This window comes from Cornus florida, unplaced genomic scaffold (genome assembly GCF_030987335.1).
Source record: "Cornus florida cultivar Cherokee Brave unplaced genomic scaffold, ASM3098733v1 CherokeeBrave_3.0.0_Hap2_Chr06, whole genome shotgun sequence".
NCBI classification, from domain to species: Eukaryota; Viridiplantae; Streptophyta; class Magnoliopsida; order Cornales; family Cornaceae; genus Cornus; species Cornus florida.
This window is the reverse complement of record NW_026775576.1, coordinates 99,166,539-99,304,891: the sequence shown is the minus strand read 5'-3', so window position 1 is coordinate 99,304,891 and position 138,353 is coordinate 99,166,539. Positions and strand designations below refer to the sequence as shown.

The 138,353-nt window shown below is 37.2% G+C and overlaps 5 protein-coding genes, 1 long non-coding RNA gene and 3 pseudogenes across 7 annotated transcripts; 5 read left to right on the top strand and 4 right to left on the bottom strand.

Moving 5' to 3' along the window:
* The first annotated feature begins 21,347 nt into the window (after positions 1-21,347).
* On the top strand, positions 21,348-25,085 carry LOC132313278 (probable LRR receptor-like serine/threonine-protein kinase At3g47570). Of its 2 annotated transcripts, none has more exons than XM_059811976.1 (2): positions 21,348-24,124; positions 24,325-25,085. In XM_059811976.1, exons 1-2 carry the CDS (start codon positions 21,388-21,390, stop codon positions 24,729-24,731), a joined length of 3,144 nt encoding a protein of 1,047 aa, XP_059667959.1. In that variant the 5' UTR covers positions 21,348-21,387; the 3' UTR covers positions 24,732-25,085. The 2 variants fall into 2 exon arrangements, with proteins under 2 accessions (XP_059667959.1, XP_059667960.1); XM_059811977.1 differs by lacking the exon at positions 24,325-25,085 and having other exon boundaries at positions 21,348-23,892; positions 24,020-24,093.
* Positions 25,086-27,103: 2,018 nt separating this feature from the next.
* Positions 27,104-28,525, top strand: LOC132313281 (uncharacterized). Its single transcript, XR_009483407.1, has 2 exons — positions 27,104-27,495; positions 28,332-28,525. It is a non-coding gene; the product is annotated as an uncharacterized LOC132313281 (long non-coding RNA).
* A 1,253-nt stretch (positions 28,526-29,778) lies between these two features.
* LOC132314708 (uncharacterized) lies at positions 29,779-30,186 on the top strand. Its single transcript, XM_059813534.1, has one exon. It carries the CDS (start codon positions 29,779-29,781, stop codon positions 30,184-30,186), a length of 408 nt encoding a protein of 135 aa, XP_059669517.1.
* Positions 30,187-46,535: 16,349 nt separating this feature from the next.
* Positions 46,536-49,209, bottom strand: LOC132314707 (LRR receptor-like serine/threonine-protein kinase EFR). The gene is made up of 3 exons (XM_059813533.1): positions 48,519-49,209; positions 47,250-48,391; positions 46,536-47,118 (listed from the first exon to the last, which is right to left on the bottom strand). Exons 1-3 carry the CDS (start codon positions 49,207-49,209, stop codon positions 46,570-46,572), a joined length of 2,382 nt encoding a protein of 793 aa, XP_059669516.1. The 3' UTR covers positions 46,536-46,569.
* Positions 49,210-70,776: 21,567 nt separating this feature from the next.
* On the top strand, positions 70,777-72,755 carry LOC132313280 (probable LRR receptor-like serine/threonine-protein kinase At3g47570; annotated as a pseudogene).
* Positions 72,756-73,707: 952 nt separating this feature from the next.
* LOC132313279 (putative receptor-like protein kinase At3g47110) lies at positions 73,708-80,325 on the bottom strand. The gene is made up of 2 exons (XM_059811979.1): positions 76,349-80,325; positions 73,708-74,268 (listed from the first exon to the last, which is right to left on the bottom strand). Exons 1-2 carry the CDS (start codon positions 79,020-79,022, stop codon positions 73,823-73,825), a joined length of 3,120 nt encoding a protein of 1,039 aa, XP_059667962.1. The 5' UTR covers positions 79,023-80,325; the 3' UTR covers positions 73,708-73,822.
* A 2,282-nt stretch (positions 80,326-82,607) lies between these two features.
* On the bottom strand, positions 82,608-99,496 carry LOC132314706 (putative receptor-like protein kinase At3g47110; annotated as a pseudogene).
* A 7,000-nt stretch (positions 99,497-106,496) lies between these two features.
* Positions 106,497-113,092, bottom strand: LOC132314705 (putative receptor-like protein kinase At3g47110; annotated as a pseudogene).
* Positions 113,093-121,251: 8,159 nt separating this feature from the next.
* LOC132315066 (uncharacterized) lies at positions 121,252-123,185 on the top strand. The gene has a single exon (XM_059813824.1). It carries the CDS (start codon positions 121,602-121,604, stop codon positions 122,916-122,918), a length of 1,317 nt encoding a protein of 438 aa, XP_059669807.1. The 5' UTR covers positions 121,252-121,601; the 3' UTR covers positions 122,919-123,185.
* The last annotated feature ends 15,168 nt before the right edge of the window (positions 123,186-138,353 follow it).

Here is a 138,353-nt window from a genome sequence, read left to right as displayed (position 1 = left end):
GATATATGAAAAAGGTAAAATTGTGATAGATAATTTTATTGAAAATATTTATAATGGTGTGTGTATTGTGGAGGCGATACATGTGTTCGAAAAAAGAAAAAAAAAAAATTCTTTCAATTATATAATAAAATATTTATCTAATTAATTTTAAAATGTTTATTAGAATTTTAAAAAATTCAAAATTCTTTGACGGATTATTTCTTTTTAGGGTATAAGTTGATTGGAAGGGGGAAGTTTTGGAGGATCACCATCACGTGGCTGATCACGTGGACCTGAGTATCTCAAGGAAATGTGAAGTTTGAGCTTTTCAATGTGAAAAATTTACTGTAAAAGAGATTAAAATTAATGTCATATGTCGGCTGTCACGTGTCACATTCCCCACCGTCCATTTATTTGAGTGGGATGGACCCGGATAATGTGGGGTCTCTTTTGCATCTAGTGTGAGAATAGTACGTGTCTTCAGTTATATTCACAACTCTTTCGCTCAAATACCAAACAAACAAATTTGATATTATTCAAAGTTAACTTTCGTCCACATGCACATCTCACTAATTTTATACCATATAAAATGACAAAATTGTTTTTGAAAAACGATGGACCATCACTTTTTGAAATAAATATAGAATAATAGTGTTTTTAAAATAATAATGTCTTTATTTATTTATTTTTACAAAGCAAGTAAAGTGGATGGAAAGAAAAATGGACTCTTAATGTCATGTCAAAAACCAAACATTATACAGTTTTTTATTTTTTTTTAGTACAAAATAAATAAATAAATAAATCATGTCCAAAAATCAATAATTATCATCTCAAGTTTTCTCATAATTATAAGAATTTCTCTTATTTCTTAAAAAAATAACACTAACCTCTCTTTATGTTCATGGATTCTCTGTGAGAGTCATTACAAAAATATGCATACATCATTAAAATTTATTTTTATCAAAGTACTGGTTTGGCCTGAAGAAGCATCTTGTCAATTTTTAAAAATAAAATCAAAACTGAGGGTAAAATAGTAAAATAATATGCCCGCTAATTTTTTCCTTAATAATAATTAAAAAAAGAAAAAAATGAAGCGATGGACCTGGATTGGTTATTGCGCAGATTATGGGTCAGCTAAACCCTGGTCAGGGTTGGATGGGCGTAAAGTGGAAGATGGACCAATGGCTCAATGACAAAAAGCTCTCTAGAGGTATTTTAGTTTAGTGGGACTAATGGGCCTATTTTTTCAACTCATAATGTGATGATGATCATGGAACGTGAAATCATTTCAACCAATGAACCCTATGGTTACTTAAAAAGAATGAAATTAATGCCCCATTATGTCATCCATTTATGAGTAAAGGACATTATATATATATATATATATATGGGTCAATAAGATTCTACTTGAATTCGGATACCTTAACTTAACAGTAGTTTAATATGAATATGAATTCAGATTTATATTCATCTATTAATCCTTTTATGACTATTCCCAAGTCATGCAACCTTGCCTTGAGAAAATTCTGTGGGATTTTATTCTCAAACTGGTTTCAATTTAAGCAAAGCTTAAGTGATGTTGTAAATTGATTGAGCTTATATTAATTAGTGAAAGAGGGGTAAAAGTAGGAGTGATAAATGGGCGAGTTGGGTTGAATTTGGGTTAAGTTAAAAATGGGCGGGTCAATATGGGTCAAGATTCATATTTAATTCATTCAGAACGGGTTAAAAATGGACAGGTTAAAAATAGATAGGGTCAACCCGTTATGACCCGTGCATTCATTAATTAATTATTTTTTATTTTTAAATTTTTTGAAACTAATTTAAAGGAAAGATATGTTCATAATATTAGAAAAAATCTCAATTTTTATTACTACTTAAAATTTTCAATACTTAAAACTCAATTTCTAAAATTGAATGGATTTGAGGCTTAAAAAAAATGATGATTATTAAACTAGATTAGGATATCCAAGGATCTACAAATAAAAATATAAAAAGATATGTTTTACGGAGTATTAGATTTTTTTAATTATTTTTTGTTAAGGGATTTTATAGGAATACAAACATCTTTTTTCACCTATTTGGCTATTTTTTTGGAATACAAAAATCCTCACATATAGAGTTCCCAAATAAACATTAATCTTCTGAAATTTGAATATAAATTTAAGCTATGGAAAAACAGTTCTGTTTCAATTTAATAGTATAATTACGACAATTTAATTTAATAGTACAGTAAAAGACAATTTAGCTTCATTGCTAGAAAACGCGTAGCGACCATTCGACCTCATTCGATGAATTTTTTTTTTTTGATCTTAGACTTAATTTAAAGTACATCTTGCTGTAAAACTCATGTGAGGTCACTACTATTTGAAAGCAAAATTCCTTTTACCGGAGAAACGTGAAACTGCTGCTGCAAAAATGGAAACCTCACGGCGGAGCCAAATCGAGCTACGCCTCCGGCGCCGTGAGAGAGATTGAGATCCAACGGCGACGAATCAACCATCAGCGCCGGTGAAAATCCTGACGACTCCACGATACTACTCTGATCCGGACTCTGATTACAACTACTCTTCTTGATCATCATTACATCTATCTTCTCACCACCACCGTTAACGTTCCTCCTCCGGCACCGGGAAATTAGTCCTGGCTTTGTTGCCTCGAAACTTCCTCCCGGCGGTGTCGTACGCGCTCGCCGCCTCCTCCGCCATGTCGAACGTCCCCAACCACACACGACTCTTCTTCCCCGGAACTCAACTCTCGACGGCGTATCTGCCCCACGGCCTCTTCCGTACACCCCTGAAATGCACCTCCTTGGCGTTGCCGGTTAAATTTGTCCAAAAAAATCTAATTTTTTAATTTTTTTTAAAAAAAATTTTAATTATTTTTTTATTTTTAAATTATTTTTTTTGGAAAGTTTTAAATTTTTTTTATTTTTTAATTATTTTTTATTTTTAAAATTTAGTTTAAAATTTTTTAATTATTTAATTTATTATGTGATGGGTGAAATATGGGTTGAATAACCATATTCAACCCATCTTGATCCTCAAATTAAGTGGTTAAAAATTATCTAACCTATCTTGACCCTCAAACCAATATGGTTAATCCATAACCATTAAAAGGCGAACTGATATAGACGGATTAATGATTCATGACCCATTTTGACACTCTAGGTAAAAGTATCATTCAGCATTGAACACACGCTCACAGAAAGATTTGACAAAAAATACCTTATATAACTTATTGGAGCACACACCTCTGCCTTTTGCATGCACTATTAGTGGTACTTAATGAAACTGTATATAGTGTTTGCCTTAGGGGTTGACAAATGGGAGGGTTCACAAATAGGTCAAGATTCATATTCAATTCGTTTAAAAAGGATTAAAAATGGACGGGTTAAAAATGTATAAGGATTAAAAATGGACGGGTTAAAAATGTATAGAGTCAATCCATTATGACTTGTGAATCAATTAATTATTATTTTTTAACTATTTTTTAATAATTATTATTTTTTAATTTTTAAAATTTTTTTACTTATTTTTTTAATTTTTAATTATTTTATATTTTTTAATTTTTTTGATTATGTTTTTCTTTTTAAATTTTTTTTTTCCGAAAGGTTTTAAAATTTCATTTAATAACAAATAAAAAAACAATCTCAAACTCAAATCGTTTGAGAGAGAGAGAAGTGAAAGTAAGAGACGAAATTCCTAGAGAGAGAAACTTAGGGAGGGGGATTAATTGGTGATAGACAAATTTAGAGAAAGAGGATCGTGAATGAGAGAATTTGAGAGGGAGAGAAATGAGTTGAGTACAATATAGAATATGTGTGTTTATTATGTGATGGGTGAAATATGGCTTAAATATGGACACTCATTTTTAATCCATCTTGACTCTCAAATTAAGTAGTTAAAAATTACCTAACTCATTTTTGACCTATTTTAAATATGGTTTACCCAAAACTATTAAAAAGCAAAGGTATATGAGTGGATTGATGGGTTGTGACCCATTTTGCAACCCCAAATTTGCCTTAATTATTAGCTAACTCCGGGAACTAATTAAAGTAATAATTATAATAATTAGAATAATGCATACAAATGATCCATGCACAATAATATTAGAAGTACTAGTGACATTAATAGATATATAGCTAGCTTACCCAAATGTATGTGATCCATACATAATACTGTAGAACTTGTGACAATACATAGCTTACTCGAACGCATTTGATTTATGTTTTATTTGCTTACTCACACATCAATTACTACAAACAAACGTAGTTGTAGTAAAATTAAGTAGAAATTGAATTAAGGCGCAGTCCTTCCACATGGAACATGCAAGAATAGTGCGGTTTAGGGAGAAATCACGTGAAAATGGTTTGGAGCATGGTGAGCACCAAAACAATGAGGGTAGCAGCAACTGAAAAGCCAGCCAGCCAGCCCAAGGACTTCCAAAATACTAATCACGTTGCAGTTTTACCAGAACATAGAAACTTAGGCCATGGCTTCCGTCCTAGAGTGGCTTATCGAAGTAGAAGCCACGCAAAACACAGTTACGAGTGATATTGCTGAAGATTTTAGACACTCACGTGCAAGAACGGATCTAGCATTTTTGAATGGGATGGGCTAACTTTGGATTGAACTAATTTGGGGTGGGCTACCATTACTAATTTATTTATTTATATTTTTATTTAATTGTTTTTTTTTTTTGGACTGGGCTTAAAGTAGTATGACAAAACTTTAGTCTACCTTGGATCTGTCTTTGCTTGCTTGTTCTGATCGAATCTCTGGAACCCAAACAATTCTTTACCCCTTCTTTGTTTTTTCAAGTAATTCAACATCCTTTGCGGTGTCCATAAGTTTATCCAAGAGGAAATTAAGCATAGCTTGAGAAGTGGAGATCCTTAGCATTATCCTGCTACATTGCTCGAAAACAATCATGCACGTTTCTCAAAAACAATCATCCACGTTTCTCAAGAATAGCTATTTGCCATTACAAATGGTGAGAGGTGGGATCTCAAAGTACGTTCTCAGCCCACCCAATTCTGAACAAATTGAAACAACGTACCAGAAGAACAGTAATAAGCATGATCATGAGTAGTAAAATTTAAACCTGGAATATATAGTTTGTCTTTATTAATTAGTATCTTTTGCCAAAGTCTAGTTGTGTTGCGGAACCGTTAAATGCCATTCCATCCATACCGGCTCCTCTTTCATCTATATATGCCTCATCCTCCTCCTTCTCCATGCCATGATCAGCTGGCCGGAAACAATTTCGTAAAAAGTGCAATGGGATTGATGATGACATGAAGGTTTATGGGTTTAGTGGGCTGATGATGGGTATTATCTCAGCTCAAGCCTGGTCAGCGTTGGATCGGCCTAAAAGTAGAAGATGGACCAAGGGCTAGCTCAGGGACAAAAAAGCTCTCTATACGTATTTTAGTTAATGGGCCAATTTTTCCAGGTCAAGCCCGAAGGCTGGATAGTTAGTTGAATGTGATTGATATTGGACTGTGTGTGTTTGATGGAAAAAGCCGAAAACCACAAAGCAGTAAACTCTATTTACTGATGACTTATTTCCGCTATGACCTAGTGGTATTTTGGCTTGTGCATCTAATAGATAAAAGTCGCATGGCATGAGAAATTGTGGAGCATGAGATGCTGCTAATGAAAGAATTCTTGCCATATACTACTTACTTCACATATTCTTATTTTCAAAATGGGTGGATAAATAATTGTTGTTGATGTTTAAAACTATTGTTCTCACGAAGCGTGACACTTTTAGTTGAATGACAATTTGTCGGAATCATTTAATAATTTTTCAAAAATCATTGTAAACTTGGTCGAATTTGGGATCTGTAGAAGACAGAAAATGGCAGAAGTAAACTTCCCCTCCCCTAGGGAAATTTTTTTTTTTTTTTTTTTTTTTTTTAATAATTCCCCTCCCTCTAGTCTATCTTTGGGCAAGAGTTTAAATCGTAGCCTATAAAATCATTTCAACCAATGAACTCTATGGTTACTTAAAAAGAATGAAATTAGTGCCCCATTATATTAATTTGAGAAGCTCCGATTTCTGTCCAACATTTTCCAGAATTAGGTGAAGTAGGGGGTTAGCAGTAATCCATTTTTTCTTGATGGCAAGATGTGATACCCACAACGTGCTTGTAGAAAGGACCATAAGGGCTTGACATAGTTACATTTAAAGAATAAGTGATTGTGCTACTCCAGTTCTTTGTTACAGAGTATGCAGATGGTAGTACTGATGTGGGTCTTCTTTTTAGTGTTGGTACGCGGTGAAGTATGGCAACCCAAAGTGTAAAAGGATTGTGTGGGTATTGATGGATTGGACCAGACCAGGCGTGTCCATGGACGAGTGGGTAGATGTATTTTAATGTATGTGCAATTGAAATTATTTCTGAAGGTGAAATGATCCAAAAGTATTTGAGAGAGCATTAGAGCATTTCCAATTACTTTCTAATATTGCAAAACTAAATAAAATATTTGTTACATCAATCATCCACAAACGTACCAAAGTAAAATATTTTAAGAATAAATTACAAATATATATATATATATATATATATATATATATATATATATATATATATATATTGAGAATATACATCCATGCATTAATGACCTAAGAAAAAATTAAACTGGGAATATCACTCACCCCTTTCTACAAGCAAACAAGTAAAAATTAATTGCGCGCAATTTAATAATTCAATGTAAATAAAGATGATAGTACAAGATACTCATTAGAAATAGTACTACGTAGTATATTGGAACCTAGTCGCCATCTAGTAAAGAATAAAAAAATTGACCATCAAACAATACAACCACGTCAGAATCATCATTGCATCAGTCCAACTAAAAGAAAAAAAATAGATCTTGCCTCTTGTTGCCAAGAGTAATCTAACGCTAAACAAACAGTTTGGTTCACAAGATAATATAAATGGCCAATTATAAAAACAATTAAGCAACTTTAATTAGGAGAAGCAGAATTGTGTGAATAAATTCGAACCCCTCACCGGTAATTTAGTACTTTTTTTTTGGTTTTTGGGTAAGTAAGATGGTAATTAATTTATCATATTGAGCGGTCTAATTAAATTGATGGTGTTTCATAAGAAAAAATGGCAAAAAAATTAAGCTTGATAGTTTTTTTTTTTTTTTTGGGTTTTCCACATCTGTTAATGCTTCATCATCACTAATCTATTCAATTCAATGCATAGTCCACAGACTTGTCAATCACTTACATCTATCCAATAATTGTACAGTTGTTTTATAGAATTCTGTGAATAAATTAAAACCCCTATACGTTTAATTATAAGAATTATTTTTAAAAAATATAATCAAAATTGAGGGTAAAATACAAAATTAACAAGCTCCGTTTCTAAAACCCAGAAGCCCTTCACCACATAAAATTTATTTGCACTTAGTTTTCTCACCACGTCCTCCTCTAATGATATCAACTCTCTCTTTTATTAATAAAAAATTAATATTCTAAAAATATATATTGTAAATTATTGAATGGCTTTGAGAAAGTGTTTTCACCATAACACCTTTGCAATTTTGAATTCCCTTTATTGGAATCATTTCTAAGAATGCATTCATAAAAAAGGGTGGGAGGCCTTTGATTACCAGTGCGCTCTCGGTATTCAAGACAGGGTGCGGATTATGGGTTTAGTGGGCTAACTGGTGCATTCTCTCAGCTCAAGCCTGGTCAGTGTTGCATGGACCAAGGCAAGGGCAAATGAGTAAATTCGAGTTTAGTGGGCTAACGAGCCTATTTTCCCAGCTCATGGCCAAGGTCTGGAATGCTGAATGTGACTAATCATGGACCATGCCCGAAACCACGAAGCTGTAAAGCTAATTTATTATTATTTGATATATAATTTAAAATGTATAAAGTTATACTGGTATCATATTTTTTATTTTTAAGAAAAAGAAATTAGTTTAATTTTTTTTTAGATAAAAGAATTAAGCATCTTAATTTAAAAATAAAAAAGAAAAAGAAAAAAAGTAATAACAAAATATAATTTATTTGAAATATATATATTGGATTAAAGAATCATTTTAGACGTCTATATTTTTAAAAAGTTGAGATATTTACAAAGTAAATAAAAAAAAAGTGAACAATATAAAGTTTTTTTATTTATTTTTTATTTTTTTATTTATTTTTTATGCATAAATTGTTCATGAGGGTAGATTGGTTCAATTTATTAAATTGTAAAGTTAAAAAAGTCTCATAAATAGTCAAAGGGTAATTTGGTCAATTTCTCATATAAAGAGGTGTCTTTGTCCATTTTTGAACCTTCAGGGGTGTCTTTGTCCAAAAAAACAAGTAAATTTCTTCTGAATGTCCTTTTACCAAACTTCCAGGGGTGTGATTGTACTTTACCCTTATTATTATTATCTAGAAATTGATTTATACTAAGAATTAACAACTAAGATACCTCGTAGCTTCAATTAAAATTTCTTATATTGTGTTCATACCATATACAATATGGCATAAAAAATGTGGTGCACGAGCTGCTAATGAGAGAGAGAGAGTTGCTGTATACTAATTGCTTCTCAGATTCTTATTCTCTAACCGGTGACATAGTAAACCTGGTCCATGGAGCTTGCCATTTTGCTGTAATTAAGGACCAATAGATCATCAAAAGTCAAAAAATGCAGCTTAATACTACAAACCCAAACCCATTACATAGGTAAACTCCCCCCTCTAGTCTACTCTTCTGGGCAAGACTAAATCGTAGCCTCTACGATCATTTCAACCATTGAATCCTATAGTTATTTAAAAATATAGAGAGAAATGCCCATTTATTATCACATATATTGTCAACTTTGCCATTTGTACATATAGGACACTAGGGTACGTATCTTTTTTATTTATGGTTCATAAATGGAGATATGGGAATTGTGAGAGACGTCACTGTCCATATGAACTGGCTAAGTTTGAAGGTGTGTTGAATTAGGTATTATCTACCATTATTGGGGTTACATGTTAGTGTCAAGAGCATGGGGCAATTTGACGTATGAAAAGCTCTATCCCATGGTTGTTTAAAAAGATAGATGCATCACCTACTCATTATCCATGATACCTACATCAAGATTCAAACACTCAATATTTTTATTTGAAGAGACGAGTTTATATCATTGATGAGTTTATTCGACTGTTTTTGTTTGGACAATTATCCTTGGTAGTTATAAAATTGAGAAGTCATATAACATAGTTAACACAATCTAACTTTGTTTATTGGATAAAATTCCTCGTTCATTAAAAAAAAAAAACCTGGAGTATGGTTTTGTAGTTAAGTACTTTATTTTTTTTATCACTTGTAATTAAATACTTGAGAAATACATTGAGACTTCATGAGAATGAGAGAGAAAAAAATAAAAAAATAATACTCCAGTCAATGAAGAGGTGGACTTGGAAGGTACTTGGGCATTGACGTTGGTGTGTGTGCCGTGTGCGCGTGTGTATATATATATATATATATATATATATGGGTAAAGTGCAAAAAAAAACCCGATCTATCAGCTGATTGCACAAAACTCCCTTATATTAACAACTGCCCCTCTGAACTATGAAAAAAAGAACATTTAAGGACAAAATGTGATGTTTCCGTTAAGTACACAGTAAATTACCAATTTATCCTTAACAGAAGGAGACCATTTTATTGTTTCTTTACCTTCAGCTGCTGAATCCTAATACCCAATGAAAATCAGACAGCACATCAAACCTTATCATAATATCACCATCTTTCTTCTGTTATCCTGTTTTAGGGCCTAACACCATCAAGACTTGTGCCAGAAATCACTCTAACTCACCCATTGCAAGTTCTAAATCACTCATTGCAAGATGACAACTCTTGGAGGGTATGGCGTTGATGTGGTCCGAGAATAGGAACAGAGACTTTATGGTGCAAAGGGCTTTTTACTAATTTAGCTGGAGGTCTCTGCCGACGGTGAAAGAATTGGCGGTGGAGTGTTTGAGATTAGAGCGCAACCTACAACTCTGGTACCGACAAGCAATTGAAGAAACTGAGAGGAAATTGTAAGGTTGCACTATCAAAATATCAAAATGGGTTCCAATTTAAACAGGTTATATATCGGGGTTGATCGAATTTGGTGCGTGGTAGGTCTCTCCATTGACGATAATGTTGGGGTTGATTGATAACGTCTCTTTCCATTGACGGATGCTACAATCGTGAGATAAACCAAAGATTGCAGAAGAGGACTTGGGTCTTGAGTATGGGGGTTGATTGGATTTGGTGCGTGTCTTTCTCCATTAACGGTTGTGGAGGGACAAAATCCCCTCTAATAAGATTACTCCACGTCATCACGGATGCAAATCTGTCTTTCAAAGGCCCGTCATGCTCAAGTCCAAATTGAATGTATTCTTAGCCCATGATCACTGTTATTTGCCCTCCAACCTTTATCCAGGCCGAATCAAAAGGTTATTAACCCGATTTGCTAATATCAACATCCGGCCCGTTATTCAAGCCTACCCGGTTAGAGGTATAGCCAGCCCAGTTATTCAAGATTGGACAAATCCTATAAGTTGAAGGATTTACCATAGAAGGAAGACTCTGCAATAGGAAGTTCTACACAAAGCAAGTTCTGTGCATGGAAAATTAAATAATGGAAAGAACTCTAATTGTAAAGAAAGTCATACATGGAAAGAATTGGAGGACAAGCAATGCGAGTCCTACCATAATTCTACTACTTTTTTATGTATAAATAGAGACCAAGACCTCCAATAAAAGGGATCCCAAGCGTCCAAGCAATTTTACGCTTTTCTATATACTGTTCTTGGTTATTTTTATTGCTGATTGAGTGAGTTGTTTTATTTTTCTTAATCGTTATTGGTTGAGTGAAATTTTGCACTTACACTTTGGCGCCGTCTGTGGGAAACGTATAGAAATATATCCCCACCAAAGTTATAACACTTCAAATTAAAATCTCCAAATCCAGCAATATGACTTGAAATTAAAATCTTCAAGTCCAGGATTTGAACCCAAGTTCTCTACAACAACTCTCATGGCCGAAGGTCTCCACGTAGCAAGCCTACCAAAGTCCAACATCCGAACCTCCCATAAGGTTCTTTCCATCAATATTCGGCTTTCGAACAATAATTCGTAGCAAGACTGATGAATGGAAAACCTAGGAGGCATCACTCGTGTTCGCCCTGGTAATCAAATGTCCATCTGAGCTCAAAAAGCCAAGCCATAAATTAATCAGATAAGTGTTCTGATCTTGATTTCGTGTTAATATTTATATATATATATATGTTTTTGATCAACAAATCCAACATGCATAATTATTATATAAGCACTAGCTAGAAGTGATTAATTAGTCTTGCTTTGCTGGTGGCGTATTATTATTTAAGTATTACATCACATGAATAGAGGGTTTTGGGTGGACCATTATATTAAGATCTCAAATATTGGGAAAGAATTATTGATGAAATCTACTGCAAAATCTGATTTATTTTTTATTCATGAATAATAATCAATAAGCATCCTTTTATTTACATGAACCACCGAACTCACTGCAAGTCCAACCTATACAACCGTCAAAAGAAATAAGTCAGTATATATTCAATGTTACATTGAATTGTATTAATCAGTATAAGCGACTGCTATCGTTGATAATCCATCAATAACTATACACTTGGACAATCAACTGGTTCCAGTAACCTTGGGTGCTTCCCGACCAGTCATAGCATCCCTTCACAGAATTTTAGACTGAAATTAAAATTCTCTAATTCACTCTTCAAAGGCCTGCAAATCGGCACTCTGCAATCTGACTCTTTACAAAATTTTGAGTGGACCTTCAGTATCATCATGGTTAAATAGCATGGTTTGCAATGTTCAGCACCCCCAAAAAGACTGCATTGACTTGCATACACGAGGTGTCTTTTTGATTTTATGACACATTGTGCTCGGACTACGGACGTTGATTCGAATGTGAAGATTGAGTCGATCTGCGGTTAGTGATTGGAGATTGAAAGGGCTCTCTGATCGACTCTAACGATGCGATCAAAGACATAATCACAGAGAATTCTCTCTCCGTTGAACAACATCTTCACTATAATATTCACAGCTTTCAACCAATTCTTGATCTTCATCTCCAGCAAATTCCAATCCATTTTGTGAACCTACACGAACTCAATTTTTCAACTCCAAGCAGATATATGCCTTCGTCGATGATCGATTTTCGTATAATGTTATATATCTTCACCCATCACCGGCTGCACATCAAGCCCACCGCGAGTTCAGTTGAAGTTCGCCGTCCTCATGACTGAAACAGAATCTATCCGAGCCAGTTACCATTAAGCCCAGCCACAACCGCTGCACGTCGTCGTCCTTCTTACCGGCCGAGTTCAACCGAGTCGCCGTCACTGCACCGCCATCACGCCCGTGCTCGCCGTCGATCTCATCTGATCTGCCGCGAACTGCCCACATCTGAACCGAGTGTAGTTTGATGCAACCACATGTGAACTTCTATATCGCAAAGTATTAGTGTCTAACCAGTAGAGATGAGTTGATGATTGTCACTATCGGCCAAGCCCGCCGATGCACCGTCGAAATTCACAGCCACTTCCTCATGACCAGACCGGAGCTCATCCCAGTCGAGCTACCCATCTGCACCGCTGCCTCCATCATCGCCGGCCGCAAGTCCTCACCAAGCTCTTGGATTTGTTTCGCCGGCGGTGTTCCCTCACCAAGCTCGTGGATCTGTCTCATTGGCGGTGTTCATCTCACCAGCCTTCCATCTCTGCAGTGAGCTTGCCGGCCATATTCATCCTCGCCGAGCCGTCGCCCACAAGCGGAACAGCCCGTCGTCCATCATATCTGAGCTTTTCCTCGTTCGCCTCCTCTGTTGATTGGTACCTTTATCAGTTTTATATATATATATATATATATATATATATATATATATAACTAATAGCCACTGTTTGGCTGCAAAGGTAAAGCTATCCCAATTTAGGATTAGTCCAGAACTAAACCCGCTTTGTAACCTCATTTGAGAACTGGTTCGGTGGTAACCTAGTTCGGAAAAAAAAAAAAAAATCGAATTAGGGACTCATTTTGGAGCATTCAAAGCTTTGTCTTCCAAGATAGCTTGGTCTTCCAAGAACCTGAAGAAGTCGGTCTTTTAGGTCGGCAAAGTTCTTCCCAGCATTCCATTTTTCAAGGCTAACGGCGAAATAAAGGCTTTCAGAAAAGTTTTAAAAATGGGTTGCCGCTCAACGCCACAAACTTTAGTAGACTCATCGGCCGGGCATTTCAAACATCCCAGGCCTTTTCAGACGCTGATCTTTCTATCTCTCTAATCAGATAAGTTTCCTAACTTTGATTTTTACAATCTGGGTTAAGCTTTTCATGATACGAATTTTTGTTAAAAATACATATTATATATATATATATATATATATATATATACACATGATGCAATCATATTTTGTTATTCATGTAGACGCTCATTATACATAAAGATTTATGACTTAGTTTGAACCAACCAAATTGCTTATTCAGTATGCTCTATTGAGCAAAAAAAAAAAAAAAAAAAAACCACTTGAACTTCTGTCTCTATCAACACTCAACAGATTCTTTAGTCTTTCTTTCTTCGATTATAATCCTCTACTGATTCATCCCTCTCTCTCTCATCGAGGATTTTCAGCATTGGAATTTTAGTTATATTCACTAGCTGTTTTGCTCACACTTTGAGAAAAATTTTAGATTATATCTATTAGTTGTTCACTGAAGGTTGATAATTTATCAGAGCCTTAGGACCACATCACTTGACATTGTTGGTTCAGACTCTTCAGAGGGATGCACAACTTCATCACTACTCAACTAAAAGAAGATTTTGACCCTCTACATTGACTTCTGAAATTTACAATTGAATAAAGATCCGAGACCAGAGGCATTGTTGAACGCACGAGCTGTGCCAGTTGGTCTATTACTTGAAGTCCTAAAATATTACATACATTGAGTAATTTCAATATACTTGATAAACAAGAGCGAGTAAATACTTATTGCTAATTAGAATTTCTAGTTACAAATTCAATTGTGATACATAAGAAGTTCTTAAAATTCTTACTTTCCATCAATCAGTTGCTATATGCTACGTGTCATTTTTTTGCATGCTTCTGATAACTTTGCTTACGAATAACTTTGTATTTGCTCTGTGTTCGTAGGTTGCTTAATATTTGGGTTTGATTTATTTTCATTGCAATTAAGATCAATCCCCAAGTGAAGTAACAAATAGTCCAACTATACAGTTATACTATATGTGGCGTCAGACCCCCAAAAAGCGGGGGCAAGCCTAACCACAAAATATTTATCTTCGGACCTCAAGAGTCCGAAGACTTCAAATTCCTCTAAAGGCACAACGAGCTACCGAGGAAGAAAACTCATCTTCGAACCTTAAGAGTCCGAAGACTCCAAATTTTCTCTAAGGCACAACGAGCTGCCGAGGAAGAAAATTCATCTTCGGACCTCAAGAGTCCGAAGACTTCAAATTTCCTCTAAGGCACAACGAGCTGCCGAGGAAGAAAATTCATCTTCGGACCTCAAGAGTCCAAAGACTCCAAATTTCCTCTAAGGCACGACGAGGATTTTCATCTTCGGACCTCAAGAGTCCGAAGACTTCAAATTTCCTCTAAGACACAACGAACTGCCGAGGAAGAAAATTCATCTTCGGACCTCAAGAGTCCGAAGACTTCAAATTTCTTCTCAGGCACAACGAACTACTGAGGAAGAAAATTCATCTTCGGACCTCAAGAGTCCAAAGATTTCAAATTCCTCTAAAGGCACAAAGAGCTGCCGAGGAATAAAATTACATAAAAATTACTTCGAACTCAAATAAATCGAAGGTTAAATTTTCATGTAAAATTTTGTAAGGCACAAAATAGTGCTGATAAATAAACTTTCATGAAAACAGCAACGAGACATATTTTTCTTTCCTTAATGGGGGCAATACCTTCTGTAATGAGGGCAAGGTAAGTAGCCCTAAAGAGCTATTAAGAAAAGAAAGTATATTCTCCCACTTTTGAAATCTTCGAACCTACGAGTCCGAAGAATATCTATTATCTCACTATAGAGACATTCAAATATTCTCCTCCAAACATGTAGACTCTCAATGCTAGAGCACAGACCTACTTTCAACTTGAGGAGAATGTAGCCCACCAAGCACCACATGCCACCCTCATCACAGTGGATAATAAGTCTTAGGAAAAGTTTTAAGTTCAAAAAGTTAAAGAAGCCAGCATGCCTCAGCACCGGTTGCTCCGGTACTTGAGAAGAGGAAAAGGATAGATGAAAGGTTCACGCCTCTTCGTACCACCTTGGCTCGGCTATTCCAAGAAAACAAGGTGAGATTCGCAGCCCATCAGCCAATGAGGCAACCCTTGGAGCAAAGGGACATGAGCAAACACTGCGCCTACCATAGGGATTAGGGATTACGGGCATACAACTAATGATTGCAAATCCCTTAGGCAGCAAGTGAAAAACATGATAACCAGAGGTAAGTTGTCAGACTACCTCACACCAAAAGAGTACGTGAAGCCTCGGGAGGTCAACCCTCGAAAAATGGAGGGCAATCAAGTAAAATTCATTCATACAATACATAGGAGATCAGAGGACGACCAAGAGTTAGAAGAAGTGTACCAATCCAGACTGAGGGCAGCCCACAAGCTAAGGAAGTTATCCTCAGTAAATACTATCACCTTAGACAGTATCAGTATAAATTCCTTTAAGGCGCAAAGCCAAAAAATCACAAGCTTCTGACCCTAAGAGTCCGAATGTATCAAAGAAAATACAAGCCTCGGACCTCAAGAGTCCTAGGGCATCAATAAAATTCCTCTAAGGCGAATACAGAAATCAAGGAACTAATCGCTTCGGACCCTAAGTGTCCAAATTTAGCATTTTACCTCTTAGCCTCAGCGCTGAGGAACTAATCGTTTTGGACCCTAAGTATCCAAATTCAGCATTTTACCTCTCAGGCTCAGTGCCGGGGAATAACTCTCTTCGGACCCTTAGCATCCGGTTCAGCAAACTTCCCCCCAAGCTCAACGCCGGGGAATAACTAGCTTCGGTTCCTAAGCGTCTGGCTTAGCAAACTTCCCCTCAGGCTCAGCGCCGGGGAATAATTCGCTTCGGACCCTAAGCTTTCGGTTCAGTAAACTTCCCCTCAGGCTCAGTGCCGGGGAATAATTCGCTTCGGACCCTAAGCTTTCGGTTCAGCAAACTTCCCCTCAGGCTCAGTGCTGGGGAATAATTCGCTTCGGACCCTAAATGTCCGGCTCAGCATACTTCCCCTTAGGCTCAGCGCCGGGGAATAATTCGCCTCAGACCCTAAATGTCCTGCTCAATACATTACTCTTCGGGTTCAAAACAAAGGAACCAATCGTCTCAGGCTTTAAGGTGCCTAGAGCAAATGTCCTGTGGAAATCGAATTGGCTGGCTCTCACCTTAAGCCCATTAGTATGAGCCACGGAGCTGTCCCACATCGAAAAAATACAAGAAGAAACGAGTATATACATATTTACTCTACACAAATCCATGGCAAGAAGGGTTCCCTTAACGGTTAAGTCACTAGAGGAAAAAATAATCCTCAGACATCAGGTAAACTGTCAAAGGAGATCCCTTCTTCACCTCTTATCTATATTTGCTTCGAACTACAACAAATATGGAACCCTTAGACAGGGTACTTTACTCAAAACATTACCGCTCAGTAAAGTGTGTGTAATATTAAGAGCATTCGGGAATATTCAATCAAGGCAAAATTAAGGCATCACAGCCTGTAAAACAGAGTTATATCATTCTAAAAGTATTGTTTCATTACAAAGAACAAGATTACACGACTCTACTTCCTTTTCGGATCAAACGGAGCAGATTCAAAAGCGTCCACCACAGCTGGACTTGAAGTTGGAGGAATTGAGGGGCCAAGAGCAGCTAAAGGAGTTGATGAACTTGGAGCTGGAGGATCTTCTGGATGAGCCTTGATTAAAGCCAGATCGATAGGCTTTTGCACTTGACAAACGCACGAAAGTGGAGTAACGGCTTTGCATCTGTCTCCCAGCAATGACACAAGTTTTTGTTGCCTCGTTAAGACGCTGGATTTCAGCTTCCAATGTCTCCACTTTAGATGCAGACTCGGCCAAATACTTCATGTAGACATCCCTCGCTTCGGAAGCAATCTCAGCATTCAAAGATGCATTTGAAGTTTTCTTCTCAGAATTGCTAAGGTCTTTCTCCAACTTCTTAATGGAAAGAGACTGAGCCTCAGCAGTGGCACAAAGAGCCATAGTATGATACAAGCCCTACATCATCAGATAGTAAAAATAGCAATGTAAGTAAAATGGAGAAGAAAGTTAAGAGAACAGAAGAAGAAGGAAGAGCAAACCTCTATGGCTCGAATAGGGGCAGATGGAAGCAACTGTTCCAATCCCATTCTACCAATAATTTCTTCATCTTTGAGAAACCACATCCCCCTAGCAACTGTTAGTGCAGCAGATGGGTCGGTGATCATAGAATCACCGGAGTGAAGCACCGATTTATCAGCTCTTGAGAAAGAAGGCGTCCAAGGTGCCCCAGTCTCAGACAAAACATATGCTCTGACCTCTTCCTCAGGGTCAGTTTCTTCAGCCTTTTTCCCTTTTCTCTTGGAGAAAGTCTTACTCTTGCCGTAGGAAGGTGGATTGGGCCTAGTCTTCTTCAAATGAGGCTCATCAACCTCTGTCTCATGCTCATTTGATCTGATGACTACCAAAGGCCTATCTTTAACAGCTTTCTTCTTTAGGGCTTTAGCCCTCTGTTTTTCTTCCTCAGTCATTGAGAAGCTGTCAAAGGTCGGTAGAGATAGATCCATGAGGTCTGCAGCTACAGCTCTAGAAACAATTTCCTTAAGGTTTGCCGAAGTAAGCAAATCTTCAATAGAAGGGGGCTCGCACCAAACTTGCTTTTCAAGAAAGGAAAGTCTCTTCTTGGCAGTAGAGGAAGGAAATGTCACTGAAACAAGACCAAGAAATTCATAAATATAAAGAAAGAGTAAGACTCGACATGGGGAACAACCAGAACAATTTTTATGTAGAGAGGGGGCATAATCTATACCTAGCTTCCCAAACTTGCATGGGATTGGGAGCTTGCTCGATTGAGATACAGCCCATTTCCCTTTAGCGGTTATCATCCTCTCTATCCACTTCTTTTCAAAGGAAGGGAGGTTTGTACATATCCTCTGGTGCGAGGAAGAGGTAAAGTAAAAGCGACCAGGTTCGGTCCCGTGCTTGAAAATAGCATAAGTAATCAGCAAGTTAGCAAGAGTCAGATCAAGACTCTCCAGCCTTCGGCGAGCTAGGAATGCCAAGGTTATTCGGAAGAAGTTAGGGTTTACTTGTAGGGGTGCAATCCCTAATTTGTTAAAAACTAAATGATAAAAAGGGTGAAGGGGGAATCGAAAAGCGTTGAGGTGCCCAACAGAGAGGAGCAACTCGTCATCACCGACGCTCTCACCGGCACAAAAATCGGCGCCCTTGGGGTATTCTACAATTTCTACCTCCTCGGGAATCTCAAAATCCTCTATTATGGATTCAATGGAAAACTTAATACGACGAACAGATAAAATTGCATTTCTCTCTTCGTTAGTAAAAACACTATCCGACCCAGAGGTGGATGTCTCAGCCTGGAATGGAGAAATACCCGGCTGATTGGCCGAGTCATTTGCAGATCTAAGGAAGTTAGAAACCCTAAGAGGAGGAACCCTAATGAGGTTAGAAGAAGACGAGAGCATGGATTCAGAATCCGCGATTTCTACATGATCAGGAGTAGTCGAAGTACTCATAATGCAAGATTGACAGAAAAAGATGAAGAACTAACCTGGTGATATGAGAATGTGAAGAACGCAAGGGACGAAACGAGCGCAGTAAGAACAAAAGCAAGTCTAGAAGAAGTCCTTGAGTCATAATAACAATAGACACAACTGGAAACGCCTCATGCAAAAGTGGTAACTGCACAACTTTAATTCCCTTTAATTAGGAGCCGTAGTCCAATTAAAGAGGAATTGGGGGCAAAGTGTGGAGGGAAAAAATCCCCTCTAATAAGATTACTCCACGTCATCACGGATGCAAATCTGTCTTTCAAAGGCCCGTCATGCTCAAGCCCAAATTGAATGTATTCTTAGCCCATGATCACTGTTATTTGCCCTCCAACCTTTATCCAGGCCGAATCAAAAGGTTATTAACCCGATTTGCTAATATCAACATCCGGCCCGTTATTCAAGCCTACCCGGTTAAAGGTATAGCCAGCCCAATTATTCAAGATTGGACAAATCCTATAAGTTGAAGGATTTACTATAGAAGGAAGACTCTGTAATAGGAAGTTCTACACAAAGCAAGTTCTGTGCATAAAAAATTAAATAATAGAAAGAACTCTAATTGTAAAGAAAGTCATACATGGAAAGAATTAGAGGACAAGCAATGCGAGTTCTACCATAATTCTACTACTTCTTTATGTATAAATAGAGACCAAGACCTCCAATAAAAGGGATCCCAAGCGTCCAAACAATTTTACGCTTTTCTATATACTGTTCTTGGTTATTTTTATTGCTGATTGAGTGAGTTGTTTTATTTCTCTTAATCGTTATTGGTTGAGTGAAATTTTGCACCTACAACGGTGATATAGAGGAAGAACAAGGAAGATGAAAAATACGATGAGGTTGATGAATGAGAGAGTCAAAGTCCAGTAGTTAAATAATTGATTTTCTCACAAATTCGAACGTCTTATATACGTTCATATATATGTGTGTAAATCGATTGCAGATCACAACAACTGAGAACGAATCGATTACAGAGAATGGAGTTGATTTTTTTTTTTTTTTTTCTTGAAAAGATACCCTTATTGCGGCAGAAGCGACGGAGTGTGTCGTCGGAGAATGGACACATGGCGAGGTGAGATTGGCTGAGGAGGAGGAGGAGGTGGTGGTGTTCGGCGAGAGGCAGTGCATCGTCTCTGTCCATTGATTTGGGGTTAAAAAAATAATTTATTAATTTTATTGTACTAAGGGTATCTTTGTCATTTTTAATTTTTGCTACGTCACAGACCAATTTTAGGTGGACAAGCTAACGGAACATTGATGGTTGGGGGATTTTTTCCAAAATTGCCATAGTTCAGGGGGTTTACTTAAAAAATAAAAATTCAGGAAGTTTCTTGGGAGAGAGAGTAAAGATCAGGGGTTTTTTTTGCACTTTACCCTCTATATATATATATATATATATATAAGTGTAGTGCCTTCTTCCTCTATAATTAATTACTCTACACTATAATAATGTATTATTGGTGAGATTTGGTTCTTGGACTCAAGTTTCTCGTACAAGGTCTCTATAATTAATTACTCTACACTATAATAATGTATTATTGGTGAGATTTGGTTCTTGGACTCAAGTTTCTTGTACAAGGGCTCTAATTATTATTGATTTGTTGAATTATCAGTCAAAACATATCTGAACAATTCAAATGCGTTAGAAAAAAAACTCTCTCACACGCCGCACTACACATATACGAGTAATATAGAGAGAGAGAGAGAGAGAGAGAGAGAGAGTTGTGCATCGAAGGGTCAACAATTGTTGCAGTTGACAAGGTTGGCTCGAACCGTGGGAATCAAGTCAAGTCGTACCCATGCGACTGTGTCTGTGGGCATAAAATCTACGGAAACTTCCAAACTATAGTCGGACAGGACAATGATAATTATTTTCTGGTAGCCGCTTTCACATTGGAATGAGAAAACGCCCTTTTCTTTACCAGAAGTAGTTACCAGCCTCAACCTAGCTCTGATTTTATGCTGAAAGAGCTTTTAACCCGAACATCGATTAATATTCAAAGCATGTTATAGATGTACATTATGCTTATGCTAAGAATAACACAAATTTTGGACTTCCATCAAACAAAGTGATTAATTTAAGGGTAAAGTGTTAAATGCCTAAATTTTCAAATAATCACCATGAACTAATTTTTGTGCATAAAAATTCCTGAATTATCATATTTAGTTGCAAAATGTTACATTACCTTGACTATTTTTTTATTAATTGACCAAAGTATAATTTCTTATTGAATTACACTTGATCTATTTTTCTTGTTGAAATTAATTATAAAAAAAAATCATACTAATTGATAAAATATTTTTTATTAAATTTACATAAGTTGGCTTTTAATTTTTAAAATTAATTATTTAAATAAAAATCTTAAGTACAAAATTGGAAACAAGGGTAAAATTGTAATTCAGCTTTGAACAGAGACAGATTTGACAAGAAAATCCTAATATATAAAATATTACCTCCAAGGAGCAGACATACACCCACTTCTCTCACAGACCCAGCCCTACAAGTTGGTTTCTCTCAAACCCAGCAATGGTGTCTTCTCTGCCATTCAAGACTCCAATCCTAATCTGCTCAATTTTGTTTTATTCAATTCTTCTACCGAGCACCATAACCTTGTTGCAATCACCATCTCTCACCTCTGCTTTTACAACTCTTAGTAGTAACGAGACTGATAGGCTTGCCTTATTAGCCATCAAAGCTAAGATAACCCAAGACCCACTTGGAATCACCAATTCCTGGAATGATTCAGTCCATTTCTGCAAATGGGTAGGTGTCACTTGTGGTCATCTTCACCAAAGAGTCACTGAATTCAACCTAATTTCCCTTAACTTGGTGGCCACTTTATCACCTCATATAGGAAACCTCACCTTCCTCACTGCTATCAACATTGAAGCCAACAATTTCCATGGTCAAGTCCCTCCTGAAATAGGGAGACTCTTTAGGCTCAGACACCTTAATATCAGCAACAACACGTTTTCCGGTGAGCTACCGGAAAATCTTACTGGCTGCTCTAGCCTGGTTCTCCTCCGAACGGGCTTCAACACATTGACTGGGAAGCTCCCATTTCATATTGGCTCTATGCAAAAGCTAGAGAGAATTCAACTTCACTATAATAGTTTCACAGGTCCAATACCAGAATCTATTGGCAATCTTTCCAATATCATTACTATTTCTGTGTCTGCCAACAATTTCGAAGGAAGCATTCCTGACTCGCTTGGCAGGTTGAAAACGCTGAAATTTCTCGGAATTGGAGTGAATTCGTTGTCGGGTACAATCCCTCCCTCAATTTACAATCTTTCATCTCTCACAAGACTCGCTTTGCCTTATAATCAATTACATGGGACTTTGCCATCAGACTTGGGATTCACTCTCCCTAATTTGTTAGTTCTGAATTTGGGTCACAATCAATTTAGTGGACCTCTTCCAGTGTCCTTATCCAATGTTTCAAATCTGGTTGAATTGGACATTGATACAAGTAATTTCACTGGAAAGGTTTCTACTGATTTTGGGGGCTTACCCAGTCTTTGGTGGTTGGTTCTTTCTTCCAATCCCCTAGGGAAAGGAAAAGCTGATGACTTGGATTTCTTGAAGTCATTGGCTAAATGCAGAGAGCTGAAAGTGTTGGATTTAAGTAATAGTCGGTTTGGAGGGGTCATTCCTAAATCTGTTGCAAACTTGTCACCTAGTCTTTTGACATTAAGATTGGGAGGCAATCAATTGTCAGGAAACATTCCTAGTGGGATAGAAAACCTCTTTAACTTGACCGAACTACAATTGCAGAAAAATAAGTTAACAGGTAGTATTCCCACTAGCATTGGTAACCTGAAGATGCTAGGACGATTGGATTTGTCTGAAAATGAGCTTTCAGGACACATTCCATCGTCTCTGTCTAACATAACTCAATTGTTTGCTCTCTATCTTGAAAAGAACCAATTAATTGGGAGCATTCCTTCTAGTTTTGGGAATTTTAGATACTTGCAAGAGCTAGACCTTTCTCAAAATCGTCTTAATGGTACCATACCCAAAAACGTTATGGGAATTTCCTCCCTAACGATTACCTTGAACCTTGGTCAAAATCAATTGATTGGTCCCCTGCCTTCACAAGTAGGTGAATTGAAAAACCTTGGTTACTTGGATGTTTCTGAGAACCGATTGTCTGGTGAAATTCCCAACAGCATTGGTACTTGTGTGACCTTGGAACGCCTTCGTATGGAGGGTAACTCCCTTGAAGGTTCCATTCCTCTAGCTTTTAGTTCTCTGAGAGGTCTTCAAGATTTAGACCTTTCACGCAACAACTTGTCTGGTGCAATTCCAGAATACTTGGAGCAAATTCCCATCAAGAATTTGAATTTGTCTTTCAACCGTTTTGATGGTGAACTACCAACAAGAGGGGTTTTCAAAAATGCTACTGCAATTTCCGTAGCTGGAAATAGTAAGCTTTGTGGGGGTATACCAGAATTGAAGTTGCCGGCTTGCCTGAATAGTGTCTCTAAGAAAGGAGGCATTTCTCGGGGTCTCAAGCTAATGATCCCACTACTTTCTGGGCTTCTGGTTCTTGTTTTGATCGTGTCACTTCTAATAATTTATCGGTTAAGGAAAACAAAGAGAGAGAAGGAGCCTTCTCTATCAGGTTCATCAAGGAAAGACCTGCTTTTGATGGTAACCTATGAAAGTCTTCTCAAAGCTACAGGGGGGTTTTCTTCGTCAAATTTAATTGGTACTGGTAGCTTTGGCTCTGTGTACAAAGGAGTCATTGATCCAGATGAAACGGTTGTTGCAGTGAAGGTACTATACCTACAGCAGAGAGGAGCTTTGAAGAGCTTCATGGCTGAGTGTGAAGCCTTAAGAAACATCCGGCATAGAAATCTTCTGAAAATCTTAACTGCATGCTCTAGTATTGATTTTCAAGGCAATGATTTCAAAGCATTAGTCTATGAGTTCATGCCAAATGGGAGTTTGGAGAGTTGGCTACATCCAAATCCAAGAGCAGAGGTCTTGAATGATGATCTGAGGATATTAGGCCTTCTCCAAAGGGTAAATATTGCCATTGATGTGGCTTCTGCACTAGATTATCTTCACCACCATAGCCACAAGCCTATTGCTCATTGTGATTTGAAGCCTAGCAACATTCTTCTCGACAATGAAATGACTGCTCATGTAGGTGATTTCGGGTTAGCAAGGTTCATTCTAGAAGCCATGGATAGATCTCATCCAAATCAAAGCAGCTCGGTTGGTTTAAAGGGAACTATTGGTTATGCTGCACCAGGTGACCCTATTTCTTCTCTTTCTTGCCACATTCTTGCTGTTTTGAACCTTTATAAAGTACATGTTTCTAAATATCAGTCTATTAAATGAATATAGTACTTACATATGCATCAAAAACAAATTACTACTCTACATATTGTATACTTGTAGAGAGCTGTGTAATTTGTTCTAACAATTTCAAGTTACAATTGAGTTTTGTAGAGTATGGCATGGGAAGCAAAGTGTCAACATATGGTGATATTTACAGCTATGGTATCCTTCTGTTAGAGATGTTTACAGGAAAGAGGCCCACTGATGGAATGTTCAACGAAGGATTGAATATCCATACTTTTGTGAAGATGGCACTGCCTGAACGAATAGCGGAGATTTCAGATCCAATAATTCTACCTGGTGGAGGAGGAGAAGAAGAAGATGATGATGCTGAGGAAATTTGCGCGGACAGTGATTGCATGGGACAAATGAAAGTAGATCAAGTGAAGGAATGTTTGGTTTCTGTCCTCAAGATTGGAGTTGCTTGTTCAGTGGAATTGCCTAGAGAGCGAATGGATATTAAAGATGTCGTCAAAGAACTGCAATTGATCAGAGCCATTGTTCTTGCTCTGGGATGATATTCAACTCAATCAGCCTGTAAAGCTCTATTTTAATTAGCCAGAAGGTTTTTTTATCTGCCAAATTAACTAGAAAACATATGAATATATTCTCTCAGTGGGAATGTTATGGAGTCTGGCCCTCAACAGGCCTTTAGCTGATTCACAATATAGTGAGAGGTTTGGGAGTGAGGGTTTGAGAGCAGTCACTCAGTGCAAAATAATGTCAATGGTTAAAAATTCCTTTTTAATACTTTTTGATTTGATCAATATAGATAACGTATAATTGTACTATAATTAATTGTACCCAATCATTTTGATTTACAACTAAAGTTTGTGCTTTTGTTCTGGAGAAATCTGATTAGAACTCTTTCTTATTGGAGAACTAGATTTGAAAATTATTCTAGTCATTTATCTACAGTGATTTGAAGTTTATGGTTCAACTGCAAAAGAAAAAAGAAATTCTCAAGTAATTTCAGGTTTTGCATGTTACTTCCACATTTTCCAAATATCTTTGTAAAACACTTTATAGACAACCAAACGCCTGAAAATGCTGACATAAAAAGATAATAATACTAATAACATAAAACAAATGGAAAGCAAATATGTAAAACAAGTAGTTTGTACCATGCTGATTTTTGTATACTTCATCGATCTATTGAACCAAACACATCTTCAAGTGCGCATGGATCTTCTCAAGCTGTTGTAGTGAGATTGACTACTCGAGTGATACTAATGCAGGGAATTTGAAGAGTAGAGTTTAGCTAAAGTAGTTGTTGATGCTAGACAATAACAATATTTTTTGTTTTGGCCACTCAGAATGCTAGATCTAACTTTTTCAGTAGATACACCAAATCAATATTCTTGTCATTCCTTGCCTATAACCTCAAATTAAACACGTGTAATGATGAAAGAAGCATAAAATGAATAAATCACTGCCCTATTTAAGTCTTCTTTCATTCTTTTTCTTAGACCTGAGAAATAAGTCTCTGATTGCACTCATTCTGTTGAAAACCACATCCATTGTCATCCTATCCTTTGGTAATATTTTTTGTTTTGGCCACTCAGAATGCTAGATCTAACTTTTTCAGTAGATACACCAAATCAATATTCTTGTCATTCCTTGCCTATAACCTCAAATTAAACAGGTGTAATGATGAAAGAAGCATAAAATGAATAAATCACTGCCCTATTTAAGTCTTCTCTCATTCTTTTTCTTAGACCTGAGAAATGAGTCTCCGATTGCATTCATTCTGTTGAAAACCACATCCATTGTCATCCTATCCTTTGGTAATGAATTAGAACAAGAAACTCCAGGTGAAGGATTGTTTAAGACCTGTATGAGTGTGTGTATATAAACTTTCTCAGTAGGTAAAGCAAATCAATATTCATATCATTCCTTACATAATATCACAAGTTGTACAAGTGCAATGATGAAAGAAGCAAAATTTGAAGAAAATCACAGCCTCATCTAAGTCTTTTTCCATTTTGTTTCTTAAACCTAAGAAATGAGTCTCTAATTACATTCATTCTGTTGACCACCACATTCATTGGCATTCTATCCCTTGGTAATGAATTAGAACAAGAAACTCCAATTTTCATCACGGAAACCAAGCATTCCTCCATTCTGCTCCTAGAGCTGTCCTGGAGTTCATTGTTGTTCATTGCTGCTTCTTCTTCTATTTCATTGGCTTCTTCAGTCTCATCTAAGTTGTTTTCTTCCTCAAAGAACAGTGAAGGGTCTACTGTGTCCAGGACACGTTCAGGCAAAGCCATTGCAACGAACTTGTGAATGTTTAAGCCATCTTTGAACATGTCATCGGTTGGTCTTTTGCCCATAAACATCTCTAGCAAGAGTATTCCATAGCTATAAACATCTCCAAGGGTGGACACTTGATCACCCATACCACACTCTGAGATTCAATAATCAACTGTCACGAGGATATCTAAACATATACATTTTCCAAAATATAATTGGAAAGGCACAGGTATTATTGATCACAAGATACACTTGCTTATATGATAAGGTAATTTGTTTAAGCCTCCAGTGGCGTTTGAATTTAACAGGGTTAATGTAATGATCCTCATTTTAATCATTTTTATTTTAGTATTGTCTCGTTTTGTGTGTCTAACACCGTGGAATGTGTCGGGTGAGTTGTGAAAGTTGGTTGGGACATTTCCTTGAGTTCAGGATTCTTGAAAATGTATTGGTTACTATTTCGGCATTTTTCCATGGGTGAGTTGTGAAGGTTGGTTAGGAAATTTCCTTGAGTTCAGGACTTTTGAAAATGTATTGGTTATTATTTCGGCATTTTTCCATTTGTTGGGTCAGGAGGTCCCAGGCTACCGGTGTTGTTGTGCACGGGATTGTGTTTCGGGGCCAATGTTGTGAAGTCTGTGTACATAATTGTGTGTGTGTGGTGTGTGATTTAAATGAAAAAGAAAAAGAGAAAAGAAATATAAAATAAAGTGGGACCCACATCACTTTTTAAGTGATTTGTGAGACCAAAATTGGTCTCTGTTGCTCTCTCTCTCTCCCGACTGCTCTTGGTTTCTCCTTTTTTTTTTTTTTTCTTTTTTCTTTTCTTTTCACTTCAACTTCCATTGTTGATTGCTCCTTCATCTTTTGTCGGATTGAGGTGCCGTTTGAGGCGAAGCGAAGCTTGAGGCGAAGCGAAACTTGTAGCGAGCTCTACGCATCCATACTATCAATTTCCAGATTTGAGTCTTCCTTGGAGCTTGAATTTGGAGGACCTATTCTAGGGATTTCGGCTTGGATTGTGAGGTAGGGACATCTTAAGCCACGGAATCTTGCTCTATAATGAATCATGCTCCTCTATGTGTGTTATATCATGTTTAATTGTTGTTGATTTTGATTAAAATAATTTAATTGACAACATGCTAGTTATGTAAATGTGTAAAACATAGTTGAATGAAAAGTAAGTCTATGTGATGGTTGTTTACATTTTTTTTTGAGGTTACTAACATGCTATAATGATGCCATGAGAACATGCTTATTTATTATTGTGCTAAGTTCCCATTTGTCATTATATTGAGATCATGACATGAGCCTACATCTCATTGGGTTGCATGAAAAAGGGAAGTGGTTGTCTTGAAATGAAAATGGGGATTTGGGAATGAATGTTTTGGAAAAAAAAAAAAAAAAAAAAAAAATTTGGTTTTGACAAACCCGGTCGCTGCGGGGTTACCAACGGCCCGGAGGTTAATGTAGCCTAGGGAGGACTAGGGAGAGTACACTAGGGTGGTTGAGCTATTCGGGCCCCTCGACGGTGCCACGGGGTCACCAAGGGCCTAGGGACGGTAACCAATCCTCCTCTCGTCGCGGCGGGGTTACCAATGGGGGTTACATTAACTTTGAACGTGATGGTTTTGAGAATGAAAACAGGGAGTGACTTTAGCATGCATTTCATCTCACTCCATTTGCATTTGTGTGTGATTGAATTTGACTTGTACTTGTGATTATTTTTCCCCTTCAATGCATGTCCCCAATCTCCCATTGGCCTATGCTTTATTTGGATTCACTAGGACACAAGAATTGTGTCTTAAGTGTCACCTGCTGAGCTATATGCTCACCCCTATATCTATATATATTTTTTTCAGGTCTTGGAAAGGAACTGGTGGATGACAACCCACCTCAAGCTTGAACGGCGTTAGAAGTCCACTTTTGTATCTTTGTATATTCCCCATTATTTTGTAAAACACTAGACGTGCAAAGATGTATAATTATTTTGTGGAACTTTGTCATGTAATATAACTAAAGTATTGATGATGTTTTGGATGGGGATTTGATAGTATGCAACTTGTTGATGAATGGATGGATAATCCTAGTTTGAAGCATTGTCTAGATTAGTTAGTTGTATTATTATCTTTTGTTGCTGTGAATTCGGAATTTGAGCCATGACAGGTTAAAAATGAAATTAAACAGGTTGTGATAGGCCTATTTTTAGGGGAGGTCATGCCGAATTTTTTTTGTTTAAAAAGTATTAGTTTTGAGTCGTCACAAATTTGGTATCAGAGCCAAGGTTCAAAAACCTTTAGGACGACGGGTAGAGGCCTATTTAGGGTCACATGGAATGTTGTTTGTGTTGCTTACTTGACTACTTGCTACGTGATATTTTACTTAAATGAGCATGCTTAATTGCCTATGTGCTTACTGCTTACTTGTTTATGTTAAAATGTTTCTTGCATAGTCTTGCATGCTAAGTGTTGTATGGTATCAATTCTTGTTGAGTCGTCCACAGTCTTAGTGTTATGTTTCTGAATCGTTTTCTCGTTTTATAGCACGATGTCACGGCGTGAGGAACCTAGAGAAGTTGGCCCTAGGCCAACAAGGGGTGATGTTGGTGAGAGCTCCAGCTCCAATCCGGAGGAGCTAAATGATGAGAACATGCTTCTTAGGGACTTGATTCCCCCAAGAGCTGTTTCCCCAAGAAGAGAGAATGTTGAAACACCCGTACCCGTAGAAGTGGGTGAAGGTTCTGTGGCACTGGAGTTTAATCGTTTGTTGCAAAATGTCGTGAGGGCAACGATTGCTGCTCAGTCGCAGTCGGCACCACAACCTACAGTTCAAGTTGAGGAGACGCCAGCTCAGAAGCGTCTCAAGATCATAAAAGGGTTTTCTCAGTTGATGCCGGTATTGTTTCAGGGCAGTGTGGATCCAATGGTAGCAGATGACTACTTGGATCAAGTTGAAACCCAACTAACCTCAATGGATATGACAGAGGATCACTTGAAGATCATCCTAGCAATTTACAAGTTTACTATGGATGCCAAGGTTTGGTGGAAGTCGATCACCAACCAGTACAAGATTGAAGAGATGAGTTGGGACAGGTTCAAGGAGCTGTTTTATGAGAAGTATTTTTCGCTTTCCAAAAGATGGGAGTTACAAGACTAGTTTCATAATCTTATTTAAGGGAGCATGTCAGTGGCGGAGTATGAGAACAAGTTCACCTCACTCTCCCGTTTTGCTTCAGAAGTGGTGAGAGATGAAGCTAATAAGACTCGGAAGTTTGTTTCCGGTCTTAATGATCGGATGAGGCCATTGATCATGGCACAGTTCATTAAGGTTTATTCTGAAGCAGTGGAAAGGGCTTTGATGTTGGAGGCTGATAATAAAGAGAAAGATGCAAGAAGAGAACAATGGAAGCAAAAGAGGGGTGCAGGGCTATCTTCAGAGGGATCTTCTTGGAAGAAGAACAAGGGTGGTTCATCTCAGTTTCAGGGACAACAGTTTACAAGATCTGCTCCTTCCACTCCTATGCTAGCTGGATCTGACAGGAGTGCAGTTGTTTGTTATCAGTGTCAGCAGCCTGGGCATTACAAGTCCAGTTGTCCGATGAGATCGTTTTCAGTTTCGTCAGCTCCGAAGGCTTGTTATGGGTGTGGCCAGCAGGGTCACTTGATTCGTGATTGTCCAGGCCAGGGAGCAGGCACAGGTAGTGGCAGGGGGTCATGACAGAGGCCGTCTCAGTCGGCTACAGTTCAGTCAGGTTTCAAACCGCCACCACCACAGCCTGCCATGTCTTCACAGGGTTCACGATCAGTTAGGAGGGATACTCCTACTATGTTAGTGCAGCAGTCAGGTGTTCAGGTTGGCAGTCCTCAGGCACAGGTACCACAGGGACGTGTTTTTGCACTGGCACAAACCGATGCATCTTCTGGACCGTCAGTTCTTCGAGGTATATTTCCAGTGTTTGGTTGTTGGGCTCGTGTTTTGTTTGACTCTGGTGCATCTCATTCTTTCATTTCATCATCATTTGCACTTGCATCGGGGTTGGAAGTTAGTTTCTTGGAACGGGCATTGAGTGTTGATACGCCAGTTGGGGTTTTAGTGTCTTTGACCCGAATTGTGCGGGAGTGTCCCATTGTGATAGTCGGGCGGACTTTCGTGTTTGACCTTATCCTCCTGGAGATGACTAGCTTTGATGTCATTCTCGGGATGGATTGGTTGGCTTCATTTCATGCCACGATCGACTGTTACAGAGGAAGGGTTACAGTTTGCACTTCCGAGGGAGACTGTTTCTTTTTCGTGGGAGATCGGAGTGATTCTCACATTTCATCGTTTTATGGAATTCGTGGACGGAGTCGTGGTGATTACTTTTTGGCTAGCCTTATAGCCGAAGATGATGATGTTGTGGAAAAATATTATCCTGCAGTTGTTCGTGATTTTCTGGATGTGTTTCCGGAGGATTTGACAGAGTTGCCTCCACACCGAGGAGTGGAGTTCTCTATTGATTTGATGCCAGGTACCGCGCCGATTTCTATGGCACCATATCGAATGGCCCCAGTTGAATTGGAAGAATTAAAGAGGCAGCTTGAAGATTTGAGGATGAAAGGTTTCATCCGACCGAGTGTGTCACCGTGGGGCACACCGGTCTTATTTGTTAAGAAGAAAGATGGATCTTTGAGGTTGTGCATTGATTACCGGAAGTTGAATCATGCCACCATCAAGAACAATTATCCTTTGCCAAGGATAGATGATTTATTTGATCAGTTGAGGGGAGCCAGTTGTTTCTCCAAGATTGACTTGAGGTTTGGCTACTATCAGTTGCGGGTTAGGGATGAGGATATCCCGAAGACAACATTCTGTACATGGTATGGACACTATGAGTTCCTTGTTATGCCTTTTGGCTTGACTAATGCGCCAGCGGCATTCATGGACTTGATGAACCGCGTCTTTCACGATTACTTGGACCAGTTTGTGGTAGTTTTCGTGGATGACATTCTTGTGTACTCACGGACTCGGGAAGATCACGAGGTCCATTTGAGTATTGTTTTACAGATTTTGCGGGAGCACCGATTGTATGCCAAATACGAGAAATGTGAGTTTTGGCTACAGGAGGTGAAGTTTTTGGGGCATGTTGTTTCAAAAGGTGGAGTATCAGTTGATCCATCAAAGGTTGAAGCAGTTTTGACTTGGGAGCGACCCAAGAATGTGTTTGAGATCCGCAGTTTTCTTGGTTTAGCGGGTTATTATCGGAGATTTGTGAAGGATTTCTCCCGTTTGGCAGCTCCTATGACCCGTTTGACCCGGAAAGGGGTCAAGTTTGTCTGGAATAAGGCCTGTGATTCATCTTTTCAGGAGTTGAAGACGAGATTGACTACAACGCCAGTGTTGGTGATACCTGAGCGTGGTTTGGGTTATGTGATCTATTGTGATGCTGCACGTGACGGGTTGGAATGTGTGTTGATGCAGGATGGTAGAGTAGTGGCTTATGGGTCTCGACAGTTGAAGACTCACGAGTACAACTACCCTACTCATGACCTGGAGTTAGCGGCAGTTGTATTTGCCTTGAAGTGTTGGAGACATTACTTGTATGGTGAGAGATTCGAGGTATTTTCAGATCACAAAAGTCTCAAGTACCTTTTTTTCCAAAAGGACTTGAACAACAGACAGAGACGATGGGTTGAGTACTTGGAAGATTACAACTTTGATTTGCAGTATCATCCGGGCAAGGCAAAAGTTGTAGCTGATGCCTTAAGCAGAAAATCTCATGGAACTTTGTCCAGTTTAGCTATTCGGAAGTGGAAGATGCTTGAAGATCTGGCAGAGATGGGATTACAGTGTTTTGATGATGATGGTTACAGTGAGTCGGCATTCTTATTTAGTCTTGTGGCTCAGCCTACTCTTGTTGTACGAGTGATTGAGTCACAGAGACAGGACCCGGACTTAGATGTCATCCACGCTTTGATCTCTAGTGGTGAGACAGTGAAAGATTGGGCCTTGCATGCAGATGGGGGTCTACGGTTCAGGGGTTTGTTGGTGGTTCCCACAGTATGTCGTGAGGATGTCCTACGGGAGTTTCACACTTCTCGTTTTGCAGTTCATCCAGGTGGTACTAAAATGTATCACAATTTGAGACGTCAGTATTGGTGGAGCGGGATGAAGAATGATGTTGCACAGTTTGTGGCTAGATGCCTTACTTGTCAGCAGGTGAAGGCCGAGCATCAGAGGCCAGCAGGTTTGTTGCAACCATTACCTGTAGCGCAATGGAAATGGGAGCATATCGCTATGGATTTTGTGACAGGTTTTCCAAGGTCACGAAGGGGCAATGAGTCCGTATGGGTCATCATTGACAGATTGACCAAGACGGCTCACTTTTTGCCTATTAAGGCAATAGACGATGCAGAGAAGCTTGGTGTATTTTATGTGAAAGAGATTGTAAGGTTACATGGAGTCCCTGTAACCATTGTGTCAGATAGGGATGCTAAGTTCACTTCGAAGTTCTGGGAAGGACTTCAAGCAGCGTTTGGTTCAGCGTTGCATCTTAGTACGGCATTCCATCCACAGACAGACGGTCAGTCAGAGCGTGCTATCCAGATTTTGGAGGATATGCTTCGGGCATGTGTACTTGATTTGGGAGGTAGTTGGGAGGATCACCTTCCACTTATTGAGTTTGCCTACAATAACAGTTATCAGGCGAGCATCCAGATGGCTCCATTTGAGGCGTTGTATGGTAGACCTTGTAGGTCTCCTGTTTGCTGGACTGAGGTAGGCGAGACAGCCTCCTTAGGACCCGACATTGTACTCGAGACTACTGAGAAGATTAAGTTGATAAGACAGAGGTTACTTACAGCTCAGAGCCGACAGAAGAGCTATGCGGATAAGCGGAGACGACCGTTATCCTTTGAGGTGGGAGACCACGTTTTTCTACGGGTTTCTCCACGGAAGGGGTTGATGAGATTTGGGAAGAGTGGCAAGTTATCGCCACGATTTATTGGACCATTCGAGATTTTGGATTGGGTAGGAGAGGTTGCCTACAGACTTGCTTTACCACCACAGATGGACAGAGTTCACAATGTTTTTCATGTATCGATGTTACGAAAGTACGAGCCGGATCCATCTCACATTTTGAGTTGGGTTGATGTGGATATTGATGAGGATGTTTCCTACGAGGAAGAACCAGTTCAGATCCTTGACACTCAGTAGAAGGTGTTGAGGAACAAGACGATACCAATGGTGAAAGTCCTTTAGAGACACCACGGAATCGAGGAGGCTACTTGGGAGCTTGAACAGGAGGTTCCGTCCAAGCACCCAGCGTTATTTTCTTCCTCAGGTATGTCTTGATTTCGGGGACGAAATCCTTATAAGTTGGGGAGAATGTGAAGTCTGTGTACATAATTGTGTGTGTGTGGTGTGTGATTTAAATGAAGAAGAAAAAGAGAAAAGAAATATAAAATAAAGTGGGACCCACATCACTTTTTAAGTGATTTGTGAGACCAAAATTGGTCTCTGCTGCTCTCTCTCTCTCCCGACTGCTCTCGGCTTCTCCTTTTTTTTCTTTTTTATTTTTTTTTCACTTCAACTTCCATTGTTGATTGCTCCTTCATCTTTTGTCGGATTGAGGTGCCGTTTAAGGCGAAACGAAGCTTGTAGCGAGCTCTACGCATCCATACTATCAATTTTCAGATTTGAGTCTTCCTTGGAGCTCAAATTTGGAGGACCTATTCTAGGGATTTCGGCTTGGATTGTGAGGTAGGGACATCTTAAGCCATGGAATCTTGCTCTATAATGAATCATGCTCCTCTATGTGTGTTATAGCATGTTTAATTGTTGTTGATTTTGATTAAAATGATTTAATTGATAACATGTTAGTTATGTAAATGTGTAAAACATGGTTAAATGAAAAGTATGTCTATGTGATGGTTGTTTACATTTTTTTTTTAGGTTACTAACATGCTATAATGATGCCATGAGAACATGCTTATTTATTATTGTGCTAAGTTCCCATTTGTCATTATATTGAGATCATGACATGAGCCTACATCTCATTGGGTTGCATGAAAAAGGGAAGTGGTTGTCTTGAAATGAAAATGGGGATTTGGGAATAAATGTTTTGGAAAAAAAAAAAAAAAAAAATTAGATTTGACAAACCCGGTCGTTGCGGGGTTACCAACGGGCCGGAAGTTAATTGTAATACCCCGTAATTAATTAAAGAGTTTAGTTTATTTAAATTCAATTATGTGTGGATTCCTTTACCTATTATTGTGTATGCTACATTGTTATATTAAGTTCATTTAATGGTGCATGTAAATTAATTGTGTATGTTAAAATAGTAAATTTATTCATTTAATTCTGCATGTATTATTTTAATTAATTTTATTTGTTGATTATGTTTAATTAAGCAATATTAGTTAATTAGAGTATTATATTTGTGTTATAAAGTATTATGATGATATAATATATTATTTTGTAATAACAATAATAATAATTATATTAGTTTAATAATAATAATAATAATAATATTCTTATAATAATAATAATTATAAAAGTTTATTAATAATAATAATAGTTATAAATAATAATAATAGTATTAAACCAATGTCATGATGAAATTAGAGATTAGGATAGGATTGCATCAATGGTTATGGGTGGAATTGAAGCCTTATGGTTGGGAGGATGGTTAGTAGATGAAAAAATAAGATATTTGTAATATTTATATTATATATTTTGTATATAAATTAACTAGCTTACCTTAGAAGAAAATAAAGGGAGTTAGAAGCAAAGTATAATTTCTAGTGAGCTATTTTATAAGAGTGAAAGGAAAAGAGAAAGAGAAAGAAGCTTGGACCGGTGTAGGCGATTTTACCCGACTACGCGCAGACCGGCGGATTTATTTTAAATCCAAAAAGGCAAGTTATTATCTACTTTTCCCCTTTGAATTAATAAATTAATTGTTTAGCTTATTTTTATGCATAGAGCCAAGGTTTGGAGGTTAATAAATTATTAATTTTATTTTATTAAATTAATGGAATTTTAATTATATAGGATGGTATATATTTATTTAATGTCCTATGAAATTAATAATGGCTAAAAATAATTAAATAAGACTTTAGGGATTTTTCTAGAATTTTCTAGATTTTTCCGGGCATTTTCTGCAATTTCCGGCGACCTTCCGGCGAGTTTTCCGGTCGCCGGCGATGGGGGAGACGACCGGAGTGATCCGGTGTGATGCGGCACACGACAGGAGGGTATGCGCGCGCATCTGGACCATTAAATAGCAGCGATTGATCCGGTGCACCGCGGTCCATGCTACCGCGGTACACCCGGATCCGTGAACGTTGGATGGAGGAGATGTAGATGGATTGATCCGGTGTGGCGCGCATGTAGGAAAGCTGATGCAGCCAACCAACCGGAGGACGCCACGTCAGCAGGAAGCCATCAACGCGCGCGTGGGAGCGCGTGCGCGCGCGTGGGACTCTCCAGACGCGCGTGGGAGCGCGTGCGCGCGCGTGGCTGATGCCAGACGCGCGTGGAGGCGCGTGGGAGAGTGGGGAAGGTTGGGCTGCACGTGGGGAGGCTCTGGGAGGCGCGTGAGGGCGCGTGTGGGGTCCCTACAGCTGCTGGAAATTACCAGAATACCCCTAGGGCCTGTTTTGTAAATTCCAGAACCTTAAACTTGGATTTTTAGGCACTGTGTTGGTATTTACGGGTTTAACGGGCCACGAAATTATTATTTTAACACCCGTTACTTATTCTTATGACCGATTAATCTTTTCTAAGCATTTATTGGCTCGTTCGCAGTACGGATACTAATGTGATTTATTTAACGACATTGTTAAATATAAATAGTGTTATTGTCGTATTAAATGGTATCAAACATTACTGTTAAATTAAATAAGGCCATGGTTTTAGTCAGATAAATTATCCATGATATCTTATAGGATGTTTATACTGTTAATTGATATATAAACCATGATTATTATGCTGTGTGCATTTCAGGGAATAAATGGACTGTTTATTATGTCGCATTTATATTGTATGGATGTGTTGCCATATAGAACCATGTGAGCTGGCTAATAAGTTTAGACTCATTTATACCTTATGCATTCGTTGCGATAGACAGATGTGTGGCTGTCGGGGTATGTGGTTTAATATTATTGGCATGTGTTGCCTAATTGACATACTCGGTATATTTATTAATATTATTGGCATGTGTTGCCTAATTGACATACTCGGTATATTTATTAATATTATTGGCATGTGTTGCCTAATTGACATACTCGATATATTTCTTAATATTGTTGGCATGTGTTGCCTAATTTATATGCTCAGTATATTCATTAGTACTTTGCGAGGTGTTATCACTGTGTAGTTCGTTATAGTCTGTGTTGTCAGTACCGTGCACCATGTATAATAGCTGATTTCCCCGGTAGGGAAAGGCGACACTTAACCACCTAGTGTGAGTCTAAGTGATCACCGTCTATTCTGGTTGAGGTCATGTTATACATCGGATAGTTCCCATAGGATGTATACAGATATAGTACTCATCCGATTCATAATGATTAATTTATTTGATTCTCTGATTTGGGTCATAGTAGAGAGGACTTGCTCGTGGGGTTGACCCACCATTGTTGTTATTTCAGGATACGGTCAGTATCCGTTTCAAAGCTGAGGTTAGCAGTGTGGGACCATCATCCGAACTCATCTACTCTTACGATCCAGTGCAGGGTAGAAGTTTTATGTAATACTTCAGTTTCAGTTTTTATTTATTTTTGACGTTGAACTCTCAGGGTTATATTTAGGGATCCCTGACGTAGGATTTCCAAGTTGTAATGAAGTACTGTATTAAATAAAGGATGGATGGATGTTGTATTATTTAATGTTTCTTTCCTGTCTAAATTCTTTTATTTCCATCATTTTGTATTCCATGCTTGTATATTGCCAATTGTTTTTGATATCCCTCGTTTTTCGTGTATAAGCCTGATCAACTTATGCGTGGAAAATGTGGGGGTGTTACAGTTGGTATCAGAGCATTCCAGGTTCGAGTGTCTTAGGGATCTGTGATTACTATACTTCCGCGTTGTGTATTATGATAATTAGAGCCTAAATATTAGGGTTCTTTGTATTCTTTTAGTCGGTCCATTATAATGTACCGACGTTAGATTTTTCTGAATTTAAAAGAAGGATGTCTCGGCGTGGGACAAGGAATGCGAACCGTCATCGCAGTATTTCCCCAACTCAAAATGAGAATCAGGAATTTTCTCCTCAAGTTGCTGATATCATTGCACGAGCTGTGGCAGCAGGAGTAGCATCTGCTCTACGAAACCAGCAACCTCCTCCGATAGTACCTGTTCCTGAACCAGTGGCACAGCCAATGTCATGGGACAAAGTTCGTCACTCGTTCATCCGGGGAAATCCACCGACATTTGCAGGGTCCACAGATGTCTTGTTAGCATATCAGTGGAAACAGGAGAGCGAGCGTCATCTTCGGATGGTAATCTGTACCGAAGTGCAGAAACAGATGCTGGCTACGTTTATGCTGATAGGCAATGCATTGCAGTGGTGGGAGTCTATTACTACTGTCGATGAGAGGACCAGATTGACGTACGCTGAATTTCAGACTCGCTTTGACGACAAGTATTTTCCTATGTCAGTAAGATCAGCGATGAAGACTGAATTTCTGGATCTGCAACAGGAAGATATGACTGTGGCTGAGTATGAACAGAAGTTCATTAATTTGTCATTATTTGCACCAGAGGAGGTCAATACGGAAGAAAAGAAGCGAGACCGCTTTGTGATGGGGTTGATATGGCCGATTAAAGTGGTGATCATAGGTAGTCCTGCATATACTACTTATATCCAGGTGGTTAATGCCGCCTTACAGCACTGCCAGATGAGGAGTGATTACCGGAAGTCCAAGGGAGATAAGCGGGCTAACCGAGACTACCAGACAGTGGAGAAAGGAAGCAGCAGTGGTGCAAAGTCCAATGATAGGGGCAGATTTCAAGGACATCAACCTTGGAAGAAAAACAAAGGAAACCCAGATGTGCAGAGGGATGGAGTCCCAAATCAGGGTAGACAAGGTGGGATACCTCAGACCGGACAGGAACAGTGGTCGGGAAGTCAACAGAGGAGGCAGGCAGGTCCTTTTATGGGACGTTGTTATCACTGTAGAGAGATTGGGCATCCGGCCAAGATGTGTCCCAAAGCTAAGCACCAGTACTGTTTGTCAAGAAGAAGGATGGATCTCTTCGTCTTTGTATTGATTACAGAGAACTGAACAAGGTCACTATTCGCAACAAGTACCCGTTGCCCAGAATTGATGACCTTTTTGATCAGTTGAAGGGAGCTACTTACTTCTCAAAGATCGATTTGAGGTCTGGTTATCATCAGCTACGAGTCAGAGAACAAGATGTTCCAAAGACAGCATTCCTCACAAGGTACGGATCTTATGAGTTTCGTGTTATGCCTTTCGGTTTAACGAACGCTCCAGCTGTCTTTATGGACTTGATGAATAGAGTATTCAGAGAAAACTTAGATCAGTTTGTCATTGTTTTCATTGATGATATTCTGGTTTACTCTAAGTCGGAGAAGGACCATGCCAGACATTTACGCACAGTATTGCAGACACTTCGAGAACATCGGTTGTTTGCGAAGTTTGAGAAGTGTGAATTTTGGCAGAAAGAGGTCAAATTTCTAGGTCATGTAGTGTCAGAAGAAGAGTTAGCAGTAGATCCAGCCAAGGTTGCGGCCGTTATGGAGTGGGGACAGCCTACCTCACCGACAGAGATTCGCAGTTTTCTGGGATTGGCAGGGTATTATCGCAGGTTCATCCAGGGATTTTCCAAAATTGCGGGTCCACTTACTCATCTGACTAAGAAGAATGTACCATTTGTATGGGATGATTCTTGTCAGACTGCTTTTGCTGAATTGAAGAGCAAGTTAACTTCTGCACCTGTCTTAGCCACACCTCAGAGTGGAATCGAGTATTTAGTATTTACCGACGCTTCTCTGAAGGGTTTGGGTTGTGTGTTGATGCAAGACGAGCGACCAGTTTCTTATGGGTCTAGGAAGCTTAAGCCTCATGAGCTTAATTACCCGACTCACGACCTAGAGCTCGCCGCAGTGGTTTTTGCCTTGCGTATTTGGAGACATTATCTTTTGGGGGAGACTTTTCGATTGTTTAGCGATCATAAGAGTCTACAGTATTTGTTCACACAGAGGGAACAGAATATGAGACAGCGCAGATGGTTGGAATTCGTGAAAGACTATCACTTCTCTATTCAGTATCATCCAGGGAAAGCGAATGTTGTAGCAGACGCACTCAGTCGCCGACCCTATGTCAGCCTTTCAGCTTTGTTTACAACAGAGTGGGATGCTTTGAAGACGGTTGATGAGTTAGCAGACGCTTTTATGGCATGTGTGGTAGTAACTCCTTCTATCATTCATCAGGTCATTCAAGCGCAACTCTCAGATCAACAGTGTATTGATCGGGTTTCGGAGTTAGCCTCCGGAGATGTTCCTTTTTATTCTATAGGGACTGATGGAGGATTGAGGTACAAGGGACGTTTAATTGTGCCTTCAGCTGACAATTTGAGAAATGTTGTGATGAGAGAGACACACACTTCTCAGTTCTCTGTACATCCAGGGGGAGACAAGATGTATCAGGACATGAAACGCCAGTTTTGGTGGGCCGGCATGAAAAGAGATATAGCTATCTTTGTCTCTAAATGTAGCACCTGTCAGATGATTAAGATTGATCATCAGAGACCGCCAGGATCGTTACAGCCACTTCCCATACCAGAGTGGAAATGGGAAAGTATTTCCATGGACTTTATAGAGGGATTACCTACTTCACAGCATAATCACAACTCTATTTGGGTCATTGTTGATAGATTGACCAAGTCCGCTCATTTTCTGCCTGTTCGTTCAAACTTTACGTCAGAACAGTATGCTAAGTTGTATATTGCAGAAATGGTGAAACTTCATGGTGTACCATTGTCCATCGTATCAGATAGAGATCCGAAGTTTGTATCAGGATTTTGGAGGAGCTTTCAGCAGGCTTTGGGTACAGAACTTTATCTTAGCACTGCTTATCATCCTCAAACAGATGGACAGACTGAGCGAGTTAATCAGATTTTAGAAGACATGTTGCGGGCATGTGTTCTTGATTTTAAGGGCAATTGGGAGGAATATTTGCCGCTTTCAGAGTTTGCTTATAACAATAGTTATCAGAAAACTATTGGTATGGCACCATTTGAGGCTTTGTACGGTAGACCGTGTAGGTCTCCTGTCTGTTGGCTTGGAGTTGGTGAGAACAGCTTTTTGGGTCCTGAATTTATTAAGGACACGTCAGAAAAGATCGCTATCATTAGGGATCGGATGCGTACAGCTCAAAGCAGACAGAAAAGTTATGCTGACCGTCGAACTTGTGCTTTGGAGTTTAAGGTTGGTGATCAGGTTTTGCTTAAGGTTTCTCCTATGAAGGGAGTAATGCGGTTTGGGCCAAAGGGTAAGTTATCGCCTCGTTTTGTGGGTCCTTTTATGATTACAGATCGGATTGGGGCAGTAGCTTATCGTCTGGCTCTACCAGATAATCTTCATAGGGTACATGATGTTTTTCATGTATCTATGCTGCGAAAATTTCTACGGGATGAAGATCGATACCAACACATTGATGTGGGTGAGATTGAGTTGCAACCCGATGCAACCTATTTGGAACAACCTTACTGTATTCTCGATCGTAGGAATCAGATACTGCGCACGAAGACTATTCCGTTAGTACGTGTACAGTGGAGTCATCATAGTGCTACAGAGTCTACTTGGGAACGGGAAGATATTATCCGCGCCAAGTATCCAGAGCTTTTTAATACAGGTATGTAGTGAATTTCGGGGACGAAATTCCGTTATTAGGGGGGGAGAATGTAATACCCCGTAATTAATTAAAGAGTTTAGTTTATTTAAATTCAATTATGTGTGGATTCCTTTACCTATTATTGTGCATGCTACATTGTTATATTAAGTTCATTTAATGGTGCATGTAAATTAATTGTGTATGTTAAAATAGTAAATTTATTCATTTAATTGTGCATGTATTATTTTAATTAATTTTATTTGTTGATTATGTTTAATTAAGCAATATTAGTTAATTAGAGTATTATATTTGTGTTATAAAGTATTATGATGATATAATATATTATTTTGTAATAACAATAATAATAATTATATTAGTTTAATAATAATAATAATAATAATATTATAATAATAATAATTATAAAAGTTTATTAATAATAATAATAGTTATAAATAATAATAATAGTATTAAACCAATGTCATGATGAAATTAGAGATTAGGATAGGATTGCATCAATGGTTATGGGTGGAATTGAAGCCTTATGGTTGGGAGGATGGTTAGTAGATTAAAAAATAAGATATTTGTAATATTTATATTATATATTTTGTATATAAATTAACTAGCTTACCTTAGAAGAAAATAAAGGGAGTTAGAAGCAAAGTATAATTTCTAGTGAGCTATTTTATAAGAGTGAAAGGAAAAGAGAAAGAGAAAGAAGCTTGGACCGGTGTAGGCGATTTTACCCGACTACGCGCAGACCGGCGGATTTATTTTAAATCCAAAAAGGCAAGTTATTATCTACTTTTCCCCTTTGAATTAATAAATTAATTGTTTAGCTTATTTTTATGCATAGAGCCAAGGTTTGGAGGTTAATAAATTATTAATTTTATTTTATTAAATTAATGGAATTTTAATTATATAGGATGGTATATATTTATTTAATGTCCTATGAAATTAATAATGGCTAAAAATAATTAAATAAGACTTTAGGGATTTTTCTAGAATTTTCTAGATTTTTCCGGGCATTTTCTGCAATTTCCGGCGACCTTCCGGCGAGTTTTCCGGTCGCCGGCGATGGGGGAGACGACCGGAGTGATCCGGTGTGATGCGGCGCACCACAGGAGGGTATGCGCGCGCATCTGGACCATTAAATAGCAGCGATTGATCCGGTGCATCGCGGTCCATGCTACCGCGGTACACCCGGATCCGTGAACGTTGGATGGAGGAGATGTAAATGGATTGATCCGGTGTGGCGCGCATGTAGGAAAGCTGATGCAGCCAACCAACCGGAGGACGCCACGTCAGCAGGAAGCCATCAACGCGCGCGTGGGAGCGCGTGCGCGCGCGTGGGACTCTCCAGACGCGCGTGGGAGCGCGTGCGGGCGCGTGGCTGATGCCAGACGCGCGTGGAGGCGCGTGGGAGAGTGGGGAGGCTCTGGGAGGCGCGTGAGGGCGCGTGTGGGGTCCCTACAGCTGCTGGAAATTACCAGAATACCCCTAGGGCCTGTTTTGTAAATTCCAGAACCTTAAACTTGGATTTTTAGGCACTGTGTTGGTATTTACGGGTTTAACGGGCCACGAAATTATTATTTTAACACCCGTTACTTATTCTTATGACCGATTAATCTTTTCTAAGCATTTATTGGCTCGTTCGCAGTACGGATACTAATGTGATTTATTTAACGACATTGTTAAATATGAATAGTGTTATTATCGTATTAAATGGTATCAAACATTACTGTTAAATTAAATAAGGCCATGGTTTTAGTCAGATAAATTATCCATGATATCTTATAGGATGTTTATACTGTTAATTGATATATAAACCATGATTATTATGCTGTGTGCATTTCAGGGAATAAATGGACTGTTTATTATGTCGCATTTATATTGTATGGATGTGTTGCCATATAGAACCATGTGAGCTGGCTAATAAGTTTAGACTCATTTATACCTTATGCATTCGTTGCGATAGACAGATGTGTGGCTGTCGGGGTATGTGGTTTAATATTATTGGCATGTGTTGCCTAATTGACATACTCGGTATATTTATTAATATTATTGGCATGTGTTGCCTAATTGACATACTCGGTATATTTATTAATATTATTGGCATGTGTTGCCTAATTGACATACTCGATATATTTCTTAATATTGTTGGCATGTGTTGCCTAATTTATATGCTCAGTATATTCATTAGTACTTTGCGAGGTGTTATCACTGTGTAGTTCGTTATAGTCTGTGTTGTCAGTACCGTGCACCATGTATAATAGCTGATTTCCCGGGTAGGGAAAGGCGACACTTAACCACCTAATGTGAGTCTAAGTGATCACCGTCTATTCTGGTTGAGGTCATGTTATACATCGGATAGTTCCCATAGGATGTATACAGATATAGTACTCATCCGATTCATAATGATTAATTTATTTGATTCTCTGATTTGGGTCATAGTAGAGAGGACTTGCTCGTGGGGTTGACCCACCATTGTTGTTATTTCAGGATACGGTCAGTATCCGTTTCAAGGCTGAGGTTAGCAGTGTGAGACCATCATCCGAACTCATCTACTCTTACGATCCAGTGCAGGGTAGAAGTTTTATGTAATACTTCAGTTTCAGTTTTTATTTACTTTTGACGTTGAACTCTCAGGGTTATATTTAGGGATCCCTGACGTAGGATTTCCAAGTTGTAATGAAGTACTGTATTAAATAAAGGATGGATGGATGTTGTATTATTTAATGTTTCTTTCCTGTCTAAATTCTTTTATTTCCATCATTTTGTATTCCATGCTTGTATATTGCCAATTGTTTTTGATATCCCTCGTTTTTCGTGTATAAGCCTGATCAACTTATGCGTGGAAAATGTGGGGGTGTTACATTAATGTAGCCTAGGGAGGACTAGGGAGAGTACTCTAGCGTGGTTGAGCTATTCGGGCCCCTCGACGGCACCACGGGGTCACCAAGGGCCTAGGGACGGTAGCCAATCCTCCTCTCGTCGCGGCGGGGTTACCAATGGGGGTTACATTAACTTTGAACGTGATGGTTTTGAGAATGAAAACGGGGAGTGACTTTAGCATGCATTGCATCTCACTCCATTTGCATTTGTGTGTGATTGAATTTGATTTGTACTTGTAATTATTTTTCTCCTTCAATGCATGTCCCCAATCTCCCATTGGCCTATGCTTTATTTGGATTCACTAGGACACAAGAATTGTGTCTTAAGTGTCACCTGCTGAGCTATATGCTCACCCTTATATCTATATATATTTTTTTCAGGTTTTGGAAAAGAACTGGTGGATGACAACCCACCTCAAGCTTGAACGGCGTTAGAAGTCCACTTTTGTATCTTTGTATATTCCCCATTATTTTGTAAAACACTAGAAGTGCAAAGATGTATAATTATTTTGTGGAACTTTGTCATGTAATATAACTAAAGTATTGATGATGTTTTGGATGGGGATTTGATAGTATGCAACTTGTAGATGAATGGATGGATAATCCTAGTTTGAAGCATTGTCTAGATTAGTTTGTTGTATTATTATCTTTTGTTGCCATGAATTCAGAATTTGAGCCATGACAAGTTAAAAATGCAATTAAACAGGTTGTGATAGGCCTATTTTTAGGGAAGGTCATGCCAAATTTTTTTTGTTTAAAAAGTATTAATTTTGAGTCATCACAATTTTATTTCCTACATTATTATTTGATGCATTCTTATGTGGCTATGTGGTTATTTTAGTGTTGTGGTGTGTTTGGTACACACACACACACACACACACATATATATATATAATGTTAAAGATATTATTTTGGCCGCGGGACCTACTATTAGTGTTAGTCATTACAAAATGACTACCTGGTCATTAACAGACCATTACTCTTCCTCTTCTGCTACGAAATTTCTCTCTCCACAGTTTTCTTTTTCTTTTTCTTTTACAATCTTCAAGGCTTAGATCCACACATTTCCACTTTGATTTCGACTTTGTCACGTAAGGCAAAGTCGACGAGCGCGTCGTGGCCTACGTTTTGATCGGAGCAAAGTTCAGTTTGGCCACCCTTTGGATTTCGAAATTTTGGGTTGTTTTGAGGGTTTTCTTCATTTCTTGAGGTAGGGTTGTTCTAATACCCATTTCTTTGAGCTTTGTGAGTTAATCTCCTTTAATTAATGTACAAGCATGTTTATATTGTGTTAAATTCTTGAGATGTGATCTATATATTGTATACATGATTTTTACATGGTGTAGAAAGTGTATGATTATGTATTAGCTGCCTTGTTGAGATGATACATGCTTAAATGATTTTATTTTATGCCTTATGTATTTAAGTTGTTGGATTTGCGAATTGAAAATATGTAAAATGCCATGGTTTAGAAATATGAGAATGTGATATTGTGTGGGAATTCATATTTTGAACATGCTCGAATAATATTAATGATATGTATGAAATTTCTATATTGTCATGGCATTGAAGGACTTGCATAATTTATGCATTACCATTGGGAAAGAAAAAGGAAAAATGTGTTTTGAAATGAAATAAAAATTATTTTGGGGAAATGTTTTGAAATGGTTTGAGAAAACCCGAACGCCTAGGAGGTGCCTAGTGGTCCGTGGCGTTAATGTGATCTAGAGGGAATTAGGGAGAGACCCTAGCGTGGTTAAGCTACCTAGGCCCAGAACGACGCCATGGAGGTGCCATGTGATCGGGGATAGCTAAGCAATCCTTCTCTCGTGGCGCCATAGAGGTGCTATGGGTCGGGTTGCATTAACGTTTGGAATAGTGAAACGGAAATGTTTCGGAAATAGGGAGTGACATTGGCATGTCATTGCATTACATTGGCATGCATTGTATACATATGGTTAGATATGGTTGTATTGTTGTTGTTGTTGCTATGTTTTCCCCAAGGGTATGATCCCGTTTACTTTTACTCTATGCTTTGTGTGGATTCATGGGGTCATTAAGAGATGAGTCTTAGACACCTACTACTGAGCGGCTGGCTCACCCCATCATATTATTACATTTTCCAGGTCACGGGAAAGAAGTGGTGGACGATGCACTTCCACAAGTTTGAATGGGTTAGTGGACTATTTTGACATCTTTTGTATTTGTGATCTCATTTTTCTTGTATAAACTTTGGGATGGCACTTATATTATGTATCAACCTTGGAATTGACCATAGTGCCCTTAGACGACCTTGGGTTCGGGTCGTTACAGTTAATTTGCAAAAAAAGCTTACTTTAAACTTGCAAATAGTAATCACTAAAAATGGAATTAACCAATCTGGATGGAAGGCATACGTAGAGGAATATAACCGATAGAACCCTTTAGCCCAGCTGATATGGTTTGATTTTTGTTGGGATTTTTTGATGAGTGAAAAAGGAACTTTGCTAATCCGAAGTCAGCAACATGGGCTGTCATGTCATCATTGAGGAGAACATTGCTTGGTTTTAGATCACAGTGAACAATTGGTGTTTCACAATAGTGATGGAGATGATCTAATGCAGAAGCAACATCAATGGCTATGTTCAGTCTCAGGATAATGTTCGTACTCTTAATTTTAAATTGCCCATCAGTTGGATGCAGCCACTGGTCAAGGCTTCCATTAGACATGAACTCAAATACAAGACCTTTGAAGTCATTACCTTGATGATCAACACTAGAACATGCAGTTATGATCTTGAGGAGATTTCTGTGCCGAATGCTTCTCAAGGCCTTGAATTCATCCATGAAGCTCCGGGACGCTCCTTCTTGTTGAAGGTTTAACACTTTCACTGCTACAATTGCACCATTATCATTGATAACTCCTTTATAAACAACCCATTAGTTGAGTTAAAATGTTCCTGGTAAGAAGCCCCCATTTGCCAATCCTCAGTGGAGGATTCAGTTGAAGGTCGCTTTCTTGAGTTTTTCATCACACAACAAGCAGCAAACGAACAAAATAGTATTATTACGAATATTGTTGCAATAATTATCACGGGGATGAATACTTTTGGAGCTAGAAATTTTCTTGAATGAGATTTGTCTTGAGAGCAAGCAGGTAAATGCAAGTCTGGGACACCACCACATAGCTTGTCATTTCCAAGGATAGAAATTGCAGTAGCATTTGCAAAAATTCCATCCATTGACACTGCCCTCTCGAAATTATTGAAGGAAAGATTGAGTTTCTTTAGAGATGAAAACTTTCCAAGGAATTCTGGGATCTGACCAGACAAGTTATTACGTGAAAAATCAATCTCTTCTAAGCCTCTTAATGCTTTCAAAGATTCAGGAAGTGTTCCTTGAAATGAATTCCCCTCAATAAGCAGGTGCTCCAAACTAAGGCAACTGCTGAGGGTGCTTGGAATTTCACCAGACAATCTGTTATCTGACACATCAAGCTCCATGAGATTTATCAAGTTACCCACTTCAAATGGTAATGAACCAGTCAAAGAATTATAACCCATTGACAAAGAAATAGAAAGAGAAGAGAGACCAATGACCTCTTTGGGTATGGTGCCACTAAGATTATTACTAGTAAGGTTCAGTACCAGCAAATTCTTGCAATTTCCGAGGCTTGGGGGTATACTGCCTTCTAGTCTATGCTCCTCCATAAAGAGCCTGGTTAATGATGTCAAATTGCCAAGGGAAGATGGAATAGGCCCCGAAAATTTGTTAACATTCAAATACAGTCCCTCTAATTTTTGAAGCTTCCCCATAGCACTAGGGATTCGACCAGTGAAGTGGTTCCCTTCTAGCCCAAGAAGGGTCAAATTGATGAGGTTTCCAATTCCCAAAGGAACAGTTCCATAAATCAAGTTTTCACCCAGAGTAAGTATTTTGAGGCTGGTTGAAAGGTTGGCTATGGAGTTGGGCAGTTCTCCTCCAAAAAGATTTCTAGCCAAACCGAGTACTTCCAGACTAGTGCAGTTAGCCAAGAAAGTAAAAAAAATCAAGTCACCAACTTCTCTATTTCCAAGTTTATTATCATCAAAATTAATTCTATATAAATTTTGCAAGCTTTCCAAATTTGTTGGCACAGTCCCAGTGAGACTATTTTGAGCAAAGTCAATCACTTGAAGCCTAGAAGCATTTGGCAATGAAACAGGAATAACTCCTGTGAAATTGTTAACACTTAGGAAGGGTAATACCAACATCTGGTGGGAGTTGCCCATTTAACTGGTTCAGAGTAACAGAGAAGTAGAAAATGGAGGAAATATTGTAAATTGACAAAGGAATATTACCAGACAGTTGATTTCCATAAAGTTGAAAAAATCCAAAGCGCAACAGGCGGCCAAGCTCAGGGGGTATGCGACCATACAGATTGTTCCTGGCGAGTGAGAGAGCCAATAGTGATGAAAAGTTTCCTATCCAAGCTGGGATAGTTCCTGTCAGGTTATTTACAGCCAGATGTACAATTAACAATTTTGACAGTGAACTAAGCTGATCGGGGATTGACCCAACAAGCTCATTGAAATTCACATCGAGGACTCTTAAGTCAGTACAATGAGTAAGATTTGTTGGGATCTTTCCGCTGAAGGAATTTGAGCTCAAATTGAGATGCTGCAGGAGTAGTAAACGGCCTAAATCTTGAGGAAGTTCGCCATGGAAGCTGTTGTTTTGTAGGTTGATCCCAGTAAGGAATGTGAGGTTGCCGATAGAAGGTGGTATTGAGCCAATTAAACTTAGTGATTCTAAGTTCAGAATCATGACCCTGCTACTGGTGGAGCTGCAAGTAACACCAACCCAATTGCAGAAATGGAGAGAATCATTCCATGAGCTCATTATTTGAAGTGGGTCATGACTTATCTGATTCTTGAAATCAAGTAAAGCAAATTGATCCGTCTGATTTCCAGAAGTGGATGCTACTGCAGATTCCAGACCTGAGATCATGCACAAAAGAAGAATCCCAAAACACAGAAAAGAATGCTCCATCCCTTTTGCGATATGGTGCTGATGGGAGGACTATATGCAATATGAAAATTAATATAATTTTGCTGTGAGAAGAAAATATTTATAATGTTGATTAAGATGACAAATTGACAATATAGTTCTTTAGAAACAATAAAAGAGATTGGCCCACCAACTTTGAAATTGTATGGCACGTTAGTTGGAGAGGTTGTCAACTACTATAATCTATTGAAGCATATCAAAATATGGGGGAAAGGATCAAGTTGACTTTGTTACCCTGGGATCCACCACAGGTTGCAATCACGTAATCTTGCATTTGTCCAAGTTATCAGACTATCCATTTCAACAGCTTTTATTAGGTTTGGTAGGCTTGTGGATAAGCCAACTTCAACCTGGTTTGATTGTGATTCAACCCTATGGAACTCATCTCTCTACTAAAGCATCTGAGATGAAGTTTAAGTTTTAGATATAGTTGTGCTCAGACGAGTTCTCAGTGTGGTCATTTACCGAGAAGAAGTCCTTCATATGTTCAATTCAAGTTTTTTCTTTTACACTAGGCTACAATACAAATCCCCTACTATTCAACTAGTAAAAGTTGAAATGGTGAATACCAGAAAGAAATAACAAGTTAACACAAATCCTGAAACAAAACGAATCAATTATGTTTTTACAGAAGAATAACATAAAAATAAATAAATAAATAAAAAATTAAAATTATGGATCAAAGAGCTTCCTGTTTATTTTACTTTCGGTTCACATAATTTTCCCACATAAAAATATAAAATGCAGTACTAACCTCTGATTTCAATGTTGATGATGGTTGCAGGAAAACAATAGACGATGACATAAATAATTTTTTAAGAGGACCAAAGCCAAATCTGGAACAAAGTCATTGAAAAATGATTAGCTGGCAATGAGAACATATTTCATTGAGGAACAAACTTACCATTAAACCCCAAGTGTTGATCTTCTATATCTAAGTTCATTTTATTTGAGCTTGGTGCTCCACTCCAACAACTCGACAGAGCTCGCCCCGAGATCCCTCGAACTGATTCCTACTTGATTCTTCGACGGCCATGGCTTATGCCGTGCTTGGTCTTCTTCTCTACGCTGGTTTGGATTTATTCGATGGTTAAGAATTAGGTTTTTATTGGGATGGAAACAGAAAATGAAGAAGAAGATTAGGAAGATCTGGTAAAGGAGGCTACTTGTCGGACATTGTGGCAGTGATGGGTTTGGAAACTTTGGATAGAACGGGGGTTCCATTTACTGAAATTTTCAAGCAAACACAAATCAAATGTGTTGTTACGGAAGCGCAGGCGACGAAAGAGACAGATTTTATGAAAATAATACTCTATTTAATACGGAGTATACAAAAATTAAAAATTCTATTAAAAAAAGTTAATAAAATATTATAATTTCTAATTATTGAATAAAATTTAATCCTTTTAAAATGTAGACTAATTATTTTGAAAAATAAAAATATAATAATGAAAAAATAATTTACTAATAGAAAATAATTTAATCCTGATGTTTTGGTGAACGCAATTTTGCACAATCAAATGACATAAACAACCTTGAATTATTAATTGAATTTTATTAACAAAATATCAGCAAAGTGAATTGACAAAAATAATCCAAGGGGTGTCATTGTTAAAATAACTTTGAATTGCATCGGAGTAGAATTAACCAAAACCTTAGTAAGTGTAAGTGCAATTAACCCTAAAAAAAAAAAAATTATAGACAAATTTAAATGGTCAAATATTAAATAGTAATTTTAGGAAATTATTTTTTTTTTCTTGGTAAAATATATATATATATTTTTTTCTTGAAAATTATTTCTAAATATGTACTTATTTGATAAATAATGAACATTTTTCAAGTATTAACCTTGTCATTCTTCGTAAAATTCAAATTTCATTCTCTGCTTTCTATGTATTGTAACTGGTACTTATTTAAAAAAATACTAATTGTTACTAAAATTATCACTCTTAAAACATTTAACAAATTATTTCAAATTGCTTTTAGTAACAAAGTACATACAACATGATAAAATACATTAAGTACTTTTCATGAATTGTGAATAACAAAATGATTTATTTTCATTATATTTAAATTTTCCGCTTCACATATCTTTAAAAAAGTCTCAAAAAAAAAAAAAAAAAAAAAACTCTATAAAATTGAAATGATTCTATCAAAAACAAGTGCATTAAATTATTTTAATGTATAATTTTTTTTTCACCAAGAACGTTTAATAAAATTCTTTGACTATTTAATCCTGAATTTAGAGTATCTTACTTTCACATAATTTACAGAGTTCAACAAATAATTAATATTTCACGATTAAGAGTATTATGTTAAATTGAAATAAAACTTTTTTTTCTTAAATTCTTTCTGTTCAAATTTAATTTTTAGCATAATTGTTTAGAAAAAATTAATTAAACAACATGATATATGAAAAAGGTAAAATTGTGATAGATAATTTTATTGAAAATATTTATAATAGTGTGTGTATTGTGGAGGCGATACATGTGTTCGAAAAAAGAAAAAGAAAAAATTCTTTCAATTATATAATAAAATATTTATCTAATTAATTTTAAAATGTTTATTAGAATTTTAAAAAATTCAAAATTCTTTGACGGATTATTTCTTTTTAGGGTATAAGTTGATTGGAAGGGGGAAGTGTTGAAGGATCACCATCACGTGGCTCATCACGTGGACGTATCTCAAGGAAATGTGAAGTTTGAGCTTTTCAATGTGAAAAATTTACTATAAAAGAGATTAAAATTAATGTCATATGTCGGCTGTCACGTGTCACATTCCCCACCGTGCATTTATTTGAGTGGGATGGACCCGGATAATGTGGGGTCTCTTTTGCATCTAGTGTGAGAATAGCACGTGTCTTCAATTATATTCACAACTCATTCGCTCAAATACCAAACAAACAAATTTGATATTATTCAAAGTTCACTTTCGTCCACATGCACATCTCACTAATTTTATACCATATAAAATGACAAAATTGTTTTTTAAAAAGGGTGGACTATCACTTTTTGAAATAAATATAGAATAATAGTGTTTTTAAAATAATAATGTCTTTATTTATTTATTTTTACAAAGCAAATAGAGTGGAAGGAAAGAAAAATGGACTCTTAATGTCATGTCAAAAATACAGTTTTTTATTTTTTGTTAGTACAAAATAAATAAATAAATAAATCATGTCCAAAAATCAATAATTATCATATCAAGTTTTCTCATAATTATAAGAATTTCTCTTATTTCTTAAAAAAATAACACTAACCTCTCTTTATGTTCATGGATTCTCTGTGAGAGTCATTACAAAAATATGCATACATCATTAAAATTTATTTTTATCAAAGTACTGGTTTGGCCTGAAGAAGCATCTTGTCAATTTTTAAAAATAAAATCAAAACTGAGGGTAAAATAGTAAAATAATATGCCCACTAATTTTTTCCTTAATAATAATTAAAAAAAGAAAAAAATGAAGCGATGGGCCTGGATTGGTTATTGCGCAGATTAGGGGTCAGCTAAACCCTGGTCAGGGTTGGATGGGCCTAAAGTGGAAGATGGACCAATGGCTCAATGACAAAAAGCTCTCTAGAGGTATTTTAGTTTAGTGGGACTAATGGGCGTATTTTTCCAACTCATAATGTGATGATCATGGACCGTGAAATCATTTCAACCAATGAACCCTATGGTTACTTTAAAAGAATGAAATTAATGCCCAATTATGTCATCCATTTATGAGTAAAGGACATTATATATATATATTAGGGTTAAATGCAAAAAACCCCCCCTGAACTATTAAGGAATTAGCAACTAACCCCCCTAAACTACTAAAGTTGCCACTAACCCCCTAAACTATGATTTTTGTTGCAGTTTGCCCCATCCGGCGAGGCTCCGGTCAGACCTCACCGTTAAAGTGCCACACTATAATTTTAATGACCATGATGCCCTTATGAGCATGAAAAGACGCTAATGCCCCTTATATGACCTTTGCACCCAAAACCACTTAAAACACCCAAACATGCCCTTATGCTAAAATACACACTGTTCATCGTCAATACAAACAGATGTGTGGTTATAAACACTGTTCATCTTTTCACAGTGTGCTTATGCTTTCTGATTTAAAAAATAAAAAAATAAAAAATTGTGTTCAGCACAGAAGAAAAATTACACAATCGTGAAAGCGAAAAAAAGGAAATATGGGCCTCAAATCCCCAAACCTTCAGTTCGAATCTCTCAGGAAATGCATCAACGATGAGTCAGCTGTTCATCGGCAGTGTCGGCGCAGAGTGTCCTGTAGTAGAACACTCTATATATAGCCAACCTCATACCTCTCAATCGTCAATGCACAACCAAAATACTTAGAACCCTAACCCAATTTCAGAAAAAATTTAAATAATTTCCCAAATCATCCTCATACATATCAATCGCTCTCAATGTGTGAACTGATTCCTGCAATGCTTGCATCAATGATACCTAATTTACACCTCAATCACAAAACAAATTTTAATTATTCATGCAAGAAAATATACAAAAGACATATGCCTATATATATATATATATATATATATATATATATATATATATATATATATATATATATCCACTGACAGAGCCAAGACCAGAGAGCCGCGAGTACCACGTCCGATGGCGATAGATCAGGCGAGTACACATCGACGTTGGTAAGATTCTATCCATATCCATATCCATATCCATCATAATCACCATGGCCATTGTGAACCCATTCGCGTCACAATCCAAACCAACTCCTCCACCATTCTTGCCATCCCCGCCGATGATACCGTCACCACCGTCCCCACAACTACACCTTCTCACATGGAAAACACTATCGCCTCGGCCGGATCATTCAAGAACAGCTCATTGGCTGAGTAGGAGGTCATCGATCCGGCTCACTAGAGTAAAACCAGTCGAGAGAGGAGACCGAAGGTCGTCGGCGGGGGTAGCGAAGCACTACGACGGCTTCCCCCTCCAGAAACTGACCCACCGCTCCTTCCCGAAACCGACGCAGCACTGGTCCGGCCTCCGTTCCTCTCCTCTTCTTCACAACGGCAGCTTTGCTCAAATCAGCCTCTGTTCCTTCCCGGTGCTTGACAACGGCAGAAAGTTGATTTGAGGCAGTAAGGGATAGGCTCAATTGTGTTGACGTAATTCCGGCTACGCGGATGACGGTGGTCGTCGTTGGTTGTGGTTTCCCCCAAGGAAAATGATGTTGTACAGATTCTACCCAAAAAAAAAATTGCTGCAGAGAGTTTGGTTGTTGGTTGCACAGTTAATCGTGAATAAGGAAGGAAGAGTAAAGGTTCATTTGTTTTGTTTGATGCCAACAAAATTATGCCACGTGTTGTTTATAATGTGGAAACTTATCTCTTGCTGTGTTGTCGCATTCAGATGGGCTGCTCTAATTTCACTTAGCCACATCAGCAATTTAATAGGCTAAAGATCAAAACTATGCCGTTTTACATTAAGGGTAAAATTGTCTTTTGTCTTTTCCGGTGAGTTGATGGGGTAAATTGTAACAAAACAATAGTTTAGGGGTTTTTTTTTAGTTCAGGGGGGTTTCTTGCAAAACCCCAATAGTTCAGGGGGGTTTTTTGCATTTAACCCTATATATTAATATATGTGGGTCAATAAGATTCTACTTGAATTCGGATACCTTAACTTAACAGTAGTTTAAATTCAGATTTACATTCATCTATTAATCCTTTTATGACTATTCCCACCTTGCCTTGAGAAAATTCTGTGGGATTTTATTCTCAAACTGGTTTCAATTTAAGCAAAGCTTAAGTGAAGTTGTAAATTGATTGAGATTATATTAATTAGTGAAAGAGGGGTAAAAGTATCATTCAGCATTGAGCACACGCTCACAGAAAGATTTGACAAAAAAAAACCTTATACAACTTATTGGAGCACACACCTCTGCATTTTGCATGCACTATTAGTGGTACTTAATGAAACTGTATATAGTGTTTGCCTTAGGGGTTGACAAATGGGTCAAAAATATATAGAGTCAATCCGTTATGACTTGTGAACCAATTAATTATTATTTTTTAACTATTTTTTTAATAATAATAATTTTTTAATTTTTAAAATTTTTTTACTTATTTTTTTTAATTTTTTAAATTTTTAAAAATTTTAAATTATTTTATATTTTTTAATTTTTTTGATTATGTTTTTCTTTTTAATATTTTTTTTCGGTAAGGTTTTAAAATTTTATTTAATAACAAATTAAAAAAACAATTTCAAACTCAGTAATATTTATCGACTCGTTTTAGAAAGAGAGAAATGAAGGTAAGAGAAGAAATTCCTAGAGAGAGAAACTTAGGGAGGGGGATTAATTGATGAGAGACAAATTTAGAGAGACAGGATTGCGAGTGAGAGAATTTGAGAGAGAGAGAAATGAGTTGAGTACAATATAAAATATGTGTATTGTATATTTATTATATGATGGGTAAAATATGGGTTGAATATGGATATTCATATTCAACCCATCTTGACCCTCAAATTAAATTGTTAAAAATTACCTAACTCATTTTTGACCCATTTTAAATATGGTTCACCCAAAATTATTAAAAAACGAACGTATATGAGTGGATTGATGGGTTGTGACCCATTTTGCCACTTCTAATTTGCCTTAATTACTAGCTAACTCCGGAAACTAATTAAATTAATAATTAGAATAATTAGAATAATGCATACAAATGATCCATGCATAATAATATTAGAAGTAGTTGTGACATTAATAGATATATAGCTAGCTTACCCAAATATATGTGATCCATACATAATACTGTAGAACTTGTGACAATACATAGCTTACTCGAACACATTTGATTTATGTTTTATTTGCTTACTCACACATCATCAATTACTACAAACAAACGGACTTGTAGTAAAATTAAGTAAAAATTAAATTAAGGCGCAGTCCTGCCACATGGAACATGCAAGAATAGTGCGGAACCATTAAATGTCATGCCATCCATACCGGCTCCTCTTTCATCTATATATGCCTCACACTCCTTCTCCATGCCATGATCAGCTGGCCGGAAACAATTTCGTAAAAAGTGCAATGGGATTGATGATGACATGAAGGTTTATGGGTTTAGTGGGCTGATGATGGGTGTATTGTCTCAGCTCTAGCCTGGTCAGCGTTGGATGGGCCTAAAAGTAGAAGATGGACCAAGGGCTAGCTCAGGGACAAAAAAGCTCTACACGTATTTTAGTTAATGGGCCAATTTTTCCAGGTCAAGCCCGAAGGCTGGATAGTTAGTTGAATGTGATTGATATTGGACTGTGTGTGTTTGATGGAAAAAGCCGACAACCACAAAGCAGTAAACTCTATTTACTGATGACTTATTTCCGCTATGACCTAGTGGTATTTTGGCTTGTGCATCTAATAGATAAAAGTCGCATGGCATGAGAAATTGTGGAGCATGAGATGCTGCTAATGAGAGAATTCTTGCTATATACTACTTACTTCATTCAAAATGGGTGGATAAATAATTGTTGTAGATGTTTAAAACCATTGTCCTCGTGAAGTGTAACACTTTTAGCTAAATGACAATTTTCGGAATTATTTAATAATTTTTCAAAAATCATTGTAAACTTAGTGGAATTTAGGACCTGCAGAAGATAGAAAATGGCAGAAGTAAACTTCCCCTCCCCCTAGGGAAAAAAAGAAAAGAAAAATTCCCCTCCCTCTGGTCTATCTTTGGGCAAGAGTTGAAATCGTAGCCTATAAAATCATTTCAACCAATGAACTCTATGGTTACTTAAAAAGAATGAAATTAGTGCCCCATTATATTAATTTGAGAAGCTCTGATTTCTGTCTAACATTTTCCAGAATTAGGTGAAGTAGGGGGTTAGCAGTAAGCTATTTTTTCTTAAAAATTCTCCTATCGTGCTCGTTCCAAATGTTGTAGACCAGAAAGGCCAAACCCATTTTGGATATTATGTTGCAGTAGGTTCCTGAATTTCCTCTGAAATGGTGAGAAGCCCATGTAACTAACTCTGCCCACGAAGATGGCAAGATGTGATACCCACAACGTGCTTGTAGAAAGGACCATAAGGGCTTGACGTAGTTACATTTAAAGAATAAGTGAATGTGCTACTCCAGTTCTTTGTTACAGAGTATGCAGATGGTAGTATTGATGTGGGTCTTCTTTTTAGTGTTGGTACGCGGTGAAGTATGGCAACCCAAAGTGTAAAAAGATTGTGTGGGTATTGATGGATTGGACCAGACCAGGCGTGTCCATGGACGAGTGGGTAGATGTATTTTAATGTATGTGCAATTGAAATTTTTTCTGAAGGTGAAATGATCCAAAAGTACTTGAGAGAGCATTAGAGCATTTCCAATTACTTTCTAATATTGCAAAACTAAATAAAATATTTGTTACATCAATCATCCACAAACGTACCAAAGTAAAATATTTTAAGAATAAATTACAAATATATATATATATATATATATATATATATATATATATATATATATATATTGAGAATATACATCCATGCATTAATGACCTAAGAAAAAATTAAACTGGGAATATCACTTACCCCTTTCTATAAGCAAACAAGTAAAAATTAATTGCGCGCAATTTAATAATTCAATGTAAATAAAGATGATAGTACAAGATACTCATTAGACATAGTACTACGTAGTATATTGGAACCTAGTCGCCATCTAGTAAAGAATAAAAAAATTGACCATCAAACAATACAACCACGTCAGATTCATCATTGCATCAGTCCAACTAAAAAAAAAAATAGATCTTGCCTCTTGGTGCCAAGAGTAATCTAACGCTAAACAAACAGTTTGGTTCACAAGATAATATAAATGGCCAATTATAAAAACAATTAAGCAACTTTAATTAGGAGAAGCAGAATTGTGTGAATAAATTCGAACCCCTCACCGGTAATTTAGTACCTTTTTTTTTGGTTTTTGGGTAAGTAAGATGGTAATTAATTTATCATATTAAGTGGTCTAATTAAATTGATGGTGTTTCATAAGAAAAAATGGCGAAAAAGTTAAGCTTGATAGTTTTTCTTTTGTTTTTTTTTTTTTTTTGGGTTTTCCACATCTGTTAATGCTTCATCATCACTAATCTAGTCAATTCAATGCATAGTCCACAGACTTGTCAATCACTTACAGCTATCCAATAATTGTACAGTTGTTTTATAGAATTCTGTGAATAAATTAAAACCCCTATACGTTTAATTATAAGAATTATTTTTAAAAAATATAATCAAAATTGAGGGTAAAATACAAAATTAACAAGCTCCATTTCTAAAACCCAGAAGCCCTTCACCACATAAAATTTATTTCCACTTAGTTTTCTCACCACGTCCTCCTCTAATGATATCAACTCTCTCTTTTATTAATAAAAAATTAATATTCTAAAAAAATTATATTGTAAATTATTGAATGGCTTTGAGAAAGTGTTTTCACCATAACACCTTTGCAATTTTGAATTCCCTTTATTGGAATCATTTCTAAGAATGCATTCATAAAAAAGGGTGGGAGGCCTTTGATTACCGGTGCGCTCTCGGTATTCAAGACAGGGTGCGGATTATGGGTTTAGTGGGCTAACTGGTGCATTCTCTCAGCTCAAGCTTGGTCAGTTTTGGATGGACCAAGGCAAGGGCAAATGAGTAAATTCGAGTTTAGTGGGCTAACGAGCCTATTTTCCCAGCTCATTGTCACACCCTGCTACCAAGAGGCTATGCCACGCAGGCGCCACGCAGACGCCCAGCAGACGATGACATAGAGCCTGCATGGACTGGAGCTTTCTAGACTTCTCTACACAAGTATGGAACTTTTCGGAATTCTCTAGATTAGTGTGGAGTTGTCTAGCCTTTTCTAGACTTGTCTAGAGTTGTATAGAATTCTCTAGAATTCTCTAGACTTGTCTTGTACATAGTAGATAGTTCTAGAGTTGTGTAGATATTTCTGGAGGATTCTAGACACTAAATCTAGGCCACCCATTTGTACACATTTAGAATGTTCTTGTAAGGCCAAAGGCCTATAAATAGGAGGTGAGAGTTCATTTGCTCCTCACCACGCAACCAAGTTGTAATCTCTCCTCTCAAGCAATACAAGTTCTATACATTCCCAAACTCTCTTGCTCACTTGCCTAACCTCTTCCTACACACCCAAGTAAGCAAAACACTTGTCTAGCCTTAGTCTTCACTAAGCTAGCACACTCAGGTAGGCTGACTTAGCGCTTTAAGGGGGCTTGAAAGTGTCTAAAGCCGCATGGGAGCTTGAAAAGGTTCAAGTCCGTGACAGTTGGTATCAGAGCTAAGGTCGTGAGGCGTCACACCTTGTGTGGAGGAAGCTATGGCGGAGCTATCAGACGTGACTGGCACCCAAGAGGAGACTCTACGTGGAAGGGAAACAAATCCCCCTCCAGGCAGAGTAAGGACGAGGGCTAGGTCGAAGGACATCATGGCGGGCTTAGAGGCACGTGTGGCAAAGATGGAGGGGTCCATAGCCAACGTGTTGGAGCAGCTTGAAGATGCTCACCAGCGCATGGATGGGCTGGAGTCGAAGGACGTTGAGGTCCAGAATGCTGTCAAAGGGTCACTCAATGCCCTAAGTGGTGACTTTCGGCAGGAGCTCCAAGCACTTCGAGAACTTATGTTGGGGGAGTTTGCCACCCTACGTGGTTATGTTGATCAGGAGCTTGGCACTTTCCGCGAGCAAATGGAGGAAATGCGAACGAATTGGACATTGTGTAAACAGGCAGTGGCGTCCGGCACAGCTACTACGGGGGTAGTAGCACCCTGGGTTGATATTCCTAAGCCTAAGTGTTATGGTGGGAACCGGGTAGCGAGGGAGTTGGAGAACTTCCTCTTCAGCATGGAGCAATACTTTGTGGCTACGGGCATGACCGATGAGACCATCAAGATACGCACGGCGACCCACTACCTCACCGACCATGCCATGCTATGGTGGAGGAAAAAGTATGGTGACATAGGCAAAGGTACGGTCTCTATTGATACTTAGGCTGATTTCACTAGGGAAATTAAAAAGCATTTCTATCCTGAAAATGCCGAGGATGAAGCTAGGGGCAGACTCCGAAGGCTAAAACAGGTTGGGTCGATTCGGGACTATGTGAAGGAATTCACTAACTTGACTCTTGAGATCCCGGATCTATTCGACAATGACTCTCTTTTCTTCTTTATGGATGGATTGCAGTTGTGGGCTAAGACGAAGTTGAGGCGACGCAATGTGCAAGACCTTACCACAGCTATTGCAGATGCGGAGTCCTTTATTGATTTCAGCTCCAAGAAGGAACCCTCGTTCAAGCCAAAAGACAAAGACAAGGACAAGGGGAGGTATGCCGGCAAAGGTGGGGGAGACAAGGGCGCTGCACCCCACAAGGATTGGTCCCGTAAGCCAAGTGGTGGCCATGGAGGCAAAGAGGGAAGGGAGAATAAGGAAGGAGCACCCAAGCCTAAGGGTTCTTGCTTCATATGTGATGGACCACATTGGGTACGAGATTGCCCAAAGCGGAAGACCCTCAATGCCATGACGAGCCGCTACGAAGAGCAACAACAGGAGGAGGTGCAGATGGGTTCACTGCAAATCCTTAATGCCATCAAGGCTAAAACTGAAGTCCCTAAGGCGGTGACTAAAGGGCTAATGTTCGTGGAGGCGAGCATCAATGGGACACCCACACATGCTTTGGTGGACACGGGTGCATCCCACAACTTTGTGAGCCTTGACGAGGCCAAGAGGTTGGGCCTCAAGTATAGCAAAGAAGGGGGCTCCATGAAGGCAGTTAACTCGGCGGCAAAGGTTATACATGGCATGGCACACGGCATCCAAGCATGCATTGGCGAGTGGGGTGGCCACATAGATCTATCAGTGGTACCCATGGACGACTTCAAGCTAGTCCTTGGGTTGGAGTTCTTAGACAAGGTGAGAGCCTTCCCCATTCTTTTTGCTAACACTATGTGTATTGTGGAAGGCAACACAGCATGCATGGTGCCGGTGGAGCGAGGCGCCAAGTTGGAAGCCCAAGCTTTATCAACTATGCAGTTCAAGAAGGGTTTCAAGAAGGGAGAGACTAGCTAGTCCCTTCCCCGCAAGAAGAGGTGCCTAAGGAAATACGAGCCGTGCTAGACGAGTACACGGACGTGATGCCTAAGGAGCTGCCCAAGAAGCTTCCACCTTGGAGGGAGGTGGATCATAAGATTGAGCTGGAACCGAGTTCTAAACCCCCTGCTTTGGTGCCCTACCGGATGGCACCCCCAGAGTTGGAGGAGTTGCGGAGGCAACTTAAGGAACTGTTAGATGCGGGCTATATTCGACCATCAAAGGCTCCATATGGCGCACCGGTGTTGTTCCAGAGGAAGAAGGATGGGTCCTTACGCATGTGCATCGACTACCGGGCGCTCAACAAGGTGACTATAAAAAACAAGTACCCCATTCCTCTCATTGCCGATCTCTTTGATCAGCTTGGTGGAGCACGCTACTTCACTAAGCTTGACTTGCGCTCGGGGATGAGCCTAAGACTACGTGTGTGACGAGGTATGGCTCTTATAAGTTTCTTGTTATGCCGTTTGGCCTCACCAATGCACCTGCTACTTTCTGTACCTTGATGAACAAGCTCTTCCATTCCTACTTGGATCGCTTTGTGGTGGTGTACTTGGATGATATTGTTGTGTATAGCACCACTCTAGAAGAGCACGTGCAGCACTTGAGGGCGGTCTTCCAAGTCCTACGGGAGAACGACTTATTTGTGAAGACGGAGAAATGCTCATTTGCCCAAGAGGAGGTGTTGTTCCTAGGGCATAAGATACGGGATGGCAAGCTGATGATGGATGAGGCAAAGGTGAGGGCCATTCAACAGTGGGAGCCACCCACTAAGGTGACAGAGCTACGCTCATTTCTTGGGCTTGTCAACTATTACCGTCGCTTTATCAAGGGTTACTCAGCGAGAGCAGCCCCATTGACAGACCTTCTCAAGAAGGCGCGTGCTTGGAGTTGGACAGAGTCATGCCAGGGGGCATTTGATGACTTGAAGAGAGCAGTTACAGAGGAGCCGGTACTTAGCTTGCCCAACCACTCCAAGCCATATGAGGTGCACACGGATGCATCAGACTTTGCTATTGGGGGCGTGTTGATGCAGGAAGAACACCCCATAGTTTATGAGAGCCGCAAGCTCAATGACACCGAGCGGCGCTATACAGTGCAGGAGAAAGAGATGACGGCGGTCATCCATTGCCTACGTACTTGGAGGCACTACTTGCTCGGGGCACAATTTGTGATCAAGACGGATAATGTTGCCACCAGCTACTTCCAGACATAGAAGAAACTCAGCCCCAAGCAAGCTCGATGGCAGGACTTCCTAGCGGAGTTCACTTATCATTTTGAATACAAGCCAGGCAAGGCCAACATTGTGGCAGATGCGCTTAGTCGTAAGGCCGAGCTCGCAGCTATCAGTCGGCCCCAGCACTCTCTTGTGGAGCGGATCAAAGAGGGGTTGCAGCATGACCCTTTAGCCAAAAGCTTTATTCAGCTTGCTAAGGAAGGGAAGACTCGGCGTTTTTGGCTAAGGGATGATTTACTTCTCACTACAGGGGACTGACTATTTGTGCCCAGGTGGGGCAACTTGCGAAAGGAGTTGATACGGGAGTGCCATGACACCAAATGGGTTGGTCACCCAGGTATGCGGCGCACACTAGCATTCCTAGAAGATTCTTACTATTGGCCTCGGATGCGTGATGATGTGGAGACATATGTGAGGACTCGTTTTGTGTGCCAATAAGACAAGATTGAGCAACAGCATCCTGCAGGCCTATTGGAGCCATTGCCTATTCCAGAGAGACCATGGGATAGTGTCTCTATGGATTTTATTACTTGCTTGCCCAAGTCAGAAGGTTGTGGGAGCATTATAGTGGTGGTAGATCGGTTCAGCAAGTATGCCACCTTTATACCCGCACCAGCAGACTGCACAGCAGAGAGTGCAGCAGAGTTGTTTGTTGACCATGTGGTTAAGCTTTGGGGAGTTCCGCAAAATATTGTCAGTGATAGAGACCCGAGTTTCACGAGTAGATTTTGGACGGGATTCTTCAAGAAGATGGGGACGAATCTCAACTTCTCTACGAGTTTCCACCCCCAATCAGATGGGCAGACGGAGCACATCAACGCTCTCCTGGAGCTTTATTTGAGGCACTATGTGAGTGCTAATCAGCGAGATTGGGCCAAACTCCTTGGGGTGGCACAGTTTTCTTACAACTTGCAGCGGAGTGAGGCTACCAATCACAGTCCATTTGAGGTTGTTAACGGACGGCAGCCTATAACACCTAACGCCATTGCTTCGACTTGCGATGGTAAGAGTCCGGCGGCCTACAAATTTACCAAGAGGTGGCATGAGCAGTTCGACTTGGCTAGGGCGTACCTTGACAAGGCGGCAAAGAAGATGAAGAAGTGGGCCGACACCAAGCGAAGGCGGGTGGAATACATAGTGGGAGACCAGGTGATGGTTAAGCTACTACCCCAACAGTTTAAGTCCTTTCGGAACGTGCATAAGGGGCTAGTAAGGAGGTACGAGGGCTCGTTCCCCATCGTCAAGCGGGTGGGCAAGGTCTCCTACATGGTGGAGCTTTCACCCAAGTTGAAGATACATCCAGTCTTCCATGTCAGCATGCTCAAGCCTTATCATGAAGACACGGAAGACCTCACTCGGGGCATATCGCATAGGGCACCCACGGCCGTTGTCACATCCTTTGACAAGGAAGTTGATTGCATCCTTGCAGATCGTGTGATGAGCAGGAGAGGCGTGCCCAAATATACAGAGTATTTAGTGAAGTAGAAGAACCTACCAGATAGCGAGGCGAGCTGGGAGCATGAGGATACACTATGGCAGTTCGCGGAGCATATCCAGCGGTTCAAGCAAGAAGACGCGACGAGGGCGTCGCGAGCTTAGGTGGGGGAGAATGTCACACCCCGCTACCAAGAGGCTATGCCACGCAGGCGCCACGCAGACGCCCAGTAGACGATGACATGGAGTCTGCATGGACTGGAGCTTTCTAGACTTCTCTACACAAGTATGGAACTTTCCGGAATTCTCTAGATTAGTGTAGAGTTGTCTAGCCTTTTCTAGACTTGTCTGGAGTTGTATAGAATTCTCTAGAATTCTCTAGACTTGTCTTGTACATAGTAGATAATTCTAGAGTTGTGTAGATATTTCTGGAGGATTCTAGACACTAAATCTAGGCCACACATTTGTACACATCTAGAATGTTCTTGTAAGGCCAAAGGCCTATAAATAGGAGGTGAGAGTTCATTTGCTCCTCACCACGCAACCAAGTTGTAATCTCTCCTCTCAAGCAATACAAGTTCTATACATTCCCAAACTCTCTTGCTCACTTGCCTAACCTCTTCCTACAAACCCAAGTAAGCAAAACACTTGTCAAGCCTTAGTCTTCACTAAGCTAGCACACTCGGGTAGGCTGACTTAGCGCTTCAAGGGGGCTTGAAAGTGTCTAAGGCCGCACGGGAGCTTGAAAAGGTTCAAGTCCGTGACATCATGCCCAAGATCTGGAATGCTGAATGTGACTAATCATGGACCATGCCTGAAACCACGACGCTGTAAAGCTAATTTATTATTATTTGATATATAATTTAAGATGCATAAAGTTATAATGGTATCATATTTTTTATTTTTAAGGAAAAGAGATTGGTTTAATTTTTTTAGATGAAAGAATTAAGCATCTTAATTTAAAAATAAAAAAGAAAAAGAAAAGAAGTAATAACAAAATATAATTTATTTGAAATATATATATTGGATTAAAAAATCATTTTAGACGTCTACATTTTTAAAAAGTTGGGACATTTACAAAGTAAATAAAAAAAAAAGTGAACAATATAAAGTTTTTTTTTTTATTTTTATGCATAAATTGTTCATGAGGGTAGATTGGTCCAATTTATTAAATTGTAAAGTTAAAAAAGTCTCCTAAATAGTTAAAAGGTAATTTGGTTAATTTCTCATATAAAGGGGTGTCTTTATCCATTTTTGAACCTTCAGGGGTGTCTTTGTCCAAAAAATAAGTAAATTTCTTCTGAATGTCCTATTACCAAACTTCTGAGGGTGTGATTGTACTTTACCCTTATTATTATTATCTAGAAATTGATTTATACTAAGAATTAACAACTAAGATACCTCGTAGCTTCAATTAAAATTTCTTATATTGTGTTCATACCATATACAATATGGCATAAAAATTGTGGTGCATGAGCTGCTAACGAGAGAGAGAGAGTTGTTGTATACTAATTGCTTCTCAGATTCTTATTCTCAAACCGGTGACATAGTAAACCTGGTCCATGGAGCTTGCCATTTTGCTGTAATTAAGGACCAATAGATCATCAAAAGTCAAAAAATGCAGCTTAATACTACAAACCCAAACCCATTACATAGGTAAACTCCCCCCTCTAGTCTACTCTTCTGGGCAAGACTAAATCGTAGCCTCTACGATCATTTCAACCATTGAATCCTATAGTTATTTAAAAATATAGAGAGAAATGCCCATTTATTATCACATATATTGTCAACTTTGCCATTTGTACATATATGTCACGATCCGATTCCTAACGACGCCATGAGCATAGAAGATATGCATGCTGGTTGGCTAAGAACATTCATTGACTGGGAATGGTTCCAGGGAAGGGGCGTGCAGGACCACAGGATGGTACCTCTTCAGAGTTCAGGCAGGTCGACTCGGTTCAGTTCGAGGTGCTTGTCGCTGGTCGTGGACTTGACTATGAAGAAGGGAGTTGGCCATCCCTGCACAAACTGGTCGGGAGCTGGAGCCGTTCCCCTGACGAGGCCATGGCAGGCCGAAACCAGTCAGCATGTATCCTTGGGAGGGCAGGTCGTGGTGGCTGACCATGGCGCTTGCGCGAGCTGAAGCAACGCCTTGGTGCCGCACGGGCCGTGCCGCTGCGCCAAATCTCTAGGCCCGTGACAAATGGTATCAGAGCAGGACTTGGGGAAAAGCACAAAGGTGTGCCCCCTTGTCGATCCGGGGGTCTTGAGAATGAAGACGGTGCACTGAAAAAGCGTCGGTGGGTAATCAATGCTGTTGGAGGAGAGCCTCCATCTCCCCATAAAGACGCGTCCGTTAAGCCGGAGGGCAGCGCGCATCGGATGGCCGGAGGGCCGCGCGCACCAAAGTTCTTGCAAGTTCAAGAGGCGTGCAAACCGTTGTGAAGGGCGGGTATCAAGTCAGCCGGAGGGCGCTTGTTTGCTCGGGGTGTCGCGGAGGCGGCATAACGTGGGGTTGCGTCCCGAAGAAGTGGGCGTCCCTTTAGCCCGAAACCCTATCATTGGGCGAGTGCAGCCAGGGGTTGTACAAGGAAGCGATGGTGGGCAGGCGAGCATACCACTTGGAGGAGAGAGACTTTGGAATGTTGGACGCAGCGGAGTCAGCGCCGCACTGCGACGAGGGCGTCGCAGGATTTGGGTGGGGGAGAATGTCACGATCCGATTCCTAACGACGCCATGAGCATAGAAGATATGCATGCTGGTTGGCTAAGAACATTCATTGACTGGGAATGGTTCCAGGGAAGGGGCGTGCAGGACCACAGGATGGTACCTCTTCAGAGTTCAGGCAGGTCGACTCGGTTCAGTTCGAGGTGCTTGTCGCTGGTCGTGGACTTGACTATGAAGAAGGGAGTTGGCCATCCCTGCACAAACTGGTCGGGAGCTGGAGCCGTTCCCCTGACGAGGCCATGGCAGGCCAAAACCAGTCAGCATGTATCCTTGGGAGGGCAGGTCGTGGTGGCTGACCAGGGCGCTTGCGCGAGCTGAAGCAACGCCTTGGTGCCGCACGGGCCGTGCCGCTGCGCCAAATCTCTAGGCCCGTGACAAATGGTATCAGAGCAGGACTTGGGGAAAAGCACAAAGGTGTGCCCCCTTGTCGATCCGGGGGTCTTGAGAATGAAGACGGTGCACTGAAAAAGCGTCGGTGGGTAATCAATGCTGTTGGAGGAGAGCCTCCATCTCCCCATAAAGACGCGTCCGTTAAGCCGGAGGGCCGCGCGCACCAAAGTTCTTGCAAGTTCAAGAGGCGTGCAAACCGTTGTGAAGGGCGGGTATCAAGTCAGCCGGAGGGCGCTTGTTTGCTCGGGGTGTCGCGGAGGCGGCATAACGTGGGGTTGCGTCCCGAAGAAGTGGGCGTCCCTTTAGCCCAAAACCCTATCATTGGGCGAGTGCAGCCAGGGGTTGTACAAGGAAGCGATGGTGGGCAGGCGAGCATACCACTTGGAGGAGAGAGACTTTGGAATGTTGGACGCAGCGGAGTCAGCGCCGCACTGCGACGAGGGCGTCGCAGGATTTGGGTGGGGGAGAATGTCACGATCCGATTCCTAACGACGCCATGAGCATAGAAGATATGCATGCTGGTTGGCTAAGAACATTCATTGACTGGGAATGGTTCCAGGGAAGGGGCGTGCAGGACCACAGGATGGTACCTCTTCAGAGTTCAGGCAGGTCGACTCGGTTCAGTTCGAGGTGCTTGTCGCTGGTCGTGGACTTGACTATGAAGAAGGGAGTTGGCCATCCCTGCACAAACTGGTCGGGAGCTGGAGCCGTTCCCCTGACGAGGCCATGGCAGGCCGAAACCAGTCAGCATGTATCCTTGGGAGGGCAGGTCGTGGTGGCTGACCAGGGCGCTTGCGCGAGCTGAAGCAACGCCTTGGTGCCGCACGGGCCGTGCCGCTGCGCCAAATCTCTAGGCCCGTGACATATAGGACACTAGGGTACGTATCTTTTTTATTTAAGGTTCATAAATGGAGATATGGGAATTGTGAGAGACGTCACTGTCCATATGAACTGGCTAAGTTTGAAGGTGTGTTGAATTAGGTATTATCTACCATCATTGGGGTTACATGTTAGTGTCAAGAGCATGGGGCAATTTGACGTATGAAAAGCTCCATCCCATGGTTGTTTAAAAAGATAGATACATCACCTACTCATTATACATGATACCTACATCAAGATTTGAACACTCAATATTTTTATTTGAAGAGACGAGTTTATATCATTGATGAGTTTATTCGACTGTTTTTGTTTGGACAATTATCCTTGGTAGTTATAAAATTGAGAAGTCATATAACATAGTTAACACAATCTAACTTTGTTTATTGGATAAAATTCCTCGTTCATTAAAAAAAAAAAACCTGGAGTATGGTTTTGTAGTTAAGTACTTTATTTTTTTTTTATCACTTGTAATTAAATACTTGAGAAATACATTGAGACTTCATGAGAATGAGAGAGAAAAAAATAAAAAAATAATACTCCAGTCAATGAAGAGGTGGACTTGGAAGGTACTTGGGCATTGACGTTGGTGTGTGTGCCGTGTGCGTGTGTGTATATATATATATATATATATAGGTAAAGTACAAAAAAAATCCCGATCTATCAGCTGATTGCACAAAACCCCCTTATATATATATAGGTAAATTACCAATTTATCCTTAACAGAAGGAGATCATTTTATTGTTTCTTTACCTTCAGTTGCTGAATCCTAATACCCAATGAAAATCAGACAGCACATCAAACCTTATCACAATATCACCATCTTTCTTCTGTTATCCTGTTTTAGGGCCTAACACCATCAAGACTTGTGCCAGAAATCACTCTAACTCACCCATTGCAAGTTCTAAATCACTCATTGCAAGATGACAACTCTTGGAGGGTATGGCGTTGATATGGTCCGAGATTAGGAACAGAGACTTTATGGTGCAAAGGGCTTTTTACTAATTTAGCTGGAGGTCTCTGCCGACGGTGAAAGAATTGGCGGTGGAGTGTTTGAGATTAGAGCGCAACCTACAACTCTGGCACCGACAAGCAATTGAAGAAACTGAGAGGAAATTGTAAGGTTGCACTATCAAAATATCAAAATGGGTTCCAATTTAAACAGGTTATATATCGGGGTTGATCGAATTTGGTGCGTGGTAGGTCTCTCCATTGACGATGATGTTGGGGTTGATTGACAACGTCTCTTTCCATTGACGGATGCTACAATCGTGAGATAAACCAAAGATTGCAGAAGAGGACTTGGGTCTTGAGTATGGGGGTTGATTGGATTTGGTGCGTGTCTTTCTCCATTAACGGTGATATAGAGGAAGAACAAGAAGATGAAAAATACGATGAGGTTGATGAATGAGAGAGTCAAAGTCCAGTAGTTAAATAATTGATTTTCTCACAAATTCGAACGTCTTATATACGTTCATATATATGTGTGTAAATCGATTGCAGATCACAACAACTGAGAACGAATCGATTACAGAGAATGGAGTTGATTTTTTTTTTTTTTTTTTCTTGAAAAGATACCCTTATTGCGGCAGAAGCGACGGAGTGTGTTGCCGGAGAATGGACACATGGCGAGGTGAGATTGGCTGAGGAGGAGGAGGAGGATGTGGTGGTGTTCGGCGAGAGGCAGTGCATCGTCTCTGTCCATTGATTTGGGGTTAAAAAAATAATTTATTAATTTTATTGTACTAAGGGTATCTTTGTCATTTTTAATTTTTGCTACGTCACAGACCAATTTTAGGTGGACAAACTAACTGAACATTGATGGTTGGGGGATTTTTACAAAAATTGCCATAGTTCAGGGGGGTTTACTTAAAAAATAAAAATTCAGGGGGATTTCTTGGGAGAGAGAATACAGATCAGGGGTTTTTTTTGCACTTTACCCTATATATATATATATATATATATATATATATATATATATATATATATATAAGTGTAGTGTCTTCTTCCTCTATAATTAATTACTCTACACTATAATAATGTATTATTGGTGAGATTTGGTTCTTGGACTCAAGTTTCTTGTACAAGGTCTCTATAATTATTACTCTACACTATAATAATGTATTATTGGTGAGATTTGGTTCTTGGACTCAAGTTTCTTGTACAAGGTCTCTATAATTAATTACTCTACACTATAATAATGTATTATTGGTGAGATTTGGTTCTTGGACTCAAGTTTCTTGTACAAGGTCTCTATAATTAATTACTCTACACTATAATAATGTATTATTGGTGAGATTTGGTTCTTGGACTCAAGTTTCTTGTACAAGGTCTCTAATTATTATTGATTTGTTGAATTATCACTCAAAACATATCTGAACAATTCAAATGCGTTAGAAAAAAAACTCTCTCTCACACGCACTACACATATACGAGTAATATATAGAGAGAGAGAGAGTTGTGCATCGAAGGGTCAACAATTGTTGCAGTTGACAAGGTTGGCTCGAACCGTGGGAATCAAGTCAAGTAGTACCCATGCGACTGTGTCTGTGGGCATAAAATCTACGGAAACTTCCAAACTATAGTGGGACAGGACAATGATAATTATTTTCTGGTAGCCGCTTTCACATTGGAATGAGAAAACGCCCTTTTCTTTACCAGAAGTTGTTACCAGCCTCAACCTAGCTCTAGCTCTGATTTTATGCTGAAAGAGCTTTTAACCCGAACATCGATTAATATTCAAAGCATGTTATAGATGTACATTATGCTTAATGGTACCATACCCAAAAACGTTATGGGAATTTCCTCCCTAACGATTACCTTGAACCTTGGTCAAAATCAATTGATTGGTCCCCTGCCTTCACAAGTAGGTGAATTGAAAAACCTTGGTTACTTGGATGTTTCTGAGAACCGATTGTCAGGTGAAATTCCCAACAGCATTGGTACTTGTGTGACCTTGGAACGCCTTCGTATGGAGGGTAACTCCCTTGAAGGTTCCATTCCTCTAGCTTTTAGTTCTCTGAGAGGTCTTCAAGATTTAGACCTTTCGCGCAACAACTTGTCTGGTGCAATTCCAGAATACTTGGAGCGCATTCCCATCAAGAATTTGAATTTGTCTTTCAACCGTTTTGATGGTGAACTACCAACAAGAGGGGTTTTCAAAAATGCAACTGCAATTTCCGTAGCTGGAAATAGTAAGCTTTGTGGGGGTATACCAGAATTGAAGTTGCCGGCTTGCCTGAATAGTGTCTCTAAGAAAGGAGGCATTTCTCGGGGTCTCAAGCTAATGATCCCACTACTTTCTGGGCTTCTGGTTCTTGTTTTGATCATGTCACTTCTAATAATTTATTGGTTAAGGAAAACAAAGAGAGAGAAGGAGCCTTCTCTATCAGGTTCATAAAGGAAAGACCTGCTTTTGAAGGTAACCTATGAAAGTCTTCTCAAAGCTACAGGGGGGTTTTCTTCATCAAATTTAATTGGTACTGGTAGCTTTGGCTCTGTGTATAAAGGAGTCATTGATCCAGATGAAACAGTTGTTGCAGTGAAGGTACTATACCTGCAGCAGAGAGGAGCTTTGAAGAGCTTCATGGCTGAGTGTGAAGCCTTAAGAAACATCCGGCATAGAAATCTTCTGAAAATCTTAACTGCATGCTCTAGTATTGATTTTCAAGGCAACGAATTCAAAGCATTAGTCTATGAGTTCATGCCAAATGGGAGTTTGGAGAGTTGGCTACCTCCAAATCCAAGAGCAGAGGTCTTGAATGATGATCTGAGGATATTAGGCCTTCTCCAAAGGGTAAATATTGCCATTGATGTGGCTTCTGCACTAGATTATCTTCACCACCATAGCCACAAGCCTATTGCTCATTGTGATTTGAAGCCTAGCAACATTCTTCTCGACAATGAAATGACTGCTCATGTAGGTGATTTCGGGTTAGCAAGGTTCATTCTAGAAGCCATGGATAGATCTCATCCAAATCAAAGCAGCTCGGTTGGTTTAAAGGGAACTATTGGTTATGCTGCACCAGGTGACCCTATTTCCTCTCTTTCTTGCCACATTCTTGCTGTTTTGAACCTTTATAAAGTACATGTTTCTAAATATCAGTCTATTAAATGAATATAGTACTTACATATGCATCAAAAACAAATTACTACTCTACATATTGTATACTTGTAGAGAGCTGTGTAATTTGTTCTAACAATTTCAAGTTACAATTGAGTTCTGTAGAGTATGGCATGGGAAGCAAAGTGTCAACATATGGTGATATTTACAGCTATGGTATCCTTCTGTTAGAGATGTTTACAGGAAAGAGGCCCACTGATGGAATGTTCAACGAAGGATTGAATATCCATACTTTTGTGAAGATGGCACTGCCTGAACGAATAGCGGAGATTTCAGATCCAATAATTCTACCTGGTGGAGGAGGAGGAGAAGAAGAAGATGATGCTGAGGAAATTTGCGCGGACAGTGATAGCTTGGGACAAATGAAAGTAGATCAAGTGAAGGAATGTTTGGTTTCTGTCCTCAAGATTGGAGTTGCTTGTTCAGTGGAATTGCCTAGAGAGCGAATGGATATTAAAGATGTCGCCAAAGAACTGCAATTGATCAGAGCCATTGTTCTTGCTCTGGGATGATATTCAACTCAATCAGCCTGTAAAGCTCTATTTTAATAAGCCAGAAGGTTTTTTATCTGCCAAATTAACTAGGAAACATATGAATATATTCTCTCAGTGGGAATGTTATGGAGTCTGGCCCTCAATAGGCCTTTAGCTGATTCACAATATAGTGAGAGGTTTGGGAGTGAGGGTTTGAGAGCAGTCACTCAGTGCAAAATAATATCAATGGTTAAAAATTCCTTTTTAATACTTTTTGATTTGATCAATATAGATAATGTATAATTGTACTATAATTAATTGTACCCAATCATTTTGATTTACAACTAAAGTTTGTGCTTTTGTTCTGGAGAAATCTGATTATAACTCTTTCTTATTGGAGAACTAGATTTGAAAATTATTCTAGTCATTTATCTACAGTGATTTGAAGTTTATGGTTCAACTGCAAAGAAAAAGGAAATCCTCAAGTAATTTCAGGTTTTGCATGTTACTTCCACATTTTCCAAATATCTTTGTAAACACTTACAGGCAACCAAACGCCTGAAAATGCTGACATAAAAAAATAATAATACTAATAACATAAAACAAATGTAAAGCAAATATGTAAAACAAGTAGTTTGTACCATGCTGATTTTTGTATACTTCATCGATCTATTGAACCAAACACATCTTCAAGTGCGCATGGATCTTCTCAAGCTGTTGTAGTGAGATTGACTACTCGAGTGCAGGGAATTTGAAGAGTAAAGTTTAGCTAAAGTAGTTGTTCATGCTAGACAATAACAATATTTTTTGTTTTGGCCACTCAGAATGCTAGATCTAACTTTTTCAGTAGATACACCAAATCAATATTCTTGTCATTCCTTGCCTATAACCTCAAATTAAACAGGTGTAATGATGAAAGAAGCATAAAATGAAAAAATCACTGCCCTATTTAAGTCTTCTTTCATTCTTTTTCTTAGACCTGAGAAATGCGTCTCTGATTGCATTCATTCTGTTGAAAACCACATCCATTGTCATCCTATCCTTTGGTAATGAATTAAAACAAGAAAATCCAGGTGAAGGATTGTTTAAGACCTGTATGAGTGTGTGTATATAAACTTTCTCAGTAGATACAACAAATCAATATTCATATCATTCCTTACATAATATCACAAGTTGTACAAGTGCAATGATGAAAGAAGAAAAATTTGAAGAAAATCACAGCCTCATCTAAGTCTTTTTCCATTTTGTTTCTTAAACCTAAGAAATGAGTCTCTAATTACATTCATTCTGTTGACCACCACATTCATTGGCATTCTATCCCTTGGTAATGAATTAGAACAAGAAACTCCAATTTTCATCACGGAAACCAAGCATTCCTCCATTCTGCTCCTAGCGCTGTCCTGGGGTTCATTGTTGTTCATTGCTGCTGCTTCTTCTATTTCATTGGCTTCTTCAGTCTCATCTAAGTTGTTTTCTTCCTCAAAGAACAGTGAAGGGTCTACTGTGTCCAGGACACGTTCAGGCAAAGCCATTGCAACGAACTTGTGAATGTTTAAGCCATCTTTGAACATGTCATTGGTTGGTCTTTTGCCCATAAACATCTCCAACAAGAGTATTCCATAGCTATAAACATCTCCAAGGGTGGACACTTGATCACCCATACCATACTCTGAGATTCAATAATCCACTGTCACGAGGATATCTAAACATATAAATTTTCCAAAATATAATTGGAAAGGCACAGGTATTATTGATCACAAGATACACTTGCTTATATGATAAGGTAATTTGTTTAAGCCTCCAGTGGCGTTTGAATTTAAGAGGGTTAATGTAATGATCCTCATTTTTACCATTTTTATTTTAGTTTTGTCTCGTTTTGCGTGTCGGACACCGTGGAGTGTGTCGGGTGAGTTGTGAAGGTTGGTTGGGACATTTCCTTGAGTTCAGAATTCTTGAAAATGCATTGGTTACCATTTCGGCATTTTTCCATGGGTGAGTTGTGAAGGTTGATTGAGACATTTCCTTGAGTTCAAGATTTTTGAAAATATATTGGTTATTATTTCGGCATTTTTTCATTTGTTGGGCCAGGAGGTCCCAGGTGGGACCTGCTACCGGTGTTGTTGTGCACGGGATTATGTTTCGGGGCCATTGCATTTCCTACATTATTATTTGATGCATTCTTATGTGGCTATGTGGTTATTTTAGTGTTGTGGTGTGTTTGGTGCATATATATATATAATGTTAAAGATATTATTTTGGCCGCGGGACCGACTATTAGTGTTAGTCATTACAAAATGACTACCTGGTCATTAACAGACCATTACTCTTCCTCTTCTGCTACGAAATTTCTTTCTCCACAGTTTTCTTTTTCTTTTTCTTTTACAATCTTCAAGGCTTAGATCCACACATTTCCACTTTGATTTCGACTTTGCCACTTAAGGCAAAGTCGACGAGCGCGTCGAGGCCTACGTTTTGATCGGAGCAAAGTTCAGTTTGGCCACCCTTTGGATTTCGAAATTTTGGGCTGTTTTGAGGGTTTTCTTCATTTCTTGAGGTAGGGTTGTTCTAATACCCATTTCTTTGAGCTTTGTGAGTTAATCTCCTTTAATTGATGTACAAGCATGTTTATATTGTGTTAAATTTTTGAGATGTGATCTATATATTGTATACATGATTTTTACATGGTGTAGAAAATGTATGATTATGTATTAGCTGCCTTTTTGAGATGATGCATGCTTGAATGATTTTATTTTATGCCTTATATATTTAAGTTATTGGATTTGCGAATTGAAAATATGTAAAATGCCATGATTTAGAAATATGAGAATGTGATATTGTGTGGGAATTCATGTTTTAAACAGGCTCGAATAATGTTAATGATATGCTATATTGTCATGGCATTGAAGGACTTGCATAAATCATGCATTACCATTGGGAAAGAAAAAGGGAAAATGTGTTTTGAAATGCAATAAAAATTATTTTGGGGAAATGTTTTGAAATGGTTTGAAAAAACCTGGACGCCTAGGAGGTGCCTAGTGGTCTGTGGCGTTAATGTGATCTAGAGGGAACTAGGGAAAGACCCTAGCGTGGTTGAGCTACCTAGGCCCAGAACGACGCCATGGAAGTGCCATGTGATCGGGGATAGCTAACCAATCCTTCTCTCGTGGCGCCATAGAGGTGCTGTGGGTCGGGTTGCATTAACGTTTGGAATAGTGAAATTGAAATGTTTCGGAAATGGGGAGCGACATTGGCATGTCATTGCATTACATTGGCAAGCATTGTATACATATGGTTGGATGACCTGTATGGTTGTATTGTTGTTGCTGTTGCTATGTTTTCCCCAAAGGTATGATCCCGATCCCGTTTACTTTTACTCTATGCTTTGTGTGGATTCACGGGGTTATTAAGAGATGAGTGTGAGTCTTAGACACCTCCTACTGAGCGGCTGACTCATCCCATCATATTATTACATTTTTCAGGTCACGGGAAAGAAGTGGCGGACGACGCTCTTCCACAAGTTCAAATGGGTTAGTGGACTATTTTGACATCTTTTGTATTTGTGATCTCATTTTTCTTGTATAAACCTTAGGATGACACGTATATTATGTATCGACTTTGGAATTGACCATAGTGCCCTTAGATGACCTCGGGTTCGGGTCGTTACAGTTAGTTTGCAAAAAAAACTTACTTTAAACTTGCAAATAAAAATCACTGAAAATGGAATTAACCAATCTGGATGGAAAGCATACCTGGAGGAATATAACCGATAGAACCCTTTAGCCCAGCTGATATGGCTTGATTTTTGTTGGGATTTTTTGATGAGTGAAAAAGGAACTTTGCTAATCCGAAGTCAGCGACATGGGCTGTCATGTCATCATTGAGGAGAACATTGCTTGGTTTTAGATCACAGTGAACAATTGGTGTTTCACAATAGTGATGGAGATGATCCAATGCAGAAGCAACATCAATGGCTATGTTCAGTCTCAGGATAATGTTCATACTCTTAATTTTAAATTGCCCATCAATTGGATGCAGCCACTGGTCAAGGCTTCCATTAGACATGAACTCAAATACAAGACCTTTGAAGTCATTACCTTGATGATCAACACTAGAACATGCAGTTATGATCTTGAGGAGATTTCTGTGCCGTATACTTCTCAAGGCCTTGAATTCATCCATGAAGCTCCGGGATGCTCCTTCTTGTTGAAGGTTTAACACTTTCACTGCTACAATTGCACCGTTATCACTGATAGCTCCTTTATAAACAGAGCCAAAGCTACCTGAGCCGATCAAATTGTCCAAGGAGAACCCATTAGTTGAGTTAAAAAGTTCTTGGTAAGAAGCCCCCATTTGCCAATCCTCAGTGGAGGATTCAGTTGAAGGTCGCTTTCTTGAGTTTCTCATCACATAACAAGCAGCAAACGAACAAAATAGTATTATTACGAATATTGTTGCAATAATTATCACGGGGATGATCACTTTTGGAGCTAGAAATTTTCTTGAATGAGATTTGTCTTGAGAGCAAGCAGGTAAATGCAAGTCTGGGACACCACCACATAGCTTGTCATTTCCAAGGATAGAAATTGCAGTAGCATTTGCAAAAATTCCTTCCATTGACACTGCCCCCTCCAAATTATTGAAGGAAAGATTGAGTTTCTTTAGAGATGAAAACTTTCCAAGGAATTCTGGGATCTGACCAGACAAGTTATTACGCGAAAAATCAATCTCTTCTAAGCCTCTTAATGCTTTCAAAGATTCAGGAAGTGTTCCTTGAAATGAATTCCCCTCAATAAGCAGGTACTCCAAACTAAGGCAACTGCTGAGGGTGCTTGGAATTTCACCAGACAATCTGTTATCTGACACATCAAGTTCCATGAGATTTATCAAGTTACCCACTTCAAATGGTAATGAACCAGTCAAAGAATTATGACCCATTGACAAAGAAATAGAAAGAGAAGAGAGACCAATGACCTCTTTGGGTATGGTGCCACTAAGATTATTACTAGTAAGGTTCAGTACAAGCAAATTCTTGCAATTTCCGAGGCTTGGGAGTATACTGCCCTCTAGTCTATTCTCCTCCATAAAGAGCCTGGTTAATGATGTCAAATTGCCAAGGGAAGATGGAATAGGTCCCGAAAATTTGTTAACATTCAAATACAGTCCCTCTAATTTTTGAAGCTTCCCCATAGCACTAGGGATTCGACCAGTGAAGTGGTTCCCTTCTAGCCCAAGAAGGGTCAAATTGATGAGGTTTCCAATTCCCAAAGGAACAGTTCCATAAATCAAGTTTTCACCCAGAGTAAGTATTTTGAGGCTGGTTGAAAGGTTGGCTATGGAGTTGGGCAGTTCTCCTCCAAAAAGATTTCTAGCCAAACCGAGTACTTCCAGACTAGTGCAGTTAGCCAAGAAAGTAAAAAAAATCAAGTCACCAACTTCTCTATTTCCAAGTTTATTATCATCAAAATTAATTCTATATAAATTTTGCAAGCTTTCCAAATTTGTTGGCACAGTCCCAGTGAGACTATTTTGAGCAAAGTCAATCACTTGAAGCCTAGAAGCATTTGGCAATGAAACAGGAATAACTCCTGTGAAATTGTTAACACCTCCAGCAAATACTTCGAGATTAGGAAGGGTAATACCAACATCTGGTGGGAGTTGCCCATTTAACTGGTTCAGAGTAACAGAGAAGTAGAAAATGGAGGAAATATTGTAAATTGACAAAGGAATATTACCAGACAGTTGATTTCCATAAAGTTGAAAAAATCCCAAGCGCGACAGGCGGCCAAGCTCAGGGGGTATGCGACCATACAGATTGTTCCTGGCGAGTGAGAGAGCCAATAGTGATGAAAAGTTTCCTATCCAAGCTGGGATAGTTCCTGTCAGGTTATTTACAGCCAGATGTACAATTAACAATTTTGACAGTGAACTAAGCTGATCGGGGATTGACCCATCAAGCTCATTGAAATTCACATCGAGGACTCTTAAGTCAGTACAATGAGTAAGATTTCTTGGGATCTTTCCGCTGAAGGAATTTGAGCTCAAATTGAGATGCTGCAGGAGTAGTAAACGGCCTAAATCTTGAGGAAGTTCGCCATGGAAGCTGTTGTTTTGTAGGTTGATCCCAGTAAGGAATGTGAGGTTGCCGATAGAAGGTGGTATTGAGCCAATTAAACTTAGTGATTCTAAGTTCAGAATCATGACCCTGCCACTGGTGGAGCTGCAAGTAACACCAAACCAATTGCAGAAATGGAGAGAATCATTCCATGAGCTCATTATTTGAAGTGGGTCATGACTTATCTGATTCTTGAAATCAAGTAAAGCCAATTGATCCTTCTGATTTCCAGAAGTGGATGCTACTGCAGATTCCAGACCTGAGATCATGCACAAAAGAAGAATCCCAAAACACAGAAAAGAATGCTCCATCCCTTTTGCGATATGGTGCTGATGGGAGGACTATATACAATATGAAAATTAATATAATTTTGCTCTGAGAAGAAAATATTTATAACGTTGATTAAGATGACAAATTGACAATATGGTTCTTTAGAAACAATAAAAGAGATTGGCCCACCAACTTTGAAATTGTATAGCACGTTAGTTGGAGAGGTTGTCAAGCTACTATAATCTATTGAAGCATATCAAAATATGGGGGAAAGGATCAAGTTGACTTTGTTACCCTGGGATCCACCACAGGTTGCAATCACGTAATCTTGCATTTGTCCAAGTTATCAGACTATCTATTTCAACAGCTTTTATTAGGTTTGGTAGGCTTGTGGATAAGCCAACTTCAACCTGGTTTGATTGTGATTCAACCCTATGGAACTCATCTCTCTACTAAAGCATCTGAGATGAAGTTTAAGTTTTAGATATAGTTGTGTTCAGACGAGTTCTCAGTGTGGTCATTTACCGAGAAGAAGTCCTTCATATGTTCAATTCAAGTTTTTTCTTTTACACTAGGCTACAATACAAATCCCCTACTATTCAACTAGTATAAGTTGAAATGGTGAATACCAGAAAGAAATAACAAGTTAACACAAATCCTGAAACAAAACGAATCAATTATGTTTTTACAGAAGAATAACATAAAAAAAATAAAAAAATAAAAAATAAAAAATAAAAAATTAAAATTATGGATCAAAGAGCTTCCTGTTTATTTTACTTTCGGTTCACACAATTTTCCCACATAAAAATATAAAATGCACTACTAACCTCTGATTTCAATGTTGATGATGGTTGCAGGAAAATAATAGACGATGACATAAATAATTTTTTAAGAGGGCCAAAGCCAAATCTGGAACAAAGTCATTGAAAAATGATTAGCTGGCAATGAGAACGTATTTCATTGAGAAACAAACTTACCATTAAACCCCAAGTGTTGATCTTCTATATCTAAGTTCATTTTATTTGAGCTTGGTGCTCCATTCCAATAACTCGACAGAGCTCGCCCCGAGATCCCTCGAACTGATTCCTACTTGATTCTTCGACGGCCATGGCTTATGCCGTGCTTGGTCTTCTTCTCTACGCTGGTTTGGATTTATTCGATGGTTAAGAATTAGGTTTTTATTGGGATGGAAACAGAAAATGAAGAAGAAGATTAGGAAGATCTGGTAAAGGAGGCTACTTGTCGGACATTGTGGCAGTGATGGGTTTGGAAACTTTGGATAGAACGGGGGTTCCATTTACTGAAATTTTCAAGCAAACACAAATCAAATGTGTTGTTACGGAAGCGCAGGCGACGAAAGAGACAGATTTTATGAAAATAATACTTTATTTAATACGGAGTATACAAAAATTAAAAATTCTATTAAAAAAAGTTAATAAAATATTATAATTTCTAATTATTGAATAAAATTTAATCCTTTTAAAATGTAGATTAATTATTTTGAAAAATAAAAATATAATAATGAAAAAATAATTTACTAATAGAAAATAATTTAATCCTGATGTTTCGGTGAACGCAATTTTGCACAATCAAATGACATAAACACCCTTGAATTATTAATTGAATTTTATCTATATATATAATTAGTATAATGACTTTTTCAACTGTGGAGCTCACCTGTGATATAAGGGTCATTACAGACCCATTTAGTTTCCAATTTGCTTTCTCTCTCGGACAGCTTTTGTCTTTTTCTCTCTGCTTTTGTCTTTTTCTTTTCTTTTTTCTTTTTCAACTTCAATCCTTGATTTCTCTCTCAATTCTTGGCGGATTTAGGTGCCGTTTGAGGCAAAACGACGAGCATGACGAGCTCCACGTGCTAGTACCAGAAATTTCAGCTTTTGGTCCACTTTGGGAGCTCGAATTTAAGAACTCATTTCTAGGGATTTTGCTCATTTTGAGGTAGGGACACCTTAATCCACTACCTTCTTGTTTCATTGTGAGTTATAATCATTTGTTGTGCCAAGCATGCTTAATTAGAAGTTAATTGTATCAATGATTATTTTAAATGTTGTCTAGAGAAATTCATGTGTATGAATGTGAGTTGTTTTATGTGTAAAGCATGCTTAAATGTATTTTGTTGTATCTTAATGTGTTAATAATTATTTAGGAGATGTTGAACATGTTGAATGTTTAATTTTATGATGTAGAATTTTAAATGCCATGATATTGAATGTATAGAACATATATACATGCACATACCATTGGGTTTGCATGAAATAGGAGAAATTGTTCTTGAAATAAATATGGGGAATTTCAGGGAAGTGTTTTTGATGAAATAGTTTTATGCAAAACCCGGTCGCTGCGGGATTACCAACGGGCCGGAGGTTAATATAGCCTAGAGGGACTAGGGAGTCGCCCTAGCGTGGTTGAGCTAGCTGGGCCCCATAATGACGCCACGGGGTTACCAAGGGTCAGGGACACTAACCAATCCTCCTCTCGTGTCGTGGTGGGGCTACCAAAGGGCGGGCTGTATTAACAGTTTGGAAACGATGTTTTGGATTATGAAAATGGGGAGCGACACTAGCATGCATTGCATCTCATACCATTGCATTGGATATACTTGAGATTGAATCGTTATGCTGTATTATTTCCCGACATTGTATGATCCCCATTTCCCATTGGCCTATGCTTCGTTTGGATTCACGATGACACAAGATGTGTGTCTTAAGTGTCACCTGCTGAGCTTTATGCTCACCCTACTATTTATATTATTTTTTTTCAGGTATTGGAAATGAACTGGTGGACGACAATCCACATCAAGCTTGAAAGTTGTTAGAAGGTTGTTTGCTATTTTGTATTTTGACCGTTTTATGTATATTCGTAGTTATGGAAATGTAACTATGTTAATATTCATGACTTTGTAACTTAAGAACGAACTTATCTTTTGTTTGATGTAAATGAAACTAGTGGAATTATGGTATATGTTTCCATGCAATTGTATCATGTAACGTTGTAAGACAGGGATTTTAAATATTAATCATGTATTTTGGGACTGTAATTATGATAATTTAGATTAATTGGTGTGTGGATGTTCCACCATGAGAGGAACTATGTTGAGGTATAATGAACGGATGAATGGGATGCTGGATGATTTTATGTGTTTTATGTATTGGGACAGGTTGTTGAAGGCCCATTTTTAGGGGAAGTTATGCCGAATTTTTTAAAATTTTGGCATCAGCTAGGGTCGTTACACAAAGTGAATTGACAAAAATAATCCAATGGGTGTCATTATTAAAATAACTTTGAATTGCATCGGAGTAGAATTAACCAAAACCTTAGTGAGTGTAAGTGCAATTAACCCTAAAAAAAAAACTATAGACAGTTTGAAATGGTTAAATATTAAATAGTAATTTTTTTGTTTTCTAAGTTATTTTCATAGTTAGTGAGAATTGTTGTCATCAGATTACAAGTCAAGTAAGTCTTAAAATTTTACTAATTTGGCAAGGGTGGGTGAAAAAGTTGTAGCGAAAATCGCAAGGAATTGGAGGCCAAAGAAAAGGCCATTCAAGGTATCGTAAGGAATAATGTACATATTCAATTTTATTAAATTTCTTTCTACATCCTTCTAAAAATACAGTCTAGCGAAAGAAGTTGACGCTAGAGGATAACATTTATTTCTTATTTGCCACTCAGAATGCTTGATAAAAAACTTTCTCAACAGATTCAACAAACCAACATTCTTATCATTCATTACATAATACCTCAAGTTGTGCAGGTGTAATGATGAAAGAATCAAAAATGAAGAAAATCCCTGCCTATCTAAGTCGTCTTCTATTCTGTTTCTTAAAACTAAGAAATGGGTTTCTGATTGCATTCATTCTGTTGACAACCACATTCATTGTCATCCTATCCCTTGGTAATGAATTAGAACATGAAACTCCAGTTCTCATCACTGAAACCAAGCATTCCTCCATTACCCTCCTAGCGCTGTCCTGGGGTTCGTTGTTGTTCATTGCTACTTCTTCTTCTTCTATTTCATCTTCTTTATTATCGGCTAAGTTGTTTTCTTCCTCGAAGAATAGTGAAGGGTTTACTGTGTCCAGTACACATTCAGGTAAAGCCATTGCAACAAACTTGTGAAGGTTTAGGCCATCTTTGAACATGTCATCCGTTGGTCTTTTGCCTGTAAACATCTCCAGCAAGAGTATTCCATAACTGTACACATCTCCAAGGGTGACACTGGATCACCCATACCATACTCTAAGATTCAATAATCAACTGTCAGAAAGATATTTAACCATATACATTACCAAAATATAATTGGAAAGACAGGCATTATTGATCAAAAGATTCACTTACTTATATGATATGGTTATTTGTTTAAGCCTCCAGTAACATTTGAACTCAACAGGGCTAATTTGTAAAAGCGTCTTTGTTTAAACTTGAAAATAGTTGTGATGATCAAATATGGAAATAATCAATTTGGATAGAGAGCATACCTGGAGGAAAATAACCGATAGAACCCTTTAACCCAGCTGACATGGTTTGATTTTTGGTGGGATTATTTGATGATTGAAAGAGGAACCTTGCTAATCTAAAGTCACCGACATGGGCTGTCATGTTATCATCCAGGAGAACATTGCTTGGCTTTAGATCACAGTGAACAATTGGTGTTTCACAATGATGATGGAGATAATCCAATGCAGAAGCAACATCAATGCCTATGTTCAGTCTCAGGATAATGTTCATACTCGTGGTTCTATGTTGCCAGTCATCAATTGGATGCAACCAGTGGTCAAGGCTTCCATTGGACATGAACTCAAATACAAGACCTTTGAAGTCATTACCTTGCTGATCAACACTAGAACATGTAGTTATGACCTTGAGGAGATTCCTATGCCGTATACTTCTCAAAGCCCTGCATTCATCCATGAAGCTCTCGGTGTTGGGAAACGTGCGGGATTTGCAATCACGGATCTTAATTCATCACACAGAGACAAGTTTTATGCAAAGATAAATAAAAGATGATGCATAATTCAATAAACAGATTGAATACTTACATCAAAGGTCTGAGTAAACCTTTTGAACTTTCCTCTAAAGTGAATGTTCTCACTTATTGTAGATCCCTTTAGCAAGATCCTTTCTCCTTCCGTTAGATTATTATCTTCCCTTTAGGAATCACCAATATGCCTTGATGAATGACCTTGGAATCTAGGCTGGTGGTAGCCTCCTTTAGAAGAGAAAACAAAACCCTAAAATCTAGAGAGAGAAAGTGTATTCCTTTTTCTTGTTCTCCAAGTCCCCCCTAAAATATACATGAACTCATGTATATATAGGCAAAATAAAAATAAGAATAAGGAAAAAATAAATCATTCTCCATCTCTAATTCAACTTTCTCAATCCTAACATGACTCCAATATCAACTTGGGCTATTGGTGAGAATCCTTTTGGACTTACTATTTTCTTGGCTCCTATAAATTAATAATTGGTCCGGTCCATTAAACCATGGACCCAATTCAATTAATTCATAAATTAATTTCTACTCCACTAAAAGAAATTAATTGCACTCCAATTAAATAGTAAATAACCTCTAAGTCAATGTTGCACTTTGACCCCTCTATGCTTAATTATTTATCGGATAATTAAAGCCATCAATCCAACAACATAATTAATATAATTATTTTGTTACATTTGATTATTTCCGGCTCGATCACAATAAAATATTTATTTGACAAAAAATAATAATAATTTATTAAATAAATATATATATAAAACATTTGTCTAAAACATACGAAGGCCTTCGAATTTAATTTGTGATCAATTATAATCAAAACAAAATAAATACAAATAGCACTGATGCAAATATTGATAATATAGACCTCTAATTATTAATTACATAACTACCCAAAGTGTCGATCTAAGGATCCCGAGGTATCCGCCGAACAAATCAAAGTAATTATTAATTAATAAAATAGTCTATACTTGTAATACCCCGATAATTTAAAGGATTTATTAATTGGGATTAATGAATTTTATTTTATTTTTAAATGATTTATTTTATTTAATTGAATGTTTAGATTAATTGTCTCATTTTAGTTAGATTTTATTTTGTGATTATACATTTATTGAATTGATATGATGATTGATGTGTGTGTATTTAATTATTGATTGAATTGTGGCGTATTGAGATGATGTGACTTAGTTGTAAATTCTTATTTGTTTATGTGTTTTATGTAATTAGTATTTTAGTTTAAGTATTTATTTAATTATTTTATTTATTTAGATTAATTGGTTTGGGCTTAAGGAATGTTGGACCAAATGATATGGTCTTGGGCTTGGATGAAGCCTTGATGGGTTAATTAATAAAGGCCAATGGGTATTTGATTATTTAAATAATCATTTTTATTGATTTAATTATATATAAATATAATTAATTGATAAGGGTTATAGAAGGATATAGGTTTATGGATATATATATATAGGATTTAGGATTTAATTAACCGATGGTTAATTATGGGAGATATATATATGCATAAGTAATATAATATATGTTTATATATATATATTATATTATTTAAATAATATTAGTTTATTATTTTATTTTGTAAGCCTACTAGGAATAGGATTTAGGGTTTAATGTGTATAAATATACACATAAGGTTTAGGGTTAAGAAGTTTTCACGTTAGAAAAATAAAAGAGATAAAGAGGGAAGAAGAAGAGAGAACGCACAAGGAGTAGGCTGGATCTGAGAAAGCGGATACCGAAATTGGAAGAGACAATCAAAGGTTAAAGCTTCGATTTCGTTTCGAAATCTTCAGGCAAGTTGTCTCTAACTCTCCTCTTAGGACCCATAAATTTATCACCTTGGGTGCCAAAATTTAGTTTAAAATCATTAATTAAATCATGTTAGATCGAAAAAAAATATATATAAAAATTATTATATTTAATTTGTGTATTCATTGGATTTTAATTATGTATATAGGTGTGGTATATATGTTTTTAAAATCAATGTATAGGTAAATTTGTGACCCAAAAGGGTTAATTATTTTTCTGAAATTTTTCTAGAATTTTCGGAATTTTTCTATATTTTTCTGGATTTGTTTTATATTTTTATGATATTTTTAGAATTATTTATGTGTATAAAAAAAATAATATATATGCATACTGGGTACACGAATTAGAGGTCTCTGTGCATAAAAACGATTCTGATTCGGTGTGGTCAGGTACATTACACTACGGTGCGCCTCAAATCAAGACCATGGGATGGTCCTGATGACCAGCGAAGGTTCTGGTGTGATACGGTGCATAGGAATTTGGTACACAAGCTGATCTTGGCCATTAGATTATTTAAAGTTAACTAGATTGATTCAGTGTAATGCGGGTGCATGGAGGTTCAATGTACCATAAATTTGAACCTTAGATGTGGCTGATTGAAAGGAGAGTTGATGTGATGTGGTGCTAGTGCATGGAGGTGTATAGAGATGCGGTGAACTGATCCTATGTGACACGCGCATAAGGACCAGTTTACATCCAGCAAATGAGAGAGCGCCACGTCAGCCAGAGGAAGAATCAGGTGCATGGGCGGCGCGTGAGAGCGCGTGGGGGCGCGTGAAGCCACGTGGCTTCTTGTGGAGGCGCGTTCCAGAGTTTTAGGCGCGTGGGGGCGCGTGAGAAGGTGTTCGGAGTCCCGGAAAGGTCCTGTGGGGTCCAGTGAATTTTTAGAATTGATTTTAAGCCTGTGAGGGTTGAAAATAACCACTTGAGGAGGTGTTCTTGGTATTCTAAGAACCATAGAGTGTTACTACGAGGATTAGTAGTAATTGTTTGGAGTAAATATAATAATATATTATATTGTTATGGAGGGTGGTGTATATATGTGTATATATATTTATATATATGTATATATGTGTACACATGGAGTTTTGATTTAATTATGATTAGTATGGAAGAGAGTATTTATATATATATATATAAATGGAAGGTATTATACATATATATTATATAATATATGTGTATAGGTAAATATTATTTAAGATAATTAATATTAGTTATTCTTATATATTTGGATAGACTGATTATTAAATGGTAATATGCTTATAATGTGCATGAGATGTTTATGTATGAATTAGACATGGTTTAATTGTCAAAGGTATAAATAAATATACTTAGAGGGGCATGGTTGATTTGCCAAAGTTATACATGAATATACTTAAAGGAGGCATGGTTGAGTTGCCAGTATATAAATAAATATATTTATAAGGGCATGGTTGATTTGCCAAAGTGTATTATTGTTATGTGTTAGATGATTAAAGTATATCATCTATAAGTATTGCATGTATAGGTTGGATTAGGATTAATTAGATATTCTTAAATTAGAATAGTCTAATACTTTCAGGATAGTGTATTACTTTATACATATTAACAAAATAATACTAGTGGTGACATGGATGATTTGTCAAAGCCTAACGGTGTGATGTAAATACTTATAATCATTATTGGTTTTGGAAAATAAATATAAATGATGGATTTGGTCTAGGTATGATTGATAATTAATCGTTGGTGATTGGTTTCAACAAATTTAGTGAACCTATTAATGGATAGGATTATTGTATTTATATATAATTATTTATATAAATTTGTATCATCTTATATTAAAGGTTAAAATTTTAATTATGATGATTTTGGTTAGAGATGCTTTATTTATTGGTTTTCAGAGGCTTGGTAGAGGGAACTTGCTCGTGGGTCTAACCCACGATTTATTTTTCAGGTTATTAGAAGTTCCAGTCTCGAGGTTGAGGATCCGCAGCTGGGAGACTGTCATTCATCTACTCATCTTGTTTACCTTTAATTAGTATAGTTAATTATTGTTAAATGTTTTGTATAAACTGGTGGTTTATAAGATTTTGGTTTAGGGGTCCTTAACTTATGGGATTCCCGAGTTGTATAATATTTTCAGAATTTGAAACTCATGGAAATATTTTTGTAAAAGAGATTTAATTTTATTAATAGAATTCCATTCAGCGATTTAATCATTTTTTATATTCTGTGTTCGTTTAAGTACTATATTGTTTTGATATTCCCATGTTTTCGGGTGTGGGCCTGGCCAGCCTACACGTGGAAATGTGGGGGTATTACAGTTGGTATCAGAGCACTCCAGGTTCAAGTGTCCCTAGGGTGTCTTTCGTTGTGTGACTTCCGCGTTGTGTACTCTTTTACGTAGAGCTTAAGTTTAGGATTCATTGTATTCTATATTCGGTCCGTTAGTGAATCCTAAAGATAAATCGTTTAGTCTTGTCAATAAATGGTAGGACATCGATTTGGAAGGTATTTGAGGAGGCAAGAGCGTAGGTGCCCGGATTGTATGCTAAATTAGTACGTAGGGAGACAATCGTTTATCGTAAAAACTGAGCAATGACATAGACTACGAATGTCGATAGTTTACGTTCACATAGTAAACATAAATGTGAGATGGAGTAGATAATTGAATATTGTGGGAAGTTATTACTTTTACAATCAGGATTGTTCAGGGAGGATGTATGTCATTGCACAATTGGTTTTTAAGTTCTGTTTTGAGGATTGGAGTGTTCCAATGTTATTTAAATCAAATTAGGTAATTTAAATGGTTGAAATAGACTGGTTAAAATCTCAGAATGCATAATATACATTAATATGCTAAGGACTTGAACAATATGGAATTTTAATTAACTTACATGTTGTGAATGAATGATTTAGTTGCTTAATATTATTCTAGCAATTTCATTGTATATTTATGTGATTTTAATCATGTATTATCAGATAATATAATTATATATTTATCGGATTGTTATTATAATTACTTCTGGATTATTTGAAGTATAAATATATATATTGCATGAATTATGGGTTTTATGTATTATGCACCATTAAAATAATATGAAGGTATTTTAGGGATGGATTAACGGAAAAGTTAAGTCCTACCTATTTATTTATGGATTGTATGGTTTAATGCACCGGTATGGGACGGTGGCATTCTAGGGACGGATTAACCAAAGAAGTTAAGTCCTACCTATATATTTATAAGGGAACGGATTAACCATAGAGTTAAGTCCTACTTATTCGTGTCAGGTCAACGGAATAGTTGGATGGCACTAAGGACGGATTAACCAAAGAAGTTAAGTCTTACCTATATATTTATAAGGGAACGGATTAACCATAGAGTTAAGTCATACTTATTCGTGTCAGGTCAACGGAATAGTTGGATGGCATGCCATTGAAATAATATGGTTGGATAGTTTACTTTTATACTTGGATATAATAGATTTTATATATGTATAGATATGTGCCACGATATGAGTTTGAGACTCAGGATCAGTGGATAGGATGGAGGCATATATTGCCGATTGAGACAGGTAGCTGGATTTATGGATGTGTGGGCCCTGGTAGGAGGAGGACTCGTGACCACCTTTGGGTGCGTTTTGAATGAGATACCCACTATCCGGATGAGACTGTTTTGGTCCAGTGAGAGTCTCTAGTGTGTACTTATATTTATCAATTATATAAATATATATGGAATCAACTAATTAGAGATATACAAATATTAAGGTATGTAGAATACAAGGTAAGGCGTATCATAATATAGAATGTTCAGATCGAAGACAAGAATGATAGTGGCAATAGCCATCATTACTTCTAAAGTATCCGGTATGTTCGTTATTAGGTGTGATCAATAGAGATCATTAGTGTTGTGCAGTCACTTTCCATATTAATGTGGCGGAGGGGAGATATTTCTGCAAATAATATTGTGGGAATATCCATGTTGTGAGGGAAGTTTATTTCCATTGGGGTCGTCACTAGTTAGATGACAAGGTGGTCTATTCGTTGTAGCAAGTACATGCAACCAAAAAAAAAAAAAGGAGTCCTAGATAATATGGACACTTGGGTCTTTACTCAAATTGTATCCCATAGGGGAAGCAATGTTGATTAGAAAGGAAAGGAGATTATCACATCACTATGTAACGAGTTATGTTTTAAATTGTTAGGCAATAGCCTATAGTTAGCAAAGATATAACTATGTAATTTGCACCATCTGTGTAAAGGAGTTTTTATGTATTTTACTGCAAGAAAATACAGTAATAGGGATAATTCCTGTGCATGTCAGTTGGTGAGGTCACGTTGCATATACATGCAACAAGTATGGATTAGTTTAGCATAGTCTTGATAAATTACAGGATATGTCTGCTAAGTATGAGTGGGTATGGATGGATAAATTTCACACGAATAAAGGAAGAATGAAAATTTGGATTAAATAACTAGAGTTTCATGTCATGAGTTCGTGAATTCCGAGGACGGAATTCCTTTTATTAGGGGGGAAGAATGTAATACCCCGATAATTTAAAGGATTTATTAATTGGGATTAATGAATTTTATTTTATTTTTAAATGATTTATTTTATTTAATTGAATGTTTAGATTAATTGTCTCATTTTAGTTAGATTTTATTTTGTGATTATACATTTATTGAATTGATATGATGATTGATGTGTGTGTATTTAATTATTGATTGAATTGTGGCGTATTGAGATGATGTGACTTAGTTGTAAATTCTTATTTGTTTATGTGTTTTATGTAATTAGTATTTTAGTTTAAGTATTTATTTAATTATTTTATTTATTTAGATTAATTGGTTTGGGCTTAAGGAATGTTGGACCAAAGGATATGGTCTTGGGCTTGGATGAAGCCTTGATGGGTTAATTAATAAAGGCCAATGGGTATTTGATTATTTAAATAATCATTTTTATTGATTTAATTATATATAAATATAATTAATTGATAAGGGTTACAGAAGGATATAGGTTTATGGATATATATATATAGGATTTAGGATTTAATTAACCGATGGTTAATTATGGGAGATATATATATGCATAAGTAATATAATATATGTTTATATATATATATTATATTATTTAAATAATATTAGTTTATTATTTTATTTTGTAATCCTACTAGGAATAGGATTTAGGGTTTAATGTGTATAAATATACACATAAGGTTTATGGTTAAGAAGTTTTCACGTTAGAAAAATAAAAGAGACAAAGAGGGAAGAAGAAGAGAGAACGGACAAGGAATAGGTTGGATCTGAGAAAGCGGATACCGAAATTGGAAGAGACAATCAAAGGTTAAAGCTTCGATTTCGTTTCGAAATCTTCAGGCAAGTTGTCTCTAACTCTCCTCTTAGGACCCATAAATTTATCACCTTGGGTGCCAAAATTTAGTTTAAAATCATTAATTAAATCATGTTAGATCGAAAAAATATATATATATAAATTATTATATTTAATTTTTGTATTCATTGGATTTTAATTATGTATATAGGTGTGGTATATATGTTTTTAAAATCAATGTATAGGTAAATTTGTGACCCAAAAGGGTTAATTATTTTTCTGGAATTTTTCTAGAATTTTCGGAATTTTTCTATATTTTTCTGGATTTGTTTTATATTTTTATGATATTTTTAGAATTATTTATGTGTATAAAAAAAATAATATATATGCATACTGGGTACACGAATTAGAGGTCTCTGTGCATAAAAACGATTCTGATTCGGTGCGGTCAGGTACATTACACTACGGTGCGCCTCAAATCAAGACCATAGGATGGTCCTGATGACCAGCGAAGGTTCTGGTGTGATACGGTGCATAGGAATTTGGTACACAAGCTGATCTTGGCCATTGGATTATTTAAAGTTAACTAGATTGATTCAGTGTAATGCGGGTGCATGGAGGTTCAATGTACCATAAATTTGAACCTTAGATGTGGCTGATTGAAAGAAGAGTTGATGTGATGTGGTGCTAGTGCATGGAGGTGTATAGAGATGCGGTGAACTGATCCTATGTGACACGCGCATAAGGACCAGTTTACATCCAGCAAATGAGAGAGCGCCACGTCAGCCAGAGGAAGAATCAGGTGCATGGGCGGCGCGTGAGAGCGCGTGGGGGCGCGTGAAGCCACGTGGCTTCTTGTGGAGGCGCGTTCCAGAGTTTTAGGCGCGTGGGGGCGCGTGAGGAGGTGTTCGGAGTCCCGGAAAGGTCCTATGGGGTCCAGTGAATTTTTAGAATTGATTTTAAGCCTGTGAGGGTTGAAAATAACCACTTGAGGAGGTGTTCTTGGTATTCTAAGAACCATAGAGTGTTACTACGAGGATTAGTAGTAATTGTTTGGAGTAAATATAATAATATATTATATTGTTATGGAGGGTGGTATATATATGTGTATATATATTTATATATATGTATATATGTGTACACATGGAGTTTTGATTTAATTATGATTAGTATGGAAGAGAGTATTTATATATATATATATATATATATATATATATATATATAAATGGAAGGTATTATACATATATATTATATAATATATGTGTATAGGTAAATATTATTTAAGATAATTAATATTAGTTATTCTTATATATTTGGATAGACTGATTATTAAATGGTAATATGCTTATAATGTGCATGAGATGTTTATGTATGAATTAGACATGGTTTAATTGTCAAAGGTATAAATAAATATACTTAGAGGGGCATGGTTGATTTGCCAAAGTTATACATGAATATACTTAAAGGAGGCATGGTTGAGTTGCCAGTATATAAATAAATATATTTATAAGGGCATGGTTGATTTGCCAAAGTGTATTATTGTTATGTGTTAGATGATTAAAGTATATCATCTATAAGTATTGCATGTATAGGTTGGATTAGGATTAATTAGATATTCTTAAATTAGAATAGTCTAATACTTTCAGGATAGTGTATTACTTTATACATATTAACAAAATAATACTAGTGGTGACATGGATGATTTGTCAAAGCCTAACGGTGTGATGTAAATACTTATAATCATTATTGGTTTTGGAAAATAAATATAAATGATGGATTTGGTCTAGGTATGATTGATAATTAATCGTTGGTGATTGGTTTCAACAAATTTAGTGAACCTATTAATGGATATGATTATTGTATTTATATATAATTATTTATATAAATTTGTATCATCTTATATTAAAGGTTAAAATTTTAATTAGGATGATTTTGGTTAGAGATGCTTTATTTATTGGTTTTCAGAGGCTTGGTAGAGGGAACTTGCTCGTGGGTCTAACCCACGATTTATTTTTCAGGTTATTAGAAGTTCCAGTCTCGAGGTTGAGGATCCGCAACTGGGAGACTGTCATTCATCTACTCATCTTGTTTACCTTTAATTAGTATAGTTAATTATTGTTAAATGTTTTGTATAAACTGGTGGTTTATAAGATTTTGGTTTAGGGGTCCTTAACTTATGGGATTCCCGAGTTGTATAATATTTTCAGAATTTGAAACTCATGGAAATATTTTTGTAAAAGAGATTTAATTTTATTAATAGAATTCCATTCAGCGATTTAATCATTTTTTATATTTTGTGTTCGTTTAAGTACTATATTGTTTTGATATTCCCATGTTTTCGGGTGTGGGCCTGGCCAACCTACACGTGGAAATGTGGGGGTATTACAATACTTCTCTCATGCTTGAGAGTCAAAAGCCATGACTGTGATAGAGAGCAATTGCATACGACAGCTCTCGCAATATATTTCAATCTATCGTGGACTCGGTTTAAGTCTTAACTAATTAAATGTCCATTCATAATTACCGACTTTAAACCATTTATGATTACTAATTTATATCATAGTATTAATTGCCATTACATACATATATAAATATATTTTGTAATCAAGCGGACACCATCAATTCCATAAAGAATCGAAAAATAATACATTCCATTCACCAATGTATAATGCTTTAATAATAATATCCAGACAAGAAACCATGACTTTTACAATCCAAAATTAGAATTTGCCATGCTAGGGCACACATATCCTAACACTCGGAAGCTCCTTCCTGTTGAAGGTTTAACACTTTCAGTGCCAGAATTGTGCCATCATCACTGAGAGTTCCTTTATAAACAGAACCAAAGCTACCTGAACCGATCAAATTGTCCATGGAGAACCCATTAGTTGATCTAACAAGTTCTTGGTAAGAAACACCAATTTTCCAATCTCTAGTAGAGGATTCACTTGAAGGTCTCTTTCTTGAGATTCTTATCACATGACAAGCAGCAAAAGAAGACAACAATACTATTACAAATATAATTGCAATTGTCACAGGGATGACTGCTTTAGGAGCTAGAAATGTTCTTGAATGAGATTTATCTTTAGAGCATGCAGGCAAATGCAAGTCTGGGACACCACCACATAGCTGATCATTTCCAAGGATTGAAATTGCAGACACGTTTGTAAAAATTCCTTCCACTGACACTTCCCCCTCTAAATTATTGAAGGAAAGATTGAGTTTCTGTAGAGACGAAAGTTCTGCAAGGAATTCTGGAATCTGACCGGACAAGTTATTAGGCGAAAAATCAATCTCTTCTAAGCCTCTTAAACTTCTCAAAGATTCAGGTACTGTTCCTTGAAATGAATTCCCCTGAATAAGGAGGTGCTCCAAACTAAGGCAACTGCTGAGGGTGCTAGGAATTTTACCAGACAATGACACATCAAGCTCCATGAGATTTATCAAGTTACCCACTTCAAGTGGTAATAAACCAATCAAAGAATTATGACCCATTGCCAAAGAAATCGAAAGAGAAGATAGACCAATGACCTCTTTGGGTATGCTGCCACTAAGATTATTACTAGTATGGTTTAGTACCAGCAAATTTTTACAATTTCCAAGGCTTGGGGGTATACTGCCTTCTAGTCTATTCTCCTCCATAAAGAGCCCGGTTAATGATGTCAAATTGCCAAGGGAAGATGGAATAGGCCCTGAAAATTTGTTAACATTCAAATACAGTCCCTCTAATTTTTGAAGCTTCCCCATAGCACTAGGGATTCGACCAGTGAAGTTGTTCCCTTCTAGCCCAAGAAGGGTCAAATTGATGAGGTTCCCAATTCCCAAAGGAACACTTCCATAAATCAAGTTTTCACCGAGAGTAAGTATTTTGAGGCTGGTTGAAAGGTTGGCTATGGAGTTGGGCAGTTCTCCTCCAAAAAGATTTCTAGCCAAACCAAGTGCTTCCAGACTAGTGCAGTTAGCCAAGAAAGTAAAAAAAATCAAGTCACCAACTTCTCTATTTCCAAGTTTATTATCCTCAAAATAAATTCTATATAAACTTTGCAAGCTTCCCAAATTTGTTGGCACAGTCCCAGTGAGACTATTTTGAGCAAAGTCAATCATTTGAAGCCCAGAAGCATTTGGCAATGAAACAGGAATAACTCCTGTGAAATTGTTTACACCCCCAGCAAATACTACAAGATTAGGAAGGGTATGGCCAACATCTGATGGGAGTTGGCCATGTAACTGGTTCTGAGTAACAGAGAAGTAGTAAATAGAGGAAATATTGTAAATTGACAAAGGAATAGTACCGGAAAGTTGACTTCCATAAAGTTGAAAAAATACCAAGCGCGGCAGTCGACCAAGCTCAGGGGGTATGCGACCATACAGATTGTTCCTGGCTAGTAAGAGAGCTAATAGTGATGAAAAGTTTCCTATCCAAGCTGGGATAGTTCCTGTCAGGTTATTTGCACCGAGACCTAGATATAACGATTTTGACAGTGACCTAAGCTGGTCTGGGATTGACCCAACAATCTCATTTGAAACCACATGAAGGACTCTTAAGTCAGTACAATGAGTAAGATTTGTTGGGATCTCCCCGCGATGCTGCAGGCGTAGTAAGCGGCCTAAATCTTGAGGAAGTTCACCATGGAAGCTGTTGTTTTGTAAGTTGATGCCGGTAAGGTATGTGAGGTTGCCTATAGAAGGCGGTATGGAGCCAATTAAATTTAGTAATTCTAAGTTCAGAATCTTGACTCTTCCGGCGAGGAGCTGCAAGTAACACCTACCCAATCGCAGAAATGGAGAGAATCGTTCCATGTGCTCATTATTTGAAGTGGGTCGTGACTTATCCGATTCTTGAAATCAAGTAAGGCCGATTGATCCGTCTGATTTCCAGAAGTGGATGCCACTTTAGATTCCAGACCTGAGTGTCGGGAAACCTGCTAGTTTTAAAAACTTTTCGAGGGATTTAAATTCATAGATCTTGATTCATTACATAGAGACAAGTTTTATGCAAAAATAAAACATGATGTATCATTCAATTAAAAGATTGAATACTTACATCAAGGTTTGAGTAAACCTTAGATCTCTCCTTTAAAGTGAATGTTCTCACTTATTGTAGGTCCCTTAGCAAGATGCATTCTCCTTGAATCTCCATCTTCTTGATAATTGTTTTGCCTTTAGGAATCACTCATAAGCCTCCATGAATGACCTTGGAAAACTAGGCTTGTGGGAGCCTCCATTAGATGATAACATAAACCCTAATTTTCTAGAGAGAGAAAATAAATTCCTTTTTACTTCTCCTTAAAAATCACCCCCTAAAATATACATAAACCATGTATATTTATAGGCAACATAAAAATAAAGAAAAGGAAACAACAAATCCTTCTTCATCTCTAATTCATATGTCTCAAATCTAATATAATTCCAATATCAAGTTGGGCTATGAGTGAGAATCCATTGGGCCTATTATTTTATTGGCTACAATGAATTAATAATTGGCCCGGTCCATGGACCCAATTCAATTAATTCATAAATTAATTTCTACTCCACTAAAAGAAATTAATTGAACTCCAATGAAATAATAAATAACCTCTAAGTCAATATTGCACTTTGACCCCTCTATGCATAATTAGTTATCGGATAAATAAAGCCATCAATCCGACTACTTAATTAATATATCTATTTTGGTACCTCTGATTATTTCTGGCTCGATCACAATAAAACATTTGTTTGACAAAAATAATAATTTAAATAAATAAATATATAATAAATCATTTTGTCTAAAAACACACGAAGGCCTTCGAATTTACTTTGTAATCAACCATAATCAATACAAAATAAATACAAGTAGCAATGATGCAAATATTGAAAATATAACCCTCTAACTATTAATTACATAACTACCCAAAGTGTCGGTCTAAGGATCCCGAAGAATCCGCCGAACAAATCAAAGTAATTATTAATTAATAAAAGAGTCTATACTTTTCTCATGCTTAAGAGTCAAATGCCATGACGGTGATAGAGAGTAATTGCATACGACGGCTCTCGCAATATATCTCAACCTAACGCGGATCCAGTTCAAGTCTTAATTAATTATGAGTCCATCCATAATTACCGATTATGAACAATTTATAATTACTATGTATATATCATGCATTGATTGCCATCACATACATATATATAAATATTTCTTGTAATCAAATGGACACTATCAATTCTATAATGAATCAAAATACAATACATTGAATTCACCAATTATATAAAACATAAATATTTCATAAACGTCAGGAACATATGTCACTTTAATCCAAACAGAAATTTGCTATGTCAGGGCATATAAATCCCAACACTGAGATCATGCACAAAAGAAGAATCCCATATTTGAAATTTAACACAAACCACCCAAAAGACAAACAAGAATTCTCCATCCTTTCCGTGATATAGCGCTGATGTGAGAACTAAATCGAATGTGAAAATTAATAAAAGTTTGTTGTGAGAAGAAAATATGTATAAGGAAATGCAAAGCTGTTGTGATGTTTATTTTCAATTCTATAACCTAAGGTTGATTAAGATGACAATATAATCTTTTAGAAACAATAAAAGAGATTGACCCACCAAGCTAGAGCTGGGACAAGTTGGGCTTTGAATTGGATAGTTGGAGAGTTTGGTGAAATATTATAATCAAAGTATGGGGCAAATGATCTTTCGCCAGAAAGAATCATCGCATAGGGTGGTCCTTGCAATAATTTGCTCTACAATAACCTCTTTACTCGGGCTTGGTTTTCTTCAGAATTGAGCAAGCTCAAGACGCATTCTTAGTGAATGGAATCTCCCTCCTTCTTGCTGCCGTCCTCCACCACGTCCACCGGACTGAGCTCAACCACCGTCGACGCCATTTTACAGGCTAGGGGTTAATTGCGGTTTTTGTTTTGTTGTTATAACGTCTCTTGTATTGGGCTGTCCTATTTATGGGCTTGACCCTTGTTTCTTGCCTGTTCTCTTTCGGGCTTCTTGGTTCATTTTTTTGACCGTATTGCCAAAGGCCCACTATATACATATTTACTAATTTATATCAGTCGCTTAAAATTTCGAAAAAAAAGTATGGGGCAAAGGATCAAGTTGATTGTGTCCCCCGGGATCCACCACAGATTGGGCTTGATAGGTGTGTGATGGGTTAGTTAATATGCAATATTAAATTTGTCCAAGTTACATATCAAACTCGTAACTTGTTGCCTCGGACTCTTCAATTGGACATATAAACACAATCAATGTCAATCATGAACTGCCTTGATGTGGTAAAGGAAGCTGACCCCATGTTGCAGGTCGAAACATGATCATAAGTAGGAACTTGGTGCCCTTTAGATCTTCTAATGAAATGCTGACGGTGATTACGAGTCATTATAATAGGTTGAACAAAGAACTACCTAGTCTGGATTAGCGTTAACCATATGGATCCAAAATATGAAGAATATATGCATAATATTGGGTTTGGTTGTATATTATCATTTCAACCAGCATTTATTGGGTTTGGTTGGCTTCTTGTTGTGGATAAGCCAACTTCAGCATTTATTGGGTGGGTCTCACGGCTCTCGCCGTAGCAATGCTGTTGCCCATGAAGAGAGTAAATTGGCTTTTCAGTGTAGAGCCAGTGTTTGATTTGGATTTCTTGCCTAAGTTGATTGTTGTGGTCGTATATTATCATTTCAACCAGCATTTATTGGGTTTGGTTGGCTTCTTGTTGTGGATAAGCCAACTTCAGCATTTATTAGGTGGGTCTCTCGGCTCTCGCCGTAGCAATGGTGTTGCCCATGAAGTGAGTAAATTGGCTCTTCATGTAGATCCAGTGTTTATTTGGATTTCTTGCCTAAGTTGATTGTTGTTGTTCTTTTATTACTCTCAAAGAAAATTAGAAAATAGAAAAGTTTTGCATTCTATTCTAAAATTAATATGTAATACTTTCCTTTTTATTTTTTATATGTTCTTTTATGATTTAAGACTTTTGGTTAAGTAATGAATGTTATCTTATAAATTTTAATAATAATTAATTAAATTAAAGTTCAATTTCAAAGATTTGTAAATTTTATGAAAATCATTTTTAATATATATATTTTTTAAATTTCTATTAAAACAATAAATGTAACGACCTGAACCCGTGGGTCCGAACTATTAATCGGGTCCTTACCCGAACCCGAGGTCAACTAAGTCATACCATCCATTTCCTGTGTCCATAACTGTCGTCCAAAATGCTCTAAGACACAACCTTACAAAGAGAGAGTCAAATGTGCAAGTTAGTGAGGAAGGGTCGGCCAGTTGATAGACCACGGTCGGTCGATCTGACAGGCAAAATCGTGCGGCTGACTTACCTGGTAGGTCGGTCTGACCTGCATGGTCGTTCGTTCCGAAGGAACCGAAGGAAAGGTTTGGCCTTTTTGAAGACAAGGTTCGGCCTTTCTGAAGACAAGGTTCGGTTGGCTGATGGTGAGGTTCAGCCGGTCGAAACAAGGCTTCTCACCATGGAAGTCTCTGGAATGTCCTCGGATGGTTCTGTCGGTCAGCTGGTTTTCCTTGTCAGCCGGCCGACAAGCCCTGGATAGCTGCTATATGTAGCCTAATAGTCCAGAACTCTAGACTCTTAGTGAGCTGAATCTGTTAAGACAAGGTTCGGCCTGCTGAACCTAGAGTTTCGATCGGCTGATGGTGAGGTTTAGCCGGCTGAAACAAGGCCTCTCACCATGGAACTCTCTGGAATGTCCTCGGATGGTTCTGTCGATCAGCTGGTTTTCCTTGTCAGCCGACCAACAAGCCCTGGATAGCTGCTATATGCAGCCTGATAGTCCAGAACTCTAGACTCTTAGTGAGCCGAATCTGTTAAACAACTTGAGGTGCAGCCAAAACTCAAATTCACATTAATAAACATAACAATTATAATTGAAAGGCATCTGCAATTAATAGCTCCATTACCCATTTATCATGAAATAATTACATTATCTCATTTTATACAATTTTCAAAGAATTAAATACAAGAATGAGGCCTCCATGGCCAAAATTTACATAGCTTTAATTTAAATAAAATGAAATGAATTCTTAGCTACATCAATGTCCATGGATGCACATCATTTACCAGCTTGTCTCCGAATTCCTGAAAAAATGTTAATTATAATAAGGTGAGCTCAACAGCTCAGTAGAAAAAGCCTAAAGCACACTCCTAAAAATCCCGTGAGCCATAACCAAAGAAGAGGAGATCACGAAAAGAGATCATGGAATTATAAGCCATAAAATCATACATGAATTTCACAATTTAGCAAACCATTTCCTCACCAATTATGTAGATTAAAAATAAATCATGCTTCACAACTCAATACTTGACAGAACTAGACATGCTCACACCAACAAGATTTACATGTAAAGAACACATAGTAAACTCACTAAAACCATAGGAATTCGTAGTTTAGACTTCCCCTACCTCAAGATAGCAAACCAAACAAGGCCTTAATAAGCCGAAGCTCCAAGCCCCGAACTCAAATCCCACCAAAAGCTTGTAATATCAGCACCAAAACGTAACCCTTGCAATGATCTACAATTTGCTAACTCCGGCTTAAACCAAATCTTCTTTTAGCATAAAGAAATTTTAGAGAGAAGGAAGAGAGTAATATAGAGAGAGAAGAAAATGGAGAGAGAGAGCATGTCTGCCGAAGGAAATAGAAGAATGGGCTAAAATGAAGCCATCCTTCTAGAATTCTCTAGGTTGGTCCATGAAGCTAAAATGACAAAAATGCCCATTAAACTCTTTTATGACCTTAACAATGCCATAAAATATCATCATCCATTTAATATCACTAATACAACATACATACATGAATATAAACACAGACACACACATGTGAAATACCGATGATGCTGTAATGTTTAAGTTATTTATATATATATGTATATTAGTGGAGGGACCCACAGTTATTTTTTTTAAAGTGGTCATAAGACCACGTTTTTTTTTTTTTTTTTTTTTTGTTTTGCTCTATTATCTCATTCTCTCTCCCATCTCTGTCTCTCTATATCTTCCTCTCGGTTCCTCTTTGTTTTTTTTTTTTATTTTCCAAAGTCAAGGCTTGATTTCTCCCTCATTTCTTAGTATTTTTAAGTGTTGTTTGCAGCAAAACGGAGAGCATGGTGAGCTCTATATGTGTGTACCAGCAATTTCAGTTTTGAGCAACCTAGTCCGAAAATCTTGACCCATTTTGAGGGTTTGTGGTGCAAATTAGGGGTTTTGCATAACATAGAGGTAGGGGTCTCTAATTCTCAATACCTTGTGCCTTTGTGAGTCATTCTACCATAATTGTTGTCAAGCATAATCAATTTGATTTATTTGCCTCTTCAATGACTTGATTTTCTATATATAGCATGAGAGTATATAAAATTATTGAATTGTATGCAAAATATGCTTGATCATTGGATTCTCTATATTATTGTGTTGATAAAATTGCTAGAAATTATTCATGGAAGTTTATGGAAATTTTCCTAGAATTATTGTAAAGTATGCTTAATATGTTAATTGTCATGCCCAAGTGTTTATTATATGGATGCATGCTAAATTGTGTAGTAGAACTTTTCTCTAATTTTTTTTTTGGAAATGGTAAAAGCATGTGACATACATCCATAACATTAGGCAAGAAAGAAAAAGGGTACAATGTTTTGATAAGAATGAAAAAGGGAATTTTTGGGGAGAATTTGATGAAACGGTTTTTGAGAAAAACCCAGTCGCCGCGGAGTCACCAAAGGGCCGGTGTATTAGTATAGCCTAGAGGGAATTAGGGAGATTGCCCAGGCATGGTTGAGCTATCTAGGCCCCAAATGAAGCTGCGGAGGTACCAAAGGTCAGGGACAGTAGCCAATCCTTCTCTCGTATTGCTGCAGATCACCAAATGGCGGGTTATATTAACAGTTTGTGAAGTGATAATGTTTTTCTAAAAATGGGGAGTGACATGCATAACATTGCATTTATGACACGAGATTTATTTGCTTTGAATTTAGAATTGATATTATATTTTCCTGGCTTTGCATGGCCCCAAATTCCTATTGTCCTATTCCTTATTTGGATTCACGAGAACACAAGAGGTTTGTCTTAGGCACCAATTACTGAGCAATTTTGCTCACCCCTTATATTTAACATTTTTCAAGAAACAGGAAAGAAGTGGCGGATGATGTTATACCACAGACTTAGTATGGATTAGGAGCTTATTTTGTTGTTTTTGTACTTGAGCCTCACTATTTTTGTAAGACTAAGCATAATGTATTTTGTACGACGACATATGGACTTTTAATATTATAATTATACCTACGGGCTGTAACTTTTATATAAGCTGTCTAAATGTTGTAAAGTATGGACATTTGATATTAATCTTGTATTTTGGGACTGTAATTATGATACCTGGATGATATAGTATGTGGTTGTACCACCATGGAATGTCTTAGATATTTATTGTGTTGGGACAGGTTAAAAATGCATTTAAACAAGTTGTTGTAGGAAGATTTTTAGCGGAGGTCATGCCGATTTTTTATTATTTATAAATGGTATCAGTTTAGGGTCGTTACAGATACCCCTCCCTTAATATAAGAAAACCGGAAGAAGTTTTTGAGTCCGAAAATCGTCCAGACTTCTGAATAACTTATGAAAATGATACCGTCACTTTTAATTGACTTAAAATGATTAAAAACATACTTCTAAAACCCTCGGCTCAAGAAAATGACCAAAACGCCCTTCGGGACCCGCGTGGCACGCAAAACGAGAAAATGATTAAAATAATCCAGAAAAATCAATTAAATTCCAAAAATTGAAAAATAGGGAAAATCGGTAACATTACAATAAAATTTAATCATTTTGAAAATTAGAATAATTATTTAAAAATAAAAATATAAAAATGAAAAAGATCCAAAATTTTAGACTATAAGTTTAAATAGTCAAATATAAAAATTTCACTTAATATATCATTTTTGAATAGAAATATAAATTTTGCTAATTTGAAAAGAGTATAAGTGAAAAGGTGGTGTAATACCCCTAGTTTTCAAAAAGGATAGAATGGAAAATTTACTTTTTGTTTTTCGTTGATTAATTTATTTAATTATATGACCTAGTTGTTTTATTTTTGTTAATTGTTTAATTATGTTTATTTAATGGTGTCTATTGGAAATTGTTTATGTGTTTTGAATGATGTATTTGATTTATTTATTTATTTGCTTCCCTTTTGTTTATTTATTTTAAATGTTATTATTTAATTTTTTATTTTTATTGTAGTGGACGTCTTTGGTTTAATACTGTGTTTGTGTATATTTTAGGTTTAGGGTTTTAATTGATGTAGATAGGATAGCCGACTTGTAGTTGGGATGGACTTAGGATTATGGTTGTGCATAGGTATATATATATAGAACATTATATGTCAGCAAGGGTTCTTGTGAGACACCTTATTCGCGTATTAGAAAACAGAGAAACAGAGAGGTGAGGGAAAAACGTGAAGGGCACTGGGAAAGGGCTTTGGCTATGGTTTTAAGCTCATGTTTAGGAGGAAGGAAGAAGTTAATGGAAAGATAGAACTAGAGCAGTGAGTAGAGGAAGGAAGGTCTTGGAAAACATTCTGAAACTTAGAGACGTCTATGAAGGTTTCAAACCGGAATCGTGAGGCAAGTTTTTGTTCTGCTCTATTTATTTAATCTGTGTTCTGTGCATGCCTAGGAGGACTTTAGGGACTTAATAAAGGCTAAAATAATTGTAAGCAAACATAATATCATGGATTTATGCATATAAGAATCTGGTTTAAATACTCGTAAGATAACTCTTTTGCCTATTTCTGCTTCTTTGTTAATATGTTTTTTCTATAGTTGTGATTCAGGTTGTTGTAAACTAAGGTTGTAAATTATATGTGGGATACTTTGTAACTAATCTAGGAGTGAGTTTAAAGCCTGGAACAAGATCTTAAAACAGTTTTGATTTTTACAAAATAAATCTGTTGTAAGTTGCTTAAGGTTGCTATTTGAACGTTCTGTAATTGTGGCTTCCAAACTTGAGTCTAGTTCAAATCATGGTTGCATATCAGTGGGTTAGGATTAATTTATAACTTTGATTGGACCCTAGAACAACTGATTAAAACATTCCAGAGGCTCTGTTAGTTACCGGAGTCGAAGAAGATGAAGCAAGAACAGATGACGATGTCCAAAGGAGCAAGAGCAGGCTCCAGAAAACCTAGGAGCCGCCTCTAAGCCTTTGGAGCCGGCTCCTAAAGGATTGGAGCCGGCTCCTGGCTGTTTTGGAGCCGGCTCCAATAGTCCAGAGCCGGCTCTTGAGGCAATTTGAGCAATGCTCTCACCCGGATGCGCTCAGTTTTGGTTTAGTGCACTGTTTGGCTGCGTGGGGTGTTTTAAATGGTTTGAATTGAATTAATGGATGGATACAAGTGTTGTAGATCCATTAAACAATAGAGAAACATAAATTCATAATTTAATTAAGGATTGGACAATGCACAGTTAGGCAAGGAATTTACCGGTTGCACCTTGAATATTAAACTGTTTACACTAGAGAATTTAGAGGATCGTTTGTATATGATTTAATTAGGATTAAACATATATAAATAGGATTATAGGTAACATTAATTACTTAAATTTAACTGAATTTGTGTTGAATCAAGTTAATTTTCACCTTGTTATTCAACTACGGCAGATACGGACAACTAGGAGGATGTGAATGCTTATACTTATTTTGCAGATTACATTATTGGAATATTGATTTCGTTTAGGCTCTATAATGAATGCTTTTTATTGATATATATGTATCCAATTATAATGATACATATTTTGGAGGATGGATGTTGATTATATAGTGTGGTTCAATTAACTACGCAATTTGGAGCAGTTAAATGCTCAGTAAATTTTTATCAGCTTAAAGGAATTGGTTTAGGATTTCTAAACTTTATATTGTATGCATAATTTGATCCTAAACTTGATAGGTTATAATAAATGCTTATTCTGGAGTATAGTTGGTTTGCATCTATTACTGTTTTATCGACTATGTTAATTGGAGGATTGTATGTACCGGTATGGAACGGTGACATACTAAGTATGGATTAGTTCAAGCACTAAATCCTACCTAATTTGGAATGAGTTTGATTAACCATAAAAAGGTTAAGTCTTACTTGAATGGATGCGTATGAACCGGTATGGGACGGTGTCATATTTGGGATGACTTAGCTCAAAGCACTAAGACCTACCTATATTAGAATGGATTAGTTCAAAACACTAAGTCCTACCCAAATTGGATTAAGGTATGGATTAACCCTAATGGTTAAGTCCATCATCTACTTGTGTCATATCAATTGAGAATTGAATGACCTATTCAGTTTCAGGATGGCTTTGTTATACATATATCAGACCACTATATATATATGGTTGATATTTTGTATTAGGAGGAGTATGGACTTTACGTATATAATATATGTGCCATGGTATGAGCTTGAGTCTCAGGATCATGGTTAGGGCGTGTATATCGCCTGGGATGGATAACTGGACATAGGTGTTGTTCCCTGGTAGGTCTAGGTACTCATGCCCACCTTAGGGTGCGTATTTGCATGTTACCTTCTATTCAGGCTGAGACAGACCTACTGGACTAGCGAGCGTCCTATAGTGTGTACTATATATACATATATAGACTACTCTAGATATTGTTGAGTCTTTCTAGGATGTATCTGCGTATCGGATTACTGTTTGGATTGTAGTAGATTAGGACTTGCATGTGGGCCTGACCCACTCCTTTATTTTTCAGGTGTTCGTCAGTTCCAGGGTTAGAGCTTGGACGTGCAGAGCAAATACAACTTGTCATTCACTCTTCCGACTAAATAGGATTTTCTTTCTGATTTTAGTTTTGGATTTTATTCTGTAAAGTTTTATCAGTTGAGATTATTAGGGGTCCACTAGTTGGATTCCCGAGTTGTACGGATTGGAAAGTTTATTTATATTAAAACTTTTATTTTGGAGGTTTTACAATTAGAATTCTTTTCAGCGTATAATTATTTTATTCTTAATTCAGTTTTATTCCTGCTTGTTTATATATTAATTGTCTGGTATCCCTTGTATCTGTACCCGGTCTTGATCACCCGTAGCTCTAGAATCGAGGGGTATCACAGGTGGTGCAGTGGAATCGATTATTTGAGTAATAATAATGTAGGGAATTTGAGTAAAAGAAAAGGCCATTCAATGTATTTGCAAGGCATAATGTTCTACTAAATTTCGTTCTTTTTTAGAATAAAGTCTAGCTAAAGTGTGTGTGTGTGTGTGTGTGTGTGTCTATATATATATATATATATATATATATATATATTATATTATATTATGCCTCCACTGAGGCTTCATTCAATCTCCACATAATGTGGAGAAGAGTTTATTATACAATATGAACTTAGTGCCTACTGGCAGAGTAGATGTTAATGCTAGACGATAAAACTCTTCCAAGTCTTCTTCAATTCTGTTTCTTAAACTAAGAAATGAGTTTTGAATTGCATTCATTCTGTTGACAACCATATTCATTGTCATCCTATCTAGAACATGAAACTCCAGTTCTTATCACTGAAACCAAGCATTCCTTCATTCCCCACCTAGCGCTGTCCTGGGGTTTATTGTTGTTTATTGCTACTTCTTCTACTTCATCTTTTTTATTCTCCTCTAAGTTGTTTTCTTCCTTGAAGAACAGTAAAGGGTTTACTGTGTCCAGTGCACGTTCAGGTAAAGCCATTGCAACAAACTTGTGAAGGTTTAGGCCATCTTTGAACATGTCATCCAGTGGTTTTTGTAATACCCCGATATTTTAAAAGATTTATTAATTGTGATTAATTAATTTTATTTTATTTTTTAATTGATTTGTTTGATTTAATTGAAATTAATTGATTTTATTTCGTTTTTAAATGATTTGTTTTATTTAATTGAGTGTTATGATTTAATTGTCTTATTTGTATTAAACTATATTTCGCGATTATGTTTGATGAATTGGTGTGATATTATGATTTGTGGAATGTTATGATTGAATTGTTGATTTGTAATGTGTGTATTTATGCTTGTGTGAATTGATTGTTAATTGTTTTGTAATTATTATATTTAATTTAATTATTTTATTTATTTAAATTAATTGGGTTGGGCTGAAGGAATGTTGGACCAAAGGATATGGTCTTGTGCTGGAATGAAACCTTATTAGGTTAATTAATAAAGGCCTATGATTATTTTATTATTTAAATGATTAGTTTTGGTATAATTATAAATATATATATTTAATTATATATAAATATAATTAATTAATAAGTTTTATGGAAGGATATATATATTTATGGATATATATATTTATATATACATATATGATATATGATTTAATTAACTAATGGTTAATTATGGGAGATATATATATGTATTTGTGATATAATATATGTTTATGTATATTATATTATTTAAAGAGTATTATTTTTATTATTTTATTTGGTAGTCATACTAGGAATAGGATTTAGGTTATAATGTGTATAAATATACACATAAGGTTTAGGGTTAAAAAGTTTACACGTTAGAAAAATAAGAAAGACAGAGAGAGGAGAAGAAGAAGAGGAAGTAAACAAGGAGTAGGCCAGATCTGAGAAAGAGGATGCCAGAATTGAAAGAGACAATTCAAGATTGAAGCGTCGGTTTCGTTTCGAAACCTTCAGGCAAGTTCTTTTTTAACTTTTCTCTTAGGACCCATAAGTTTATCATCTTGAGTATCAAAATTTTAGACTAAATTTATTAATTTAAATCATGTTAGAACGTATTAATAAATAAATAAATAAATATATATATATATATATATATATATATATATATAAAGTTAATTTTATTTGATTAAATCAGGATTAAATTGGAATATTAGAAGCATAATTTATTATTATTTTATTTTTTAGAATTGATGGATTTTAATATATATAGGTTGTATATATTTAAAATCAACTGTTATACTTGATCAGTGACCCAAGAGGGTTAATTAGGGTTTCTAGAAATTTTGAAAATTTCCTGTAACTTTCTAAATTTTCTAGGAAGTTTCTATATTTTTTTTTTAGGGATTTAATTGAATTGTATTCATATTTTTGGAAGATAAGTATACTGTTTATTTATATGCACTGTTACAATTTCATTGTGTATCGGCGGCACAATCAATTAGGTATTTTTAATTTAGTGTGTCGCGGTGTATAAAACTTTTGATGCGCCACAAATCAGGACAATATAATGGTCTTGATGATTGAAAGATGATCTAGTGTGATGCGGCACATGAATAGATGGTGCACATGTTGATCTCGGCCGTGGGTGGAGTTGATGGATGGTGGATTGATCTGGTGTGGTATAGCGCATGGAGATTTGGTGCGCATGGGTATCTGGACCGTTGACCAGGTCTGGTCAACAGTTGAAGGGATCTAGTGCTTCGCAGCTCACAAGAATAGAGAGAGGCAGCCAATCAGAGCAAGCCAACACGCGCCGAGAGTGGATCAGGGGCCTGTGAGCGAGTGCAGGCGCGTGGACGCGCCTGCTAGTGAATGATGGCACGTGGAAGCACGTGCAGATAGTGTGGGAGCATTTGGTGGCGCGTGGGGGTGCGTGAGGAAGTGTTTGGGGTTCTGGTGAGGCTCTGTGGTGTCCGGTGATTATCCAGAATCTATTTTAAGCTTGTTGGGGTTGAAATTAACCATTAAAGGGCGTGTTATTGGTGTTCTGAAAGCTTTACAGTGTTGTTAAGATATTTAGTACCATTTAATTGGCGTAAATATAATTAATTAAATATTTTGCCATGGAAGGAGATGTGTGTATATATATATATATATAGTTATAGATGTGGATATATATGGTTGATTTAAGTTACGATTCGTATAGAATGAGGTGTATACATACATATTTACTTATATATATGTATATATGGTTTTAAATAATCAAATATTATTAAGGAATGTATTATACACAGATATACATATTGAATAATATATGTGTATATATTATTTGAGATGATTATTATTACTATTCTTATTTGATATATCTGGATAGGCTGGTTAGTAAATTTGTGATATGCTTATAGTCTGCAAGAGATGTTTATGTATGGATTAGTTATTGTTGAGTTTAAAGTTGGTACATGGTTGAATTGTAGGCATGAATGAGTTGCCATCGATGTAAATATAATGCCTAAGTATTCGTATGAATAAAATAGATACATTGGAAGTATGGATGAGTTGCTAGTTTAAAAATATAAATATATATGTTTATGGAGGCATGGTTGAATTGCCAATATATAAATAAAAATATATGTAATGGCATGGTTGATTTGCCAAAGCGTAATTACATTGCTATGTGTTAGATGATTAAAATATCATCTATGATTGTTGTATGTATAGATTGGATTAGGATTAGATATTCTTAAATGAGAATAGTTTAGTACTTACTGGTTAGTGTATTATTTTATATTAATAAAATAATATTGGGGAAGACATGGATGATTTGTCAAAGCTTGGATTTTGGATATGTGATTTAAATAATTAAAATCATTATCGGGTTGGGATTAAATAGAGTATTTCTTTTATTATAATTTATTGTTTAAATGATTAAACAACTGATTAGGATGGAATTTAGGTTAAATGAGTTTTTTTTAAAAGAAATGGTGGATTGGTCTAGGTATGATTATTATTTTAATCATTGTTTAATAGGTTTGGAAATTTAATAAATCTATTAGTGGATGTGATTAGTGTAGTATATATAATTGTTTATATATATGTATATTATGCTATATTAAAGTTAAATTCTTTATTAGGTTGGATTTTGATCAAAGATGATCTACTTATTGGTTTTCAGAGGTCTGGTAGAGAGAACTTGTTCGTAGGGTTTAACCCACGATTTATTTTTCAGGTTATTAGAAGTTCCAGTCTCGAGGTTGAGGATCCGCAGCTGGGAGACTGTTATTCATCTTTTCATCTTGCGTATTTTTAAGTAATATTGTATTATTAGATAATGTTTTAAGGGGTCCTTGGGTTATGAGATTCCCGAGTTGTAATTGTTGGAGAGTTATTAATTAATGAAAATTATTATTTATTAGTTTTTCTTCAGCGTATTATTTATTCTTTTTATTTCTTTTTGTACTCTGTACTTGTTTAAATACTTTAATTATTTTGATATCCCCTAATTTTGTGCGCGGACTTGATCAACCCGTGTTCCAAAATTAGGGGGTATCACAGTTTTCTACCTGCAAACATCTCCAGCAAGAGTATTCCATAGCTGTACACATTTCCAAGGGTGGACACTTGATCACCCATACCATACTCTGAGATTCAATAATCAACCGTCAGAAAGATATTTAACCACATACATTACCAAATTATAATTGGAAAGACAGAGGCATTATTGATCAAAAGATTCACTTACTTATATGATATGGTTATTTGTTTAAGCCTCCAGTAACATTTGAACTCAACAGGGCTAATTTGTAAAAGCGTCTTTGTTTAAACTTCCAAATAGTTGTGATGATCAAATATGGAGATAATCAATTTGGATAGAGAGCATACCTGGAGGAATATAACCGATAGAACCCTTTAGCCTAGCTAACGTGGTTTGATTTTTGGTGGGATTATTTGATGATTGAAAGAGGAACCTTGCTAATCCAAAGTCACCGACATGGGCTGTCATGTCATCATCCAGGAGAACACTGCTTGGCTTTAGATCACAGTGAACAATTGGTGTTTCACAATAATGATGGAGATAATCCAATGCAGAAGCAACATCAATGGCTATGTTCAGTCTCAGGATAATGTTCGATCATACTTGTGGTTCTATGTTGCCCGTTATCAATTGGATGCAGCCACTGGTCAAGGCTTCCATTGGACATGAACTCAAATACAAGACCTTTGAAGTCATTACCTTGTTGATTAACACTAGAACATGTAGTTATGATCTTGAGGGGATTCCTATGGCGTACACTTCTCAAAGCCCTGCATTCATCCATGAAGCTCTTGGAAGCTCCTTCCTGTTGAAGGTTTAACACTTTCACTGCCACAGTTGTGCCATCATCACTGAGAGTTCCTTTATAAACAGAGCCAAATGTCATGGACTTGGACCTTTCCAAGCTCACGTGCGGCCTTAGACACTTTCAAGCTCCCTTGAAGCACTAAGTCAGCCTACCTGAGTGTGCTAGCTTAGTGAAGACTAAGGCTAGACAAGTGCTTTGCTTACTTAAGTGTGTAGGAAGATATTTAGGCAAGTGAACAAGAGAGTTTGGGAATATATGAACACTTGTATTACTTGAGAAGAGATTACAACTTAGGTTGCTTGGTGAAGAGCAAATGGACTCCCACCTCCTATTTATAGACCTTTGGCCCTTACAAGAACATTCTAGATGTGTACAAATGTGTGGCTCAGAATAAGTGTCTAGAATCCTCCAAAAAACTATCTACACAATTCTAGAACTATATACAATGTTCAAGACAAGTCTAAAGAATTCTAGAGCATTTTATACAACTCTAGACAAGTCTAGAAAAGGTTAGACAACTCCACATTAATCTAGAGAATTCCGGAAAGTTCCATACTTGTGTAGAGAAGTCTAGAAAGCTCCGGTCCATGCAGGCTCCATGTCATCGTTTGCTAGGCGTTTGTGTGGCGTAGCCTCTTGGTTGCGGGGCATGACACAAAGCTACTTGAACCGATCAAATTGTCCATGGAGAACCCATTAGTTGATCTAACAAGTTCTTGGTAAGAAACCCCCATTTTCCAATCCCTAGCGGAAGATTCACTTGAAGGTCTCTTTCTCGAGTTTCTTAGCACATAACAAACAGCAAAAGAACACGACAGTACTATTACAAATATAATTGATGTTGTTACGGGGATGACTTCTTTTGGAGCTAGAAATTTTCTTGAATGAGATTTTTCATGAGAGCAAGCAGGCAAATGCAAGTCTGGGACACCACCACATAGCTTATCATTTTGTAGGATTGAAATTGCAGACACCTTTGTAAAAATTCCTTCCACTGACACTGCCCCCTCTAAATTATTGAAGGAAAGATTGAGTTTCTGTAGAGATGAAAGTTCTGCAAGGAATTCTGGAATCTGACCGGACAAGTTATTAAGCGAAAAATCAATCTCTTCTAAGCCTCTTAAACTTTTCAAAGATTCAGGAACTGTTCCTTGAAAAGAATTCCCCTGAATAAGGAGGTGCTCCAAACTAAGACAACTGCTGAGGGTGCTAGGAATTTTACCAGACAATCTGTTATCTGACACATCAAGCTCCATGAGATTTATCAAGTTACCCACTTCAAGTGGTAATGAACCAGTCAAAGAATTATGATCCATTGCCAAAGAAATCGAAAGAGAAGAGAGACTGATGACCTTTTTGGGTATGGTGCCACTAAGATTATTACTAGTAAGGCTTAGTACCAGCAATTTCTTGCAATTTCCGAGGCTTGGGGGTATACTGCCTTCTAGTCCATTCTCCTCCATAAAGAGCCTGGTTAATGATGTCAAATTGCCAAGGGAAGATGGAATGGGCCCCGAAAATTTGTTAACATTCAAATACAGTCCCTCTAATTTTTGAAGCTTCCCCATAGCACTAGGGATTCGACCAGTGAAGTTGTTCCCTTCTAGCCCAAGAAGGGTCAAATTGATGAGGTTCCCAATTCCCAAAGGAACAGATCCATAAATCAAGTTTTCACCCAGAGTAAGTATTTTGAGGCTGGTTGAAAGGTTGGCTATGGAGTTGGGCAGTTCTCCAAAAAGATTTCTAGCCAAACCAAGTACTTTCAGACTAGTGCAGTTAGCCAAGAAAGTAAAAAAAATAAATAAATAAAGTCACCGACTTCTCTATTTCCAAGTTTATTATCATCAAAATCAATTCTATATAAATTTTGCAAGCTTTCCAAATTTGTTGGCACAGTCCCAGTGAGACTATTTTGAGCAAAGTCAATCACTTGAAGCGTAGAAGCATTTGAAAATGAAACAGGAATAACTCCTGTGAAATTGTTTACACCCCCAGCAAATACTTTGAGATTAGGAAGGGTAATACCAACATCTGGTGGGAGTTGCCCGTTTAACTGGTTCAGAGTAACAGAGAAGTAGAAAATGGAGGAAATATTATAAATTGACACAGGAATATTACCGGACAGTTGATTTCCATAAAGTTGAAAAAATCCCAAGCGCGACAGGCGGCAAGCTTAGGGGTTATGCGACCATACAGATTGTTCCTGGCGAGTGAGAGAACCAATAGTGATGAAAAGTTTCCTATCCAAGCTGGGATAGTTCCTGTCAGGTTATTTACAGCCAGATATACAATTAACAATTTTGACAGTGAACTAAGCTGATCCGGGATTGACCCAACAAGCTCATTGAAACTCACATCGAGGACTATTAAATCAGTACAATGAGTAAGATTTGTTGGTATCTTTCCGCCAAAGGAATTTGAGCTCAAATTGGGATGCTGCAGGAGTAGTAAACGGCCTAAATCTTGAGGAAGTTCGCCATGGAAGCTGTTGTTTTGTAGGTTGATCCCAGTAAGGAATGTGAGGTTGCCTATAGAAGGCGGTTTTGAGCCAATTAAACTTAGTGGTCGTAAGTTCAGAATCATGACTCTGCCACTGGTGGAGCTGCAAGTAACACCAACCCAATTGCAGAAATGGAGAGGAAAATTCCATGAGCTCATTATTTGAAGTGGGTCATGACTTATCTGATTCTTGAAATCAAGTAAAGCAAATTGATCCGTCTGATTTCCATAAGTGGATGCTACTGCAGATTCCAGACCTGGGACCGTGCATAAAAGAAGAATCCCGTAATAGAAAATTAACACAAACCAACCAAAAGACAGACAAGAATGCTCCATCTTTGTTGTTCAGGATATAGTTGTATCGTATGTTAGTCGGAGAAGTTGGTGCACTACTATGATCTATAGTAGCATTTGAAAGTATGGCCGGCAAAGGATCAACTTGATTTTGTTCCCTGGTATTTATTTATTTTCTGGTGAATAAATATATATTAAAAGGAGAAGGAATGCAACATTGCAATCTTGCGTTTGTCCAAGTTATCATTACTTGTAACTTGTTGCCTGACTCTTGAATTGGACACGGGTTTGGTTGGCATGTATAGGCTTGTGATTCAACCCAACTGGACTCATTTCTCTAATAAAGCATCTGAGGTGATGTTTAAGGTTTATACATAGTTCTCTGTGTCACTGTGTGGTCATTTATTGAAAGGAAGTTCTTTACATGTTCAATTTGAGTTTTTTGCTTTACATTATGCGACAAATCATCAACTGTTCCAAATAATAAAACTAAAGGGTGAAGTAGTGATTACTTAAAAGAAAGAACAGATTAACACGAATCCTGAAACTTAAAGAATCAATTATGTTTTTACAGAAGAAAATGAAAAACATAAAAATAAAAAATAAAAATAAAAATAAAAAAAAAAACAATTATGGATCGAAGAGCTTCCTGTGTATTATACTTTCGATTACATAATTTTCCCACCAAGTACACTGCTAACCTCTTTGATTTCAAAGTTGATGCTGATTATAGGGAAACAATAGACAATAACATAAATCATTTTTTAAACTAGCTATTTTATTACCTGATGTTGTCCGCTGAATAGACAATAACATAATTTTTAAACAATAGACAACAGACAATAGACAAAAGACATTAACATCATTTTCTAAATAACAGACAATAACATAAACAATTATGAAACTTTTTTCTATCACATTGTGCCATACATTAATGGAACTAATAAACTAGCTATTTTATTACCTTTGTCTTGATAAAGTAGCCTCACTCACAGTTAGACCATTAGACCAGCTGGTATAACCTCTTCTTTCTCAAAGGAGAGGTGAGTGATTTGAGCCTCGTAGTCAGCATTTGTTGGTTTGTGTGAATATATACCTAACACCCAAAAAAATAACTCTGAAAAATAAGATAATTCAACAATTTCTGTTGAGAGTGAGTACTGGATACATGCTTACATGAAAAACCTCATACTTCATAACTATTGATATCCAAAACTACAAATTCCATGGGGAAATAATACAACAAACTGGTCACTGGGTTCGAATTCAATTCGATCCATTCACTAGAATTTTCAAAGCAAACAGAAATCAAATATGCTATTATGGAATTGCAAGCGATAAAAGACAGATTTTGGTGTCAGAAATCAAGAGGAGACACAAGACCAAAGCTATATCTGAGAAGCAATTATCAATACATGCTTACCAACGTGCCATTAGTGGACATTTAAAGGTATGTGTTTGAGTATTTTATCTAATCAGAATCATTATGTAACTTATTTTTAAATTGAAGTAGTTAGAAGTTTGTTTATGTTAATATGTGAAAATGGAAGTTTTTAATTGAAACTGAATCGGACTAAGCGTAGAGCCCTTTGCACCAGCGCAGCCCAAAATGAAAGAATTGGGTTATAGAGACCGGAATCATATAGATGCCTAATTCGGCTCTCTGAAATTAAATTAGGGTTAAGTGGCATCACAGGCGAGGTAAACTAGTCTACTGTGGCGCCGGCCTACACATGACCCCGATTCCTTTTTGGGCTAGATCGGCCCAGCCCATTTACCATCCTGGTTACTAGCCCTGCTTTTGTTAAATATATGGCTGATCAACCTATAAAATTACAAATCCTATTTGTCTCATATAGCATCATAGCTTTCATAGATTTTAAAACACATGTTACAACTGAAAAAAAAAAGAAAAGAAAGTACGTGTTATATAAGCAAAAAACTACAAATTGGTGATAGTCAGGGGCGGAGCCAATTAAGGCCTAGAGGGGGCACGTGCCCCCCCTCACTTTGCTCTAACCTATTATACATAGATACATATTTTTGGTATATACATATACGTACAAGGTAATTTTAAATAGTGCCCCCTTCAAATTTTCAAATTCTTCTAATTTTCTTTTGAAAAAAAAAAAAAAGTTACATATATCCCTTCTTCAAGTGTACACTATATTTTTCCTTTTCTAATTTTTGTTTCCTTTTTCAAATTTTTTTTTTCCCACTTATATATAATTATGTATTTTTTTAAACTTACTTATTTTTATTGATGACATTTGTGATTCTATTTAATTAAAATATTATTAATTAATATTTTGATTCTTATATCTGTAATTATATATATTTTTTACACCATATTATTTTACAACTATTTTTTTCTTATTTGTCTTTTTGATTTAAAAAAATTATACTTTCTATTTGTCATATATATATATATATATATATTATTTTTTTTTAACAATTGCATTGTGCCCCCTCTGAAACAAAATTCTGGCTCCGCCCCTAGTAATAGTTACATCTTATTGTCTACGTCCTCTCTCTCTCTCTCTCTCTCTCTCTCAAGTTGGTGATACTTACACCTTAATCTTATAAATTTATCATTAATATATGTATATATAATATACATATTATATATATGTAAATAATATAATATATATTTTTGGAGTTATCATTAAAAGTCATGTAAAGGAAAATAATAAAAAAATAAAAAAAATCTACGTCTTTCTCTCAAGTTGGTGATCCTTATCTACCATTAATATATATATATATTATAGAGACATATATTAAAGTTGTATATACTTATACTATATAGTTTGTAGTTAATTCACAAAATGATTATAAGAAGGTCGGTGGGTCATGTTTAAAATAGAAAAAAATCAAACTAAACGTCTGTAGTAATTATTAAAAGTCATGTGAATAGGTCCCGCATAAAAAATGTTTAACGTTGATATCACGTCTTCCAGAATACGAAATTCCAAAATTTCGTAGAAGGCTGTTGATGGAGGCCAAGCGATTGTTTGATCAAAATCACTCCGAATTTGCATTCGAATTTGAATTTGAAATTAAACAATAATAATAATAATTCAATTTTAATATGCTAATTTGATGCTTCCAAATACAATATGAATATTTCAATCTATAATCTCCCAAATAACCAAACGGTGAACAATGCCAATCACTTTGACGGTTAAGAACAAATTAAAGCATTTTTATATATTTTATATGAACTTGTAGGGGGTGCATGGTGGGAATTTTTTTTTTAAAAAAAAATAATAAGAATAAGAAAAAAAAAAATATAATAAAAAAGGGAAAGAAAAATAAAATTTGAAAGAAACAAATTAGAGCATGATTAAATAAGAGAAATTTGACCTTTTTAAAAAGGTAATTAAAAAAATTTAAAGAGAAAAAATTATAAAAAAAATGAAAACTAATAATTTTAGGGGCATAATATACTAATTTCTATATACATATGTAAAAAATAAAATAAAAATTATATATATACATAGAGCAAGTCTGGCCAGGGGCATGTGCCCGTGAGCACACACGACTCCACCACTGCCTGTAATATTATTGGACCATTTAGTATATTCAAAGAGACCATAATTTCTGATTTTGTAAAACAATTCTTTGTTGAAATATAATTTTATTGACAACATTTCCCATCTACAAGAAGCAGAAACTATCATACAGAGTCATTCATTTTACACAAAATCAAACCAATTTCGAGTTGAGAAATAACATATACAGATCAATATTTTTGTTTCAATGATTAAACACACACGCACACACACATATACGGAGTATATTCTAATAATCTACAGGCTATCATTTTATTTAAAGTAGAAGATATTTGGTTTAGACATTTCCTATATACACTATTTTTATATTGGTCCTTATATCAATTTGGCTCTAGTCATAAAGAGGTGGAAGAAATCATGTAGGGTGGAGCAAAAAAAAGGGTCCCTTGATCAGGAATCAAGATTATTTTTTCTTTTTTCATTTAAATTTTCTTTCACATTTCTTTTTCTAATTAAAAAATAAAAAGTTGATATGACACATTAAATAATCAGCAACCTTATGGTTATGGGTATGGCGTCCTCTTCATTCAATTTTTTTTATTTATTAAAATCCTTGTGATTGATGATTGTTCTTGTAAGGATCTCAAGAGACAAAATGATCTATTATCTTAGGATGTAGAATATTTCACATTCGATTCTTTATGTGAATTTTGTGGTAATTGCACGCTCAAAAGGAAAATAAAAATTTTTAAAATAAAACAAAAATCATAGGAAGTCTTCTTAGAGAATGCTTTCAGTAATAATGAAAGGACGTGCTTTGAGTACCTACTTTTTTTTTTTTTCCCTTTTTTTTTTTTTTTTTTTTTTTTCTTTCCTGTCATACTTTCTATTGAGCATTTAAGACAAATGACATGCTCTAGTAGAAAATAATCACGTGAGATTATTAATGTTACTTCTTTTTTGAATAGTGGACTGTCAGCTAATTAATCTGTGTCTTCATGTGAGACTATTCGTCTTTAAACACCTCGTATACTCCACAATGCCATGCACTAAGTTTATTCAAATATATATGTGTGCGTGTATATATATATATATACACTAGCAAGATTAGTCTTAAGAAGAAATTATTACATGATCAGATTTTATAGTCCCAATCAATAATAACTCGACAGATAAGTTAAAAATTGAATAAAATTGATATATTTAGTTACGTATCAAATTATGATTGAATGGAACCATAAAGTAATCATATAAATTTTTTTGACCGAAGATAATAAAATATATCATCAGTCTTGGGAGTTGACCAATAATTTCACTCCTGGATCCATTTAGTAATCATATAAAATTAATCGGACTTTAGGAAGATAATAGAATATATCATCAGTCTTGGAAGTTGACCAATAATTCGTCCCTCTTTGGGCATTGAAAATTGTTAATTTTTGCTAATTTATACAATGTCTTATGATTCTTCAATTTTCAATTGGCCCACGTTATTGGGTGAAATTCAAGATTTCATATCATATTTGTTATTTTTATCTCTTTGGAGTAATTCAAAGTTACTTTGTATATATTAATGTTCTCTGAAGTTAAATGCGTTTATGATATTTCTTACCAATATCTTACAACAGCATTGAGTAATTAATGTCATTATTGTTATTGTTATTTTTTCAAATAGCTTTGAAAACTACAAATGAACTAAATGCATGAAACCTTTTAAGATTTCAAATCTAGCTCATCTCTTTCATTTTCATATCTAATTTTGCCTTTTTAAAAACAAAATAACAATTTAATAATCATTGGATTGAGATCTTATAATGAGTAGTTAGGTTTCATTTTCCATCATGGATATGAAATGAATAATATATATTAGAAATGAGAAAGTCCCAAGTTACAAGCTTTGTTAAAAATTCCATTATTTCAGGGGCGGTTGACTATAGAACATCACTCAACCATACAAGAAAAGGTCAGAATGGGAATATGACATTTGTACTACTGGACATGGGAATAGGTTTCATTTTCCATCATGGATATGAAATGAATAATATATATTAGAAATGAGAAAGTCCCAAGTTACAAGCTTTGTTAAAAATTCCATTATTTCAGGGGCGGTTGACTATAGAGCATCACTCAACCATACAAGAAAAGGTCAGAATGGGAATATGACATTTGTACTACTGGACATGTGGCCAAGATTTATAAGAGTCTCACTCATATTTAAATAAATAAAACAAATTGTAAGTTTAGCTCAAATCTCATTATTAAACTTTGTAAACCTAGTTGTTTTCCATGAACTCTATTATTATCCATTCCTGTTTATATATCTTCATATCTTTTGGTAGGTGAAGCTATGGATCATGTATTTTGAAAATGACCAATAAACCATTACTAAATAGCGTAAACTACTAAATAAAGGGTAAGAAAGTAAATGCAATAAAGTGAGCGTCCATCTCCCGTCTAATTAGACTTGAATGACTTTTAAGAGGATTGCTTTGAACATGATTATGATAATTGTCCAATCTCATATTTTTTTTAATGTCATTTCTTTTTGCTTTTCCTTTTTTTTTAATAAAGTATTTTTATTTATTTATTTATATAGTAAACAATAGGGCTAAGTATCTAAAACATCCCTAAAGTTTACTTTTTGAGCAAATAATATTCCTCTTTTTCCCAAAACGCCCTTCCCTTTTGTATATAAATCTCATAAATAAAGGATATAATAATAATTTTATATCAACAGAATTTTATTTAAATTTTTTTTTAAAATTATAGGAAGAGTATTTTAGTATTTTTATCACTCCACTAAGAAATTCTTATTTACTCCTGCAATAAACGTTAATGGAATTTCAGAACTTATAAAAGAGTATGAGCTATATACATACTGAAGAAATATTAAATTCTTACTAGCTAAAGCAAATCAAATTCAACGGCATACCCTTGAAAACAGAAAAAGGATCTCAGATCCACATAACCAAGCACAAAGCCAAATAGGTAGTAGCAGGACATGAAAAGTCTCACACTACATCATGAACTAACATACTAGCTAACCCCAACACTTCCCACCTTTTGCAACATCTTCTACTCCTCTCGCACCAGATTTACCACATGACACTGGCAAATATCCTCCTCCGAGCCTTGTGTCTAATCTTTCTTGAGACAGACCATTGCACAAGCTGGGACGTCGGCCACATTGCTGCAGTTTCCAGTGAAGAAATTTAGACAACCAATTCCAGATAGAAACTAAAAATGGACAAGTAACCAAAAAAAAAAAAAATGATCCAAGTCATCACAACTAATTTTCTTAATTAGAGGGTTTAAATTAGATTGGGCTACCAAGTGCAAGTGGTTTACGATTATCTAATAATTTCTTTTATTTATTCGTAATTCAACTTCAACACTATTGATCAACAGATGCATGCACAAATTTTTAGTACTGTTTGAAAATGTTTGATAAAGACCAAGGTTCAGGACTCAGTATGAAAATATTTTCCAATCTTATGGTTGGATGCAGCTGGATTGGACCGGCTATAAGTCTTTTTACACTTATTTTTTAAAAAATGGGATACTAGTAGTAAATTGATTATTGTATTGCAAATTGTCACTTCGACTATTGATAATGTTGCAATTTGCACCCCTAAAGAGTGTATCTTCCAACATTTTTAATACTAGTTGAGGGGAACAAATTATAATGGAATGCAAGAACTTTAATAGTACATGATTGTGTGTTTTTTGGGTTGTAATTTGCAAATTTTTCTTTCCCTGTAATAAAGTTGTAACCATCTTTCTAAGGAACCAAACACCGCCTATGAAACTCCTCAAACAAACAAGTCCTAACCGTATTAACCAACATTGTCCCGCCGCCCGCGTTATGCTAACCCTAGCATCATTACAATTTTTTTTTTTTTTTTTTGAAAAGACAACTTTCTATTTATCCCCAAAAACACGTTTGGAAGATTCTCAAAGTTCAAAGTTCAAAGTTGAAGAGTTGATCAACATAGTCTATGTAGACTAAATAAACACACACATTTTAATATATATCTACATACCTTCCATATAAACAGCCCGCAATACATATATACCTCCTCCTCCTCCTCCTCCTCCTTGCTCTTTATATCTATTATATATGAAAACAACAATTCTTGACCCATGTCTCCATCTCATGCCTTCTCTCCCCTTCAAATTCCAATCCTGAAAAAAAGTTTTTGCAAAATGTTTGATTACAGGAGACTCATCCTTTCCAAATTTTCCATCTTCTCCACCATCTCCTTTGCCGCCGTCTTCTTCATCATCATAATCGCCGGCAGTTTCATCTTCAACGTTTCACTCCATTCAGTTGTTGCCAAAACTAAATACACTCACCAACAACTGCAGAGTCATATCAAACCCTCACAATTCATCCCATCTTCAATACACCATCTTTTACTTTCGGTTAAAGAAGATGTTAATGTAACATATGTTGAAGATCATACCCATTTGGCGATTCCATTGAATGTCACCAATCAAGAAAGAATTGCTTGGTTGAAGAGAAAATTGCCACAGTTCGAGCTATTCAAGAAAACCAGATTAACAGGGCAATTTGACAGCAGAGTACAGGAATTTATTGGTAAAGGGTGCGAGGTTCAGTTCTTCATGACATGGATATCTCCGGCGAGGTCATTCAGGGAAAGAGAGTTTCTTTCCATGGAGAGTCTTTTCAAATCACACCCTAATGGATGCTTGATGATCATATCAAGAACTATGGACTCTGCATATGGGTATAGGATCTTGGAACCCCTTCTTGACCGCGGATTCAGGGTTCTTGCAGTCACGCCGGACTTGTCATTTCTGTTCAAGAACACTCCGGCTGAGGTGTGGTTCGACGACATCAAGAGCGGGAACAAGGACCCCGGTGAAATTCCATTGGCACAGAACCTATCCAACCTCATCAGACTTGCAGTTCTCTACAAGTATGGAGGAGTTTACTTGGACACAGATTTTATAGTTTTGAAAGATTTTTCAGGTTTGAGGAATTCGATTGGAGCGCAAAGCGTGGATGTGTCCGGTAACTGGACAAGATTAAACAACGCAGTGTTGATTTTTGACAAGAATCATCCACTTTTGTATGAATTCATTGAGGAATTTGCCTCCACTTTTGATGGAAGTAAATGGGGACACAATGGACCATATTTGGTTTCTAGAGTGGTTGAAAGAGTGGCAAAAAGGCCTGAATACAACCTCACAGTCTTGCCACGGATGGCATTTTATCCGGTTAGTTGGAGTCGGATGGCTGGTTTGTTCATAAAACCGGCTAATCGGATTCAATCAAAGTGGGTGGAAGCCAAGCTGCGTCAGTTAGGTGAAGAAACATATGGCATTCACCTATGGAACAGAGAGAGTAGCAGATTGAGAATCGAAGAAGGAAGCATCATCGGCAGATTAATCTCGGCTCACTGTGTCATTTGCCATAACATCTATAGTTCTTGAAGAAACCCCCCATCAACCCCTTAGCTGAATGGCAAAGCTTCTTCAGCTAAGCGGAGTTGCTTGTCGTGAAGAGACAGACATTGAACAGACAGAATCCTCTTATTCAGATTCATATTAGCTCATGCTTTGCTTAAATAAGCTTTCAACTCAACGTACTTCAAAAAAATTTCATTCACTCAATGATTTTTTGGTTTCTTCTTGTTTTTAACATTTCCAATGTAAATAAGAAATTGTTCATATGTGAAATTGTAATTGATGAATATAAATACATACGAAATTGTTTGTTTCCTAACAGAGGAATTTCAATTTAATCATAAGTATGTACATTCATATCAGAACTTTCTACCACAGATCATAATCCTCAACCTAATTCTCAACCTTAACCGGAACCTGAAGCATCTGAATCTCCATATCCTGAATCTAGGCAATTTCCTAAATGACTTTTTTCTAGTCAACTTGTGCTTGCTAATTCTTGTTTTCTTATTTGGGAAGACAGACTCACCATCCATGAAGCTACCCTCTGAAGCCAACACTTTTTGACCGTCGCTTGCAGGACCAATGACCGGTCCAATCTGCTTAATGGACACCCAAGGATCAACATGAATTCCATCATCAGTATCACTGCCCCACAATAAAATAGGTTTGATTATCGGCGAACCACTGTAATCATTTAAATGAGTTGCCAGAGTAGTATGCTCCATGTCAAATAATCTTCCCAAAGATGTGCTTCCTCCCTTCATCAATTCTAACAAACTGTTACTTCTGCGCGAGGAAGCAAACGAAGAAGAGGAAGCAGCCGCGGAAGAAAAGGAAGACGATGATGAAGATGACAGATACAGAGATTTCTGGTACTCTATGATCTGCCTGATCTTGTTCTTCTGAGCTTCCTTGTCCATGATGAAAAGGGCCTCTTCTTCATCTTGCTCTTCAGTAATTTCTGATACCATTATGCTCTAAATTGTTTAAGACTTGTGCTCAATGAACTTGTAGAAAAAGAGTAATTTTGACACACAAGCTGAGAAGCATAAAAGAAAAACATGGGAAATCTACAGGAAGGAATTGAGATGGCTGAAACTCCCATTAAAAAAATGTGAAGCCGGCTATAAGAAAGAAATAGCTTCTATTTTAATAGTTTAAAAGTTGATTTATTTAAGAAAAGACAATATGCAAGAATCCATTAGCCAATTCAAGGTATGCAATGCATATCCACATTAATTGGGAAAGAATTCTCTGATTATCTACTAATGTTAAAAAAAATTAAAAAAAAAATTCCCAGAGAGTAATCAGACCTATATTTACAAACAAGCAAAGGAAAGACAAGTATGTTGACTATCAAGAAATGTTTGTTTTCCTGGCTCTTCTCTCAGAATGAAAATCTGTGTCAAGTCCGGATAAAAGTCGTTTGAACTGTGTTTTATATGATATTTGTCAAACAAGAATTTTACATGATTATACATGAAGAACTTCTGATATGGGGCATTTTTAATCTGACTACATCACATGAAGAAACTTCATCAAATGAGCCAAAACTTAAGACACCTTCAAAGTTCACTCGTGTTGTACAATTGTTCTCCCATGTCACGAAGGAATCCTCGTATGCATTTTGCTAAGAAGAAACATCTAAAACAAAATAAAGAACTAACGTGAAAAGCAAGAAAAATGATGTTGACAAAAACATTGTAGATTCTCCAACCATTCTATTAACAAAAATGTAATATAATCATGAGATCTAGGATGGCATTAGCAGAATAATACATATAGTCGTTCAAGACTCTTATTTTCAAGTTTCAACCTTATAAGGTGGTTTCATTCTAAGTGTTTAGAAATTGGGTCTTCAATTTTCAAATAATTCAATTTTCATCAAATTGAGCCAAACCAACCCAAAGTTTTCAAATAATTCATTCGAAGTGTTTAGAAATTGGGTCTTCGATTTTCATCAAATTGAGCCAAACCAACCCAAAGTTGAACTAGTTCATAAGTATCCGAAAAGATATACACGGTGAAAATCATTAGGTTGCCTCTCCATGGTTCACTGAACACCGTAATAGCCATAAAAACTTTGAAGGGCATACAGAGGTGTAAAAGTGGCAGCTGCTGAGTGAAATTCTCGCTGACCAATATGTAATTTCAGAATTATTATTATTGTTAAAGTGCAAACAAAAATCTAGTTATATGCCAAATGTGCAAGTACGTCCTTGGTGTTCCAAACAGTTTTGTCACACACTAAGATACCTAGAATATTCTTAGGACAAAAAAAAAATAAAAAACGCTAATTAAAAATTTTTAAAGGTATATTAAGGGTATTTTGGAATTTTTAGAAAAAAATAATTTGTCGAAAAGAACTAGTAATAGAGATTAGTGATCAATTTACACATACTTTTAAATGTTAAGAATTTATACCCACATACTAAGTAGCAAAGCTTCTTTTTTTTTTTTTTTTGTATATTTTTTTTTCTCTCCACACTTTACCCTTACTATTATTAATTTTTCTAGATATACACATCAGGAACTCTTGTTCTATTTGGCTCAGTTTTGATATTAGTAGAAGGGAACCTTATCAATGATGAAATTTTCCTCACTGGTAAGATTGGTTCGGTTTAAACATAATATAAAAATCTAAATTTAAAACTAATCTGAATGAAGTACTAAACGATTTTGTAAAAATTAAATTTTTTCGAATTGACACCAAGGGTCGAGCAACTTTCTTACCTTTCAAAGTAAAAAAAGTGAATGATTCAAATCTCCTTCAAAATAAAGTGGATATGTGAGTGAATTTTTTATCGAAATAAACAAATTAAAAATAAAAAATAAATTATACAAATTGAGTTTTTTTAGACAGACTAACAAGAGTGTTTTTTCCTACCCACAGCCGAATTATAACCATTTTAACAAGCAAAGCAACGTTTTTAATAACAAAAGTGTACAAGTAACCAGACACAATGCAGCCTTGCTCTCTCAGGATTTTCACCACTGTAGATAAGAAACGAGATCATCTTCTCCCGAAAATTTATAAAAAGATTATGAGTATCTCTCTCTGCATTAAGACAGAGGAGCAAGTAAGAATTTTAATTAAGTATCAAAATATTCCGTTGTGTAAAAAATGTACTAAAAACCAATGTCCAATTCAAAAGATTGAGACTCACATGATGTAGTTGTAGTGGGCAACACCGGTGACTGTCTGCATGCTTTAAGCCATGGGTTTATCTCAGGCGCTGTGAACGGTGAAGACCAAAAGGTTGGATAGGTTTAGGGTTAAAACTTAAAAAGTGTATATATAATATATTTGTGTATATATATATATATATATATATATATATATATATATATATATATATATATATTACGGAGTATAAAAGTACCGAATCCATCTGTTCAGATATTTTTGTAACCCAAATTTGCAATTGGAGCAGATCCCTGCGGCTTATTTATTTCTGAAACCGTGACCGAATCCAGCAATTAAAATATCAATTCGAACTGCACGAATTGAGATAAATCGAAGTAATGGATCAAATGAATATTCCCATTCATGAGCTTTTATATGCACTTGACTGTTTCCTCACCCACTTGGCTTGGCTGGCCTGGCTATACCCCTTGTATACCTGTAATTTTATTATTATTATTATTATTATTATTATTATTATTTGTATGTTTTCTCTTTTAATACACTTTATTTAATTACCAAAAATAAAAAGTTATACTAAAAAAATCATTGTTTATTCAAAATAAATCGTAGTGACTGAGAATTCAAAGAACTGTGAGGCAAGGAACATTGAATTGGAATAAAATATAGAGAAAATGCCATAGGCAATAATAATTAATAAATGACTTTAAAAAAAAAAGGAATTAATAAATAGCAAGAATGTCAACTAAATGAGCGCAGTACAAGATTACATACAGATATTATGACAATGAAAGCAAAAAATGTTCCTATATATAGAGGACTGTTTACTTGTTTAATGGTGTGTAAGAAATTTATGCATGAATTAAATTTTAATCATTAAATGTAAAAGGATAATATATATATATATTTCAAATCTAGGTGTTCTACTATAGAGCAAATTTTTTTTGTTTATATATATATATATATATATTTAGGGTAAATCAATTCAAGTAAGAAGAATCCAAAAGCTGCACAAGAAAATAATAACCCAAACAACAGGCCGAAAGCCCACAAGCCCAAAGTCAAACAAAGGCCCACAAGGCAAAAACAAACAAATACAACCAAAAACCCCACAGCTGCACCAACAGAGCAAAGGGGGAGCAGCGAGTTGGAGAGGCATGGAAGGGAGAGACTTAAGGACCTTCAATCACTGAGTTGGGTAGACTCCAAGCAGCAGCGATAGTTCTTGATTCCTTGTTATCCCGCAGTTTTCAGCTTGCTTCATGCCCATCGATCATTAGTAATATTTTCCTAAAGTACGTAGTTGCTTGTTTTACCTAGCTAGCTATTATATAAATGAATGCAGCATCTATATATACTATCATTTACTCCTTTTCCCATGTAGTAGAATCTATTTCCCAAACCATTTGCAGTGAATTCTAGACCCAGATTGGTTAACTAAAGAATCCATTCTTTGTATAATGGTGAGATTTTGGAGCTCAACATGAGAATGCCATAGCCAAAACATGCCAATTTTGCAAATAGTCAGGTTTTGTATAAAACTGTCAAATATTTATTTACATGTTTTGATTGTCCTTTCGGAACCATTGATTTACTTTGTGGTATGTTTTAGTCAATGTAAAATAAGATTCAATTTCTCATTGTTTGGACGTAAAATATTTTTTAAAATTTTTTTTTTAATTTTATTTTATGGTGTTTGATTGTCGTAAAATATTTATGAAGAAAATAAATATTAAAATTTAAGAAAAATAACTATTTATCAATTTTAGACAAGTTATTTTACATGTCCTGTCTGATGGACTCGATCTCAATCTCAACGTAATCCTTTACCAAATACTGACAAAGTAAAAATAAAAAAGTTACCAAATCATGGATATGATTAGACAAAGGTTACTTACAAGAAAGGTTAAGGATTCGGCACAGGCTAGAAGAGTGCAGCTTGATTGGGATTTGCCTGAATTTATCCGGCCACTGCCGGAGCCACTGGACTAACTGATCGGCGAGATGGTGTCGGATCAGATCTGCCTCGTCCGCCGTCTCTCACTGCTCTCAGAGTTAAATCAGCTTCTTGGTTTCCTCTCTTGACAGTGATCGGCGGGATGATTTCTGATCTACTCTGTCGCCGTCCTCTTCCACAAACCGGACTGTGGGTGGCTAACCATTGATTCTGTATACAATTAGATAATTTCTGATTGCTTGTAATCTTGCCTTAGAATAGGCTCGGGCTCAATATTGTTTGGGCTGTGTTTAGGGGCTTCGGCCTTTTGTACATTTGTACAGTTATATATAAAACCTTACTTTCCGAAAATAAAAATAAATAAAAATAAAAAAATATTTTATCTGAAAAAGAAAAAAAATATTTTACGTCGAAACAAACAAAACATTAATGTGATTTTTTTTTTTTTTTTTTGGGTAAATAATGTGAATCTTATTTGTTTGTAAGCACAACCAAACTCTATGTTTCTATTTATTTTTGTTTCTAATTGGCCATAAGGCTCTTTTATCTTGGAAAACAATATAATTACCCCCATGAAGTGTTAGCTAGCCGCACACGAATGACATAAATACTATTGTTGCTTTAGCTTTCTATGTATATCACAGCGCGGTGTAGTAAATTTTTTAACGTTAGCAAATAGTGGTTCATCATCAGACATGCACGGACCATAATATTTTTAAAAATTTTGATATTTATGTTTCCCATCATGAACAATGACAAGATGTTGTAGAAAGTATAGATCGTTTGAGATATATGACTCAGACAATCAAACACTAATGATAATTAATGAGAACCATACAATAGAGACACAGATATTACAATTTTTTGACATAAATACTATTGTTGCTTTAGCTTTCTATGTATATCACAGCGCGGTGTAGTAAATTTTTTGACGTTAGCAAATAGTGGTTCATCATCAGACATGCACGGACCATAATATTTTTAAAAATTTTGATATTTATGTTTCCCATCATGAACAATGACAAGATGTTGTAGAAAGTATAGATCGTTTGAGATATATGACTCAGACAATCAAACACTAATGATAATTAATGAGAACCATACAATAGAGACACAGATATTACAATTAAATTGTTCCAATGCGAATGACAAATCACACAATTGAGTTACAGATATTTTGAATGACAAATCACACAATTGACCGTGTAGTTATTACAGCTGCTATTATAAAACACAATATTCCATGCAGATAAAGTAGGTACGTGATGCTGATCTGGAACGAATTTGCCCAAGAGTACGTACGTCTAAGCTTCATGATCGAGGATGATGATAGGAAAGCATAGAGTAGAGGGTCTGCAAAAACGTAAGTATAAAAAGGATAATGGCAGCAATGACTGATAACCTTATCCAAATATTACCTGCACAATTATGTTTCACTGTTTCCATTTGTCCTCGCCAAGGGGTGCAGAAATGCTTCACCTTAATCCATAGCGGATTGTAATGGAAATGTATTGGAACATCAATATTCTTGCAAATACCATTAAAGATTCCCACCACCGGTTCACTTGTACCCAAATGGTTACATATGACTCCTGCATTTTCAAGCAATTTAACATCCGCCTCGGAGTCTATGAGTATATCCATGAGGAAAGCGTGTGACGTGAAGAAAGTAGTCTCAATGGAATGGCAACATTGCTCAAATGCGATGATGTTTCTGAAGAATGTCTCGGTGAAAGTATTAACACTAAAACGCGGGATTTCAAGACTACCACTCCTCCAGAAAAAAAAGAAAAAAAGGAGTCCTAAAGTTGACATCGAACAGGCCGTTACTTCTCTTACGTTTCCGCAGCTTGGCTCCCGCAATGTTGAGTTGTGTTGCCGTACCTTGGTAACCAGGATGCTCTCGGTGACGGTACACTGTACGCATCTCATCAAATGATGGAAGACATCCCTTGCGTTGTCGACGGATGAGTATACCAGAAGATTCAATTATGTAGCAAATGTGTAACAGATGGAGTATATGATGCGGATGTCGCACGGTCTGATCATCTGAGTAACGCGTTGCATTTAGAAGGAAGCTCTTCATACCATATTCTATGTGAATTATATCACAGAAGAACCAAAGGACATATTCAGCAAGGGAGGAGAGGTCATCATTATCATCAGGTAAACCTTTTACGGTCAGGCTAAATAAGACTTGAAGAGCAGAGAATGGGATCTGGTTCTCCAGTAGTAGCAAGTCACGTCGGACCGCCGAGTACCTAAGACGCTTCAAGATGGGGTCATCTTCCTTCTTGTAATGCCTGTATAAAAGTTCGACAATGAAGCAACCATCAGTCATCATCATTTTTGCAAAATCTTCATCCACCACGAGTTGTGGATAGTATTTACTGAAGGTTTCTCGCAAGTTGAGCATAGCTTCCACACAATCTGCTTCGATGGACGAGCTTCCAACTCGCTGAAATAGTAAACGCATGTACTCTGTTTTGACATTCTCCATTTCGTTCAGACTTGCAGTATTTCTGTGAAGAGACCCAATAGATACGACGTTAGGGGTATAAGCTTCTTTCTTCTCTGAACGAAGGATACTGGGGACACTTTCTATTTTGTGCCCAGTACTCGTTGAGCCAGAACTTTCTCCCTTCTCCATATCAGTAGATTTCTCTCTACTTGACATCTCTCTGGCTTAATTTGTGTTCAGGACTCTCAGTTCTGAGCAACCCAAGACTCCATATATAATTATATATAATCGCAGTAGAACTTTGGGTTTTTCACTTTATCATGTGAAAAGCTCACCATCTGGAGCTCAAAATCGCAGTAACCTGTCACGTTGCTTTACTTTTTGTCTTCATCTGATCCAAATGAACGATTAATGTTAATTGCACTTGCATTCAGGAAACAGTAGAGGATCTACATACTAAAACCAAATTATTGAAAGTGATTAATATTGAGAAAAATATTACTAACTCTCCCAACCAAAGAAATTCTGGCTACCTTGCCCGGCCTTCTACAGTCTAATAAAGAGAAAAACTCAGGCTATAAATTGAAGAGGCAATCTGTAAAAACATGAGAGTGAGCAAAACAAATGATGACAGAAGAGAAAGGCCGCAGAAACGAGTGCAAAGAAACTAAACACGACACAAACTGAGATAGAGGCCTCAAAGCGCCTCGATGCTGGTGAGTTTTGTGCTAAAAGTTGAAGGATGCGAGGAAATAAGATATATACATATATAATATATATATATAGATACACAAAAACAAGTGTATAGAGAGTGAGGGAGAGATTGGCTTACCTGATGATACTCAGAAGGGCAAACGCTGACGATGATGACAGCGACCGAGAGGGACAATGCGTAACGCCAAGGCAGACGCAGAGATGATAGTGACGGAGAGGGACAAATGTAAAGCTGTTCACTTCTGACCAAAAATGGCTTTCCATATTCACTAGTTGAGCTAGAACTTTCATTTAAATATAACAATCAAATTACTTAGCACGTGCATTGACTAGCACTGTGCAAGGGTTAACCAGACAGCTCACATTCAGTTAGTTCAGGACTGTATCATATAATAAAATATTTGGGTACTTTAAATATCCATGTTTTTGTGACGTTTCTAATTTTTAGTATTTTTTATTTTTTCTAGAATTTCGTTAATGTAAGACTATTTTTGTCTTTTCACTTTTTTTCGTGCCGAATTATGGTTGGGTCCAGGTGCAATTGTGCATTGAGTAGCATTTAATTGATGGTGTATTATATGTGTATGCAATGTGAAAAATTAAAGCAAAAACAAAATGGAAAATAAATTGAAATGGCGGGACCCACCACTAGTGTGTATTTGAGGTTAGAGACCATTTTGGCCTCTTACACTCTCTCTCCCCGCTGCTCTCTCTCTCCCTCATTCTCAAGCTTTCTTTTTCTTTTTCTTTACTTCAACCTTTGAATCATGATTACTTCTTCATTACTTACCGGATTTAAGTATCGTTTGAGGCGAAACGGAGAGCACAACGAGCTCTACACGCTAGTGTAAACAGTTCCAGCTTTGGTGCTTCCCTTGGATTTCGAAATTCTTGATCATTTTAAGGGTTTTGCTCAATTTGAGGTAGGGGCTTCCTAATTCACATTATTCATGCACCTTTGTGAGTTAACCTACATGAATTGTGTTATACCATGCTTAATTATGTTAATTGTAACCTAAATTGTCTTGATTGTATATATGTGAATATGTGAAGACTTATCTTGATTGTACTATATGGAAAGCATGCTTATATTGTGAGTTATGCCTATTGTATTGTTCACATACTATGAATGGTGTAGGAAAGCATGCCCTATCGTATTTTGTGATAATCCATTATTGTTTAAATATTGAAAGTATGAGACATGCTTACTTATGTTGTGTCAAATTCCTCATTTTCATAGTATTGAGATCATGAGACATGCATGTACACCATTGGGTTGCATGAAGGGAAGAAATTGTTCTTAAAATGAAAATGGGGAGTTTTAGGAAGAAAAAATGTTTTTATGAAAGTGTTTTGGAAAACTCTGTCGCCGCGGGGGTACCAAAGGGCCAGAGATTAATATAGCCTAGAGGGGAACTAGGGAGTCGCCCTAGCGTGGTTGAGCTAGCTGGGCCCCATAATGACGCCGCGGGGGTACCAAGGGTTAGGGATACTAGCCAATCCTCTTCTCGTGTCGCTGCGGGGTCACCAAAGGGCGGGCTGTATTAACAGTTTGAAAGCGATGATTTTAATTATGAAAATGGGGAGCGACATCGGCATGCATTGCATCTACATTGCACCTTATTAATTGTGTAGAGATTGGTAACTATGTTGTATTTTCCCCTACATTTGTATGACTCCGACTCCTATTGGCCTATTATTTGTTTTGGATTCACGGGGTCTCATGAAATGCATCTTAGGCACCACCTACTGAGCAAATTGCTCACCCCACTATATTTATCATTTTTTTTTCAGGACATGGAAAAGAGGTAGCTGACGATAATCCAACTCAGCCTTAGCTTGGAGTAGGAAAATGTCTTTTTTGTTACTTTTTGTATTTGGGCCTAATTTTGTAAAAATGTCGACTCAATATGTATTATTTTTGCAACATGTAAAATGATTGGTATATGGCCCCTGGAGTAATGTAATTAAGTTTTATTCACTAAATCCTTTAATGGGGTTTAAGTAACGTGTTATAGTTTATGTCGACGTGGTTGTTGAAATTGTAATTTATTGTTAAAATGTATGTAATAATGCACGTGAGTTTAGTGGCGTGGGTGGTTGAATCACCAAATGTTGGTGTATTTGGGTTATCACTAGACATTAGTAAGTGGAATTGTGAATTTTCCAGAACCAGTCGACGTGTGGCGTCCTATACGTCGACCGGTATCCTGGCAATGTGGGTCATTGTTGCTCAGGTTCCAAACCGGTCGACGTATGGGAGCCATACGTCGACCGGTTTCATATCCCAAACCAGTCGACGTAAAGTTCCATACGTCGACCAGTATCTTCACAGTGAGTATTTGTTGCACACGTTCCAAACCAGTCGACGTATGGCTTCCCATACGTCAACCGGTATCTTGGCAGTGGGTATTACCACTGTTCATGACCCAAACCAGTCCACGTTTGATGCATATACGTCGACCGGTTTACGTCACATATGTAATTACTATTTAAGTTCTTAAATTACACTTTGTCACCCAAGTGAGGTTACACATAATTATTTTATGACATACTAAAATGCAATAATTGTATTTTGACCACCGAAAAGACTATATTGTCCCGGATCTTATTTTATTTATTACACGATGCAAGTAAATAACTATTATACCCTTGAGTCTCAAATTATTGATTTGTAGTAATTTACCATTTTGCCCTTTTGGACCTTGATATTTAAATTTAACGTGAAATGACCGTATTACCCTCAGACGTTTTTAGGTTGGGTAAGGAGCCGTTTAATGATCCGGATCCATGAGGAGCTGGGTCGTTACAGTTTTCTAGTAATTACTTTATTTATTTATGTGAGGAATTGGTAATACTTGGTTTTTTTTAAAGAAGAATGTTAGATTAGAAATCAATGAATGTGAAGGTTCAAAGTCGAGCTCCCTAGAATAACAAGGAGTGACCCAACCGCTGGGCTACGAAGACATTAGCTAGTAATACTTGTTTAAGAAACTTAAATTAAGGAAAAAATTGGTTTTCTTGTATTTTTTTTTCAATTATATTTATATATATATATATATATATATATATATATATATATATATGTAAACTAGGTTCAGCGTAAGATTTGGGCAGTAACAACAAAAGCCGCATGAACCAAAAGCTAATCTTTTCAGGCCTAGACTAATAAAAGTAAACAAAAGATCAAAGACCATACATGTACGGAAAAATACAAAAAAGCTTAATTGCCTTAGATCAACAAACACTAGCCAGACTAGTGTCACGCCCCGCAACCAAGAGGCTACGCCACGCAGGCGCCACGCAGACGCCCAGCAGACAATGACATGGAGCTTGCATGGACCGGAGCTTTCTAGACTTCTCTACACAAGTATGGAACTTTCTGGAATTCTCTAAATTAGTGTGGAGTTGTCTAGCCTTTTCTAGACTTGTCTAGAGTTGTATAGAATTCTCTTGATTTGTCTTGTACATTGTACATAGTTCTAAAATTATGTAGATATTTCTTTAGAGGATTCTAGATACTAAATCTAGGCCACACATTTGTACACATCTAGAATGTTCTTGTAAGGCCAAAGGCCTATAAATAAGAGGTGGGAGTTCATTTGCTCCTCACCAAACAACGAAGTTGTAATCTTCTGCTCTCAAGCAATACAAGTTCTATACATTCCCAAACTCTCTTGCTCACTTGCTTAACCTCTTCCTACACACCCAAGTAAGCAAAGCACTTGTCTAGCCTTAGTCTTCACTAAGCTAGCACACTCGGATAGGCTAACTTAGCGCTTCAAGGGGGCTTGAAAGTGTCTAAAGCCGCACGTGAGCTTGGAAAGGTCTAAGTCCGTGACAGTTGGTATCAGAGCTAAGGTCGTGAAGCGTTACACCTTGTGTGGAGGAAGCTATGGCGGAGCAATCGGACGTGACTAATAACCAAGAGGAGGATCTACATGGAAGGGACACAAATCTCCCTCCAATCGGAGTGAGGACAAGGGCTAAATCGAAGGATATCATGGCGGGCTTAGAGGCACGTATGGCAAACATGGAAAGGTCCATAGCCAACGTGTTGGAGCAGCTTGAGGATGCTCACCAGTGCATAGATAGGCTGGAGTCGGAGGACGTTGAGGTCCAGAATGCTGTCAAAGGGTCACTCAATGCCCTAAGTTGTGACTTTCGGCAGGAGCTCCAAGCACTTCAAGAACTCATGTTGGGTGAGTTTGCCACCCTACGTGGCTATGTTGATCAGGAGCTTGGCACTTTTCCGCTAGCAAATGGAGGAAATGCGAGCGGACTAGGTATTGTGCAAATGGGCGGTGGCGTCCGGCACAGCTACTACGGGGGTTGATATTCCCAAGCCTAAGTGCTATGGTGGGAACTGGGTAGCGAGGGAGTTGGAGAACTTCCTCTTTGGCATGGAGCAATACTTTGAGGCTATACATGGCATGGTATACGGCGTCAAAGCATGCATTGGCGAGTGGGGTTGCCACATAGACCTATCAGTGATACCCATGGACGACTTCAAACTAGTCCTTGGGTTTGAGTTCTTAGACAAGGTGAGAGCCTTCCCCATTCCTTTTGCCAACACTATGTGTATTATGGAAGACAATACAGCATGCATGGTGCCGGTGGAGCGAGGCGCCAAGTTGGGAGCCCAAGCCTTGTCAGCTATGCAGTTCAAGAAGGAAAAGACTAACTACCTTGCTACGTTGCTGGAGACACCCGATGATGAGCTAGTCCCTTCCCCGAAGAGGTGCCTAAAGAGATACGAGTTGTGCTAGACGAGTACATGGACGTGATGCCTAAGGAGCTGCCCAATAAGCTTCCACCTAGGAGGGAGGTGGATCATAAGATTGAGCTGGAACCGGGTTCTAAACCCTTGCCTTGGTGCCCTACCGGATGGCACCCCGAGAGTTGGAGGAGTTGCGGAGGCAACTCAAGGAGCTGTTAAATGTGGGTTACATTCGACCCTCGAAGGCCCCATATGGCGCACCGGTGTTGTTCCAGAGGAAGAAGGACGAGTCATTGCGCATGTGCATCGACTACCGGGCGCTCAACAAGGTGACTATCAAAAACAAGTACCCCATTCCTCTCATTGCCGATCTTTTTGATCAGCTTGGTGGAGCACGCTACTTCACTAAGCTAGACTTGCGCTAGGGGTACTACCAGGTGCGGATAACGGACGAGGATGAGCCTAAGACTACATGTGTGACGAGGTATGGCTCTTATAAGTTCCTTGTTATGCCATTTGGTCTCACCAATGCACCTGTTACTTTCTGTACTTTGATGAACAAGCTCTTCCATCCCTACTTGGATCGCTTTGTGGTGGTGTACTTGGATGATATTGTTGTATATAACACCACTCTAGAGGAGCACGTGCAATACTTAAGGGCGGTCTTCTAAGTCCTACGGGAGAACGACCTATATGTGAAGACGAAAAAATGCTCCTTTGCCCAAGAAGAAGTGTTGTTCCTAGGGCATAAGATATGGGATAGCAAGCTGATGATGGATAAGGCAAAGGTGAGGGCCATTCAAGAGTGGGAGCCACCCACTAAGGTGACAGAGCTATGCTCATTTCTTGGGCTTGTCAACTACTACCGCCGCTTTCTCAAGGGTTACTCGGCGAGAGCAGCCCTATTGACAGACTTTCTCAAGAAGGCGTGTGCTTGGAGTGGGACAGAGTCATGCCAGGGGGCATTTGATGACTTGAAGAGGGCAGTTACAGAGGAGTCGGAACTTAGCTTGCCCAACCACTCCAAGCCCTATGAGGTGCACACGGATGCATCAGACTTTACTATAGGGGACGTGTTGATGCAGGAAGAACACCCTATAGATTATGAGAGCCACAAGTTTAGTGACACCGAGCGGCGCTATACGATGCAGGAGAAAGAGATGACAGCGGTCATCCATTGCCTACGTACTTGGATGCACTACTTGCTCGGGGCACAATTTGTGATCAAGACGAATAATGTTGCCACCAGCTACTTCCAGACACAGAAGAAGCTTAGCCCCAAGCAAGCTCGATGGCAGGACTTCCTAACAGAGTTCACTTATCATTTTGAATACAAGTCGGGCAAGGCCAATGTTGTGGCGGATGTGCTTAGTCGCAAGGCCGAGCTCGCAACTATTAGTCGGCCCCAGCACCCTCTTGTAGAGCGGATCAAGGAGGGGTTGCAGCATGACCCTCTAGCCAAAACCCTTATTCAGCTGGCTAAAGAAGGGAAAACTCGGCACTTTCGGCTAAGGGATGATTTACTTTTCACTACAAAGGACCGACTATTTGTGCCCAGGTGGGGCAACTTGTGAAAGGAATTGATACGGGAGTGCCACAACACCTAAATAAATATTTATTTATTTACTTGTAGGGCCCGCATGAGTTTTAAGTCAATGACTTAAAAGTCATTGTATAGCCTTTTATTCTGCTCTCTCTCTCTCTGCGTCCAGACCTTCTCTCTCGGCAGTTTCTCCTTTTTTCTTTTTTTTTGCAATTTCAAGCTTTGATCTAGCTCTATCCCTTTGAAATTTGGTAGAACCTTGTGAAGCAAAGTCGGAGAGCTTGTCAAGGCCTTCAATTTGATAGGAGCCAATCATTATTTGGTGCACTCTAGGGAGTTCAAAATTCTAGGGTTCTTGGGCTTAGATTTGGGGATTTTGGGAGTTTTCACTTCCATTGAGGTAGGGGTGTTCTAATTTACAATTTCTTAGTTTTTTGGTGAATTTTTCCCCTTAAATTTGATCCTATGCATGCTAATTTTGATTATCTAGTTTGTGGTTGAAGTATGTTTAATTAAAATGCTAAATGTGTTGCATGTGTTATTTGAATTCATATATATGACTAGATTTATTACGGTGATTGAGCATGTTTGGTGTTGACATATTGTATGTCCTAAGATTATGTATTTTTATTTATTTATTTATTGCTTTGAAAGAAAATGATGCTATGGTCAATAAATAAATAAAAGAAATGATTGCTTAGAAATTTCTATTAAATTGTGATAATGATGTAAAAGAAATGTGTGAGAGTCTATGGTTGAATTGATAAATCGAAACATGCACATTCATGCATTCATTGGGAAAGAGAAAGGAAAAAAAAAAAAATATATATATATATATATATATAGAAATTATTTTGGGGAAAATATTTTTTAAAGGAGTTTGCGAAAACCGGACGCCTAGGAGGCGCCTAGTGGTCCA

What these genes read in the sequence shown, in the direction of transcription:
- LOC132313278 (XM_059811976.1), top strand. Translation starts at nt 21,388, where the DNA reads ATGGTGTCTTCTCTGCCATTCAAGACTCCAATCCTAATCTGCTCAATT. An exon ending in TATTGGTTATGCTGCACCAG is followed by an intron (nt 24,125 to 24,324) that starts GTGACCCTATTT and finishes TGAGTTTTGTAG; the next exon opens with AGTATGGCATGGGAAGCAAA.
- LOC132314708 (XM_059813534.1), top strand. Translation starts at nt 29,779, where the DNA reads ATGGCACAGTTCATTAAGGTTTATTCTGAAGCAGTGGAAAGGGCTTTG.
- LOC132314707 (XM_059813533.1), bottom strand. Translation starts at nt 49,209, where the DNA reads ATGGAGCATTCTTTTCTGTGTTTTGGGATTCTTCTTTTGTGCATGATC. An exon ending in TTATGGAAATCAACTGTCTG is followed by an intron (nt 48,392 to 48,518) that starts GTAATATTCCTT and finishes ACAATTTCACAG; the next exon opens with GAGTTATTCCTGTTTCATTG. An exon ending in TAATTATTGCAACAATATTC is followed by an intron (nt 47,119 to 47,249) that starts GTAATAATACTA and finishes TAACTCAACTAA; the next exon opens with TGGGTTGTTTATAAAGGAGT.
- LOC132313279 (XM_059811979.1), bottom strand. Translation starts at nt 79,022, where the DNA reads ATGGAGCATTCTTTTCTGTGTTTTGGGATTCTTCTTTTGTGCATGATC. An exon ending in TATCGGTTATATTCCTCCAG is followed by an intron (nt 74,269 to 76,348) that starts GTATGCTTTCCA and finishes ATTGAATCTCAG; the next exon opens with AGTATGGTATGGGTGATCAA.
- LOC132315066 (XM_059813824.1), top strand. Translation starts at nt 121,602, where the DNA reads ATGTCTCCATCTCATGCCTTCTCTCCCCTTCAAATTCCAATCCTGAAA.